The sequence below is a fragment of the Dermacentor variabilis genome, chromosome 9, assembly GCF_050947875.1.
Source record: "Dermacentor variabilis isolate Ectoservices chromosome 9, ASM5094787v1, whole genome shotgun sequence".
NCBI lineage: Eukaryota > Metazoa > Arthropoda > Arachnida > Ixodida > Ixodidae > Dermacentor > Dermacentor variabilis.
The window spans coordinates 147570594-147692489 of NC_134576.1; the positions used below are offsets into that span (position 1 = coordinate 147570594).

Genomic DNA, 121896 nt, shown 5'->3' on the forward strand with positions numbered 1-121896 from the left:
TGCGCAAGCGCACTAGGTGTTGCATGAGGAAAGAGGGCATTACTGTGACTACACGTCACCCTCGCTCTCGGCACGATCGCTCCTGAACGGAGCAGAGCTGCCTCCTAGATGGCAGGCCTGTGTACTCTGCTTTATGACGTCATGCTACTTGGACCGAAACTGCCACTGTCAAGCCCGACGTGATGAAAGCAGTGACGTCAAGATCACCGCGGCTTACTCGGGGGCATCTCCATCAGATTCTGTCGCAGTCGAGCAGGGTGGCATGACGTCATGGATCGAAGCGCACAGGCCTCAGCAGCGCGGCTAAAAGGGAACCGGCAGATGTGTGAGAAGAGAGGGCATCGCTGCGTTAGTGGCCAATGCTGCATTGGCACCGCAGGCTGCTGCTGTTTGCTGGCTCGGGCAGCACATACAGCTATGGAACTTGAAGGAACGCTCAGCGCCGTTCAATTGGACATTAATATTTTCGAATTCGCTACTCATAAGGGCTTAGGTGTCCTCGGAATTTTTAATGAATCTTCCCCTGCCTTGCAGATTTTTTCAGAACTAATTAGTTTTATCAAGGGACTGCTGTCAAAATTTTACTGAAGAAAAGCTGTTGCTTGCTTTGCTTGTTACTCCCTCTCTAGCAAAATATGTCAGCAGATCTGCAATTGATAGCCTGTTCACTGCCCCAGGAGCAACACTGACTTTAAAAACATTTTATTTTCTGCTTCATAGAATGTGCTGCGATGTTTCTGTCTTGCAGTACTCAGCAGATGTGCTGTCAGTGTTTGGCAGCTTCAAGCTGGATGACATTAAGACGGCACAGTGGACACTACCAGGCAGCTCAAGCAGTCCATCCGGGAAGTCGGTGTACTTTGCCAAGTACTTGACCAGCCAGAAGGTGCGTGGACTTTTGAATTGTGCTTGTAATAACTTGTGTCATGGTAAACATGACTTAAGTTGAATAGGTGCACATGGTATTCATAGTGCACAACTTTTCCCTGCATCTACACTGCACCTCCAGCTACAGCTTTTGGATAATCGAGGCGAGGGGGAAAGAGTGCACATAAAACACGTTGTGGGGCTAGTTGGTGCATAGCTTTCAATAGGTGAAGTGCCAATAGTGACGGCACACACACCTGTCATACAGACCTGTCTGTATTTCTTCTTGTGTGCCGTCACTATTGGCGCTTCACCTATTGAAAGTGCACATAACCCCTGCAAGTAACTCCATGTGGCATTAAAACAGTTATAAAAGCAGCCCGGTGCAATTGTCATCGCACCGCAAGCCTGCAGACATAATCTTGGTTTCTAGGTAGGTACCCAGGAATGATCTACTTGTGATATGTTCTGTGTTTGCGAGACGGAACTTTAAAAGAACAATCAGGCAACTTCACTAGTAAGTCTGGAAAGGCTAGGCAAGCTTGAACATGTTGGGAGAACATCGAAAAATCCCCAATTGCTGCGTTCACTAGGATTCTGTTATATTAATCATTTGGCAGTTTTAAAAAAAACATCTACATTTGTAAAAGGCATTATAAGAATTTCCAGCGAAAAAAAAAATAATTAAGGAAGAAAGCAAGTGGATAGAAAGACGCTAACAGGCACAGGAAAACCACTTGCTCCAAGAAACACACTATGTGTTTCGTCGCTTGTAGAGCTGAAGTGGTTTATAAGATTCCACTTCCTAGTGGCAAAAGCTACGTCTGCCAAAGTGGCTGGTGCTTAAACGATAGGTTCAGAGAGCACAAGTGCAACATAGAAGCGATTGCGGATGCGGGACATTTAGCAGGCCGTATGTGCCAGTGCTGCTGCCTTTTCGAAGCCACACGTTTTCTCAATCAGTTTAAAAAAGAAAGAAGTAGGCTATTATATAGAAAGCCTTCTGCATAAGGGAAGTAAACGTGTCAGCGTCCCCTCAATCGGCTTGACACTTCCTACGTCAGGCTTTGCGATGACACGCATGTGCAGCGGTATGGTCTTGCTTTTTCCAAATATATTTTTTATTCATTCTTATCTGCTCTTCGTACTTTGCTCACCATCAAACCGTCAATTCACAGCCAGCGTCTTTCTATCTACTTGGTTCCTTCGTAAGTGTTTTCTTCGCTGGAAATTCTTATAATGCACTTAACGCAGAACCAACTAGCCCAACTTTCAGCTGTATTTGTGTCTGGTTTGAGAGCTGTTATGTATCCGATCAACCATGTGCAGGGTAATGTTGCGAGATACTCACACCGAACACTCACACTGAACACATAAATACATAGTCAGGCACTCCTTTGTAGAAAAAACAAAAACTGTAGCGGCTCCAGGAAGGTAAATATGCATGGCTTCGTTTTTTAAGCTTCTGCTTGAGTAAGCGCTCTTTTTATTTTCTACCATATTCATGCATCACTTTTGTCACTACTTGCTGTTGAATCGTGGTGTGGTTTCATGCCAATGTGCTTTTTAGTGGCATAAACCTGAAGCTGAAGGCATACTCTGCACCTTTGCTTTGCACCAGGGACACTAAGGTGCAACACTAAATCACTTTAAACTTTGAAAGTATTCTTTCAAAACTTATTTTAATTGATTTTGCTGTAAGAGGTTGATTACTGGAATGGAAAATGTAGGCTGAAGTTCCGCTTTTTGAACTTCACTTCGAAATTTCAGCGCCAGTATATCAGTGTGACATTGTGAAGTTCAATGTGTTTTCTCATGTTTGGGCCCTTGTGCTGAAGTAAGAAATGTGAAAGGCTTAGTCTTTGGTCCTTCTAGAATACTGCAGTGTAGTGCACCATTAAAAAAGGCCCGAGCACATGGTGTCAACATCCATGGTGTGAGAACTTGAAAGTGCAGAGGGTGTAATGTGCTAGTACAGCCTAGCCTGTGTTCATGGTGCATGGGTGCCTCCTTGCAGCTGCTGGAGCTGGAGCTGAGCGACAGCAGCTTCCGGCGCTACGTCCTGGTGCAATTCCTCATCCTTTTCCAGTACCTGCAGTCTACTGTGCGCTTCAAGCTGTTAAGTGACTGTGCATTTCTTCCAATTCATTTAAGATGAAAGGAACAGCTGTACTAAAACTGAGCTATCCATGTTGCACAGTTCTTAAAGGGCCCCTCACCAGGTCTGGCCATTTCAAGCTGATACGCTCAGAGCATAAATTACGCGCTAACGATCGTGTCTGCAAAGTATTACATCACTATGCGCCACGGATAGACCTGAAATTTCAAACTGAATGCTGTTTTCACTTCTCCTCGCGACCGCCGCGCTCCAAGCTGCCACGTGACGTACACATGCTAGTGTGCCTATGTACACGTGTTCGCGCTGTGACATTGCTCATAGTGTCACGTGACTTCGAGAATTACCCAAGGCAACATCTGTTATTGGTGTGATCTTTTGCTCGAGTTGACGAATTGAAGTTTATAGAAGTAATAAAACACACAAACGGAATGTCTGCGTGTTCCTTGTTTTACTCCACACCGAAGCAAGAGAGATGTACTTTCGCTTCATCTGCTTGTTCCCACGGTCATGCAGTCATGTGCGCAGGTTCGGAAACTAGGCCATTTGCTACCGTGTTCCAGCACGTGACCATGCTCTGCGATCCGCTTGTGTCTGCCTCAGTATTTGTGCAGCACTGAATTATACCGCTAGTCAGGTTTCCTTGTGCACAGCGCGCAAAATCGTGCGCAGCCTGAAACAAGCCAATCGCAACAGGTTGCGCGCAACGCCGTCAGCAAAAACACGCAGCACCAAAAAAAGAAAAAAAAATCGAGGAGAAAAAAAATGAAGGCGGGGCCTGTGACGTGTGCGTCACGCAATCCTCGAGGTCCGGTATGGGAGAACGCAAGGAAGGAATTTCGCTTGCATAGGCTAGACAGGGCGAGTGGAGAAAGTGTCTCGCTTGGCAGCGGAGCTCGCCTTCTGAAATCATGGGTTTGCGGCACTGAAGTATTTATATCTCTGCTATTAATGAGCCGATTTGAAAAACTTTTGCAGCAAAACACTCCCCAGAGGACACATAACTTCCAGCGTATAACCGAAATTTGCTATGGGCCCTGGTGAGGGGCTCTTGAAGGAGTGAAATTGTTTGATTCAGTTACAAAAACTGCCCTTAAGTGAGACATGTTTGTGTCAGTCTAGGAGCTGGGAATTCATGCTTGAGGCTCTGAGGCAACATTTCGCTGTAACAGTGCACAGTGTGCTTGTACATATTGCCACGACAAACTTGGTTGACATTCAAGTTGCGCGCCCTTTGCATTGGGCACTGTGCACGCCGTACAGTGGTGTTGTTCAGCAACAGGCAGCGATCTTCGTGGCACGGGCAGCCAGTTGGACCCGGCTCGCATGCGCCACACGCACGAGGTGTCACGCGAGGAGAAGAGGAAAACGGTTCGAGCCCAGTTTGAGAATGCGACTGCCGCGGATTTCTGCACGACCGCAGTGACTTTTACTTGTGGGCACAAGTTCGCCTGTAATAAATATCCTTGTTTTACTAACATCGTTACATTTCTGGTGGAGGTGCGGGGTATGAGTCGAAGCCCCACGAACGAAAGTCAGCGTAGCCCCGACAACCCGCGAGTCCATCCTGTGGAACTGACACCTGTGCACCAGCGGACCAGCCGCCGTCTTCGAGGTGACTCGCCCGAATTCGGCCCTCTTCTCTTCTTGCCAAGAGAAACTCCCACAACGGACGCCGCCACAATGACTACCAAGGTAACACCGGCACAGCTAGTCATAAGCCAACCTCGCAAGCCGCCAACATTCCATGGTGACTCGTTCGAAGACGTGGAAGATTGGTTGGAACTGTTCGAGAGAGTGGCGAGCTTTAATGATTGGAATGAGAGACAGAAGCTCCGTAACGTATATTTCGCGTTGGAAGACTTCGCAAAAACGTGGTATGAAAACCACGAACCCGCTTTGACCTCTTGGGAGGAATTTCGACGACAACTGCTAGCAATGTACGCCAGCACGGATCGTGAAGAAAAGGCGGAAATCGCACTTCAAGCCAGGAACCAGCCCACAAACGAGAACGTGGCGATGTACATCGAGGACATGTCCCGCCTGTTCAAGCGTGCTGATCCCACCATGAGTGAAGATAAGAAGCTGCGCCTTCTCATGCGTGGAGTAAAGCAGGAACTCTTCGCAGTTCTCGTCCGCAACCCACCGCGCACGGTCGCCGAGTTCAGATGTGAAGCAACGACCATCGAAAAGACGCTGGAACAGCGGGCTCGGCAATACAACCATGAAGCAAGCTGCGCACCTGTCCATGTCTTCCCTGGAGGCCTGCCAAACGACCTGGAAGCCCTGCGGGAGCTTGTCCGGTCAGTGATCAGGGAAGAGCTTAACAAGTTGCAGATACCTCAGGCTCCAGCTGCACTATCTATCGTCGACGTTGTCCGGGACGAACTCAGAAACGTCATACGGGATCGAGAGCGTGAGCCACAGCCGACGCGGCGCACCCCAACGTACGCCGACGTACTCAGGCAACCCGCGGTACACAGTAGTGGAGCAGTTGCGACGACCGTTCCCTACCCGTCGACAGTACGCAGCGCACTTCGTCTACTGGAACCACCGGCTGCCTATCAGCCTTTAGCACGTAGTGCACCTCGTTTTGTGGAACAAAGGCCTCGGAAAAGTGACGTCTGGCGTGACCACGAGCGCAGGCCTCTGTATTTCCACTGCGGAGAAGCGGGTCACCTGTATAGGTTCTGCCCGTACCGTCAAGTTGGGTTAAGGGGTTTTCCCTTAAGCGCACCATGCCCCCGAAACGGTGAACGGCCAGCGGAGATCGAAGAATACTTGTCGACGTGCCAAAGCCCCGTTACTCCTCGCCAACGTCAACCACGATCACCGTCGCCCATGCGCTACCGATCGCCTAGCCCACGCACGTCTCCAAGATTGCCTAGGCGTCGTTCACCAAGCCCACACCAGGAAAACTGAAGCAAGCGACCTGTGGAGGTGAGGCCGCTGATAACCAAAGTTACGAAGATCCTCCTACGCGATTCCAGTGCGGTGACGAGGTAATTCCAGTCTACAGGTGCAGGAACGAAACGATTACGTCAGATTTGCGGTTAAAAATAGACGGATGTGAGCTGAATGCCTTAGTCAACACCGGCGCTGATTATTCGGTAGTAAGCTTCAAGATGGCGAAGCACCTTAAAAAAGTTGTGATGAAGTGGACTGGTCCGCAGATACGCACGGCAGGCGGCCATCTTATTAAGCCCCTTGGCCGATGCACCGCAAGACTTACGATAAAAGGCTTCACTTACGTTTCTGACTTTATTGTACTGCCAGAATGTTCACGGGAACTTATATTGGGAATGGATTTTCTGCAAGCTAACGGCGCCATAATTAACCTATGTAGGTCCAGTGTATCTTTCTCGACAAAACAAGCTATACCTGTCGAAGAATCGGAGGAGCGACGTCTCGCTGCACTGCGCGTCGTTGACGATGACGTAACTGTGCCGCCACGCTGCAGTATAATGGTTCTTGTGGAGAATGAAAGATTTTCCGACCGCGAAGGCATAGCGGATGGAAACATAGAGCTCCTTTTCAACAAAGGTATTTGTGTGGCTCGGGGCCTTGTTCAGTTAAGCGATGGCCGTGCAAATGGCGCACTTATAAATTTCGGTAATGAATTCCAACACATCGCACAAGGAACAGCTATTGCCTATTTCCACGAGTTCTGTGAAGCGACCGAATTATGCAGCCTAACTACGTCAACTGCCCTGCAAGGAACCTGCAGTGTCGACAGATCAATTACCGTCAACCCGAGACTCCCTGAAGCCCAAAAGAAACAGATATATGCCCTGATAAAGGATTTTTCTGACTGCTTCTCCACGTCCTCGAAGGTACGGCGCACGTCTGTTGCGAAGCACAGAATCATAACAGAGGACACCACAAGACCGGTATGCCAGCACCCGTATCGAGTGTCACCAAAAGGAAGGGCGCGCAACTTGAATGTCACCAAGTTTGTCGTGGCAATATGTACATTGAGATGTGTTTTGAGAGATCATTAGAGAGTCCTGTGGTACTAACATAATTCAGAGATTGGTCTTTTGCATGCTACAGAGAAAAAGCAATCAATGTTAATTCCGATTACAGTGAAACCTCGTTAAACCGTAGTTGGTCGGAGCTCGGAAAAAGTATGTACTAAATGGTAGTACTGTTTAACAGAAATAGCATGATATCGACCACTTACCTGTCAAAAACGGAACTCAGAGAGAGTGCAATAAAAGAGGAAAAAAACATGCAGTATTTATTGACTTCACGCGACTAAAGTGTTATTTTCTTTTGATGCCGCGGCGGCGTAGCAGCGACGACAGCGGCCTCAAACTTACTGAAGCTGTGAGGCAGCTTTTCAGCCAGCCCCCCTCCACTCGGCAAACACTCGCATGGTAGATTCCTCGTTCACGTTACGTATTCTCTCTGCACGTGCGCAGTAGCGCTGCAGAAGTCGCGGGGCACCTTTTTCATTGCGAGGTGCTGTTCTCGTTACGACGATTGCATTCATGAGGCTGACGTAACGCGCAGCTTCTGCCGCTGTCGGGTCTGAATCGCCTGTGCTGTCACTTTCCGTGCCGTCCTCATCACTGTTGCTAGCCTACACTTCGGCAACAACAGAGGCAACGATGGCGAAAAGTCTAACCTCGTAGCCAACATCTCTTCGCGGTCGCAGCAGCGCTGCCGAGCAACTTCTTCGCATTCCAAATGCCACACACCGTAGTCAACAGCAGATCCCTGTCGCATGCCAGCGCCGACTTCTTTGTGTCACGTTCAATAGCACGAACAATGTCTAATTTTTCTTCTATGCTGAGCATCCGGCGTCTTTTTTATCCGAGCTTCAGCATGACGTGAGTCCTCGTACGCGATGCCACAACACTCTGGCACGCCGACGAAATGATGTGGCTTCACACGCGAATGCACAGGGCACTTGGAGGCCGTTGTTCCGATCTCTGAGGCTTGTTGTTCTGCCGGGCGGATAGAGACGACGCACCGCCGTTTTTGTGCGACGAAAAGTGGAAACACTACGTGTTAACCGATGCGTATGCAATAAGCTGGTATGGTTTATGTGGATACAAAACACATTATGTTCAATGGCTGCTGAGTCGGGGATTTGACTTTACTACTTTTAAAACGAAACTACTGTTTAAGCGGGTATAGTTTAACAAGGTTTTACTGTACATTGTTTGAAATGAAATTGATTTTAGTTTTTAGTGACAGTGGCAAAATAGTTAAAAAGAAGTAGCCAGTTATTTTTTTCCAGCACTTTCCCGCCAAGCTTTTTGTTGCAGTCATCGTTTGCAGTTCTCTCGTGTCATCAAGGCACTAGATACGACACTGAAGATACCCTGCATGTGCATGAGGGGTTGATGCCTCTAAAGCAATTCACTTCTGAACTTGTTTCCAGACAACAAAGCTGCCCTATTGGGCTAACACTGCAGCCACGAAACAGAGTTGGCTATATCAGGGCAGATCCCTATTGGGCTAAATATAATGAAATTGGGCTATGTGTAACCATGTCTGTTCAATACCATGCTATGGTATTCACTGGCTGGAAAAGGACAATTAATTGAACTGTTTTACTGTTGAGGAGACATAACAAGCTCAGAAGTTATGAAGTAATGTGCTTGATTGTGCTTCATGTGTAGGCGTGACTGATATGCTGCCATTTTTCTCCCTGTTACACTTTTCAGTTACCTTAGATTCAAAGTCAACTTTTTTGTTGAAATCATCATTGTTGCCTAACTTCTGGCATTTGCTGTTTTGTTACTCCTACCAGAGACTCGCACATTCTAACAGAGGAACAGTCTGCCTGGGTGAAGAACACTCTGACACAGGTTTACAAAGTGAGTTCCTCACTTGCACTTGCCAAGGATATATCACCAAACATGTGACATCAGATGGCAAACTTGTCCAACATTCCTTCTCTGGTGTGCTCTGAAAGAGACACCCCAGGCTGATGCTAAACTGCAGCAAACGTTTACGTTTGTCAGGAGGGCAAGCTGGCACAAGACACCTGCAGCTGGATATATATGGCAATGTACTGGCCTGCTGCTCACAAACACTCCATACAAGAGTACACTGGAAATATGCTCTGTGTTGTTGCTGCTTGAAGGGACACTAAAGGCAAATAAGTCGACATGGACTGTCTAAATACTATTCCAGAAACTTTGCAATGCTTGTTTCGTGCCAAGAAAGGACTTAGTTTATGAGGAAATTGCATCTGAATGGTCCAGATACCTTTTTCAAAATTCAAATCTCCCGCCACCCAACCGGGGAAGTGGTGATGTTGCATACGCCATAACTTTGCTGCCATCAGTGAGTAAAACGGCGCCCGACAGACGGGGGCAGCGAGCCAAAACAGAGCGGTGGATTCATTCGCCGCTGCAGCTGCTTTTTGGTCAAGTGGCGTAGACGGTTCGGGCATCCTGCGACATCACATGGAAGCTGAATTCTCTGCTACTTGCAGTTTATGCGAGTTTCGCGAGTCAACAAAATGAGCACAGCACTACGTGATAGCAAAGCTGCTGAAACAGGAAAGCATGGGCGATGCAAAGTCAAGCGAAAACTGAACCTTTTGACCGCCCACGTCGTTGTCAATGGTAATTTTAATTAGTTCTTTTTTCTAAAAATGAATTAGAACTGGATAAGTAGCATTTCATTTCATCTTCTAATACAATACAATGATGTTTTTTGCAACGAGTAGTTGAGTGCTAGTAACAAAATTTAACTGAGGAGTGCTTCCATCATCGGGCAAGTGCTTGAATGTCCCGGGGGAGTGTATAATCATGTCCTGCATTTACCTCAGTTTCTCGATTATTAAGGCTCTGTTCGCGATAATATTGACGCCTTAGGGATTCTCAAGCGCTAATCTATCAATTTAGCTTAGTTTAATATTTGCCTTTAGTGTTCCTTTAAGGGTTATAGTCTTCTTTATTGTTATTAGACATTGTTTGTAGAAAATAATTTGTCTTTGGTGTCCCAGATTATGGCAGCAAAGTATAAGAATAAATTGTACAGCAGATGTACAACAGTGCACACAAATCAACAGAAAAGCATAATGAAATGTAACTTTGGAAGTTAGAAAATGCATGGTGAACAAAACAGTACGTACATACCTAATACAGGAAACCTGAGTAATACATCTATTCTTTAACATCTTTTGCAAATTCCTTAACCCATTCAAAAATAAGCAAAATAAGCAAAGAAAATAAACCAAATGTTGTAACAACGTACTGTTCTGTTGTAACAAGTTTTACATGGCTAATAACACCACTCCAAGTTTACCTTCCTGAAAAATTCTATAGTAAGATGGCTATAGTAGTTTGTATGTTAAAATAATAGTAGTAGTATTTTGTTGTAGCACAATTTGGCTTTTCCTTTGAAGCTCTTCTTGTTTTGAGAGCTTGCTTGTTTGGGGCTACTGTGGTATGATATTTTTCTTTTTTCTATTGCCAGCTGCTTGAGGAGACCCCACCTGATGGTGCCGGCTTTGCCACTCGCATCAAGGTAACCCTTGTTTTGCCAAGCCTTGGTGGTGACCCATGACAGTTTTTCCATTTGAGCACCATCCCGTGGAATGTTGGGGAAAATTTTTTTAATTGTGCGGATACAGTATGACAACATCTGGCTGCAGTGTGCTTTGTTGAAGCAGCAGACATGTGAGACGCTGACTTGCTTTGCAGCACATTCTTCAGAGAGAGGAGTCATGGAATGCGTGGAAAAACGAAGGCTGCCCGGACTTTAAGGAAGCCCGGCCCGTGGAACAAATGCAAGAAGTTAGGTTGGTGTGCCACTAGCATTTACTTTTCACAGGTTTCTTTTGCCATCACTTGTGAGCATGAATGTTGTCATTGCACATGCAAATACCCCTGTTTGAGCAATGCTTTGTCAAACTATTTCTTTTTTGGTAGACTCTACTGCTTACTTATTCAAATTGTAAGCACGGTGTTACTGAGTGAATGCACAAAGTTTTTTTTTTTCTTTCGCTAAGGATATACTTTGGCTTACTGTACTTTTATTAAGAGTTACTTTGGAATTGCCGGAGCTATTAGAGAGGAGCATGTGGCCTTATCTCATTCACCATTATTGTGATGAAATTTTAGTCTGGAGCAGTGCCACAAAACTATTTAGAAGCGAGTTGTGCAACCCTATTGGGTTGAAGCCTTGTCTGTGGCGGTGCGAGCATGTTCATGTCAGATGTCCACTGTTGGCTTGACTTGAAAGATTGTTTCTAATGGTGAATGCCTTTCTTGGCACTGGGGGAAAAAAATGGGCCACGAATTAGAGCATCCTCGCTTTCCTTCTTTTCATGTTAGCATCCACTAAGCGAACACTTCACTTGTCATGACCTGCTCATCACGCAGCTACATTTGGAACTTCACTTAATTTTCAGTGAGCTCGACACCTATAAGAGGGAAGAGATAGAAATTGTTGATGTGTGATAAACAGCATTGTTCAATTAGGAAAGTTCCTGATGCAATTTAAACTAGTGAAATTAGGATTTCTAGGTATTCAGCTGAGTTGTCACTCTATCTTTATTGTCTGTATTCAGTTCATAGATCGAAATTCAGTGTTTACGGATGTCTAGTATTAATGGTTATGACTTTCCACAGGCTCAAGAGGAAACTTGGTGATGAGGTGAAAGCAGCACTGGCCAGCAAGAGAGTTGTGCTTGGCGAGTACGTGGGTTGCTTGTCATAATTTGTAGCTGTTTCATTCAGGTTATTGCCACACTCTTGAACCACCCCACACCTTTTTCCAAGATGACATAAAATATGGAATGGAAGGCTGCAGCCATTTCTCAAACAGAAAAGCAGTAGCCCGCACCAAGGAGAAACTGCTAAATGGGATTTTAGCTCAAGTCAAAAGTGGACCCAGTTAGGGCATTCCTTTCATTTAATTTATTATCACCTTGAAGACTCGAAGGAATTACACAATGGGGGACAATACAAACATGTGTAAGAGTGGTTACGTACAAATAAAGCTAGCAACCACACACATAAAAAAAAGTAATTTTTGATTTTCTACGACTTGAAACAAGCAAGCAAAAATTATGAAAGTAAAGAAGCAACATGGGATACATAAGCTAAAAAATTAACTAGTTGGAAGGGTTGACAAAAGTAGACCATGGAGAGTGGTTTATGATGGATCCTAAACGATGAACACTGAAAACAGAAAGTTATTGAAAGTGATTTGTTAGGTATTCACGAATTTTTTTTCGATCAGTACTGGTAACAAAGTGGTCAGGGCGTGCATTCCAGAAAATGATTGCACCAGGGAGGAAGGTTGTGTGTAACAGTCAATGTTAGCACCTGGCCTAGACGTGCTGCAGCAGCACCTGTCAAATAGTCACAGGAACTTAGCTGACGAATCTTTATCCCTTTGGGATAGTTGCACTTGGTACATTGTCCACAGGGGCACATTTTGGCTGACATGTCCTTTTGGAGTGGAAACTGTTGTAGAGCTATCTTACTGGGCAGTTTGCTGCTTTTAATAGTTGTACTAGCAATCAAGCATTGTTTAACTGAGGCCTGCCCAGAGAATTGAGAGAGGAAAGTATGGTGTGGTTAGGTGCAAGGAATGATCCTGCAAAATCAAGTCCACCCCTATAGGATACTTGTGCTATGCAACATCTAAGTCGTTACAGTCCACGGTCTTTAGGTCAGAAAAAGAGCCTCTACACTCCAGTGCCTTTGAGTGTCCCGTGACCACTTGAGTCAAGAAGTGTGCACTCCACTTTGTGGAGCCAAGGTGGAAGAATGTGCAAGAATACAGGGATACAAGTTGACGCCAACTGTCAGCAATAGATTAAAAGAACGTTGAACCACCTTGAAGGGAAGCAATGGTACATTTAATCCTCGGGTGACAGAAACCTTGGCTTTTCAAAGCTGTTGGTCATCAGTGATGTCCTGTGTGCTTTCAGCACTGAGATGAACCGGCTGTGGAACCTGTGCCCGGACAACTGGGAAGCATGCTCATCGCCTAAGCGGGACTTTGTTCCTAGCTTGGAAAAGTTCTTTGACATCACTGCGGACCAAGGTGACCCTGTTGCTGGTGCCAAGAGCCGAGCCAAGTATGAAAATTGAGCCATTCTTGTGCATGCTGAAGCAATTGCTGATGCATTTCAAGGTGTTACAAATTGCAAAGCGATCCTGGATATGTTCTGATATCAACTAAACTGATATCAACTATATGTTCTGATAGACAACTAAAGGAACATTGGCAACCTTCATAAAAAATTGAAAAGTTATTTCTGGTTCATAAACACATAAGCTTCGTAACTGTTTATTTGCCTACCTGTTTGTTTTAACACAAATGCAGGTTTTAATCCCCCCAAAATTGTAGGGGTGATTGTGTAGCTAACAAGCACCAGTGTTTACCATTTCTCCCCTGCCCTGCAGTTGTCACTAAACTCAGGCTTAAAAGTCGTTAACTTTACGCAAAATTTTGCTCCAGTGTCGCTAGAACTGTCGACGGATTTTGATGTAATGTAGGCTTCCCTGGAACATTATAACACAGGCCAACATAGTGTAAAACATCTATTAAAATATTTCATGTTCAGCTAGTGTTCCTTGCAGGTGAGTTTAAAAGGAGAGTGTAGAGGAAAAGACAGCAGCACAGAAAAGGCACTGACGGAGACAAGACGACAAGGATGAGCGCTTAACTTCCATCAACATGATAGTGAATGAATATATATATTCATGAATATTCATGAATATATATCTGCTGTCTGAGCCAGAGGTTATCATCTGCGCTTGTGTAAAACCCCTGGCTCAGCCTTGCAGGGGTGTCTGCTTCAGCAGGCTTTTGGTGTGTTTCGACACCATGTACCCGAGCAGATGTGGGTTGGACCCTCCCACGTTTAACCGTGCATGGCTTAGCTGTGTCCGGGGAAAAGGGTATCCTGGGAGTTGAGCTGATGCCGATTGTTTGGACCTTTATAGGCCCCTCGGTGGAGGCAACACACCCCTTTGGCCCCGGCTTCACGTAGGCGGACCCCTGGACTGACCCACCCCGGGGAAAATTGGCAGTTCCCTTTTCTTCAGCATTGCCATTTGTTGGGCATGTTGGTAAACTGAAAGCATATTTAGCGCCAGCAAACAAGGACGGAAGGGAGAAGACACCACAATGCGCTAACTTCAACAACTTCATTTTCAGGAAATACACCTATATAACCCATGCACAGTGGCGCCACCTTATCCAAATCTTACTCATCCAAAAAAGCCTAAGGTGGATAAGGTGGCAAGGTGGAAAGGTGGCGCCACCTTTGGATAAGGTGGCGCCACTGTGCATGGGTGATATAGGTGCATTTCCTGAAAATGAAGTTGTTGAAGTTAGCGCATTGTGGTGTATTCTCCCTTCCGTCCTTGTTTGCTGGCGCTAAATATGCTTTCCCTTTTCTTGTCTCTCTCTCCCTCCAACCTTCGTCTTTCTCTCACTGTCAGTCTTTCCTGCGCTCTCTTCAATTTTCTTTTACTTCCAACTTCACGAGCAGCAAAGGTTAACCTTGTGTGGAGCAGCCAACCTTGGTTGCACATATTTGGTTACAGCAACAACGTACAGTTGGCGTCCAGCAGGAAATGTTTCTTTCAACTCCTGTGGCGTCGCCATGTTGGGCTCCATGTTGGGCTCCATGGTGGGTGGCTGGCATTGCTGCCGAAATCTCCACATATCCTTATGGCTAGTTCCTTCCCACCACTCCCTGATTGCCCTCAAAAAAGAGGGCAATCAGGGAGTGGTGGGAAGGTCCGTTCTTTGGATGTCAAAGACCAAACTTCCCACAATTCCTCATCAATCATTCGGAAAAACCAGAAAAACAAGTACGAACAATCTCCCGTTTTCTACTTTCCAAGTCTCTAACTGAGGCTTTTGGACCAGGCTGCAAGGCATCAAGGATGGCAACTAATGATTTCCTCTTGGAGCTCCATGATCAACAAACAGTACAAAAAGCTGCCCAGTCTAGTGTTATTTGGGGGCGTTCAAGTTACAGTAACCCCCCACTGTACTATGAGCACCACCTGCGGTATTCTCTTATACGATAATCTGTTGGAACTGAGTGAGGCTGAACTCTTGGAGGGCTTCATTGAGCAGAATGTTATCAATGTTAAAAAAAATAAGATCAGGTGTGACAGCAAGGAAATCCAGATTAAAAACTTGATGCTTAGTTTCGGCTCAAGTATTCTGCCTAAATCCATCGAGGCCATCAAGCTTCATGTAAGGCCATATGTGCCAAATCCCCTCCGATGTTTCAAATACCAGCATTTTGGCCGCAGTTCACAGAGCTGGCGAGGCCGCCAAACTTGTGCAAAATGCAGTGCTCATGAGCACTCATCTGAATCTTGTGAAAACTCTCTCAACTGCATGAACTGTGATGGAGAGCATGCCGCATACTCGCACTCGTGCCCATCATGGAAAAAAGAAAAGGAAAATAGTAACAATTAAAGTGAAGGATAAGTGAAGGATGCTGGTGGGTATCCTACCTGCCGAAGAATACCTTTGCTGATGTGGCGCGTCAGGGGGCAGTGACACACTAGCTCCTGGCAGCTGTCTAGCCCACACGCAGCGAGCTGGTGGTAATGCCATACCCCCACCATTGCCGGCGGCTGCAGCTAGCGCTGTTCCGCCGCCCCAGCAGAAAGGACAATCGACCACCAAGCCAGTGGCCTCAAAGGTCTCGCCTGACGTCTCAAGGTCTTCACGTCAAATGCAGCGCTCTTCTGGAGCGTGCCCAGCACCGCACAAGAAGCAATGGACACAGCAACCAGCCAAACAGCGCCGCCAGCGCCTAAGGAGCGGCAAGACTCTTGTGATCACTCCAAAATAGACAAACCTCGTGTCACAGCGCCTGGAAAGGGCCTGAGCTAATCTTCGTCTCTTAAACACACAGCACAAAACACATTTATCATAATGGAGACACAAATACTGCATTGGAATGTTAGAGGGCTTCTTCATAACCTCAATGACATTACAGAATGCCTATACAAGCAAAATCCAAAAGTTACTGTGTGTTCAAGGGACACATCTAGAACCCACACACAAACTTTCTTTGTCAGTACACCATCTATCGTAAGACCGTGACGAGGCGAACGCCTCATCTGGCGGTGTTGCAATAGTTGTCAACAAGTCTGTAGCTTGTCAATATGTCGCCCTTCAGGCGCCCCTTGAAGCAGTGCCAGTTCAGGCAATTCTTTTTAATAAATTGAACACTGTACGTTCCATATACATACCCCCAAATTATCATCTCGGAAAAGCAATTTTTACTACCTAATTGATGAGCTTCCGGACCATTATATACTCGTAGGTGATTTTAATCCCCACAACATGATGTGGGGAAACTCGCGATGCTACGCGAGAGGCTGTTTCATTGAAAATTTCCTTGTAAACTCCAGTGCGTGCCTGTTCAATAAGAAGGAGCCAACCTATTATAATCTTCATCCTAATTCATATTCATCAATAGATCTGTCGTTTGGCTCTGCTTCAGTTTTCCCTGACTTGCAATGGAATGTAACCAAAAATTATTATGGAAGCGACCACTCCCCTGTAATGTAATGTTTAACACATCAACACAAATGCCCTGATTTTAATATAGACGATGCAGTAACGAATTTTACCACTTTTATCAACGACGCAGCAAGCAAATCCATTACACAATCAAGCAGTAGCTCATCCAAAAGATGAGTGCCGTGGTAGAACATTGAGTGCAAGAAGGCATGGAAGAAACAAAATAAAGCATGGGGCATACTAAAATGGCGGGTAACGATGCTGCACTTTGCTCTTTTTATCATGTAATTACTGTTGCCCCCCTTACTTAATGCCCCTCACATGTAAGGTAGTGTGAACAAATAAATACTCACTCGATACACAACTGTGAAAAATTTGATCGAATTCAACACATTAAATCGCAGGGAAGATGGACACGACGGCAAGCTAGAAGGGCATGCTGGGAAAAGACCTCTTGGGTACTAATTCATACACACAGGAGGCAAAAGTATGGAACGGACAAAGGAGGCTTCAGGAGCAGCAAATCCATCTGTTGCCCCTAGTGGACGGAGAAGGGAGAAAGTTGGAAGACCAGACTGATGCTCTTGGTGAGCACTTCGAGCGCGTGTCTAGCACCCCCCACTATTCGGAGAACTTTTTGAAATATAAAGGAATAAAAGAATGTAAGCCACTAAACCGGAAATGTAGCCCAAAGGATCCTCATAACCGTCCTTTTAGAGTTGCCAAACCTAAAGCTTCTATGACTGCTTGCTTGTCAGAGCTCTGCACCGGGCCCTGATAGAATCATGCACAATATGATTCAGCACCTCCACCCTGACATCCAAACCACACTTACTCACACTTTTCAATACTACCTGGGTTGCTGGGTATCTTCCATCTACAGGGTGTCTACCAACCAAGAAAACCGTGAATTCTCAGGGATGTTGAGTTGTCTGGAGAAACTCAGGGAAAACTCGGGGAATTTGTGCTTCTATCAGGGAAAATTATCTGTAAATTTGTTGGAAGGGAACGAAAGTTGCGGTAATGCTGGCTCGAATAACAGACAGCAACGAATTGTCTTTGATGGCCTTTCGTCACCTGGAGGAGTAGCCAGTGTACAGTCAACGACCAACTATCCCGATAATTGGGACGGTTTCGCGGCACCACCACGTACACCATAGAATCACTGTATCAGAATGTCTGAAGTTTTGCACGCAAGAACCCTTTGCCGTCCGATTTTCCATACTTTTTGCCGTGACCGCAGGTCCGAAACGGCATTAATCAAAGCCACCACCACTGCAGTTTTGAGTACCTTGAACCGATGCTTTCGCACGCAGACCTGCTGGAAGCCGTAGCCACCACTGCGGTAACGCTAGGCCTAACTGCTTAGATGTTTGCAATTAAGCTTTTTGCCATTGGGCGCCGTGTTTTTTATTAAAAGAATTCGCCGCTGTCAGCTATGGCATTGACTCCGCTTTTGTGGTCCTCGCGATTGGCTTCAAAGCGCGAAAGCATTGTGCGTTGCATAACGCCGGTTCCCGAAAGTTAGCTTCGCCTCTGTACAGAAATGTTGCTTAGTGAGGCACACGTAAAAGTATTGCGGTGAAGCATAATAAGCGTGAGAAGGGGCAATTGCCACGGGGCACAGTATGTATCCCTTAATTATACACACGTGCACCCGGTATCTCCTGTCCCAGTGCAAGCACCAATATACCTAATAAGTGTACCGACAGGCCTTCAGAGCTTTTTCGAATGTGCCTCTGGCAGTCTGAGCCCTTAAGGGCAGTAAAAGACATGCATTCATTTTTTCAAACTAGCCCATTTTTCGTACATTTTCGCGGCCCCTAGGGACCAAGAAGATGTTTCAAATGGTCCATGGGGCGAACACGCAGTGGAAGGAGGCTGAGAACAGAAAGGACCTACGCGTTGAGGAATGAATGGGAAAGGAAGCGTCCTGCGGCGGCTTTGAAGGAGCTTGAGCTCAAAAAACAGTTTTGGCTGACGCCGAGATGCAGGTGTCCCTCATACAAACCAAAATAAACTCTTTAAAGCAGTGAAGCACAACACTGAGGCGTCGTACGCACGCTGAGGGTATGTCAGGATAGTTGAGGTTGACTTACAAGCTGTTGAGAGAGAATCTCAATTGCGACAATGTTCGGGCCTCATACCACTGAGCTTGCTATTAATTTATAGAAATAACTCATATTCTAAAATGCTTCTGTATGCATCTCCTTTTTATTCATATTTGAGAATGTCCGACTTAAATTGTAATTTTTTTCGAAGACATTTTATTTGCTGTGAATTTTAGTAGCCCCTCCCTTATATTCTCTTTTTGAATAACATAAGCATGACTCCTTAGTATTCAAACTGTATTAAGTTGTTTTTTTTTTTCATTTTTTCACATGCTTACTAGAGAGTGACAGCATCGGGCGACATGGTTTCCTGTCTTGACATAAAACATTGTTCTGCGTCGCTCAGGGAAATTTGCAAGGGCACTCTGGGAAAACCTGGAAAACTCAGGGAATTTGGAAATGTCATCTTTGTAGACACCCTGATCTAAGTGGAAAAAAGCTATTGTTATCTCATTTTTGAAGCATGGTAAGGATGTTTCATTGCTGACCAGTTACCATCCTATAGTGCTTATGAGTTTCCTTTGTAAGCTTTTGAGAAAATGATCAATCGCCATCTTGTACATTTCCTAGAGTCCAACAACATGCTTCACCCATTTCAATGTGGCTTTAGGGAAGGCCGATCTACAACCGACCATCTCGAAGCACATTAAAGCAAACATCCATGAGGCATTTGTGCGCAAGCAGTACTTCTTGCTTATATTCCTAGATATGACAAATGAGAAGAAAGACCGTTAACCGAGGTGCTCGATTTTTATTAGTCATATCAGAAGAAGCCAACAAACACTGACACCAAGGACAACATAGGGGAAATTAGTTGTGCTTAATAAATTAAATAAAGAAACGATAAATTAATCGAAATTAAAGTGGATTAAAAAGCGACTTGCCGCAGGTGGGAACCGAACCCACAACCTTCGCATTTCGCATGACGAAGGTGTACGACACAACATGGCGCTATTGGATATTGTGAGACCTGTCGGAGATGGGCATTATAGGAGGCTACCTCTCCAACCGTACTTTTTGATTCAGAATTGGCAATGTATTGTCCCGTTCATTTATACAAGAAACTAGTGTACCTCAAGGAAGCTTACTCAGCTGCACGCTATTCATCGTTAAGATGACCTCACTCCATGCATCGCTACTTCCAACAATGATCTATTCTGTCTACGTAGACGATGTACAATTAGCCTTCAAATCTTGTAACCTTTTGGTTTGTGAGCGACTAGTACAACATGGGGCCTAAACAAAGTGTCCAAATGGTCAGAACAAAACGGTTTCAAGCTTAACCCCCAAAAATGTTCCTGTATACTTTTCTCAAGAAGGAGACGTCTGTTTCAAGGTCTCAGTATCGTACTGCATGGGCAATGAACACCTGTGAATAAGGAGTACAAGCCAAATTTCAAGTGGTTGATGCCAAATTGATGTTCATCTCACACATCAAATATCTGAAGGCGAAATACCTAAAAACAATGAACTTGTTTAAAATTCTCTCTCATACAACATATGGAAGTGATAAGAAGTGTCTATTGAACCTCTACAAGAGCTTTGTTCGATCATGTTGGACTATGGTGCCATCATATATCACTATGCCATGCCTAACGCGCTGAAAATACTGGATCCTGTACACTGTCTGGGTATCTGTCCGGCCACAGGCATCTTCGGAACAAGCCCTACAGAGGGTCTATACGTTGAATTGAATGAATGGTCCCTTAACTTACAGAGAACATACAGCAGTTTCACATATTTCCTCAAGGTACAGTCTAACCCTTGACACCCTTGCTACACAAGCACTAATGATGTAACATCTGCTGCACGATTCTGTAATCGTCCCTTAGTGAGGGAGTCTTTTTCGGTGCAGATCAGGAAACTTGGCGAGGAAATGGGTGTCTCAATCTTTTAACCTTGCCTGACGGCTCTGGTGAAGCTGTTGCCACCATGGCAATGGCAACTTGCTGAATGTGACAAGTCATTTATTGAGGTAACAAAACACACTCCAGATGTGCACGTACAGATGCACTTTCTAGAGCTTCGGTCGAAATACAACTGCCCAGAGTTTTACACAGATGCTTCAAAACCGCAAGCCGGCGTCTCTTACGTGGCTGTCGGCTCATCGTTTTCAGAATCTGATGTTCTACAACCTGAAACCAGCATCTTCATGGCATCTTCATTAAACGCATCAAGAAAGCAAAGCTTCCAAAGGTCATTATATTCGTAGATTCCTTAAATGTCGTTAAAACTTTACAGTCGCTGCAAGAACACAAAAATCCTCTAATCAACGACCTGTATTCATTGCTGTGCAAAATGTATGCATCCAACCAACAGATTGTAATATGTTGGGTGCCTGGCCATAGGTGTATAGAGAGTAACGAGCTTGCAGATAAAATGGCAACTTCCATAGCAACAACACCTAGAAATCTGTCCATACCCATTGCTGCCACAGACTTGAAGCCATTCCTACGTAAAATATTCGGGAGCCAATGGTAATAGTTATGTAATGAGCAAACATTGAATAAGCTCCATGTAATTAAGCCAGTTCTAGGGAAGTGACCATCATTAACAAAGTCACGATGATCTGAAGTTCTCCTTTGCCGCCTCAGAATAGGGCATACATATGGTACACATTCATACCTTTTAACTGGCACTGAACTTCCTTCCCCTTCTGTGTCAGATGTGGCGAAAGGCTGACTGTGCTCCATGTCTTGCTGGAGTCCCGGGAAGCAGAAGAGCGAAGATATCACTTTCCTTTGGCATAGAAACAACATATCCCTTTACATCTGACGCTGTTTCTCGGCCTGGAACCACTGTTTGAAAGCAAAGCAGTGCTTAACTTCTTACATGATGTTGTACTGCATGTCATTAGTCTGAGATATTCTTTCCTCTGTCTAGAAGGTATTGCTGCGAGCGAACTGTTTTGTGTAGCCCGTGCTTCCAGACCCTTGTGCTCAATTCATCTTAGTCAGGCGGTAGGGCTAGTGGAGTTGAGACACTTCTTTTTTTCTATGTTTTTCACTTTAGGCTATATTTTATGGTCATCACTCACATCACTTGTCCTTACCAATATTTTAATATTTGTATCTTTTACGTACCTTACAGAAAATATTTTAGGCCTCTATACAGTCATGATACATCTGACAGGTGTCACTAACCGCATCATTGACTCTCCCACGCCATTTCTTGGTGCTCTTTGGCCATCCCTGGCCCTTGCGCAAAAAACCCTATACAGTATCATCATCATCCCTCCTGGCTCGGACAGCACATATATATTCATCCCCCGCAGGGGCGTCTGCGTCAGCAGGCGTTTGGTGTGTTGCGACACCACGTACCCGGGCACACGAGGGTTGGACCCTCCCGCGTGTAGCCGTGCGCGGCTTAGCCGTGTCTGGGGAAAAGGGGATCCTGGGGGTTGAGCCGAAGCTGGGTGTTTGGACCTTTAAGGCCCCCCGGCGGAGGCAACACACCTCTTCGGCCTCGGCTTCACATAGACGGCACCCCCGGACTGACCCACCCGGGGGAAATCGGCAGTCGCCTTTTCCTGTCCTCCTCTCCAATCTTCGTCTTTCTCTCTCGCCTTTCTTCATCTTTCCTGTCTTCTCATCACTTCTCCTCACTTCCTAGTTTCCTGGCGGCAAGGGTTAACCTTGTGTAGCTAGCCAGCCTTGGTTATGCTGTATTTGGTTATAGCAGCGATGTACGGCTGGCGTTGGCAGGGTTTCTCTAGCAGAAAGTCCTGTCACGTCCCCCTGTTGGGCTCCATGGTGGGTGGTCGGCATCGCAACCGAAAACCCAACTGTACTCATGGAAAACGCTTTTCCTAAACTCCCTGATCGCCCTCAGAAACGAGGGCGCACCGAAGAGATCTTCCAGTTTTTCGGACGCCAAGTCCAGAATTTTCCTCGTTTTCATGTAATACACGCAGAAAAACCAGCTAAACAAGTGCGAACAATCTCCCCGTTCCTTGTATCTAAGTCTCTTACCAAACTTTTTGGTCCAGGATATAAGGTGTCGAGGATGGCTAGCGGTGACCTCCTCCTGGAGCTCCGCGATCAAAAGCAATTTGAGAAACTGCCTCAGCTAGTATCATTTGGGGACACCCAAGTAGTAGTAACCCCGCACCGCACGATGAATACCTCACGCGGCGTTGTCTCGGACGATGATTTGCTAGAGCTCACTGAGGCTGAGCTCTTAGAGGGCTTCAGCGGACAGAATGATATAAATGTCAAAAGAATTAAGATGAGGCGAGATGGAAAAGAAATCCAAACAAAACACCTGATACTCACTTTCGGTTCAAGTGTCCTCCCCGAGTCCATCGAGGCCGGTTATATCAAACTTCGTGTTAGGCCATACGTGCCCAATCCTCTTAGATGCTTTAAGTGCCAAAGGTTCGGCCACAGTTCACAGAACTGTCGAGGCCGGCTGACATGTGCCAAGTGCAGTGACAAAGAACATTCCTCCGAAACGTGCCAGAACACTCCACATTGTGCCAACTGTGAGGGCGAGCATGCCGCATATTCGCGGTCCTGCCCGTCCTGGAAAAGAGAAAAAGAGATTGTCACAATCAAAGTCAAAGAAAATATATCTTTCAAGGAGGCACGTAGGCGGGTGTCATACCTGTCTAAGAGCAGCTTTGCCGATGTGGCGCGTAAGGGGGCAGTGTCACAACGGCCTCCGGCGGCTGTCCGACCCACAGGCAGTGAGTCGGCAGTTACGCCATCTGCCCCCGCGGCGATTGCAGCTAGTGCTGCTCCATCAACCGAGGAGAAGGGACCATCCACCCCGAAGGTGGGTGCAGACGAGGCTGCCCCAACCTCCGAGGCCCCTTCCAGCGCTGGCAACGGCCAGCGCAGCCAAATCCCTCAGGGAGCCCCATCGACCTCCGGGCTGGTGGGCGCAGGGGTCTTGCCCTCCAAGGCGGGACTCCCTCTGAAAACCTCTCGCTCGCAAGAGCGCTTGTCCGGCGCCTCACACGAGGCAATGGACACTACACCTGTCCCCAAGGCGCACCAAACGCCTAAGGAGCGTCGAGAATTGCTCGAACGCTTCAGAAAGAACAAAACACCTATTACAAGGCCTTGGAAGGGCTCTGTAATATAAGGCATCCACTCCGTTTCCGTAAACACAGCACCAATTTACCTTAAACATGGATACACAAATAATTCAATGGAACATCAGAGGTCTCCTTAGAAACCTTGATGATTTGCAAGAACTCATCCACAAACATAATCCAAAAGTGCTGTGTTTACAGGAAACACACTTGAAATCTAAACACACAAACTTTCTCCGTACTTATGTTACGTTTCGCAAAGATCGCGATGATGCCGCCGCATCATCGGGTGGTGTTGCGATTCTTACTCATAGAAGTATTGCGTGTCAACCTTTACAGCTACAAACCCCCCTTGAAGCAGTGGCGGTTCGAGTTGTCCTACTAAACAAACTCATCACCATTTGCTCCCTTTACATACCCCCGCATTACCAACTGAACAAACATGAATTTCACTCCTTGATCGATCAATTGCCAGAACCTTATGCTGTTCTTGGCGATTTCAATGCGCACAGCTCCCTGTGGGGCGACTCTCGTATAGATGCGCGAGGTCGCCTTGTTGAACAGTTCCTTTTTTCTTCTGGAGCGTGCCTTCTCAATAAGAAAGAACCCACATATTACTCTCTTGCAAACCGATCCTTTTCGTCAATAGATCTTAGTATAGTCTCCCCGTCTGTACTGCCTGAACTTGAATGGGAAGTTACCGACAACCCTTACGGTAGCGACCACTTCCCTATACTGCTAAGATCATATAAAGAAAACGAATATCCACCACACGCTTCTAGGTGGAAGATTGAGACAGCTGATTGGGAGAAATTTCGATCTCTAACTAGTATCTCATGGGCTGACCTGTCTTCGTTAGGAATTGACGCTGCAGTCGAGTTTTTTACAGCATTCATAATAGATGTCGCATTTAAATGCATATCAGAAGTAAAAGGCTTGGCCTGCAAACGGCGTGTCCCATGGTGGAACGACGATTGTAGGATCGCTCGTAAAAAGCAGAACAGGGCGTGGGGGTTGCTACGCGCTTCTCCCACTGCAGAGAATCTAGTCAACTTTAAAAAAGTAAAATCCGAAGGCAGGCGAAAGCGCCGACAGGCCAGACGAGAAAGTTGGCAGAAATTTCTATCGAGTATTAACTCGTTCAGAGATGAGGCGAAAGCCTGGAACAGGGTCAATAGGATAAGAGGGCGACAAGCACATGCACTCCCTTTGGTAAACACAGAAGGCGATACCCTACAAGATCAGGCAGACTCACTTGGGGAATATTTTGAGAGCGTGTCAAGTGCAACAAATTATACACAATCCTTTCTCAAATACAAACAAACAGAAGAACGTAAGCCATTAACAAGAAAAGGTCGAGAGAATGAGCCTTACAACCGTCCTTTTAGTATTGCTGAATTGAGAGCTGCCTTGAGCGCATGCAAGAGCTCCGCACCAGGATCGGATCGAATCATGTATGAAATGCTCAAAAATTTACACACGGATACGCAAGTTACACTACTCACACTTTTCAACACCATCTGGGATGCAGGGTACCTTCCAATCGCGTGGAAGGAAGCCATTGTGGTCCCTGTTTTGAAACAAGGAAAAGACCCTTCCTCAGTGGCAAGTTACCGCCCAATAGCCCTCACAAGTTGCATTTGTAAGGTGTTTGAAAAAATGACAAATCGGCGACTCATCTTTTTCCTTGAACAGAGCAAAATGCTTGATCCTTATCAGTGCGGCTTCCGAGAAGGGCGCTCAACAACTGACCATCTTGTACGTGTAGAAGCAAATATCCGGGACGCATTTGTACACAAGCAGTTTTTCTTATCCATATTCCTCGACATGGAGAAGGCCTATGACACAACGTGGCGCTACGGCATCTTAAGAGACTTGTCAGAAATGGGCATTCATGGCAATATGCTAAACATAATAAAAAACTACTTGTCCAATCGTACATTCCGGGTAAAAGTCGGCAATGTACTGTCACGTCCTTTCATACAAGAAACTGGTGTACCCCAGGGAGGCATGCTTAGCTGCACGCTCTTTATCGTGAAGATGAACACGCTTCGTGCTTCACTACCACCCGCCATCTTTTACTCTGTTTACGTGGACGACATTCAAATAGCTTTCAAATCTTGTAACCTCGCAGTCTGCGAGAGACAGGTACAGCATGGCCTGAACAAAGTCTCAATGTGGGCAGATAGGAACGGATATAAGATCAATCCTAACAAAAGCTCTTGTGTTCTTTTTACAAGAAAGAGAGGACTTATCCCAGATCCTTGCATAGAACTGCATGGACAACAGATACCTGTTAACAAAGAACACAAATTTCTAGGTGTCATACTTGACCATAGACTCACTTTTGTCCCCCACATTAAAAATCTTAAAGAAAAATGTCTAAAAACAATGAACATAATCAAACTTCTATCCCAGACTACATGGGGTAGTGACAGGAAGTGCTTAATGAATCTCTATAAAAGCCTGATTCGATCGCGACTAGACTATGGCGCCGTTATTTATCACTCTGCCGCCCCGAGCGCGCTAAAGATGCTAGATCCTGTTCACCATCTAGGTATCCGGTTAGCCACTGGCGCTTTCAGAACGAGCCCGATTCAAAGCTTATACGCGGAATCAAATGAATGGTCCCTCCATCTACAGAGAACTTATATCAGCCTTACATATTTCCTTAAAATACAATCCAATCATCAACATCCATGTTTTAACACTGTTAACGATATGACCTGCACTACACTTTTCCATAATCGCCCCTCTGTAAGAAAGCCTTTCTCGCTTCGAGTGAGGGAGCTTAGTGAAGAAATGCACGTTCCACTCCTCGAGCTTCGCCTAATGCATCTAGCCAAGCTGCTACCTCCTTGGGAGTGGCAGCTCATACAATGTGATATATCTTTCGTGGAAGTCACAAAGCATGCTCCAGAGATTGAAATGAAGATGCATTTCCGGGAACTCCAGCACAAATACTCCTGCACGGAGTTCTACACAGACGCATCAAAGTCACACGACGGGGTATCCTATGCAGCCGTCGGTCCATCCTTCTCGGAATCCGACGTACTGCACCCGGAAACTAGTATCTTTACGGCTGAGGCCTACGCACTGCTCTCGGCCGTAAAGCATATAAACAAATCACAACTCCCGAAATCAGTTATATATACGGACTCCCTCAGTTTTGTGAAGGCCTTGATGTCTTTCTGTAATCACAAAAATCCAGTATTTATTGAACTCTACTCCGCACTGTGCAAAGCATATATATCTAACCAACATGTGATCATATGCTGGGTGCCTGGACATAGGGGCATCGAGGGAAACGTTCTAGCCGACCAGATGGCCACATCAATCTCATCGCATGCAGTTAACTCTACTGCTTTGGTCCCTGTCACAGACCTGAAGCCTTTCTTAAGAAGGAAACTACGAAACCACTGGCAACGCATGTGGGACGAAGAAATAAATAATAAACTGCATGTAATAAAGCCACAATTAGGTTTCTGGCCTCCTGTAACAAAATCCCGCCGGACAGATGTCCTATTCTGCCGTCTAAGAATAGGACACACTTTTGGCACACATAACTTCTTACTGACGGGAAACGAGCCTCCAACCTGTGGTAGATGCGGGGAGAGGCTGACCGTCCTCCACGTCCTACTGGAGTGTCGGGAAGCCGAACCCGAAAGAAAAAACATTTTCTCTTAGCATACAGGCACCACATCCCCCTTCATCCTGTTATGTTACTTGGTCCAGAACCACTCTTTGACACCAACGCCGTCTTAGGTTTTTTGAAAGATGTTGTGTTGCATGTTATTAGCCCCACACGTTCGTAGCGCTTCCTCTCTTCAGAGGATGCCGCTGCGATAATCATTTTGAATAAGCACATGCCTCTAGGCCCTTGTGGTTCAAGGGCTCTGGCGAGGCTGTAGTGCTGTAAGCAGTTTAACGTCTCGCATATTTAAACAATGCATCATTCTTTTACGATGGATTTTAATCTTCACAGTCTTCGTCATTAATCATCGCCATCATTTTATAGCACGTAGATTTTACGCACTTTACAGCGACTATTTTTAGGCCACTTTACAGCCAAGTCACATCTTCCATAATACATTGTTAACACTACCATTTGTCATGGCGCTCTTTGGCCAAACCTGGCCCTTACGCCACAAAACGCCACGCATCATCATCATCATCATATATTCATGAACCATTCACAATCACGTTGGAAGTTCAGCGCTCATCCTTGTCGTCTTGTCTTTGTCTTTTTTGAACTGCTGCCTTTTCATATATGTACCAACACTACCAATTCGCATAGAGGACTGTAGAAGAAGAATTTGTGTAGAGGAAGTGGAGAGGACTTCATTTATTTATCAATACAATGAAATCTCGATATAACGAACTTCAAGGGACCATGGTAAATTGTTCGTTAATCTCAAAGATCGTTATGGTGAGAGCCCCAAAATTAACCATTCTGCCCATCAACCCATCAGTTCACAAGTTGTCACCATATGAGCTATCCATGAAAATGTCGCTGTTGGCTCTCAGCACGCGCTATTGCTGTTTTCCATAGATTCCGCCACCACACACCACCAAAGCACCATATGAGTGATGTGCGCAATACAGACGCTGACAATGAGAAAATACTGACAAAAAGGTAGCTCCATGTCACCTCCAAAGCACAATGTTTCTTGCTTTTTGTTTGCTTTTCACATTTCTTGCCATGGCCACTGCAACTGTTTTGCTCGAGGCGGACACCGCGTGCACAAGCACAAGCGCGTGCAAACGACCCCGTCTGGAAAGTACAAAGAGTGACCGTGTGGCATCCCCGCGAGTACGGAGGTTACGTTCCACAGCAAGTGCAGCTAGTATGGCTGCAGAAAGAAGCGCGAAAGAAGGATGAGAAAAGGAAGAGATGTGCCTCCATTGCTAGATGACACTTTTCTGCTCGGAGCATGCGCTTACAAAACCTGATGTGTCGTCGCCTCCGCTCGCCCGCATTCTTTTTTTCTTGGGCACTGTCTCAGGTTTTTCAAACCCATGCGGAACCCATGCACCATGACGTCTGCCCTTTGCTCCTTGTTGTCTGCTAGCCTACTTTTTTGGCTGCCGCAAAGGATACACTGACATCTAAGAATCCCCAGATTTCGGAATATTAATTCGTAGTACTGAGTAGTACGTAGTAGCATGTAGCAGTTCGTAGTTAACATCACAGGGAAACTGAATAACCATCATTATTCTGAAATGTTCGGTATTCTGAAGTTTGTAGTACTGAAATATTTTTACATTGAAAGTATAAGAAGTCAGCAGGGGATTTCTGAAAACTTAGTTAATCTGAAAAGTTCGTTAATGTGGTGTTAGTAGTAACGAGGTTTCCCTGTATACACATTGAAAATTATGCATGATGACAGCTGAAATCCTGCATTTACCTTTGAATTATGTGATGAAAAATTCAGCATACCAAAAGATTACGCATCACGTGATTCTCCCACCAGAAGGATGCACTTGGTCCATGCACTTGTTCCATGTTATGCTGCAAACTTTCTAGTTCTAGGCGCTTGAGAAACGAGGGGTAAATTATACGACACAATTTTGGTCATTGTGTTTATATGGTGCTGAACAACCTGCCGTGCTTACTTAGTGGCTATAGTGTTGGGCTGCTAAGCATGGAGGTTGCGGGATCAAATCTCGGCCACGGCGGCCGAAGTTCACTGGGAGCGAAATGCGAAAACACCCGTGTACTTAGATTTATGTGCACGTTAAAGAGCCTCAGCTGGTCCAAATTTCCGCAGTCCCCACTACAGCACGCCTCGTAATCAGATCATAGTTTCGGCACCTAAAGCCCCTAATTTACATGGTGCTGAACATTATGGGACCTGTATACAGGCCAAATACTATGTTGCCACTTGATCCACCTGAATGTTCCGCACAATATTTATTTGTATAAATGAGCCCGGCCACTCAGATATGTACACCTCTCTTCAGTTCACATGTCCTGCCTGCTACATTCTAATCCTCACCATAAAATTTTAGTAAGCGTTGTAATAAGTAAATAATAACATAAGTAAATTTGGATAATTTGCTTTACTGCTATGCTTGTGAACTTCCACCAGCTTACTTAGTGAAACTGCTGCACTCGCAGTGTTAAGACGTTTTCTAGTGGATTTTCTAAAAAGATAAAAACAAATAATAATAAAAAGTAATCAAATTTTGAAGTCTGTTTGCCTGGGTGCACTGAATCGCAGCATATGACTTCCCAGAGTACAGATCATGGTTGTATCATATCATAGCCACAGAGTCTATGCACTGTAGAGCCAGTTGCGGTGACCTTTTTCTAGCTTTTGAATGATGACGTGTGTCCTAGAAAGTAACTTTGGAGCAACTTTCTTAATGTTAAAAGTCGCTAAATGTTGCCAATCGTTCTGCCACATTGCTAAAGAATGTAGCTGGTTGTTAAACACAAAAATGTGTTGCTAGACAGACCAAGATGTCGCTGAATCTGGTGATAAAATCATTAAGATGGCATCACTGACAAGCGTATGGTTCCTGTGAGAAATCACATATGTTAAGTGCAAAGTCCAATGGAAACAATGAAATCTGTGCTTTATGAGGAGGGTGGTGGTGGTAACATGTTTATTTTCTCTTTTAAGTATCCTTGGCCAAAGTCATATGGGCAAAAGGGACACTGTTAACAGTGTCGTGGTCATAAAAATTTATGGAAGCGCAGGTCTTATAGGCACCATATTATTGTTTTGGAGTTGTAGGTATTGGCCTCATGTTGGCATTTTGTCTGGCCTATTTCAGGATCATATACCAGAGCAATTCGGGCTGGCGGGCTTTACGCCTGCTGTCGCAGAAGTCACCACACTTCTTCACAAGCAGCAACCAGCCTATCAAGAGCCTGCCGCTCTACCTGGAATCTATGGTGATGCGCCTGGCCAAGGAGTTGCCTGTCAATACACAGGTATGCTTGCATGTATTAACTGTGTGTTTTGACTGGTTGTAAGTTGTCACTTTATTCTATCCCTGTGCAATGCAATCTGAACCTCTTTACTTACAAGTGAAGCCTGTGCGACAGGCACTTGGTCTTTGTTTGTTGATCCACATCCTTTTGTGTCGCAGTAAATCATCTGATCTTCAGGCAACATTTAGCTTTGCCCACTAAAACTGGCGGCTAAATCTAGTGCATGCCTCGTATAGCGGCACCTTTACAGTTGATCTAATTTGTTTCCAAAATTAGTTTATGTCAATATTGAGAAATGAGTCGGGGCTGAATTGGATGCCTAAAGTGCATTGCTTAGAGTGTTTGAGTGTGCCCCGCTGCTACTTGCTCAGGGAGCATGAGAGGCAAATAGGAAGGGAACAAAGCCAGCTCTGGTGCGGTGCAGCCGCAACACAGGCCCGGTCTTCTTCAGTTTCTGCTCGCATGCCATGCCCTGCTTCGGAAGCCCTCAGTAAACTGGAGATCGTCCCAAGCAACCTCACCGTCTCCACAAGTGCACTCATCTAAGTGCCTGAGAGCACACATTATTTCTTGGCAAAATTGACAGCCATAGACATGCAGCTAAAAGTTTTCTGATGCCATGCGGACACCGGATGCTTGAAACTCAGACAAGGCTTTCATTTTTGCTGCCGTTTTCTAGACCTAAAGTTTCACTGGAATACAAGTGCTGCACTTAGAAATCTGCATACAACACAAGAATCTTTTTTCCTCTCCAAATTTTGACTTTTTTCCTCTCCAAATTTTGACAAACATGTTTTTCTTCTTATGCTGTATACTAATTTGGGTTCCAAGACCTTCCACATTATTTCGTGCACCTAGTCACGGCTTCAGTTGTGAAACTGGGCGCATGGGGCCTTCATCATCAGACCCTGTGGTGCGTTGAGGAATGGAAGTGAGAGACAGAAACCGTAAGCGCTCGCACCCGCCACCTGCCATGCCGAAACATGTGTCGAGGCCTGCGTGCTGCATGGCGTGCCAGCCATCATTCCGCCTGTCAGGTGCACGATAGTAGCACCGCCGACGCATCAAGCGGAAAGCGATTTGGGCTGCCGTAACTACCAGCAGCAGTGGCGTGGCACGACAGTTCAGAGTGATTGATGGGAGCAGCTAAGGCTGGTAGTGACGAAAAGTCTTTTTTTTTACATGCTGCAGGAAGGGACCATGTGTCCCGAATGAGGTGGCTTACATGGGACCTGCACCTGTGTGAAGCCTCTCTGTATCTTCCAGTGAAGGATGAGCTATCGTACTGCACTTGAAGTGCCTTTCCAGTATGGAGCATGCAAGTTACTTCCATGTCTTTTACCACACTTTTGTTGTGCATGTTCGTTTAGAGCATCACAGCATTGTTATGTGTGCCTCACAGCAATAGGCACTGGATGAGCTGCTTTTTGAGCCTTACAGGCTTATTATTGCAGTGGCCCACTTGTCGTGCATGCCTATAAAGAGTGCCGAATACAAAACAATCTGGATGATACAGATAAGCTCCGCTAGGTGGGACCCCTGTGGCAGTGTGTCGTGCGAGGAAAGTGAGGGGAATAAGCCAGCAGTGTAGCTTTAACAAAGAAATGTTGAGATACAGTAAGTTTTCATGATAAGTAATAATATGCGACTAAAACTTTCTTCTTATTTTTGAGGACATAGAATCACCTCTCATATTATATTTGGGTTTTTGCGGTACTACTACATATGTAGGGGGAGTGCTAAAATCTAAATATACATTTAAAAAATTTCTGTGTTTTGTACTGCGTATTTGCAAGAAAAAGATGAAATTAATGTAGCAGTGGCACGAATGCCTCAATTTAACAACAAACATCACCAGTACTGGCTGTGTGAGTAAGTGAATGGCTTGTGGGCAAAAAGACAGATGAAGAAGGGTAAGTGCTTGATTCAAACTGCTTTTGCCTTGTTTTTATTGCTCATCACTAATTGTATGTTTCCTTCCAATTGTAGGATACATATGTCTTGCTTTTGCTTAAACTAGCTCCCTCTGCTTGTCTTTGTATGTCTTTGTCTTGTTTGTCATGGTCTGTGTAGTTGCTGTATTGAGAATGTGCCTAAAAATATATAAAGGCAAGGTGAGGGACAGTGGCGAGTCAACCTGTTTACATTGCATTTTTTGGAGGCTTCTCTGGTTCTTGCACTACCTATGTACAGTTTATTGAATGATTGAAATAAATTGAATTTCAGAATTCAGCCCCGTCCCAGGCAGCTGATGAGAAGACAGACATGGCTGACTATGGAGACAGCGAAGATGAGCTGCTCAAGAATCACGATGAAAGCAAGGAGGCATCTCGGGACACAGGTATGCTTGGTACTCTGCCAGGTACTTTGCATTCCTGAGACGTGTGCTGGTCTGTCATCCCTAGTGGCAAACCTAAGTCACATCTTCATTTTATGCCAACATTTTATTTCTTTGAAGTGGATGGTGCATGTGTGTCGCAGTTTATTTTCTGACCTCGCAGCTTTGTGAAGTGTGACAGCAGGTGTGCCTGGCACTTTCTAGTGTGAAGCAAAGAATTCTCACTTTTCTTCTAGAGAGGAAGCTTTACTTTATGGCCAACTTTGGTTTCTCTATCCTAATACAGAAGCACGAAATAATACTATATAATATACGTGGAACACAGAAACGCTCACATTTGGCAACTGATAAACCAGTTGGAATAAAATTTGTAGCATGTAAAAAAAAAAACTTCCATTTTAGTGGCTGTTGAGATGAGGCATATGATTTAAAAGATCAGATGTCTTTAAAGAATTTCAGTAGTTGAGAAGCACAGAATTGAAGCACTAGGTTAAAGCTCGTAACTTCATACCAAAGACAAATGTCAAAATTCTAAGAAATGAATTCACTAGAGCTTGTAGAAACGAAAAAGCTAGCACACTAGTTTAGGATGCACATGGAATTGTTGCTTTTTCTTACATCTTTTGCAAAAGCCCTGTTTACAAATTATTGCTGTATTCGAGAGAAATATGTCATATATCAAGTTTGTCTGCTTGACTGAATTCTGATGTATCTTCATTTATGGCTGTAATAGTGTTCTAATACTGTGAACTCTCGTTAAAGGGGCCCTGAACCACTTTTTATCGAAGTGGAAAAAGGCATTTGAAGTGAAAATAGGCTATTTCAGAAATACTTTGCCGCAATAAAGTACTTCAGTACGTTCAGCAGAAGTGAGAGTTATTGGTAATCAAACACGGCGCCCACTGTGCTCCTGTTCCTTCTTCAATGCCTTGCACTGCGAAGGCTACAGCGCAGTGGGGCGTGCTCACAGCGCTTCGTCTGCTAAATGTCATGGTGGCGCACAGTTCAAATTTCATTTTAGATGTTAACGTAGACGCCACGACTTCTGCTTTTGGTGCCTACGACGCGCTAAATGTAAGCCAAACGTGGTTTTCCTCAGCGAGCCGCAGTGCGCTTAGCCAGTGGACTCGTGCAGGGTGTCTACCAACCGAGAAAACCGGGAATTCTCAGGGATATTGAGTAGTCTGGAAAAACTCAGGGAAAACTCAGGGAATTTGTGCCTCTATCAGGGAAAATTAGCTGTAATATTATTTCAGAGGTCGAAAGTCGCTGTAATGCTGACTCGAGTAACAGATAGGAATCATAACGAATCGTCTTTGACGTCCTGTCGTCGGCTGGAGGAGTTGCCAGTGTACAGTCAACAACCGACTTTCCGGATTCCCGATAATTTGGACGGCTTCGCGGCACCACCACGTACCCCATAGAGTCAATGTATCATCGTCATCATCATCATCATCATCAGCCTGGTTACACCCACTGCAGGGCAAAGGCCTCTCGCATGCTTCTCCAACTACCCCGGTCATGTACTAATTGTGGCCATGTCGTCCCTGCAAACTTGTTCATCTCATCCGCCCACCTAACTTTCTGCCGCTCCCTGCTATGCTTCCCTTCCCTTGGAATCCAGTCCGTAACCCTTAATGACCATCGGTTATCTTCCCTCCTCATTACATGTCCTGCCCATGCCCCACTTCTTTTTCTTGATTTCAACTAAGATGTCATTAACTCGCGTTTTTTCCCTCACGCAATCTGCTCCTTTCTTATCCCTTAACGTTACGCCTATCATTCTTCTTTCCATAGCTCGTTGCCTCGTCCTCAATTTATGTAGAACCCTTTTCGTAAGCCTCCAGGTTTCTGCCTCGTACGTGAGTGCTGGTAAGACACAGCTGGTTATACACTTTTCTCTTGAGGGATAATGGCAACCTGCTGTTCATGATCTGAGAATGCCTGCCAAACGCACCCCAGCCCATTCTTATTCTTCTGATTATTTCAGTCTCATGATCCGGATCTGCGGTCACTACCTGCCCTAAGTAGATTCCCTTACCACTTCCAGTTCCTCGCTACCTATCATAAATTGCTGTTCTCTACTGAGACTGTTAAACATTGTCAATGTATCAGAGTCAATTTATCAAGAGTCAATGTATCAGAACGTCTCAAATTTCGAACGCAAGAACTCTTCACCGTCTGATTTTCTAGAGGTTTTGCCGTGACCGCAGGTCTGAAACGGCACTAATCAAAGCCACCACTGTTGCCATTTTGATTACCTTGCCGCCTGAAACCAGCGCTCTCGCACGCAGATCCGCTGACAGCTGTAGCCACCACTGCAGCAATGCTAGGCCTAGCTGCTTCAATGTTCGCCATGAAGCTTTTTGCTGTTGGGTGCCGTGTTCTTTACTGAGAGAATTCGCTGCTGTCAGCAATGGCATGGACTCCGCCTTTGTGGTCCTCGCAATTGGCTTAGAAGTTTGGAAAGCACAATGCGTTGCATAATGCCAGTTCCCAAAAGTCAGCTTCGCCTCCGTACAGAAATGTTACTTGGTGAAGCATACACAAAAGTATTGCAGTGAAGCATAACAAGCGTGGGAAGAAGCTACTGCCACGGGACACAGTAGGTATTCCTTAATTATACACGCCTGCACCCGGTATTTCCCGTCACAGTATGAGCACCGATATGCCTAATACGTGTACCAACAAGCCTTCAGAGCGTTTCCGAATGTGCCTGTGGCGGTTTGAGCCTTTAAGGGCAGTAAATGACATGCATTTATTTTTTTCCAACTGGCCGATTTTTCAGACATTTTCGTGGCCCCTAAGGAGTTTGAAAACTTGGACGTGGACTGTGCCACTGACCAAAAAGATGCTTCAAATGGTCCGTGGGGCGAACGAGTGGCGGAAGGAGTACAAAGACGGAAAGGACCTATGCATTGAGGAATGGACGGGAAAGGAAGCGTTGTGCCGCTGTTTTGATGGAGCTTGAGCTCAAAAGACAAAGTGTTGGCTGATGCCGAGATGCAAGGGTTCCTCATCCAAACCAAAATAAACTCTTTAAAGCAGTGAAACACAACACTGAGGTGCCGTGCGCGGGCTGACACTATGTCAGGATAGTTGAGGTTGACTTACGAGCTATTGAGAGAGAATCTGAATTGTGACAATGTTCGGGCCTCATACCACCGTGCTTGCTATCAGTTGATAGATATAGCTCATATTCGAAAATATTTGCTTTTGTATGCATCTCCTTTCTTATTCGTTTTTGAAAATGTCCGACTCGATTTGCGATTTCTTTTGAGGACATCTTATTTGCTGTGCATTTTAGTCACCCCTCCCTTCTATTTTCTTTTTGAATAACATAAACACTACTTCTTAGTATTCAAATTGGATTAAGTCGTTCTTGTTTAATTTTTTTCATATGCTTACTAGAGAGTGACAGCATCGGAGGTATGGTTTCAGCTGGTCTTGACATAAAACATAGTTCTACATCACTCAGGGAGTTTTGCAAAGGCATTCAGGGAAAACCTGGAAAACTCAGGGAATTTGGAAATGTCAACTTGGTAGACAAGTTGACAGAAACGACGCTTTGCCTCGTTTCTCCTTCCCCACTTTGCTCAACGTCACCTAGACTTTCCTCTAGGTTGTATTGCTTTGCTGAGTGCTCAGCACACTCCTTCGTACTTTTGCTAGCTCGGAGCCTGCACCAATGACCTGTGAGGTGGCAGATGCCTGCTTTAACTCCCTAGAGAACTTTTTCCAGCAGCACGAAGGCACAGAAGGAATTTTAAGGTCATCTTGATGACATTGTTTGTGGCTGCTCTCCAATTTGCACAGAAGTACCAAACATCCATTACGAACTGGATGAAACCAAGAAAGAGTACCACTTGAAGGCAGTTTTCTGTTTAAGTTCAGTGAAATAAATGCTTTTTATGTCATTTTTTCCCCATTGTAAGTCTACTTCATTTACCATATTGAACTAAGATATCCGGATGCGCCTGGTCATGTTGCCAATTATTCTTCTGCTAAGATTAGCTTCTAAGACGGATAAATTTTCATGGTCCCTTTGAGTTCATCTTAAAGGGAGTCTACTGTATTCCTTTTACTGCCTATGCTGCCATTTTTGCATGAAAAGTGCAACTGTTTCGTTCCGGTTCAAAACATGACCCACTGCTACACCTGCTGCTCTGTCATCCGTGATGACGGAAATGCAGTTGTGTGCACTGTTTGTGAATTCAGTTTTCATGGTGTTACTTGTTCTGGGCTAAATGAGGAAGCTTTTGCTAATAAGAGACCACAAAGCAAAAAGAACTGGAAATGCAAGATGTGTCGTCCAGGCGGTACGAAAGGAAACCTTGAAAGCCAGGAACAGAAAGGAGGTGCTGGTCTGTTAGCTTTGATAACTGAAATAGACCTCAAGCTGACGGTAATCCTCCCTCTAAACCAGAAAGTGTATGGCATGGAGCAATAAATTCAGGTGATGCAGGATCAGTTTGATCGCACACAAGAACGTTTGAATGCACACGGGAAAGATACAGGGTATCGAAGACAGAGACGACAAAATTGAGAAAGACCAGGATACAGCTAACATGACTCAGTTGAGATTGGATCTTGATGATTTGGAATGGCACTGCAGCCGTCAAAACATTGCGATTCATGGAGTCCCCCCCTCAAAGGGGGAAGATCTCCTAAAAGTAAAGTTCAAAATGTAGTGGGAAAACCTGGCATGCAAAAGCTTGCTCAAACCAACATCATGGCCCTCCGGAGGTTAGCTGCGAGGGCAGGAAAAGTACCGGGACTTGTTTTGCGGTTCACGAGGCAGGAAACTACGAGATCCCAGGCTAGGAAAAAGCAAAACTCTTAAGACAACAACAAGAAGGCATTTTTATAAGCAAGAACATGACAAAGCGCTCTAGAACTCTGATGGCAATCGCAAAGGAATGGTCAAAGAAATGAGGTTTCCAGTTCGTCTGGCACGAAAATGGGGAGATTCTCGTTCGCAGAAGAAGCGGGGAAGCTCTGATCTTTATCAGACATGTGAGTGACTTAACCAATTGCAAGAAGATTACTCACCTTAGATGAGTGATACTTTACTAAATATATGGTGCACTTAGGTCATATAACACAAGAAGAATTTTCTCGCGCTTTCCAGCCTCATAAAACAGCTTTTTTGCTATATTTTTCACTTAAATGTCCAGTTAATCGGTAATAACGTCGCTGGGCTTGAACATTTATTTTCTAAACTGTAACTGCCTTGATGTGATAATGCTCACAGAAGCATGGCAGTATAGTACATTTCACACCTTCAAGCTCCTAGAAATGCCAACTTTTTTCGTACATAGGTTAAATTGCCGAGGAGGTGGTGTGTCCTTGCTGGTTAAAAATTCTTTAGAGGCTAGTCTCGTGACTGAATTTTCTTGTGTGGCTGTGCATTATGAAGCTGTATGTGTTCATGTACGTGATACTATTATTGTCACTTGTTATCGCCCTCCAAATGGTTCCATACCTATTGATTTTTTGGGGGTATTCTTGCTTTTATCAATCAAAATCAGTGTTATTTGGTACTTGGAAGTGACTTCAATATTGATATGCGCACTCACAGTGTCAAAAAGTTTGAACTTGAAACCATATTGAGTAGCAATGGCTGCACAAATTCTATGACTTCACCGACTCGGCTAACATTGTCCACAGAAACAGTGCTTGACTTGTGGCGAATTATATGTCACGTGTTATCAGTTGTGTCCCCACATACTTAATAAGTGATCACATGGCCATCTGCTGTTCCATCAAAACACATTCACCTGTTATGTCAGACACCAGGGCTATGTTTAGTCACCAAGTTGTGACGCAGGCAGCCTTGGAGTCTTTCCGTTCAGATGTTAGCCAACCTTTCTGGGCTGACATTATCAATGAAACTGATGTTAATGTAGCATATGAGGTGTTTTTAGAAATATTTCTTTCTGTTTACAAGAAACATTTTGTCTGTAAAATTACTAAAGTGTGCAGTGGTACCTGTAAGCCGTGGGTTACATGTGACCTACTGCGAAAAATTAAAAAGAAAGACTGAATCTCTCAAAAATTTATCCGGACGCACAATGAGGTTGACCTTATTGGATTTAAGAAATTTAGGAACACACTTACGAAAGGACTACGAAAGGCCAAGGATAGTTACTACTTGGGATCTTTTTCTAGGTGCTCTGGACGGCTGGATCTTTTATGGAATCAATTAAATAATCTAACAAATAGTCATAAAAGGACTGTGCCCATCAGTAAGATTTTAGATCATGGAGTGATCCTTACTGGTGTGGGCATGGCAAATGCCTTCATTTCATACTTTGTACACTAAGACAATAATTTAGCTCCGAGTACATTTACTGGTACATTGGGTCTCAGGAATGCCACCTGTATATTTTTATAACCCACAGATGATTACGAGGTCTGCTCTGAATTAATTGGTAAAAAGAATTCGCGGAGCTGTGACTCCGACGTTATACAGATCAAGCCCATAAAGTATGTGATTAACATTGTGCCGGTCTTCGTACACATCTTCAGTCTTTGTATATCAACAGGTGTCTTTGCATTTAAGATGCAGATAGCACGGGTGATTCCGTTTCATAAAAAAGGTAATAAAAATAGTTTTACTTATTTTAGGCCAATATCGATTCTTCCAGTCTTTTCGAAGAGTTTGGAGCGAATAATTTGAAAGAGGCTCTTGAGTTTCTGCAATAATAACAACATCATAACAAAAGCTCAACATGGCTTCCAAAAACACTGCTCCACTGAGCTTGCTTTGCTTGACCCAAAAAAAAAAATACTTGCTCAGAAATCTTGAAGATAAAAAAGTAGGCGTTTTTTTTATCAATTTCACTCAGGCATTTGACTGTTAAGCCGCCATGGTATACGTGGTCTGCCTCTCGAACCCTTATCAATAGTTATCTATCAGATATCTATCGATGTAACAGTTATCTATCAAATAGATTCCAATTCGTTTTCATATGTTAGGTGATAAACCGTGAGCAAAAATGAAAATGATTTCTGGGGTTCCCCAAGGAAGTCTTCTCAGTCCCTTGCTTTTCAACTTGTACATGAATGACATAGTGCACATTTCTCCTATTCCTATATATGTAATATACACTGATGACACCAGTATCTTTGTACCCTCTTTGTCTCCAAACAAGGCATCTTCAAAGGTGAATAAGGTTTTGGAAGAATTAGATTCATGGATCAAAAGAAACAAGCTAAATGTAAATACAAATAAAACCAAAGCAGTAATTTTTAGAGCTAAAAACAAACGGATTCCCGCAGAATATAACATCACTTTACGTTCTTCGAAAATTGAAATTGTTAAATCTATAAAAGTTCCTGGTGTTTACTTTTCTGAGACATCAATATAGGAAGGCCATGTAAATTACATATTGCAAAAATTGGGCCATATTACAGGCATATTAAACAGAAATAGCTATTTGCTACCACAATCCGTGAAATTATTAATGTGCAAATGACAAATATCTTTTTCTTCCCTATTTAAATTGCTGTAATTTAGTATGGGGCATAACCACACAAAGAAATGTTATGAGGCTCATAAAAGCTCAAAAAGAATTCTGTGGGTCATTGCAGACCTCACTTATTGTGATCCTGCATCCAACTTGTTCAAGAGATACAAAATGTTAAAGTTTACCTATCTATACTGGCATAGGCTAGTGTGAGCGTGTTCCTTAGGCATTAAGCAGAGTAATTTCCTGTTTACGAAAATTTTAAATTTAGAAAGAAGTACTGCCATTTATGACACTCAGAGGACCGAACTTTAGAAAGTTCTGACTTGCCATTTCACGTATGGCTTACAATCACTGAGCAATAATTTGCCGTGGTTGTTAAATGAATATTATATATTGGGTACAGACATTTTGCTAGTTAATCTGATTTGGCTGCACTATTCATTATGTAAATTACTATTTTTTGTTATTACCATTGCTTTCTTGTTGACAAATTTCACAGCATACCTTATAGATTTCACGTATTTGTCAATGTACAACTGCCAGCGGTGTTTTCTGTATGTGCTGGCATGCTGCACTGAATTTATGCCTTCACTGACTTTTCTTTTTACTATTAGTTCATTGCGTGTTTTGCTGACATGTCACTGCCATGTGTTTCAGGGGGTTGAGAGTTTTTCAAGCCATCTCTTTACGTCTTTTTTTTCTCACCCTTCTCCATGTTCAATGGGAAATAAAGATTCATTCATTTATTTATGCTTGAATTTGAAAGTAAGAAAACTTTTTTAATAATTATAGAACAATTGAGTGCGCAAATAAATATGTCTCCTGTTAATTGTTGCTAGAATGTAATCTCATAAGTGCAACAAATTGGTGCAGCAGTGGCCGAATGAGAGCTTTTTGTGTACAGTGGGGAGCAAAACTTTGGAGACCACAGTTGCTACTAAAAGAAATTAGCAATGTTTTCTTTGTTGTCTGGTCATTTCTTAAGAACTCTTTTCTACCTGTTCTGCATTGAAGGGCCTGTCATGACAATAATTGAGGCACAGTGCTATGAAGCCAATAATGAAAGGCTAAAAGAATGGGAAATAAAGACTTGTCATGAAATACGGCTCAAGGACATGCAGCCTAAAATCGGGTGCTCCAGTACACATGTGCATGTTTAGCCAGCACAGCGCATGTCGTAGTTGCATGCTGCATGACCGCACTTGAGGAGAGTTGAAGTTCTTTGCTGATGCCCGAATCGCCCTTGATCTCCAAGCTTCTGTTCGTGTTGTTAATAGGAAAAGCTAAAGATTCCTAGTAAGACATTTGTGGTATGCTGCAGCACTATCTGGCACCGGTGCGGGTGGAAATTGTGGTGGCAGCGAGCCAAAGGACATGCTCAGCAAGGACGAACTGGCGGCACTGGCCGGGGCGCTCGGCGCCGACTGGAAGAAGCTGGCACCACTGCTGAGCTTCGGTGAAGACGAGATCATGTACATCGCCTCTGAGCACGAGGGTGATGCGGCGAAGCAAGCCTACCAGGCACTGCTTGTCTGGCTAGAGCAGGAACCTGAGCAGGCGACTCATGGCAACCTTCTGCAACTGGCCGCTAGGGCGGGGCTCAAGGGCAAGATGATGTCGCTCTTAGCTGCAGAAGCACAATAAAAGAAAAGGCAGACTTGGCGGGTGTTTGGTTCCCATCAGAATGCTGATTTTAGCAAGTTGTTTATTCATAGTGAGCTTGTTTAGTACTGACAAACACGGACACATTGAGAAGGGGCACAGGACCAACAAAGTGCTTCGTGCATGTGTCGTGTGTTCATTGTATGTCAGCGCCAAAACAAGTTCACAATTTGGTTTCTGGCGAGAGTTCACTCAGTTAGCAAGACCCAAATATGCAAGGAAACGTAAAGAAATTTGCGGCGGCGTTGACGGCGATGCTCTGGCTCAACATGGAAGTTGGGCCTTCGCTTTTGTCGTTGCTGAGCTACATATTTAATTGAAAAAATGCAGATCATGAGAAGGTAATTTACCAGCTTATGTAGACGCGTTTCTCACTTTGTCCATCTGAAAACATTTATCAGCTGAATGCTTTATTGGCAGCTCTTTGATCAATGCCGTGCCTATCAACTTTGGTCAAGATGAGCAGAAAGGCCGCACCAGCAGAATGCTCACTAGCATTTAGCTCATCTCAATGGGCACCTAAATTAGTGAAAAATGAAATGGTTTCACTCCCAATTCTCATCATCACTCCCAATTCTGAGCTTATTGCTTGACAGCAAGTGCAATGTGTAACGACTCGCACAGGGTCAAATGTCTCCATGTTTACAGGCACTTAATACGTCATAATAAAGCACAGGCTGGCGAGGACAGCTAGTGGGAATTACTACATTTTCCAACTTAACACGGACACGAGCCAAATATACCATGTTTTAGTATGGTGGCTTACTAGTCTAGTTTTTTAACATTTACAATTCAATTTCAATGTTCCGACATAACATAACTTGCTAATAAATGCATGTGCATATCACTATTCAATATTCGAAACTTTGTATTTGTATTCAAACATCTTGATATTTGCGCAGGTATGTAGGTATTCGACATCAAAATTTTCTTTCTATTATGGCAGAAGTTCCTGTTCCTTGGAAATAGGAGGTGTCAGTAATCACTTAAATTAGTTAATGATAGGCTCAAAGAGTCTTGCATGACTGCACATCTCCTGAACCTAGCAGCAGTTAAGGAAGCTATACAGAAAGGATCGGAATAATTCGACCACTAAAGGACGCTCTCGCTAAGCTGCCTGCTAATTCATTAATAACTAATCCTTTGTGACCAGGCACCCATACCAACCTAACTAATGTTAAGCGAGAGGGTATTAGACAGTGAAACATATGTGATATATGTGAGCCACTATTTCCAGCGAGAGCCGATAAAAATAATCTGTTACTACTACAACTTCCGAGATTAAAGAGTTCACTTTCTGTAAATCCAATGTGACTGCCAGAAATTCAGCTAAAAGTACTGGCACATTGTCAACGAGAACAAGGAACCGAGGGGCCTGATAGTCGGCAAGTGTTAAAGAAAATAACCAGTCAAAATCGGAAGAGAAAATTCCAATTCACGATTTTCCTTTTGATTGCGATGCATCTGTCGCTACGATTGTGTTCATTTTAGCTCCAATAAGATTTTGTAACAGCCCATTTAATATATCGTAAGAAAGGTGTTTTGCGTTGTCTGGTTATATATTGTTGCAGGAAGAAAGCAGACCTACGAGCGTAAATTAATGTATATTTACAACTGGTGTATATGGCGTTCAGGCAACTGCCAGACTTTGTCTTCCTCTAGTCCATGTCACCTTCTTTCCCTTCACCGTAACATCACCCTCCCGGCGGGGTTAGCTCCATCACGGTGCAAGTTATAGAGCCTCACTTAATGGGGGGACATAGGGCTTGAGCCTGGCGACGCGAACAATATCGCTAGTGACGTTTGGAGGCACTGAAGGCTGACCGACTAGGGCGATCTTGTCTGTCACATCGGACAGTTGACGTAAGATCTGGTATGGACCAGAATAACGGGAAAGTAGTATTTCCAACAGGCCGACGTGACTGGAAGGCGTCCGAAGAAGGACAAGGGAACCAGGTGAAAAATGGTGGTCTCGGTGCCAAAGGTCATAATGTGGCTTTTGAGAAGCTTGCGAGACTGTGAGGCGATGACGAGCGGCATCTCCGGCCTGGGCGGCTAAGGCAATATCATCGCGAGCGTAACCAGTGCTGGGTGATGGTACTGCGGAAGGTAGCAATGTACCGAAGGGCAAGGTGGGGTCGCGGCCATACAAACGGTAAAATGGTGAAAATCCAGCAGTGTCGTGACGGGACGAGTTGTATGCAAAAGTGATGTATGGTAAAGCGACGTCCCAGTCGTGGTGATCGTTGGAAACGTACCTGGCCAGCATTTCAGTTAGTGTGCGGTTGAGTCACTCAGTGAGTCCGTTCGTTTGAAGGTGGTACGCGGTAGCAAGCTGGTGTTCTGTAGAACAGGAGCGGAGCAGATCATCGACGACCTTGAGTAGAAAGTAGTGGCCGCCATCCGTGAGTAACTGGTGAGGGGAGCCATGGTGCAGGATGACGTCGTATAGTAAGAAGTCGGCGACATCTGTAGCGCAGCTGGTTGGCATCGCTCGTGCAATGGCATATCTCGTGGCATAATCTGTTGCCACAGCAATCCATTTGTTTCCTTTAATTGAAATTGGAAAGGGGCCTAGGAGGTCGGGGCCCACACGGAAGAAGGCCTCTGGAGGGATATCAATTGGTTGAAGCAAACCAGCAGGAGGCATAGCAGGCGTCTTCCGACACTGACACAGGTCGCAAGAAGCGACATAACGGCGCACAGAGCGGTAGATGCCGGGCCAGAAGAAGTGGCGCCGCAGGTGGTCATAAGTACGAGTGATGCCCAGATGTCCAGCAGTAGGAGGAGGAGGAAATAACTTTATTGAGTCCTGAGGAACCCCTCCCCACCCACTCTTGGTTTAGTGGTCGGCAGGGGTTGCGGGCCGCACCCACGTTGGGACGGGAAGCCCGTGAGCCTCCGCCCTTTCGTGAGCCCTCTGGACGGCCCGGAGCTGGATCTGGTGGTCGTCGCTTCGCAGGGCATCCACCCAGTCTTTTTCTTTAGTGAACATGGTGCCGCTTAACGCGGAGCATTGCCAGAGCATGTGCGCTAGCGAGCAGTACGATTCGCCACAATCCGGACATTGCGGCTCTACTTCTGGTGAATAACGGCTAAGTCTGCCTCTAGAGGGGAACGACCCTGTCTGAAGCATTCTGAATATCGATGACTGTGGTCTAATGAGTTTAGCGTGGGGCAGCGGGAAGGTCCTCCTCGACAGCTGATAGTGCGTTATTTCGTTGAAGGTGAGCAGCGAGTCTCCGTGCTCCGCTCCCTCCCCGCCACTTCGCTCGCCACGATCGACGCGGTGCGTGAGTCCTCGCGCGCGTCCGTGCGCCAGCTCGTTGGCGTTGGGAAATTCGGGGTGCACGTGGGCCCCCATGTGGGCTGGAAACCATTTGACGATGTGATGACCCGCGGCTCCCTCACTGCCGAGGACGGCCGCCGCTTCCCGCGATATCGAGCCCGATATCGAGCCCGCCGATCGCGAATCTGTGTAGACGTAAGGACGTTGGTCCTTCACTGGTCCCTCATTGCCATGGCTATTGCCACCTGTTCGGCCACTTCGGACGTTACCCCCGTGACCAATGCTGCGTTAATTATCGTACCATCCCAGCGTATCGAGACGGCCGCGTACCGGTCGCTGCGCCCGTACTGGGCCGCGTCTACAAATGCCGCCAGTCCCGGGCAGTTGGCGGTCGATTTCAGCAGTGCTCGGGCCCTCGCATTTCGGCGCCCCTCGTTGAATTGCGGGTGGACGCATCTCGGAAGCGGTTCTACCTTGAAACTGCCCCTGACCGCCGCGCTGAGCGCAACCTTGCGTGCGTTGCACTCTGCCTCTGCATTTATCCCTGCTTCTTCTAGGCTGCGTCTGCCGGCCCTGGTGGTCGACAGCCGCACGACCTGTGCCTTGGTCTGCGCTTCGATGATTTCTGATAGTGAATTGTGGACCTCTAACCGATCGAGCCGCTCCGTGCTTGTAGTGATCGGAAGACCTAGCACCCTTTTGATGCTCTTGCGCGCTTGCGCATCAGTGTCTCTATCTTGGCCGCGTCTCTCTGGTCCATTTTAGCGCCGAGGCTACGTAATTTACGTGACTCATGAGGAAGGCGTGGTAAAGTCTGATGAGATTGCTCTCGCTGAGCCCTCCCCTGCGGTTCGTCACCCTGAGGATCAGCCGGAGCATGTTCTCCGTTTTGGACGTGAGTTTCAAGACAGTTTGCGTGTTAGCGCCTTTAGCCTCAATTAGCAGCCCCAGGATTCCTATAGTGTCCACTCTGGGAATCGGCTGGCCGGCACTCGTGTGTAATTTGATCGGTATTTGATCGATCGGCGTCAAATTCCTCATGCCTTGTTTCGAGGGCCTGTAAAGCAACAGTTCCGTTCTGCTGGGTGACAGACGGAGTCCCGTTTCCTTCATGTACTCTTCCGTTGTGTCCAGCGCCTCTTGAAGAGCCCGCTCCAGCAGTAGGAGCGTCGTGAAGTTGCTGGAGCACAGCTATAGTCGAAGGTGCTTGGGAACGACTAGGAGGAGCTCCAGGCCATCAGGACGAACGCTACGACAGCATAAAGTTCCATCGCGCAAGGTGAACATCCAGAGGGACGGGACATTGGGCGAGGAGCTTAGGCGTTCCATAAGTGTTCGAAGAACATGGCCGAGCACGGTAATTTCACCGTGACCGAAATGGCACTTGGAGGAGTTTAGCTGAAGGCCAGCCCTGCGAAACACTGAGAGTATGGTTGTGAGGCGCCGCAGGAGGCTCTCAAAGTTCGGCGAAAACACAATCACATCGTCGAGGTAACAGAGGCATGTAGATCACTTCAAGCCGCGCAAGAGAGAGTCCATCATGCGCTCGAATGTAGCTGGCGCATTGCATAAACCAAAGGGCATGACTTTAAATTGGTACAGACCGTTCGGTGTGATGAAGGCGGTTTTCTCGTGGTCCATCTCATCGACGCTAATCTGCCAATAGCTAGAGAGGAGGTCAATTGATGAAAAGTATTGGGATCCGTAACGCAGTCAAGAGCGTCATCAATGCGAGGCAGGGGATAAACATCCTTCTTTGTTATCCTGTTGTGGTGATGATAGTCAACGCAGAAGCACCACGAGTTGTCTTTTTTTTCTTTACTTAGAAAACTGGTGATGCCCACGGGCTACTGGAAGGTTCAGTGGTGTCTTTGTCCATCATCCTGTCTACCTCTTTCTGTACGATGGCCCTTTCTGTTGCGGAGACACAATATGGCCGTCTGTGAACGGGGCTGGCGTCACCGGTGTTGATGCAGTGCACAATTGTCTGGCCCAGTGGACGGTCATTCAAATCAAAGATATCCCAATAAGATGACAGGAGGTGACGAAGAGCTGTTGTTTACTCGAAAGAAAGGTCAGGGGCAATCATCTTAGAAACATCATCTGCAGGCGTCGAGTACGAAGGAGTGGGTGACAAAGGTCCGTTGGTACTGAGGAAGGATTCAGAGGTCAAAGAAGAAATATCAAATTCTTCCAAAGGAGTGATATGCGCTATGGCGATACTGTGTGGCAGCACATGCGACGAATATCCAAAATTGAGGATGTGCACGCGAGCGCAGTTTTCGCGGATCCGGATTAAGGTGCTCGGTAGGGCAATATTGCGCAACAAAACCACGTCGGTAAGCGGCGACACGTCTTACTCGCCATCAGGTTCGGGAGGACAGGGTGTCAGGAGGACATTTGTAGCCGCCTGTGCAGACAGCCTTGCAAACTCAGCAGAACATAAGCGGTGCGAAGCACAATTAAGTTGTTGCGTCGGCAGGAAGCGGCAGATCCATCTGTACAACACCTGTGGAGCAGTCAATTTGGGCAGTGTTTCGAAAGGAAGTCGAGGCCGAGAATTAGGTCGTGTGGACAGTGTTCAAGGACGATAAATAGAACAACGGTATAATGGCCCCCAATGGTCACACGTGCTGTGCACATTCCAAGAACAGGTGAAGTACTCCCATCGGCGACTCACACAGTGCACGGTACGGAGGGCGTCAGAACCTTTTTGAGTCTTCGGCGTAGAGCAGCGCTCATAGCTGAAAGCTGCGCTCCTGTGTCAACGAGAGGAACGCCATCAACTTCAATGTCCAGCAGGTTTCCACTTGTAGACAGGGTCAAGAGAGGATTTGTGGGCCGGGTCGGAGTTGCAGCTTCACCTCCGGGAGCTGCACCGCCTAGTTTTCCGAAGTGAACCGACCGATTGCAGAATGGGACAACACTCTAAGAACAGTTTACACCCTTTGGCTTGCCCCTTCTGCCACACAAAAATAATCGTCATCTGCCTTGATGCGTTTCCTTTCTTTATCGCTGCGAGCCCAGAACTTTCCAATGGCACGCGCGTTATCAGCATAGAACAGTTTACACCCTTTGGAGTGCACCTTCTGATAACGCGCGTGCCGTTCGTCACTGGAAAGTTCCGGGCTTGCAGCGATAAAGAAAGGAAACGCATCAAGGCAGATGACGATTATTTTTATGTGGCAGAAGGGGCAAGCCAAAGGGTGTAAACTGTTCTTAGAGTGAAAGAGCAGTGAACAAGAGGCGAATGGGACCTACGGCGTTGCAGAGACGGGGAACAGCTGGATCCTGGTGGAGCACTGTCGGCTTTGATGTTCCTAGTAGGGCGAGAAAGTACAATTGTCTGGCACTTGGCGGTAGTGACTCGGAGACGACCACTGAGGAGGCGACGACCAGTGGTTGCGGCAATGACGGGCGATGTGTCCAATACCAGAACAATTAAAACCGATGGATTTATCATCCACTGTGCGCCAGTCAGCTGGGTTGCAGAAAACTTTGCGTCTGGGAGCAAGCGGTCGGAGTAATCTGGTAGGTGTTTTTATGGCAGACCGAGCAGAGAGATGGAATGCCCAAACTTGCTATTTCCTCCCGTAACGACCGCTTGTATAAGGGAGATAGCGGGCACGCCTTCCCGACAGTCAGAACGAACTGGAGCCGGAGCCATGGCCTCAAGCTCACGGTGAACGATGCGCGTTATATCTTCCGGTCCTGTCGGCTGAACGAACCGCGGTGGGTCTTCACAAGAAGATGTCGTGGTGGTATTGGGCAATCTGTCGAAAGTTTGAGCGACGCGGCGGCCATTCGCTTGTTCGAAGCGCCGGCACTCCTTTGTAATTGCATCCACAGTGGCACAATCTTTACACATCAGGAGATTGAAGGCATCGTCTGCAATGCCTTTTAGTATGTGACCAATCTTGTCCGCCTCGGTCATGTTCTTATCAGCCTTGCGACAGAGGGCCAGCACATCCTGTATGTACATGACACAGGATTCTGTGGACGTCTGAGCGCGGCACGCAAGTTCTTTTTTTGCTGCCAGCTGACGACCTACAGGTCTGCCAGACAGGTCTCGCATTTTGTCTTTGCAGACATCCCAGCTCATTAGTTCAGCTTCATGTGTATTACTTCGCAGTTCCTCTCAGATAAAATATCAGGTTTGTTAGCATCATTGTTGGATCCCTCCTGTTGTTGCCGCACACTCGCTTGTACATCGAGCCAGTCCTCGACGTCGGCGTTGTCCGTGCCACAAAATGTCTCCGGGTCCTGAGGACGAATGAGGATGACCATTGGTACGGGCTGCTGAGGCATTGTCGCTTGTGTCGGTTGATTTGCCAGTGTCGCGGCAGGTAGATGACGTCCGCTGCGAAGTTCTGTGATTGTATCCAACACCTTACACCAAAATGTTGCAGGAAGAAAGCAGGCCCACGAGTGTAAAATAATGTATATTTAGAAATGGTGTATATGGCGTTCAGGCAACTGCCAGACTTCGTCTTCCTCTACTCCATGCACGGAGCAAGAAACATTTAGGAGTGGGAACTCCGCTGTTTGCGGCGACCAGAAAAGGTCACAAGCCCGCGGAGCCACTATCATGCTGGCGGCGCCTAGCGGCCTGGAAAAAAGTTACTGCCGTTTCGGTTGCCAGGGCAACCGTTCGAGTGTATTGCTCCCGTGAGGGCACGGAGGAAATGGCCGGAGAGCGCGCCAGAGCCGCCTGCCCGGGCGCTGCATTTTTTTTTTTTTCGCTGCGGCTTCTATGCGCCGCATGGCGCCACCACTGCATACGGCCCCGTCAACGCATACAATTGTGACTTTATCTGGTCGCCCGCGCTCGCTCGCGCTGATGGGAGTTTCACCTCCTAAATGTCTTCCTCCGTGACTCCATGTCACCTTATTTCGCTTCACCGTAACAATATCGTCAAATATAATATAGAGATTCTCTCTCTGCCAATAAGAGAGATTTCACTTGATCGTACATCTAAGGGACCAGCAAGTGCCTGTGCAAAGACGACCCGAGGAGAGTGAAACCAATACCAGGAAGATTGAAAAAATATTTCAAGCTGAGATTAAAAATAAAAATATACAAGCAGTATTAAACAGTTGGTAGTTTGCGCTACGTCCGTCCACGTCCTGTCCTTCACTTAATATCGTCAGTATAAAACTAAGCGCAACATAACCACGAGATATAAAAATTATTTGTAATTTTATTGAGGGATCTTACATCTTAAGAACGCTTGGAAAGTTAACAGTTGAAATCTACACAAAAGAGCCGGTAAGCGTGATTCTAGGAATAATATGTTGTTAACAACGAATTTGGGTAAACCAAGGCACAGGCATAAAGCTTCCCATTCCAGAAGAACAAGGGGATGCAATTTATATGCCGTCGCACCTGAATATAGAACAAATCCAAATTTCAAAATTGGCCATACGTACATTTTATAAATCATCACAAGAGAGTCTGTCCGCATCCCCGATCGACTGTTGCAAAACCTTCTTAGCATTCCAACCGCTCACACTCCTTTTTTATTTATATATTCAATGTGCTTGCACCAACTGAGCTGGTTATCATATATTATGCCCAGGTATTTTATCGAGTCTACCTGAGGTATATACTGCAGGTGATAGGCAAGGTTTATATGTGTTGGATCCCTTATAGGAAAAACTGTACTTGAGCATTTTCTGACATTAAGAGACAGACGAATATTCTGTAACCACTTAGCGCACAGTTATGTTTGCAGTCGACTACGTAAGAAGTGGGTGTCATTGTCTGATGAAAAAAATTGCAATGTCATCTGCGTATACATATGTGTGTATGCCATTATGACAAGATATAGAGCTTAGTAAAGTGTTAAACAAATTTAAAGGTGAAGTGACAGCTCCGCGTCGAACCCCAAGTGACTGTCGATGTCAATTTGAAGAAAACCCTGTCACAAAGCAATAAAATTCTCTGCCAGTTAGAAATTCACTAAACCATTTTATTATATATTTCGATAAATCAAGGTTCGTTAATTGATTGCACAATACTTAACGTTCTACACTATCATAGGCTTTTAATATATCTTAAGTTACGAAAGTTGAAATTTGTCTCTGGCATTGTGCTAGTTTTATCCGGCTTTCCAGGTCCATGAGCGTCCACAGATCAAAACCCAACTTGACAAGGGCTGAGTGTATAATTTTTTTTTTTTTTAGAAAGACAGGTTTTTCTGCGCTATAGTTGGGAAGTCTTGAACATTCCGTGTTGCTCGCAGATGGATTAATATATGCGAAACACGGTCTTTCTTTGAATTTCGCGTCGTCACCATTTCGCATTAAGGCGCTCGTGCGCCTTCCTCGTTCCACGCGTGCGCCTCATGAAATGTGTTGTCATTGGTTCAGTAGAGCGACGAACTGTCACTGGGCGATCATACGATATGAGTAGCACCCTAGCAGCACCAAGACAGCACGATTACATTAAGCTCAGTCTCGACGCTGGCGCATCTTGTCGAGCGCTTTTATCTAAACTTTGATCCCGTCTGCTGCATGTTGATTTGGACGTAAAGCAAGCACGCCAACATCTTCAAAAATTGTGCAGGCTCATCACACCTCGCGTTGCGTCCCTATATTAAGGCGCGATACACCGAACCGGACGCAACGGACGCCCATCATCGAACTTTAAAAAATTCCCTCGGTCGTGAAAAAACTGAGAAGCAAGGGAGTTGCGGGACAAACGAAGTTTCCTGTGCGCAGCAAGCACGCATGTAAAAAAAGATGAAAGCGACGACAAACAAGGTATTGGTGTAGCGCTCATTTGCTTCTCTACCTGTTTTTAAAAGGAAGTGGGCCCATATGTTCCAATAAGCTGCATCGCTGCATTCGTGTCGATGGAACGTCGAGGAATGTCAACCAAGCTAAAAACAAAAGCCCCGCTTAAAAAGTGTGTGTCGGTACGAGAGGAAGCGACAGGGCTTTACTTTTGCATGTATTTCTTGCTTTTATTCTTTTTCCGTTCGTGTATGTGCGTACGCGCACAAATGTTAAACCATTGCTTTACCATTACGCACATGTCTGCGTGAATGGCCCTTTCTCGCCTAGAGGAAGACATATTTACTGCGTCAATGCCTCCCTTGCCTGCGTGCACAGACATGCCCGCGTTTTCCAGTTCGCTGCAAGCTCCGCCCACTGAATACTCGGCTGCTCATGTCGCGACCTCTTTTCACTGCAAAATTACTTAAAGGCACTCCGCTATGATTCGTTTTTACTAACATGATTTTAAAAGACCATAAAAATAATTGTTATAACAAAAAGATAAATAATGTATCTTGCTCCGCGCAAATTTGTGCTTAAGATGAGGAGAAACTGTTATCTGCGCGAGTTTCGTAGGAATTGTTCGTTTATGATTGGACGGCTTTTTCAATGGAGAGAAAGGCTGGTTCGCGCCTGACTCTTGGCGCCAATGCGCAGTTGCGCGCAAATTCTGCTGTTGAAAGGTAACGTTGGTATGACCGCTCCAGCGAAAATGTCTCTTACTACGCGGGACATGAATGTGATCAACAACCTGAAGATCTCTAGCCGGGACAAGGAAAACCACGTGAGTGTCAAACGCATTTGTTGAAAGCCCCGACGCCAGTTTGGCGGTTTATTGCCGCTTTCGCGGCAGGCCAATATCCGACATGCATGTGACCTCAAAGATGCAGCCCCAGCAACTGAATGTCTCGTGCGAGCCGTTGTTTAACTTATAAGCAAGAAGGAATCGTGTGGCGAATGCTAGCACTGGTAGCGAATCCTTTTGTGCACAAACGATTGTAGTACCAACCCTTCAATTCAGTGATAGTCGTCTGGTACTGAGCTTTTCGTGATAGTCATCTTTGGAATGTCATTAGGCAATTAGGAGAAGCATCTATTTTCTTACCTACGTTTAAGCTGCCTCTAGTGGGCACTTGTACCTCTGTTTCTTTTTAAAAGCGTTGAGACAATAAATGAGCGCGCCAGATGTTTGTCCGTCATCCTCCCGCCAAAAACGGCGGCCGCATAGCCTTGAGGTGCTTTACGTCCACTGGATTTGACGAGTTTCACATTGAGTAGCCCCACGGACAGCACTTGCGAGGAACTCGGGCATTTTGAACTGCGATCTAATTTGCCGACTTCACTCGCCAGCCAGCGCCGTAGTGCTGTTTCCCTTCGGCGGGTCGCCATGGCAAATGATCCCGCCCATAGTCGTTGAGTCAAGTTTATCTATTTTGAACATTACTTGTATCTGCAGCTCGTAGTAAAAGGCATATCGAGCACATCTAAAGTGTGAAAAGTGCGGCTTGTCAGTACAGCTATATAGTTATCGCAGCAGGCACTTGTAACCGTAATGTTTTCGTACTAAATGCAATTACAGAAAAATCAGCTGATCGCCTGCCAGTGGTTCCGTATTTTCACGTGTCCGCCCACGGTGATCACGCCCGTTTCCTTGCTTGCAGGTGCCCGACGCTAGCATCGCCGACACCGCCAGAGTTGAAAAAAAGGTGAGTGGCATGCTGTTAATTATCTTGCAGCAAATGGCTGCGGTCTTGCACTCTTGAAATTGTGGCTTCGATCGGTACACGTGTAGATTAGTTTGGAGCTTTGATGAAAATCCACTGCACGCGCGCCAAAGCGCTGTGCCCAGGCACACGCTCGAACAAAAAAAAAAAAAAAGGAACAGAACAGACGCAATTCTGCAGGCTGTATCGGTACAGTGGGGGTACAGTATGCACCATCGCGCTGTGAGTGATGCCGACATGGAGTAATGTTTTTTAGGCGCTGCAGCAGACATCGCCAGTGGCTCAGCGGTCGACATCCGTGGAGGACGAGCCGCTCCTGCGCGAGAATCCTCGTCGGTTCGTGGTATTTCCTATCGAGTACGAGGACATATGGCGCATGTACAAAAAAGCTGAGGCCTCTTTCTGGACCGTGGAAGAGGTGGACCTGGCCAAGGACTTGCCTCACTGGGAGTCCCTCAAGCCCGAGGAGCGGCACTTCATCTCGCACATCCTTGCCTTTTTCGCCGCCAGCGATGGCATCGTCAACGAGAACTTGGTAGGAACTACGTTCAACTCAAATGGCGATTTCACTAGCATCGGCCAAATTCATTGCGACTGGGCGGCCGCATTTCACTAGTATTTTGTTCGTTCTAGTTCTGTGGATTTCTTTCCTTGCACAGAACGCCTTGGCAGCTTTACAGCGGAGTGGTCGGTAAAATTAAGCAACATCAGCCTGGATGCGGCCCACAGTGCCTTGTTACTAAGCACACTGGCGATGAGATTGCCATAATAAATGGCAGCGTGGGGATAAACTTAACTGAAATACGTAGATTCCCGCAAGCATTTCAATGGGGGCGAACTGCGAAAACACCTGTGTAAATTTAGGTGCACGTTAAAGAAACCCAGGTGATCCAAATTTCTGGAGTCTCCCACTATGGCATGCCTCGTAACGAGATCGAGGCTTTGGCACCTAAAACCCCATAATTTACATTTCTCCAAGTGAGCTTCATTGCCTGGCTATAGAGTGCAAGAGAAGCCAACTTGTAGCTGTAGAATGGCATAAGTGCTATTGTCTTTCAAACCTCACAAACAGTATTGTTGTGATGCCTTGATGAATGCGTTTTCCACACAGTAATTCCTGATATTGCATCAGCATGATGTAGTGTTGTAAAACTTTTAATTGTGCTCTTTAAAGGTATTGCTGCAATTGCATCAGATGGCACAGTCAGTTGTTTAGTATTGTAGCCGCACATGCACCAACACTGCAACTGCTTCTTCACAGGTGGAGCGCTTTAGCCAAGAGGTGCAGGTAACAGAGGCGCGGTGCTTCTATGGCTTCCAGATGGCCATTGAGAATGTTCACTCCGAAATGTACAGCCTGCTCATTGACACTTACATCAAGGACGCAGCAGAGAGGTGAACAAATTCCTAAGCCTTGCTGATAAGTACATCACTCATTTGATGACATTGCAGCTGAATTTTGGACAAGAGTCTGCTTCATCCGTCTGTTTGTGTCTCAGTCCTTGTTGTCTGTGTGCTGTTTCATCTCTTGTCATCTTTCTCATTAATTGGCCGACCCTATGTCTTTTGTTGTAAATCCTTCTAAACAATTCATAAATTCAAAGGGCAAGATGCGCTGAAATAATTGAATTCATGCACTATGTGTACAGCACTTGTGGGTAATGTCTTAGTGACGATGAACTCAACTGGTAGAATGCACTAACTACAGAATAAGGTGCTAGAAATTATACATACTCTAGATTTCTGTCAATATGACTCTGATTAATCCAATTTTTTGGTTAATTGGATCCCATCTGTAGGTCCCAGCTGGCACCCATGCGTTCTGTGGGCCCAAACTTTGGTTATTTTGGACCCAACTTTCGTCGAATGATTCTATGATTCTATATCTATTGCCGACGTATGTTTTTTGTTGTTGTTGTTGTTAAGCAGTTTTCTTGCCCGACTTAGTAAGACCATTAGAGACAGCGGAGAGTCAACGTAGCTGTAGTAGGAACTGAGTTTAGTTACTGCAGTGTGCAGTCTCTCTGACAAGATGGTCTTTTTCCCAACTCTGGCAGAGATCTGCTATTCAATGCCGTCGAGACCATGCCCTGCATCAAGCGTAAGGCAGACTGGGCACTGCGGTGGATCGGGGACCGGAATGCAAGCTTTGGAGAGCGCGTGGTCGCCTTTGCTGCCGTCGAGGGCATCTTCTTCTCGGGTTCCTTTGCGTCCATATTCTGGCTCAAGAAGCGAGGCCTAATGCCAGGCCTCACCTTTAGCAATGAGCTTATCAGCCGTGATGAGGTATGGAGTCCTCCTGCCCAGTTTCCTCATCTCACATTTCATGGGTGTAGGTTCAGCCATTTGGAGTCGCATCCTTCCTATCCATGGTTTTCTTGCATGCTAAGCCCCATGAACATCAAGGCTGAACCTCAATCCATGCCCAGTAGGCTGGCTTAGTACAGTGTGATGACTGAATTGTGCAAATCGCTCTAAGTAGAGTTGTCTGTTGCTGCCAAGGTTTTAAGTGGTGCATCCCAACCTATGGGCATCATCTCTAAGGCAGAAAAAAGTAAACACAACCTATGTTGTTCAACTTCTGTCTTCCCCATATGATTGCAAAGTCAAGCATGTGGGTCCATGTGCCTTCCAAGAGCTTGCACGATGCCTGAGCAAAGGCCTCTTAAAGGACTCCAGTTAATCTGCAGTGGCAGCACTGGCTGTGCACCATACTTAAGCTGGCTTGTATGTTTTGTTGATCTTAGAGTGAAACTTGGGTGGCTTTTCAGATAGTGTGCTTGGGAAACTGGTAATGGCTGTATTTGACGAGGTCTGGAACTGCACGTTTTACCCTGTACAGGGCCTGCACACAGACTTTGCCTGCCTCATGTTCAGCCATTTGGTGCACAAGCCATCGGCTATGCGTGTCAAGCAGATAGTGTGTGATGCTGTTGTCATAGAGCAAGAATTCCTGACTGAAGCACTGCCTGTGGCCCTCATTGGTATGAACTGCGAACTGATGAAGCGCTACATTGAGTTTGTGGCCGACCGTCTGCTCGTGGAGCTGGGATGTGAAAAGGTTGGTCACTGTTCCTCCCAAATTTGCTTCAAGTGTTTCTTAATAAAGAGCCAGCTTCACATCATAATGCTCGCAGCATGCGCATCGCTTAAACCAGTTCTGTGGTGCTGTTACATCATGTGTAGCACAAGCCAGTGTTGAGGTTTGAAATATTTCCGGTTCCACTGACGACCTCCACTTGAGTTCATGGCATCTGTGTGTTGTGACATTGACTTAAGTTTGTTGCCCTGTACAAATGTGCAGAACAAGAACAGAAAATTTCTATAGTTTAACCTAGCATTTCGTAACATCTGAGCAGGACTTGCATGATGATTTTAGTGGATACACAGACTCCTGCATCTGGGATGAGGCTTAAGGAACGGGTTGCTACAGGTCATTAAAGCACTACAGTCAAACTTCATCATAATGAACCTCGATTTAATTAAATTTGCAATGTTTTCAATTTAACAAAGCTTTCAGCTATTTCAATCATGTACTTAGAGTCTGTATGGCTGGTAAACCTTGGAAAAACTAGACATGTCAGTTGAACCTAAGTTGTTTGCAAGCATCCTCCACATAAAAAGTTAAAAGCATAAACAAAAATTCACCTATGATCACCAATACTCTCTAATGCGAAATTTGAATGCAGCTGTGTACATGTATTCATTTTGCGATATATTGGCTGGAGTGGACATGTGGTCTCATGTGGCATGTTGCAAGTGGAGTTTAGTGTGGCACTACAGCCTCACTAATACGGAAATTGCGAGAGGCAACGCGTGGGTGGCGAGTGGCCGTGATTCACAGCAGCTGCTGCAGACAATGCAGCGCTTTGTCTCCATATAGGCAATGTGTGCCACTGTGGTGCCATCTCATAGCCATTGTTGCTGTAAAGCCCTTCTTGTGCGGCACTGCGCTTCTCATGCCTTCAACATACACTCCTCTGCTCTCCGCCTCATGGTTCTGCTGCACCCCTCTCGTCTCCTTTCCTCCTCGCGCCGTCTTCGCTATTGCCATCTTTTATCTGCGTTCGCTCAGTTACGATGACACCAAGGGATGACGGCAACGCTTGCCGCAAGGACAAGCACCTAAGAGCTATGCTCTAAAATGTTGTCAAAGGCTGCATGCTGGGACACAGTATGCAAGAAACATCACTGCACCATTTGTCGCGTTGGTAAACAACTTGCAAAGGCCGCAGGGCAAGGGTGGGGAGGGGGTGAATGCTCGGTAATGTGACGCGTGTGAGCCTCTTCTTGTGTGAGCGTCTCATCCTTTGCCCTTGCTGTGGCTGCATGGCCGTCTAAACGCGGGCTACACATATTTTGGAGGTATATCTGCAGCAAGTGCAAAGCGTGACCCGAGATGGTTGGTGCCTTGATGCGCATTGTTCCCGTGCATCTAGTGTTGGTGTTTGTCTTATCTCAAGTTTCCGAAATATGAATGCGAAGTGTTCAGGTGCTCTGTGACAGTGAGTGTTCGTGATCATCGAGTGAGGTCTGTCCATATTTGCCTGAGCGGATGCATGAGGGTAAAACTTAGAACCTTACTTGGTCTCCTTGCTATTGCAATCAATGCTCCACCTTTCTGGCGAAACTGCGGGATTTGTTTTTACTTTGTGATCTTCGTCAGATGACTCCTCTGGGCACTAAGCGCAGTCAGCCATGGCATCTGACATTTATGACGCTGCACAATGCAACTCATGCAATATTGAACGTATGAGCCATGCCGATGCATTGCTCTCGGCACAATCTGTACCACATCGCTCTCGTAACTGCGCTATTATGGCCCGACCTTCTTGAGATTTGTTTATAAGTAGCACTTGGACTAGATGTTATCCACCAGGAATGTTCTGAGACTTCGTGAAATTATTTTTTACTGCTAAAACTTAAACACCTCGAATTAATGAAATTCACGATTTAATGAAGTTTCTCACTAACAGCACAACTTATGTCGAGGTTTGACAGTAACTTCAATAATGAGCTGCAAGAGTCACAGCCACATTGTCTAATACCGTTGTCACATCGGCACTGTCAACTACGACCAAGCTCGATCGACGTTGAATTTCTCAGTTGTGACTGGCTTTTTGCGAAAAGTGTAGAAGACAGCAAAATGTCACAAAGAATTTCGATCCCTGTTAGGTTCAATCGTGATTCAAAGTGCCGTGTGTGACTGGTATAAGTATGATTGGATCAGTACAGAACTTATTTTCTTGGTGCCATGCTCGGTACAATCTACTGTTGGCTTCAGCAAAGTCTGCTCAATAATACTGTTTCAAATGTGCGTGTATTTCATACGTTGCTATCAAATGTTTCGAACATAATGCAAAATTGGGTCTGGTTGAGGTACGTTTTCTGCATTGGGCTGACCGAGTCTTCATTATTCCACAGGTTTACAACTCTGAGAACCCATTTGACTTTATGGAGCACATATCACTGGAAGGCAAGACCAACTTTTTCGAGAAGAAGGTTGGTGAATACCAGAAGGCTGGTGTCATGGCCAACAAGGAAGACCAAGTGTTCACTCTGGATGCTGACTTCTGAATTCCTCGTGCATGCATCATTATTTATATACAACATGCGCATCGATGTGTTCGTGCGCTCTACCTGTACATAGCGAATACAATCTCGAATACTGGTGAAAATAAAGCATTTTAATGACTTGTGATGTTTCATTGTTGGCCGAGTGGACTGGCTTCCTTGAGAAAAATTGGTGACCAGAGCTTTAGCAATTGAGGTGAACGCAGAACATCGGATAACTTGGTTAAAACACGTTGGCAGGCTAGTTGGTTTGAATCTATGATAGAATGCGTAAGTGCGACTGAACAATGGATGTAAAAAAAAAAAAAACTGATCACAGAGACAGTGCTGTCTCTGTATGTGCGTACTTCTTCAGTTGCACTTGCACATTCTATTATGGATCATTAGACACTCCCCGGGACATTCAAGCACTAGCCTGATGACAAAGATGCTTGTTGTAATTCCGTCTCTAGTACTCAACCACTTGTAATGGAAAGATCGTATTGCATTATAAGACAAGAGGAATGCTACTTGTCCAGTCCTATTCCATATTTAGAAAAAACCCATTGACGTTGGCCTTGACAATGATGTGGGCAGTCAAAAGGTTTCGATTTCTTCACTCTGCACCGCCTGGGCATTTGCATTTCAGTAGTTTCAGTAATATATAGTGCTGTGCTGGTTTTTCTGGCTTGCACAAACGGCAAAAAATGACACGGCCATGTGATGTCACAGGATTCCTGAACATTCTCTGCCACTTGACCAAGAGCAGCTGCAGCAGCGAATCCATTGCTTTGTCTTGGCTTCGTTTCTCCATTTACATTCTGCGCAGAGAACTGTAGTGCCACCTGTTGGGCACTATTTTACTCACGGACGGCAGTAAAGCGAAGAGATTGCATATGCAACATGACTCCCCACTCGGGTGTGGGCGAGGTATGTGGACCTTTCAGGTGAAATCTCGTAAACCAAGTCTTTTCTTCGCACGAAACAAGTGCTGCAAGGTTTCTGTAATGGCATTTTAGAAATCCATGTCAACTTAATATGCGGCTTTAGTGTCCCTTTAAAGGGACCCTGAAACGCTTTTGACGATTTTCTACAAACATACTGAGTCGTTAGAGTAGGTCCTTCTGATCATTAATTGACACATCTAAGTGCTCCGCGTAAAGCGTGTAATTTATTATAAGGTTTTAAAAATGCACATCGCTGCCGATCGCAGCACACTGCTCGGCGGAATTTTAAGCCGCCCCTAACCATATGACCGAAGTCACCCATATGACGTCAGTGGGGCGAGCCAATGCCTCCTTTACTAGATGCCTGCCGCGTCGCTAGTCTTCCTATTGGAGCGGAGGTTCCCGTAGTTCAGGGGAGTCGCGGAGAGACGGCGCTCGCAGCCGACCCACTTCCTGTTGCGGAGGAAGTGACGATTACTAGGCTGGCGCGCGCTCGACCAATGGCCTGACGAGAGACTGTGGGTCCTGTGCCTCCGGGATCGCATCAGACGCCGCTAAAATCTCGGAGGCATGGCTACGTGATTTAGGTTTGCAGCGGCCACCGCAGCTAGCGCTCGCAGCCGACCCGGGTTAGAGTTACTGTATGTGCTACCGCAGGTAGCATATACAGTAACTCTAACCCGGGTTAACCCGGGTGGGGAAGAGTAAAGAGGAAAGGGGCAGGAACCAGCTTCTCGGCTCACGCGGCAGGCATCTAGTAAAGGAGGCATTGGGCGAGCTGACCAGGGCGCGTGATCAAATAATTTTTCCAATTTTATGGTAAACAAATGATCTGCGTAATAGTTGTAATGTTAGTCAATTTGTTTTTATAAAAAGAAAGTAACATAAAGAGAGTGCACAAGAACAATTTTTCAGTACACTTAAGCACTTCCGGCACACAGCAAGTGTCGTCTGCTTGTGTTACAACGTACTCCATTTTGACGAGAGCTCCGCGGTCAGAGTTGGTCTCAGTCTTTTCGCGAGCACTATGATTCGACTTTGTTGCCTTGTGGACTGCAAACGTAGCGACTGGCAATATGTCAAGCTGCGACATCATGTCCCTCTGCAAGGCAGCGTACGAGCGAACTGGCTGCTGCGCGTCGGACTGCCGCTATCCGATCGGTGCCAGGATTTGCGCGTTTGTGGCCGTCACCTTACACCGGAAGATTACTAACGCAATAGCGTTTCGCGAGTCCGGTATTAGGGCAAACGCAAGCGCAAGAGGACAGGGTCTGGCCGCTTGACCATACACAGTAGCAGCAGCGAAGTGTATTCTTCTTTGCTGCTGGTGTGTGTTTTTCGCAGGTGTGTAATCATCAATGCGTTGATTTTATAAATGTTTAAAATATTTAACACTTGGTTAGAGCAATATTAGCGCTTTGTTTGGCTGGTTAAGCGCTGCGCCAACAAGTGTCTGGACCGTGCGACCGATCAGGCCGCTCACGTACGTCTACGCTAAGGTTCCTTCATCAGCTTGAGTTTATGCCTCCAGCCATTCGCCGAAATGACTTGCCTGTGGTTACCGGAATACCAGACACGTTCGGCGCTACGACAGGATGCTCGCAATGCACGCTACTTCGATAGCTGTCGCTTGGTGTCGACGGCCAAGCGGCTAGCGGAGAGGTCTCGCGCGGGCGGGGGCGGGCTCCAAAACAACCGGAAGTGGACGATGTGACGTCGCATCGTGATGCAGAACCAGTGAAGGCGGAGCTTAGCCCTGCTCGCTCGGCGAACGAGTTGAGGAGGGAAAGCATGGCTAGGGAGGAGGGTAACTTCTAATCGCTTGTAGCTCCATTAATACGTAACGCTTCACTTAAATTCTGGTGTGAATGTTGTACTTAAGCTGTACCCTACGCGTCTACAAAATTTGTCCGAACCGTTTCAGGCGCCCTTTAAGGATAGCCATTGTGGTGCAGTTGCAGCAGTTCTGAACCCAGAAACTATCCATGATCTGACAGTGGAGGTACTAATTGTGACAGTGGAGAATTGATTGGAGGTACTAATCTCTACTTGACTGCTGTCTTGTGAAGAAATGGAGGTTTCAGAAGGGGAAAAATTGCCCTGGTTGAATACAGTTAAACCAAGTTTGTTGAGCGATAAGTACTGTTTTGCTTGCTTTGGGAAAGGACACACATGCTGCTGAGTGCTGTCAGCAACTACCGCATCTACAATTGCACCATAAGACAACACTAGGACGCTGCTCGGCACGGCAGCAGCAGCGAGCGGATTGACCTTCATGCCGCCTCCCACTTTAACGCAAACAAAGCTACCAGCACTCGGTTCACTTTGCCCACATCGCTTTCAAGATATGGATGCCCACACGGCGTATGCAGCAGCCGCCGGTAGTGGCAGGCTAAGTCCCAGTTTCACCTTGGCTGGGACTGAATGTCAGATTTATGGAACCAGGCGTTTTCTAGTTTTTTACCTGGGGTAGTAGAGCTATCACTCTAAAAAGAAAGTCTGGGCATAGTGAAGTGGAGCTGCATTGCTTTAACAAAAGACCACTGTTCTGCAACTCTGCCTTAGACAACACACATTCTCGGCAATCTAGGTGGTGGTACAGCTGAAACTGGCTAATATAGGTTGAACTTCAAGAACAAGGTGTATGGCATTGTTTGAATGATGTTGCCTGCAGGCTGCCTTAGGCCTGCTGCAATAATTTCATAGCCTTGTACTCTAAGGAGTGCACTATTTTAAACAGCCAAGCTGTTGATAGCTGCACTGTGAGCTTTTTGCCTACATGCATGGTAAAAACAGCCTGCTTGTGTACTTACGATTATTTTGCGGCTGTGGTTCTGGCTAATAATATATAACATGAGATTGTGAACATTTGCCAATGTTGGCTGGAAGTGTAAAGAGAGATTTTCCCACAAACTATCTGTGCGCGGTTTCTCGAGTTGTAAAAGGTACCCGTTAAAGATTATTGCTCAAATTGGCAAGTAGTGAAAAAGGAACCAAGTGTGCTATTTTTCTCAAAACTGTGTTCCCTCACGAACATGCAGCTTATCTATTCAGGAGGCTTTAACAGGCTTGGGACATTCTGACTTTACTGTTTGCTTTCTATGGCAGCACTGCTGAAATCTTGGCTCGTGAAGTGTGCGCCACTGATGTGGCTGCGACATCTATGCAGAAGCAACCTGTACCGATGACAAGGAGCAGGTGTGCAGCTTTGATCGGCACAAGTAGAGGGCACAGTGCTGCACCAAAGACACCAGCCAAAAGTGAGTATCTCCAAAGGCAATCAATTAAGAATACAGACCTAGGACTCTGGTAGTGCATCTGGATTCCAAAACAGAACAAAGCTAGGAGCACTAACCACGTCAGCATATATATTGCAATAGCAATGATGTATATATAAAGTGATCCATTTTGGCGTTTATACTATAGAGCACAGTCAAAATGACGAAAGGAACTATTTGTGGCAGCAAGTGCCATTGACCATGCATTCATTGCCTTTTTTCTTTTCTTTTTTTTACATTCACTTGTGTGAATCGTATCTGGTGCCAGGCTGCAGCATATTCAGCGACTCAATTGCAATGCTGCATGGCACTCTTGGTTAACCATGCGTAAAAGGGATTATCTCGCGTGCATTTCAAACCTGCCGACAGCACATGCACATGATTACTACAGAACAGCCTGGTAAGCTTGAGTGACTTGAGACAACAGGAGACACGTCATGAGGCCCAGGTCTTTTTATTCTTGCTTGCAGAAAGTGAAAATGTAATCCCCTTCCCCATCAGTGAAGACTAGCTTGTGACGACTAGGTATTCCCACCTTCTTAGCTCCAGCAGCCAACAAGCCAACAAAAACAGGAACAAACTTGCATGTGGTCACCTGAACATTAACAGCACTTTAAAACCCCTCCTCGTGGTGGTGAGGCCTTTCCAAGGATCTGCTCACTAGCAAGTTCAAGTTTTTTTTCCAAGACGGGCACAGTCACTTTTTCACTGGTTGTATATGGGCATTGCATCTGCTGTGCTTTGGTCTAAGCGTGGCCCAGAGCTGTGAAGGCACTAACAGGTCGAGACAGGACAGCGCTTGCCCCGTTTCAACCTGTCCTTTGTTCTTACTGCGCTGTGTATTCGGTGTAGCTAATAAATAACAATTAAGTTCATGGTGTGACAGTTTCGAAAATTATAACTTCAGCTGCAATGGCAAGAACACATTAGACCAGCCCACATTTCAAAAGCCAAGTCAAGGGTGGCTGCGGTGTGCAACAAGTGCATTCTTTTTGCAAAAAGTTTTCCACTGCAGTTTTCTAGCAAGGGATGCAACTAAACCAATGTGTATAGTTCTGGGCCATTGCAACTGAAAATTGAAGGTGATCTTGCAAAAACTTTGTGCACATTAACATTCGATAATACATTTAGCAACTATTTTATAACTTTTGTCATGTTAATGGCAAGACAACTTGAGGAAAGCCATTCTGAAGGGTTCATTCCTGATGACCATAAAGCAGTCTTGTGCATGCATAAAACTTGAAGCGTTAAGTGAGGCGATTGCAATATCTTGATATGACTTCAGTATACTTTGATTTTTTTTCAGACAAGCAATATTTACAGCCAACAACATGTTCTGCATTGCATAGGCATCAGAGAACTCGCAGCATGATGGTTCTTTCTAAGACCCACCTTGCACGCTGCTAAACCTACTCTGCTCTGAAAGCTATCACAGAAGATAATAAGTGTGTAGTATGCATGCATATCTTAATAATTAGCACTCGCAAATAGTTGCCACTCTTCTGCAAATATTGCAAGAGCATTTGCACAATTGAAACTTTGCCCTATGTACAGAAATCAAGTGCATCCATTTATGTACAGAGGTTTACTGACTGTAAACTCAGCCAGCCACAGAAACAACAGAAAAAGAAAGTTCACATCTAGAGAGTGCCAACTAGATTCCAAGCATCACCACATATTATATTGAACAGTTTCCTCCAACGTGGACCAGTGAACAAGGTCAGAAATCTCCGCTGCCACACTAACCTGAAGGATTCTTTAGACAAATTGTTCCAACAGCATAACACAACACTATGTACATTGTTCCCTTGCTGTTCCACGACTTTTCGCTGCAGGATGACAATGTATAGCACCACAAATAAAGAGCCTTTGGCTTTCTCACAAAGATTCTAGCCTGCAGCTACATCCTCAAGAACTTCGCGCTGTGAAGCGTGTTATACTCTCAGAGAAGACAGTCTGCATTTGACTCTGCCCACAAAGCTTCATAAAGCCAAGTCAACTAACAGCACTACTACTGAATGCTGTCTAAATGGCACAGAACTTGCCACAGCAGCTGAGGGCCTAAGGAGCCATGCTACAGCTCAGCTACGACACTACTAAACATAGTTGCACGCAGTGAAACTAGTGGGCGTAACGGAACAGTAGTCCTGAGCGCAACACGGACGGCATCGAGGAAAGAAATACAGACAGAACCCCTGCTTAAAAACTAAGAAGGGGTGACAACTCTTCTGCAAAGAACTTACTGCTGCATTTGTTCTGCACTGCAGTGCAGAACAAATGCAGCACTGCAGCATGGGTGACTGAGTAAGCATGAAACAATGCTCTCAACTGTCTTCCACAACAGCTCAACTGCTACTAGGATGTTGAAATGTCTACAACAGGACCTCTTTATGCATCCTACTGCTTGGTTTCACATCCCAAAACATTGTATGGGCAGCGATAGATTAGGCTAAATATTACAAGCAAACACTGAACTGTGTCACCACATGAATGTTTTTAATTTCATTGCCGAAATATCCCATTAAAAACTGAGCAAGGAACTGTTTTAATCACTGCCCAGTGCAAATGCTGCTGTTACAATTCACTATGACAGCATGTTATTACAACTTCTGGTGCATGTTTGAGCTGGCCAAACACAGTTGTGTAGCTGTTCATGTATGCTGCCATGTAGCAGGAACTCGAACATTGGAAGTGAAAAGACCAGAATTTGTTCTGGCAACTTCTTTGATGTATCAGACTTCTTACATGCACTGCTTTCAAGAGCAATGCCACACCAACATTGTGTGCTTTATTTCAAAGTTCTTCCACGAGAGTATTTTTCATACGAGGCTTTGTTTGCAGTTGAAAGCTCTTTGTCACCACTGAATGGTGTACATGCCAAGTGCGATTCCTATATTTTTTGAGTACTACTCTGAGCAGAGCCTGTCTACATTTTTGTGGCCTCTGTTGAGGAAAATAGTTCATTCTGCTTGATACAGTCAGCACTCCACATTCTTAATCCAAAGTTCCAATATCCTTGCAATGGCATTTCAGCAACTGCTAAATGAAGTAACACCAATGTGCCAAGACTCACTCAAAACTAATTCCTCATTCATTTTCACCGGATGTCTCATAGTTGACAAAAAGCACTTGCCACGAGAGGGAACAGCCATCATGCTGTTTTCAGCGAGTTTGCTGTCCATGCCACAAGGCTCACGACTCTGTTCACAGGCGAGACAAGCATTCAGAGGTAGCTTCCGAAGGCTTGTGTTGGAGCCACAGCTTCAAAAAAGAAACGTTCTGCTGCACAACCACAACCACATCGATGCCGTTATTATTACCAGTCTTGACACCGACAATTCGCGACAGTCACAGGTGGAGCTCAGAACACAGCCTGCTACAGACAGAATAGTTGGCGGTCAGTGAACGTGCCAGCTATGGATCATTGCACTCTCAGGTGCGCTTGTCCACTGCTCATGCAAGTAGAAGTCTCCTCCTTGATTTCTGTCTGGCTCAGTCTAACGCAACCACTGAGTTCAGAGGGTTGTTGGCTCAGGGTCGAGGCAGCGATGACAGCCACTGCACCTGCAGCACAGCAGACATGGGGCTGCCAGCAAGAGAAGGGGCGAGGCCAGTAGTAAGAGGAAGCCGAATCCGGCAAAGATGCCCACAACCTGGGAAAAACAGCAATAAAGAAACGTCAGCACAACTTGTTCCCCACGTAAGAGTGGTTAGAGCCCTTCCCAAGATGCACAGAAGCTTCTCAGACATACCTTGGCAATGAGTTGTAAATAAAAAGCTTTACTTCTCGTACTCTATGGTACATGCAGCTGACTACCCTTAATTTGACCTTCACAGAACCTACAAGATTAATAGAGTCACCTGGCAAATCGAATTAAACAAGATGCAGAAAAAAACGCTATATAACACACTGCCCAATTCACTTGGCAGTACTTTCCCCGATTCTAACACCCCTGAATCGAATGCGCACTTTCCATTTGTCCAAGGCAGAAAATTAAGGCAGCAAAGACATAACAGCTCCTAAATAAAGTAGAAATCTAACATGCATCCAATTTTTTAGCAAGAAAAATGGGCAAAAGTCTAATACAAATTGCACAATGGTGGCCAGTTTCCCAAAGTCAACTTTGCCGCACGTTTTTTAAAAAACTTAGCATCACTGCAATATACGAGTGTCATGACACACACACACACACACACACACACACACACACACACACACACACACACACACACACACACACACACACACACACACACACACACACACACACACACACACACACACACACACACACACACACACACACACACACACACAATAGGTAATCTTGTGAGACAACGTTTAGGCTGTCAGACTTCTTTTTTCTCTCGAGCAAAAGGCTGATGACACAGGCCCAAAATGGCGATGATGAGTACGTACAGGTGAGAAGATGAATAATGCTGTATATGTACAGTGGAACCTCGTTAATTCAAAGTCCGTCGGATCATGAAAAATCATCGAATTAACCGGGTTTTCAAATTATCAAAAATGGACGAAAAACGAGAAATAAACGTACGAAACGTGGCTGTATGAACATTGCACCTTTATTCCGCCTGAAAAACGGTCACTTGAAGTAGTCATTGACGTGTGACTGCTTGGCACGGTAGTTAGCCGCACCGTAGGCTGCGTCCTACAGTCTGCTTACAGTGCGTAGTAATTCACTGTTACCGCTGCTACACTCCACAAAACTGCGCACAACGTTCAGTGACTCGACTGCAGTTAAAGCTGGTGCTCGAGCGGGCTCAACATCACCCTCACCTTCGTTGGAAGGCCCATTGTCACATATCTCTCCTTCCAAGTCGGCATAAGACGTTTGGACGTCAAGTTCCGTGCTCAAATATTCGCAAAGGTCAATCTGTTGCTCTCGTCACCGCTTTCTTCGTCGAAGTGGGTCACGTGCACACACAATTACTCTCCTTCATCATCTAGTGTGCAGTTGGCATCAGATGCATCCTCGGAACTGTCATCTTGTTGCTTTTCATCTGGCATTTTCTTAACACCAACACCGCGCACGTGGTCAAGAACTAACAGAGCACAGAACACGTCTAGTCACGGTACCAAACAATCAAAACACTACGAGTAGTGCCTGCCACAAGCTGGACAAAGAAACAATGGAAATGAAACCAGAAAAATTTCAACCTAGTGGCACCTGGTTGTTGCTTTGTCAATGAAAGCTAGCCTCCAAAGCCGGCTGTAGCACTGTGCAGATCGCTGAGGCACAACAAGGCACCGGAAACAGAAAGTTGATTTGAAGTGCCGCCTGGCTGCCACTCCGGCAACTATACTGGCCTCAGAGACTGGCGCACTAATTTTTTTTTTTTTGTTGCGGATCACAGAGGCATGGCAAAATCGCGGAGGCCATGGATTAAACCGACATATTATCCGGATATGGGCACGCTGGCTGTTCAAATTATCCGGCAAAATTTGCTTGCAGATTGTTGTGACCACCAAAAACCTTGGAATTACACGGGATTTCGAATAAACAGAGTTCGAATTAACGAGGTTTTACTGTGTGTGTGTGTGTGTGTGTGTGTGTGTGTGTGTGTGTGTTTATTTATTTATTGTACTTGAAGAAACTTCATGTGATCTCGAAGAATTGTTCACTGAAGTGATGGCCTTATATAAGAATTTACAAGACCTCATAGTAGGAGCAAGTTCAATTTCACAGCCCGAGTCCGCTCGCACCATCAAGTATCTGGCGTCTCTCATTGGTGTAATCTTCCTTCGTATATTTGTCATATATTACTTCACTATCACTAATACTGCTTTACCTTTCCGGCGAAACTACAGCCTCTATCTCTCTTTTTCTTCTTTTTCTGCGAGTCAGAGTACAAGTCTGCTATGCATGACTGCTCTTGATTGCAATTTCAAGTGAATCCGACTCGACCTAATTTTGGTTACTGAGTGAATTATACAGGATGCTCCAACTATCAAGCACCAACACTTTAAAAAATAGTAGTTGCATTACTCGAAGAAAACGTTGTGCATATTGTTTCCACTACAGTGGAGTAGCCGCCAGTAATTCTTTTGTCACTGAGATTTAGTTTGGTAATTGCAATGAATTATCTAACTCGAGAATAACTGTCCTAATTTTCAAAGTGTCAATGAGGCATTTGTAGGCACCTGGAATGACATCTATTGCGGTGTTTTCAGCAACGTACTAATTGCGTACAATTTTTTCCGAATGGCAAACAAATATCACGAAGTATGAAATATACCACGTGACTGCGCTCCCACCCGCATCATAAAGCAGCGCCCTCAAATAAGCCGATTGAAAGCAACTGCATTGCCTGTCGCAAACCCAAAGAGACAGCACATCACCTTGATAATGGTATGGAAGGAGCACCAACAGCAGGTCTCGCGGCTTCGCAGCTATTCCTTCCTCTCATTTCTACATCGGACTTATCTGTCTCTCAAGGCGAAATGATCACATTGATAACAAAAGCCCCTTGATAATGCGGCCGAAGTACGCTCTGACCACGCATGAAATGTGAAAAGCAATGCAATGGGCATAGAATGTTTCAAAATTTTCTTTCTTTGCTCACTCCAGATCGAAAGAACATGCGCGAAGCTATATTTCGTGCCAGAAACTTGCTTTGAACCAAAGCCAAATTAAAGTGACGGTTTTATTTTTCATGAGAGTGTGTACATGCTGCACAAATAGGTTCGTGGCAAAAAAATAAAAGCGAAATAAACAGGGCGGAATGCGACCCACGTGAAGAACAAATGCAAAACCGATGCGTTCAAGAAAGTAAATATGCGACTTCTAAATATCTTTACAGTGCCTGAGGAATGATCGCATCTTTTCTAGAAAAACTAAAAACATCCGAGCTGGAAACAGTCTCTTCCTCATCGGCTGTTGATCCAGTGTCGGCATCGTCTTTGTCACTACTGCAATCTTCTTGCTCACGCACTTTATTCACAATGTCTTCGTTGGTGAGCTCCGCGGATGTAGCCGCCGCGCTGTCGCTGTCATCATCATCATCATCAGCCTGCTTATGCCCACTGCAGGGCAAAGGCCTCTCCCATACTTCTCCAACTACCCCGGTCATGTACTAATTGTGGCCATGTTGTCCCTGCAAACTTCTTAATCTCATCCGCCCACCTAACTTTCTGCCGCCCCCTGCTACGCTTCCCTTCCCTTGGAATCCAGTCCGTAAGCCTTAATGACCGCAACCAAAGAGACCAACCCAAAGAGACGCAATACTAACACACATATCATTCATGCGCATTTCACATGCAGTTTATAAAAAAACTGTGCCGAAGGGGTCACTGAAGTCTACAGGTTCTTTTCGGGGTCAAAAAAGCACGCAAAACAATTTGAAGCGAGGTGAACATACAGCAACATTCATTCTTTAGGCATGGGCTATATATACCTTTAGAAATAATTAATTGGCTACCTCCTTCTCTTTCAAAAATTTTATAAGCTTTTTCCTGTGTATATATTTAAATGTACAGGGCGCTTTTTTTTTTAGCTGCACCAAATTTTTTAAAGATTGCCTATGACAGATAGCACAATTCTAACTCTTGATCTAGATTACTCGGTGAATGGGCCATTACTTCTATGCAAAATCAAAATGAATTGCATAATTAGTGTAATTCTGATAATTAACTTTTCAATTAACTAAGTCCACATATTTCAATCTATGAATTATAGCTGCCGAGTTCACATGGCCTATACACTTGGAACAAATTCTCTGAACACCAGTTCCAAGATATTAATCTTCAAAGTATCCATTGCAATGTATTGGTGTTCCAGTTACTTTGTGTTTCAATGCATAAAACAGCGGTTTCTTAAGTAACTGGAATGCCCCCACCGGGTTTCGTAAATAAGTTACTGCATCCCCGCCCCACCGGAAAACACCAGAGGGGGCTCGGGCTCCCCCCGGTGTGTGTGAGAGAGAGAAATTGCAGAAAGGCAGAGAGGGCGGCCTGAGCTATACATTGCTCCTACTATTGCTACTACAGCAAAAAAAGCGCATGTTAGAATTGGGTAGATACCTTAATCAGACATTGTGAGCTACAGTCACTGCCTGAAAATTTTCCTATTGATGGCGAAAATAAGTGTTTTCAACAGGAGATTATGTGTGTTCAACACACTCACTGTCCCCTGAGCTCTGCCGAGAGAAACTTGGCCACTAAAGGGGTCACTGTTGGGGTCACCATAGGGGTTAGGCATGTGTATGCTGACTGCCCAAGCTAAAATTATGCGGCAAAGGACAACTTTAGGATTGACATAATGAAAGCTTAAGCCAATAAAAATGCATGGGCGCCAGCCAAGACCTTCGGCCAGGATCAAATTAACCGAAAAATTGAATTAATGCTAGTCTACTGTAAACATAATGGTGTATGGAGATGGAGAAACAACAGTGATAAGATGGGATACACAACAAGAAAAAGCAATGTCATCCATTCATTTTTTTTGTTGCTTTTTCTGTCTTTTATTTCTTGCCATTCATCCTTTATTGTTACCGCTGCCATTTTCATTTGCCATGCATGCACCAGCATGTACTATGTGTGGAAGTCATCACATGTGTGACCATAGCCACATTTCATTGTGGTTAAGGATTCATTACGTAGGTTTTTATGCTCTTTGCATGTTTGCACCAATCTACTGTCGACAGAGAAGCAGAGAATGGAAAGAACGACATAAAATTGAGCTAGTTGGTAGGGATTCATGTTACCAAAGAAGTTAGATGTGCAGACATGGACACAAGAAGAGAAAACAGACAACACAAATGCCGCTCACAAACATCGGCGTTTTTTTTTTTTTTTTTTTTTTGTCCGTTTCCATCTTCTGTGGTCTGAACGTCTAACTTTCTTTATAACAAGAGGATGTAAACGTTGGATTACAGACATGTACTTCGCATGAAATTCTCAGCAAACTTTTTTACGCATTTAGCTGCTTATAAGCATTGAGGAAGGACACACATGTAGTGATATTGAAGCTTTTCACAAGAAGGTGCCATCCACCCTGCTATAGCAAACACTTCCAGAGGTGACGGCGCATCACGCACCTGAGTCCTGTGCCAGACAACAGATGCCCGTGAGTGGCCCAGCTTGTTCTTGCAGGGCCCTTTGTCATAGTGCCGCAACAGGAAATCATCCTAGGGGTGGAGAGAAAAGGCTTGAGCTGGTGCAGTCCCTAGCCTTTTATGAGATGTATTTTAATTTTTTCCCTCCTTTCTGGGTTCACGTTTCACTCATAACGTATTCTAGAGCAAACAATGTAGTTGGAACTTAGGTAGTGCAAAATCCAAAATCACAAACAGATACTTAATGAAAGGATATATATATATATATATATATATAGTGCACACACTGTTAAGAGCCAACTGCAACAAAATTTTCGGCCGGCTAAGAAGCCTAGATTCAGATAGTGTAGATAAAAAAGAGCCTCAAGATTTTATGTCTGAAATAATAGTGGATGCGTCATGAAGGGCTAGCAAAAGCAGGCGTATTTTGGCGCTGAAACCGAAAAAAAAAAGTCTCCATTACCGCGGTTACGCATGAATTTAATTGTGCAACTCCTCAGCATGATCTCTGAGATCGGGCACCACATTCGACTGCCCGCACTGCACTGAAAAATCTTGGAGGCAATGTGCTGGGACTTACATCATAGCCACTAACCACCAGGTGCACATATAGTCTGTTTAGGCACTATTTACATGCTGCTAACAAAAAATTTGCAGAGATTGCTTCAGCAGTATGTACAGTCGAACCCACTTATAACAATCCTGGTTTTACAATACATCGCTTATAACAATGAGAAGCTGCTGCATCATCAATTTTTGCATGTTTTCTATGGTGAAATAACCGGCTTACTACAATGCCCCCATGCCGCATTATCAGTTATAACAATGAAGTCTGGCTGCTGGGTGCCTGTGACGAAAGGCAATGGAATGTGAAATCCTTGAAAAGAAAAAAGGAAAAGAGATATTGGAGCCACTGCAACCTCCCCATTGGCCACTGCATGCTCGTACAATAGAACCTGTTTTGTAGCCTCCTCCGCAGTGCTAGCCTCTTGCCCTTCTATGCCATGTCGCCCTCTGAAACACGAATTGCCCGCGCCACCCGAGCTGACAGCACTGCTCCCAGATTGCTTGCTTGCCCCTCATTCTGCGCAGTTCTGCCCATGGAGTAAGTAGCTCGTGCACATCTTTGTTGGCAGCATCGAAGTTGTTCCTAGCCACATGATTTCTCCGCCTCATTTGACTCGCCACTTAAACGGAAGATGGCTGATGCGCCCACTGATCATCGGAAATGCATGACATTGCTGGTGAAAAGAAAGTGCACTGCTATAGATTTCGAAATGAAGTACATTATCATGAAGGAATAAGATGGTAAAAAAGTGCGATTCGGTAAAGAAGTATGGACTATCATAATCGACAGTGTTGACAATCATTTGCTTGGCAGAGAAGTTCGACAAGGAAAGCTGCTCTGTAGACACTTGGCGCAAACATGTTCAAAAAGGTGCTTACAAGGAGGTGGAAGAGACCTCTATACGAGTGGTTTCTTGGTGCCTGTGCCATGAGCCATCATCGGGCCAATTCTGGCCACAAAGGCGAAGCAGTTTGCCCTACTCATCAACACTGTGGGCTTCCAGCCAGGTGGCGGCTGGGTACATCGCTTCAAAGTGAGGCATGGCATTGTTTACAAAGCCGCCACCTGCAAGGGAGCTTTGCTTGACATAGAGGCAAAGCAGAAGTGGGTGGAGGAAACGCTGCCCTGCGTCTTTGACAACTACATTGATACCAATGTATATAATGGTGATGAAACACAACGACAGAAAGCTGAGCTAGTTGGTAAGGATTCATTGTGCAAAATAGAAGTGAGGCGTGCAGACAGGACACAAGAGTAGAGAAGTGGACAACACGAACGCCGACTATCAACTGAAGGGGGCACTGAGGCGAAAAAAGAAAGAAGACACAAAACTCATCTGCGCGTGCTCAGGAATGGTAACACCACGTGTCAATCGGGTATGTACATGTGCCGGCCTACGTGAGAGATAACTGTTAAGGTACTTAATCTCTTCCTTATGTAAAGTAATCGAAGGCTGACTCACGCACGCACTTCCACCATTATAGATATGCCATGCCTCTACCATAAGACGCATATCTTCATTCTTATGCCTGTACAATATTGCGCATTCATCTAACTCTGGCGTGCAGTTACAATCTCGGCAATGTAGCGAAAGATTAGAAGGCGATCCACCGGTTAACGACCTTTTATGTTCCATTAGCCTCTGATTGATACACCGTCCCGTTTGCCCTACGTAGAACTGGCCACAGCTCAGGGGAATATTATAAACCACACCCATACGACAGTGAGTAAAACTGTTGTTCTTATTGTGCTTCACTGGACATATATCTGTTCGTTTTTTGCCTTTTACCCGCTCCTTTTTATTCAGTATGGCAGCGCACATCTTACCTAGCTTATTGGGAGCAGTGAAAGCAACATTAACATAATATCTACTAGCAACTTTTTTAAGCCTGTGTGACACTGAATGAATATACGGAATAGCCACTACTCTTTTTTTGCTATTACTGATTTCTGTAATCACGTCCGTCCCTCTCGAAACCGACTTCTTTAGGCGATATCTACTAGCAACTTATTTAAGAGACGGGAGACGGTCGCCATTGGAACCGCCCCTATGCCAATTGGAATAAGTTAGCCGTGCAACATGCGGGCTTCCTATGGAGGATGAAACTTCCGGAGCTTCAACAAAGTAAGAGGGAACACCTTTCTAATAATTCACCGTCAAATAACGTACTGGTTCTTGAAGATGCTATCGTGAGTGATAACCATAGAAGAACCCTTGCTTTAGGTCCTAAGCACTGTTTTAAGCCTAACGTAAAACCCGTTGACGTTTTAAGCATACCGCCCTGCATAACCAGGTTCGTCCCGGAAGAAGAACACTCACGCTGCATTTCGGATTGCATTGCTAGCATTAAACAATCAGATTCTCATTTTAAGGCGCCTGACCCTGTCCGACCGTTAGTTGATTACCTTGTGGAGCATAAACTTAGACCAGTAATATCTGACAAGGAAGGTTATTTCGTAATTATGCCAGATGACATGTTCTCAGAAAAAGCGATTTCAGCCATAGAAAAGAATTTGCAGCCAGTAAAACTCAAGCCTTCGGTAGTTAAGCAACGTGCGGTTGACCTATTGTCAAGACATAATGTTGATAGGCTTGTCTGTAATGTCAAGAAAGCTAAATCCCTCACCTTAGATCTGTTTTTCTCACCCAAGACCCATAAACAAGAATTTCCTTTTCGTGCTATAGTGTCAGAGAAAGGGACGTGGCAGGTCTGTGTCGCTAGTTACCTACAGAACTGCCTAGCTTCTCTAGTTTTTTCAGACCCCTTTTGCCTGCGTAATTCTCAGGCACTAGTTCAGTATTTGAGAGAGGAAAATCCTGGTGATTGTACAGCTTTGTATGGATATCGAAGACCTGTATTATTCCTTGCCTCATGACAGGTTGCTAAATTCCGTAAATGAGTGCATTAAAGAACAAGTGCAAGAGTCTGCTTTTATTGACAGATGCGGTGTTTCCACGGGAGCTTTTCTAGAAATTCTTTCAATGTACTTGAAGTCGACGCTGATTGGGTGGAGAGATGGCGTTTTTCTGCAGAAATCAGACATTTGTATTGGCTCAAAGGTTGCCCCTATTCTTGGCAACATTTACCTGAGTAAGGTTGGCAACTGCTTAGAGAAAGCCTTAGGTGATAGTGTTATCAAGATATTTCATTACGTTGATGATTACCCGATTTTCTGTAATAGGGAAGAATTCGATTCCGCTGCTACCTCAGTAAGTGAGCAATTTCAACTTTATGGGGGAGGATTAAAGTTTACCAAGGAATTTCCTCAGCGACGCGTAATTCAGTTTCTTGACATTTCCTTGATCTTCGAACAAAATCATGTTTGTTGGCAGTACTCCCCAAGATCTTCGAAGCCGTTGCTAAACTTTCAATCCAAGCATTCCAAATTAGTAAAAAACGGAATTGCCATGTCGTGCCTTAAGTCCTCCCTCACCAGATCCTGCATGCACAAAATGAGCGCCAGTTTTAATGCGCAGGTCCGGCGCCTATTAGAAGCAGGGTATCCTAGTGTAGCGGTGGCCACTGTGGCTGAGCGCCTAAAGAAGTCGGTTTCGAGAGGGACGGACGTGATTACAGAAAGCAGTAATAGGAAAAAAAGAGTAGTGGCTATTCCGTATATTCATTCAGTGTCGCACAGGCTTAAAAAAGTTGCTAGTAGATATGATGTTAATGTTGCTTTCACTGCTCCCAATAAGCTAGGTAAGATATGCGCTGCCATACAGAATAAAAAGGAGCGGGTAAAAGGCAAAAAACGAACAGATATTTGTCCAGTGAAGCACAATAAGAACAACTGTTTTACTGACTGTCGTATGGGTGTGGTTTATAAAATTCCCCTTAGCTGTGGCCAGTTCTATGTAGGGCAAACGGGACGGTGTATCAATCAGAGGCTAATGGAACATAAAAGGTCGTTAACCGGTGGATCGCCTTCTAATCTTTCGCTACATTGCCGAGATTGTAACTGCACGCCAGAGTTAGATGAATGCGCGATATTGTACAGGCATAAGAATGAAGATATGCATCTTATGGTAGAGGCATGGCATATCTATAATGGTGGAAGTGCGTGCGTGAGTCAGCCTTCGATTACTTTACATAAGGAAGAGATTAAGTACCTTAACAGTTATCTCTCACGTAGGCCGGCACGTGTACCCGATTGACACGTGGTGTTACCATTCCTATGCATGCGCAGATGAGTTTTGTGTCTTCTTTCTTTTTTTGCCTCAGTGCCCCCTCCAGTTGATAGTTGGCGTTCGTGTTGTCCACTACTCTTGTGTCCTGTCTGCACGCCTCACTTCTATTTTGCATAGTGATGAAACAGGACTGTTCTTCCAGATGTTGCTGTCCAAGACGCATGTACTCAAAGGAGACATGTGCAAGGGCAGCAAAAACAGCAAGCTGCGCCTAACCATTTTTGTGCGCCAACCTGGACGGGAGTGACAAGTGCCCACATTTGTCATTGGGAAATAAAAAAAAAATATCCCTCCTGCTTCCACGGTGTTACCAGAATACTGGTGTGCTACTGTCACAACCGCAAGGCATAAATGATACGAGAACTTTTAAAGCGCCTCTTCGGTGCACATTCCTGCGATGAGCATTGCCATGCCTCAGCGGCATAACAAAGTGAATGACCACAGCGGAACATGAAAGGGCGAACACGGAGCGCAGCGGGGCATGAAATATGGCGAGAAGGAACAGAGCGCAAGGAGGAAAGCGGAAGAGGAGAGTGCAGCGGAAGCGTGAAGAGGAAAGCAGACGAAGCCACCATGAAGCACGACCAGATGGCACTCATATCCGCACATCTGTGGCATTGGCTGTGTGGGGGAAAGAAAAAAAAAAAGAATCGGAAAGCTCCCCTTTCCGCACAGGGTTTGCCGTAAGTGTTTGCCTGTAAAGATTACTGTTGCATAAGCTACAGTTGCCGAGAAGTGCCAACTGTGTGGCCGGTCTATATATAGCACCACGCGTCGTGGCTATGGCAGGCGGCGTGGTGAACAGTGCGATGCCTCAATATATCACGAAATGAAAACACATATACAGCTGCGCTAAAATTTCGCATTAGGCAGTATTGTAATCATTGGCGATTTTTTCGTGATTGTCTCTTGGAGTTGCATCAATGTACCGAGCCATCTAAGAGGAAGGTAGCACTCATCCTAGGTAATTGTAGTGCCCACCACTGCCTGCCCAAGCTTTTTTTTCATGCGTGGAAATGTCTTTTCCTGCTGCCAAACAGGACAGCAGGCTTGCAGCTCATGGACGCGGACTTGATCGCCAATTTTAAGGCCACATATCGTCACCATGTCCTGAACAAGCTAGTCTTGTTGATAGACATGGCTACACTGACAAGCAAGGAGCAACTAGACTTGAAGCTCTATCTATTGATGGCCATGCAGTTTATCTTTGGTGCGTGGTCTGAAGTAAGCACTTCTACAGTGCGGAACTGCTTTAGGAAGGCGTGCTTTGTCTGAGGCAGCAGTGACATATGGAGCCTGCAAAGCTCCCACTGACAAAGTGATGCCTGAACTTTGGTCACAGTGGACGACAATGCTTCAGGACTCAGAATTTCTAAATGTGGACGACGCATTAGAAATGTCAGAAGTTCTAACCGATGAGGCGATCATCGTGAACGTGCTTGCATCGGACAGCGAAGCCATAGTAGGGCAGGTTGCCTCAATGTTGTCCTCGCAGGAGGCTGTGCTGATGATTCAGTCCCTTCGGAGCTTCGTTCTCACGAGAGACCTTCCGCCGCACTACGTGGAGCACCTGGATGCCTTGGAGAAGGATGTCGGCAAGCTTTGCATAAAGCATGCAAGGGTGAGGGACGTAGGGTTTTCTCGTGCAAGCCAGCGAGAAGTATGTGTCAAGATGTTTGTGACGATTTCACCCCAGTGTTTCTCCTGGATTTCTCGAGCTGAAAGGCAGCCACAGCAACCTCCTCGCATATCTTTTAAAAGGCCCCTTCTGGGGCCCCCAATGAGATACCTCAGCAGAGATGTCACTTACCGTGTGTGACCCCTCTTTGCAGTTGCTATGGCAGTGCCATTCCTGAATGCCGACAGCCTCGGCTTGTTACATGCGAACGGGGCGCACAGGAAGCAGAGTTAAACAGTTAGATGAACCAACACAATCAGCCGGCTGGAGGAAGGTGGTGGGCAGGAGCTCTGGCCTTTCCACCATTATAGTTTTGTCACAGCAGCTCTGCCATCCACCTATTTTGCTTTTTTTTAATGCAACCTGGTTATAACAATTATTGGTTATAACAATGGAATTTTCGTGGCACTTGAGTATTGTTATAAGTGGGTTCGGCTGTAATACTCATTTATAACCAATTCAGCCAAAGTAAAATTTCGTTAAAGTTGGCCTTAGAAAATAAGCTTTACAAGCAATGGTCAGAATGCTCAAGGTGCCTGGGCACAAGTGGGGAAGGTGCACCAACGGCACTCACATCGAGGGAGGCAAGGCAGTACCAGCAGAACACGTGGCGACAGCGCTTGCACATCATCTGGGCACAGCCTTCATCTCGCTCAATGGGAATGCGACACCGTGGACAGCGCTTGATCAGGCCAGATTCTTCGCCTGGCAGGTTGGCCCTGCATTGTACAACAAAGAAAATGCTCTGCTCAATTCCCCTAGCAAGGTGTGAATCACACAAACCATGTAGATAATGTTTCATCCTCAAGCACCAAACACTTGTAACACATGCGCTGTCCAAGCATGGGTGCTCTGGCCTTCACTCGTGTGAGCAGGCAGCAATGAAGCTTCAGCCAGGAAGTTATTGAAGTCTCTTCCTATGGAAAAATAAGCTTTAAAATTTTATCTTGTAGCTCACTACAACCTTTCCAACTGACACAGTGACAAGAAGTTGGAAAAAACAATAATGTTGAAAGTACAGGTAACATTTCATATAGATAGAAACTTTATTGAAATGGAAAGGATTTGAAAGAGGGGTGGTCGGAGCCTCTCACTCCAGGGCCCCACTGGCCTCTACCGCCTGCCTGACCTGGCTAATTAAGGACTTTTGTCCTGCCAGGTTGGAGCGGGCGAGCTGTGCCTCCCACTGCTCAATTGTGTTACTGGTATTTGGCCTATGAGGGTGCTTAGTGCACTCCCAGGTTATATGTATTAGGGTAGGTATGCCACCGCACCAAGGACAGTTAGCCCTATAACGAGTGGGATACATGGCGTTAGCAATTTTAAATGGGGGAATACCCCGGTCTGTATATTGCGCCAATCGGCGGCTTCTTCCCCGCTAAGTTGTGGGTGAGGCGGCGGGTATTTTCTGCGGACTCCGCGCTGATGAGCAAGGATGTCTTTGGCATTTAAATTGGTGGAATTTTGTGAGGGATAGTGCGGGTGGTTGGGGTTAGAAGAGGACGCCGTCGCTCGGTTAGTGAACCCTCGAGCTAACGCGTTAGCCTTTTCATTCCCCTGTACCCCCGCGTGGCCCGGGCACCAGAGTAGGCGATGATGGTGGTTGAAGGATTTCGGGATTATCGCGAGGCTAGCCGCAGTCACGTGCCCCTTGAGAAACATGCGCCATGACTCCTGGGAGTCCGTGACCACAACCGAGTCCCTTTGCGAACGCTCCGTGTGAGCGAGTGCGATCGCCACTGCTAATATTTCAGCAAAGGTGGGGGATCCCATCGTGGCCAACGCGGTAATATGCTGTTGGCTGATCGTGTTGATGACTGCCAGGGCGTACCTCCTTTGGTAGCGCTGCCCGGTCGCCTCTGCATACACAGCTGCATCCGTGTAGTGCGTGTTGTACCTATGGTTATTAGGGTACGCTGATTGAATGTGTTGTGTGCGTGCTTTACGCCTTTCTTTGTTGTACTCGAGAAGCATATTCTTTGGAATTGGGGCTACTGTAATTTTGGATCTCATCGAAGGAGGGAGAGGTACGGCCTGCTCTGTGAGATAAATTTCATACAACACCTTTCGCTTCGTTTTGCTCATTTCTGACTGTTCATTGCACTATTGGCAAAAATTCAAACAGACAAGTCTATACAGCTGGAACGTGCCAAATTATTAGATTCGCCTGCATTTTTTTCAGTGACCTAATTCAGTCTGTGAAACATACACTTGGGATAACATTACCTGTGACAACTGGCTACATACAGAGTAACGATGCCACAGTCTCACGTTACTCATAACAAGTGTTCCGATTAGTTTTTTCCTGTCCATGTATAATTTATGCCAACGGTATGTGCTACAAAGCAGTGCAAAAAGAAACCAGTGTGCAAGTAAAAACCTTCTTCATTATAATATTGCTTAATAGTGTGGGCAGCGGCCAGCCTTCTATAGAAGGTCTGCAATATGAAAAAGACATTGTAACTTCGTGTAATGACTAACAGCACAACACAACCTAGTGAGCTGGGAAAGCAATTACTAGTTGAATGTGCGCTGTTACAATGTCACTTGGCATAGGCCTTTGGCACAAGTGTCCAGTCAAACACAACAGGTCAAAGCTTTGCACTTAGTACACACTCCAGCATATAAGTGCACCACTAGAGTGGCCTACACTGGCTTGGCGCTCTTTGGCCATACCTGGCCCTTGCACCAATAAAAACCAAACATTCAGTCATAGAGTGGCCTACGTTGGGCACAGGCAACCGATAAAATCGGCAGTGCATGCATCATATGTTGGAATTTCATCTCATGTTCATTCAAGCCCAAGTTATACTAGCACTAGTGACTCTTATGGCATCTTCATGACTGCTTGTTTCATAGCTCTCCAGTGGTGCTGCAAGTTTGTGTAAAGCAGCATATTCAAGCTACCCTGCAAGATCAAGCAGAATCTAAGGCAATCAGGCTTCATTATGTGCACTGAACCTGGCTTAGTCTCATGATAAAGCTTAGTTGCTGTCTTGCATGACCTTTGTGGTGCTGCTGAAGCACTTATGACCAGTTAAAGATTTCGTTCGGATGTAATGAAAGATTAGCAGCTCTGTCTAACCAGAGCAGCTCCCCTCCTCCCTACTGGCACTACTTTAGTATCTCTTCTTCCTTGAAAAGGTACTGTGACACAGATGATAATGTATCTGGGCTGCCTGCACTAGACTGTGCAGCGAAGTTACTCTGTAATCTGCACAAGTTGATAAAAAAAAATGCTATCTGCAATTGACTACTGCATGGATTTAAACTTAACTGCGGCAAAATATAATGCAAACATACTGTATGTTCTGAGCTAAGTGCCTGGCTGTTTATTCACCACACCAAGCGCTCACATAGAGATACAGTTGAAACTCGATTTATCGAAGTGATTACCGCGCTTGAATTATTTCGTTAAATCGGGAAGTTCGTACAATTGAGAAAGGAATTTTTTGCTCCTTCAAAACCTAAAATTCTAACGTAGCCACATGCAAAAGCTACTGTGGCATTGTATTTACCGCTAATCCAGCCATATGTCACACAAACCATGAAATAATGGAAGCAACCACCGCCACCCCTAACAAGGCGGTGTTGAGTCTACTGTTCCGTGCATGGGCGTGGAATGCAGCCCCGTCAAAATAAAGCTAGGGCCATGACTAGGGCGCCTAGAGGGTTTAATGCGATAGCTTTTAAGCGCGCGCTCACAGAAAAGCCCCTCTGTGTCAAGATTAGAAAGAAATCACCATTTTCTTAATCACTTATTTCAGGAAAAACTTTGTTAAATTGAGTTAGACCAAGTTAGTTTCATTAATTCTCCAGCAGGTACCCTTCCCCAGCAGGTACCCCAGCAGGTACCCTTCCCCAGCAGGTACCCCCAGCAGGTACCCCCAGCAGGTACCCCCAGCAGGTACCCTATGGGTACCTGCTGTAGATCGGGAACTTCGTTAAATCTGGTTTCGTTAGATCAAGCTTTAACTGTAGCCCTACTGGAGTACAAATGCAGGTACAAGGTGCACTCACAATTCATCTTCAGAAAATTGCCTCCGGAACTCGTCGCAGGACTGGTATGCGTGCCAACGCTCCTTGCATGAGGAGCAAAAGGTGAGCTTGCACTGTAAAAAGGAAGGGGGAAAGTTTTAATTCACCAGACTTAAAGAACAATGTTTGAGAGGTGTCGCTATTATGCAATGCTAATTCTCCCAGGCTAACAGCAAACCAAACATGTTTAGTGATGAAAGACTGGTCCCTTGGAGAGCTGCAGCGAGTTATGCTTACCTTTACTTGAGCCACAATCTATATCAATGTAGGGAAAGCATGTGTAAGCAAGACCTTGCATAACCTCAAATTCGAACACACTTCGAAACAAACATACCTCAACAAACAGCAACACACTGAGCACCAGTGCAGAAAACCCCGAATGTATAGGTAAACTCGATTTGCCTTCCCAGTCTGCCCAAGATGTTGCATACACCAACACTCATTGGCTGAAAGCAGTGTCTCGGGCAGTTCGGAACAAGTTGAAGACATCCTATTAATGCACGTGACAGTAACAGTTTAGTGCAATTAATAATTGAAATTCAGATTAGCTTACGGAAAAAATAGAAGCTTGGCTGCAGCTGTGCTTCTGATACAGAATATCAATTAAATTTATGAGGGGCACACCTCATTAGCCAGAACAGTGAGGCCAGTGCATTATCGTGAAAGCATCGCACCTTGGAACAGTGGACAGGCGATGCTTCACAATCGCGTAATGGTGGGAAGACACGGCAGATGCTCTCACATCCTGGACCAGGGCACCAAGTTTGGTGGGGGTCCATCTCCACATCTGCACAAGTTGTTTGAATTACATTCACACTATGGACAGAGCACGTGCATAAGATCATGCACTCCTGGTAGCAAGCAGATTTATGCATTGCTGTTGCATTAATTTGAAAGACACTTGCAGCATCATACCATACATGCGGTCATTGGAACACATTAGTACACTTACTTCAAGCGGTCATTTCAAAGTTAGAAATATAATGAATTATTGCCAATGCAGAGTGCACAAGTATTAAGGGACTTACGGTTGTACTTGCGCTACGAAATTAATTATGGGCAAAGTGTGCAAGAAAATAGAAGTGCTGGAAAGAAGGTGCCTGTTTGGGTGCTAGCTGCTCCAAATACGGTCTTGTTCCAATACGTGAAACATTTTTCAGAACTTGAGTGTGGAGCTTGCATTTGTGAATGTTATTAAACTCGCTGGAAAGTTAGTTATATTAGATGCCTTTCATGGCTATCAATTAACTGAGGTTGCAATAGATGTGCTAAACCTAGATTTTCAATGGTATAATTAAGTTTCACCTGAAATGATGGAAAGTTGCAAGGTCACGCAACAGTGACCATGGGTTTCTATTTTTTTCGTTGTACGACTGAATGGCATACACAGAGCATGGTTGTCTTCAATGGAAATGCCTGCAAGTCCTTCATTAAGGGTGTGCAGCTGTTACAATGAGCTTTTGCTCATAGTTTATGTATGCAACACACAGAACAAACAAGTGCATACCTCGGTTAAGCTTGCATCGGAGGTAAAGCTCTAGAACATCCCTTTCGACAAGCTTTTCAATCTGTAAGAAAGAGGAGAATAAACAAGCACATAAAAAGCATCAAAATATGCTATGGCACATATTCTGAATTGAGGTAGGTGCCTAACCTCTGAAGACTCAAAGACACCTCCACTTGGGCACTTGTCATCAGGACATGGTATGTACGCATTGCCATCGCGAATGCTGACAGTCAGGTATTGACGTGTGCACTGTAATACAAAAACAGATTCCATGTTATGCCTTTGCAAAGGTTTCTTCTCCAAAGTGGATAACCAAGGGTGCATCACTTGGGAAAATATAAAAAGAAAGCTGCGAGAATGTGTGGACAAGGGTTTTAAGTAACATAAGCAGTGCTCTCCCCAAGCAAGCTTTTCAATGGACCCAACGCACAGAGTGAGCCAAGGTCATGTTACAGGTATTTTACATACTCGTACGTGTGAATTTCCTCATCACTCTGAAGCAAGAAACCTGTAACTGAAGATGATTCTTTAGCTATAAAAATTTATAAAGGTGAGCAGCTTTCAGGGTTGAATTCAGTGCGACTAATTTTAAAAGCACGGCGAGTGTGAACTGGCACAGCCTGAACTGGTGCCTGCAGGTATCCGTCTAACCGGCTATTCGGTTTAACCGGAGGGAAGTGAACTCGGTCTCGAATCGGTTATCTGGTTGTCCCGATTTCAAGAAATGGATATTCAGGATATCCGGTACCAGTTAGCCGGATACTGTATTTTAATATTCGGAAACTAATATTTGGTGTTGCTAATAGCTGATTCAAATTTTTGGTTCTATTACATGTATAAATATTGCAAATATATTGCAATAAGAATACAAGAGAGAAAGAGGTAATTTCAGCAAGAGCACAGAAGAGCAATTGTCGGGCTATCCGAATATCTGGATGCTGTTAAAAAAATACGCGATCACTTCGATTATCCGGTTTTCGATTTCGAATTACTGGTGAATCGAATAACCGGATAACCAGTTTCTCAGCCAAAACGGTTTGATGTTGCTGCACTAGCTTGAACTATCATATCACAGACAGACACTTGCACTTGACTACGAGGTGAGCAGGACAGTTTTCAAGAACGGGCCACATATTGTATTGTATTGATTTTTCAATTTCTCTGAACCTCGCAAGTGCACAGAAACAGCATCACACAACTGATAAGCTCCGAGTATGCTCACCCCCACTAGCACACACAAAATGCTGAACTCACTAGGGGGTAAAAAAAATGTGCTGCTCCCACTTCCCAAGCACACAGCCTGGAATGGTAACACTATGGTTCACTGCGACTTTTGCTCACACAGCGTCAGAGTGAAGACAGTTTTGTAATAATTTGCTGAGCAGACCAATTAGAAGGCAATCAAGGCAGAAAGCTGGGCTAGTTGGTGTGACATCATTAATCAAAAGACTAGCTCAAATAACAGGGACACAGACGGAGGAAGCAACAGGACGAGCGCTAAACATCAACTGAGGTTTTACTGCGAGAGAAGGTACATAAATACATTGCGGTGGTGCATGCGCACACAGGGTTAAAACAGTACAAGCACAATCTGATAAAAATGTGGCAAACTATTCTGCAAATACATTTTTTCTTTTTTGGACAAGGCAAGTGATGTCGTGCTGACACAGTTATCACCTTCCCTGTCAATGTGATATGCCTCACCAATCTCGCGCCCCCACCTTGTGCCTCCCCTACCAAGCACACACGTGGAATCAAAAGCAGGCGGGCACCCGCTCCGCTTACAATGCTTGTCCAAATGGCCCCCCCCCCCCCGCTAATGAATCTACCAGCGTTTGGTGCTCTCGTAGCCGTTCATTTAGGCAGCGGCCAGACTGCCCCACGTAGCATCTACCGCAAGAAGAGGTCTGCGCCATAAAACATGAATGCAAGTTTGTACCCTGCATTGTTGGGGTCGTATACCGCATACCGCTCTCTTTGACGTCTTGTCGTCGGCTGGAGGAGTTGCCAGTGTACAGTCAACGACCAACTTTCCGGATTCCCGATAATTTGGAAGGCTTCGTGGCACCACCACGTACCCCATAGAGTCAATGTATCAGAACATCTGAAATTTCGGACGCAAGAACTCTTCGCCGTCTGATTTCACCGACATTTTGCTGTGACCGCAGGTCCGAAACAGCATTAATCAAAGCCACCACTGCTGCCATTTTGATTACCTCGCCACCTGAAACCGGCGCTCTCGCACGCAGATCCGCTGGCAGCCGTAGCCACCGCTGCGGCAACGCTAGGCCTAGCTGCTTCGACGCCGTTGGGTGATAGACAGCGGCGATTTAAGCGACAGTGGCTTGTAGACTGACGTCGCAAACACAGGGTGGCCTGTAGAAAGTCGTCAGTGCGGAACGCAATGTTTAAAATTCATTTTCAGGAAAACTTAATTACTTGCCGTCGTAGATTGGCACAAATAATCAGAATGCAAAAGAGAACATATATTCAAAATTTTATTGACATCAGTGGACATCGATAAATCGCCGGAGTTGCCATTTAAATAAAATCAGCATGCATCGGACTTCTGTAGCCACATACGCTTTTCCTCCACAAGGACATGCCTCATACATAATTGGATCGTAGTTTTGGCATGCATAAATCTCGGAAATTATTTAAGATTAATTAACACGTCATGATACGTAAAAATGTGAGCTGATCCCGAAGATAGTACAGTAAAATAAATTCATCGACGAATACGATACTCTCTAATGCGAAATTTGAGTGCAACTGTATACATGTTTTCATTTCGCGATGTATTGGCTAGCACGGACAATGTCTCGTGTGGCACGTTGTAAACAGAGCGATGTGTGACGAGACCGTCTCGCTAATGGGGAGATTGCGAGGCGAGCTGTAGGTGACGCGTGGGCGCGACTGACAGCAGCCGCCTCAGACAGACCTCCGCTCACGCAGCGCTTTGTTTCCATACAGACGACGCACGCTACTCTGGTGCCATCTCGTAGCCATCGTCGCTGCAAAGTCCGTCTGGCACGGCACTACAGTATAAGCAACTTTAGTGATAGAATGGTGTCGCAATATAACTCGCATATAATACAGTAGGGTGTGGCATACAGCATACATATACTCAAATATAGGCGTAACCTCAGGGCGATGCCGACGGCAAAAAGTCGCTTGGAGTGTCCATACAATTGCTATCGCGATAAAATTAAGCCCTCGGTTTCCTATTTTCCTTGCCATATGGGAAGAAATACTGCGATTGCTTTACGCTCCGACTTGATCATTTTCCAGAGGCCGCCTAAATGGCATTCTGGATCTGTGCTCGTACAGTCAACCACAAAATATTACGGAACACGATATCTGAGAAAACGGCTGAATATTTGCGCAGCCTCACAACACAGCCTAGTATTTGCATTTACAGCCTCTACCAGTGTATGTGAATATTGTTATTTTAAGTTTTACTGACTACTGTTACACGCTGCTTGGAAATTGAACTTTTTCTGAGATCCCGTGGCCAGTAAAATTTTGTGATTGACTGTACTTGCCTGCTTAATTTTGGAATTACCTTGGCGTAAGTCAAACAGCTTTCTTGGCTTCCGTGCTGCACCGGCAAATGTCATCTAATACGCGGTAGGACGCCTTAGTTAGCAGGCTGGACTAGGACTATTTAGCAGTAGTACTCCTGCTTGTCGATGGCGATATCTTTTGACAGAACTGTTTATAAATGTGTTTAGCCAAAGCGAAACTATGCGACTGTATAATCTGCGTATGTATAAGCTGGTGTAAACGTCACGTACGGTATTTCTTTGTACATTTCATGCAGTTTTTTTTTTTTCCTAGACGGGAGGACGTCGTGCACAGCGCCACGCGTACGCGATGCTCGGAGGCCGTCGCCGCATTCCGGACGGGCACACCGTCGCGTCTGCGATACCCCAAGTCGATGTAAACATGCGATGGACACCCGCATACTTGCTCTGCTTCGTTGCGACACCAGCAGCAGCAACATCGCCGAAACCAAGCACGGCAATTCTGCCACCACGGAAACCCGTCGAATGATGTGAAAGCGGTGCCGTGCCGTATCGGAGGACGTGACTCCGCGAGCGTTCGACGCACACAGAACGCCACTGATCAACGACGCGCCGACGGCCGCGAAACATCGACGTGAGCCATCCTTCCTTCCTCTTTCGAAACAGCAGCAGCAAAACTGCACGGGACCCGTCAAGGGCATCCCCCACTTGTTTACCGTCGCCTTGAGTAAAGAAACGCGCGAGCGATTACGGAACGTTTCGAGAAGGTTATGGAGTGGCTGATTAAGCTGCCAAGTGAGCATAGATCAATAGCTGCGATTTTACAGCACTTGAAAATATCGACGTTGCTGCACTCTTGCATTAATATATGTTAGTGTAAAATGTACGGAAGGCCATCACGTGGTCAAAACGAAGGAGCTGACTGGTTGGAGGAGACTCCAGGATTTCTCATGATCAAGTGCAGCTGACATCATCAGCGCAGTTTGGTTCCTTTCTCTACAGTAATATATCACCAGCTTTATCGCAAGTGATTTCCCGTGCGATGCGCTGATAGCTCTGGCAATATGACATTACTGAAATGAAAGCGGTAAATCGTTTCGGTGTCACATGAGAAATCTAACGTGAGAACGGAGTTGCTTCTCGCTGTATTTTGGTACAAGCGCATCACTGCTAATGTTGCTTAATTCAATGTGCCAATGAGAATCTTTTTTCCGTGCTGTGAATCCGTAAGCAATCCAGCTTCTGCAGTCTCCGTATGTATCTCACCATACTGCACAAGGTTCGTAATGTGAGTAGTAGACACGACATTGTATATTAGGCGCATACGGTAATTACTAGCGGCATAGTGCCGCAGGGCAATGTAAAAGCGCACGTATTTCCTTAGAACATGGAACAGACTGGGCTTTCATACTGAAACAAAATCAAATTAAGTGGTATAATATAGACATACCATCGTTATGTTTCGCCTTTTTAAATTCTGGCATTCACACTATTCAGCAGCCACGAGCCGTGAAACGTGTGAAAAACTCGCAGACGCTGCCACTTGGCATCGGCACACGTGCTTAGCGTGCGTCGCACAGTTTCGACAATCGTATTTAGACGTATAAAACCAGGCACGTTAATGTGGCCTGCTCCACAAGACGTCACAGGCGCCAGCAGCTCCCTGGGCGGAGAACACCCACAGCTTGGCGAACCTCCAACGCTTACCTGTAGGCAGAAGTAGCAGCCGCAGCGCGTCATCCGGTACAACGCCGCCGACGGCACCACGGTCAAGCAGAGCCTGCACAGCGCCAGCAAGGGTCGCTGGGATGCGTCGTCCGTCGCACCCTTCGGCGCGGCCGGCTGCTGCGGGTCGCCGAGAACATCGTAGACGCTCAGGGACCGCTGGGCTCGGTGCTGGGGCTCCTTGCAGCAGGCGCCCGAGTAGGTGTGGGACTTGGGCAGCGAGGCCAGGGGCAGGGAGCCGGACGACGGCGTCTTGCGGTCCCGCGATCGAGACACCAGCCATCGGAGCAGCGAGCGCCGTTTCTCGCGGGGCTGCTGGGCCATGGCGGTGGGGCACGGTGCGGGCTGACCTGCAAGAGACGCGGGGGCGCCATTGCTGCACGTGGCTCACGGAAGACTGGGTCCTGCGCGTGCACAGGCAGGATGTAGTTCAGGGCGTAGCTGTTCGAATATTGGCGGCATCGAAGAGTTGGTACAGCGGTACGTGACCGGTAAGGCGCTTTGCGCATGCACGTCGCATACCGCGAGTCGCTGCGAGAGTCGCGACCGATGACCGCAACATCTGCTCCGGATAGAGTTATTAATTTGCAAACTTGGTGCTTTTTTTGAAATTCCGAATTTTTGAATATTCTTGTAACAAAATTAAAGCCTTAAATCGAAATTCCGCTACCAATAGTCACTGGAATTTAACTTTCTCAAATACAACAATTTTCATTAAGGTCGGCACAGTGGTTCTCAAAAGAAGCGTTTCTGCGTTTTACATGTATTTGAATTCTAGGCCGCGTCGGAGTTGGGCCCGAGCTAAAGCTTTCACGAGGGCGTACCGCTATCGGCACACGTCAGAAGACGCTCTGCACAAATGGAATTCGAGGCGAAACCAACCGCTCACCAAAACGACGTGCGGTCGCGACAGCCTTGTCAATGTGTCTCGATATCTTACCTCGAATCATTTATCGACATTAATCTGCGCATAAAGTTTCCGATCACCAGGGGGAACTCTGCGATCGTTCAGCCTACTTAGTTCAGCCACCGTGGGAGTGATGGGTTTTGTCCGATCTTCGCGCGTGGGACGCTCTTTTCGTGGCTTCCTTTATTGCGCTTTATCTAGGCCTAAATTTTAAAGCAATCTATACTTCTGTTAGCGCAGAAGCGAATAAGACTGGGCAAGCACGCACGATCGGTGCTAATTGCAGCGGTTCCGCATGTCCGTGCGTCCGCGGCGTAACGGTTTGAAATTGTATGAAACTATGATCACATCTGCACGTGTCACACTTGGCGTGCACCCTTTCAGTAACCGCGTTTCGTGCGATTTGCATGCGAGTTTTCTCGCTGAGAACTTCCTGCGCGGCTCACACTCGTCGTGCGCAAGACCAATTCGCGTCTTCGCATCGCTATAGAGCCGTGCACACAGTGTTGGACAAATAAGCGTGCCTTATTATTGCAAGCATGCAATCTAAGCAACAGATTAGGACGTCCCCGAAAGCAAGCAATGGTAGAACTTAGGCTAATTTGTTGCCACACAGCGAATTTCCGATCGAAACCTCGGATCCTCCAAGGTCGCTCGTACACCCAGAACGATGACATTCGGAGAAATCCACGCGGCTGCCATCATTCCCACGCTGACAGAAACTGGCGGTGCACGCAAACACGCGCGTGACCTCGGTGGAATGTCTGTGCAACACTGCAGGGTGCTTTCTGTCTAGTTAACTGACACACTCAACGGGAATAAGAGTGCGAGACCAATCTGCGCCCGTCGGGATGTACGGCAAGTGTGCGCCTCCTTTGCGCCGCCGCAGATCGATGACGCGTACGCGTGCTGTCCGGCCGCAGCGCGATCGATGTCACGCACGGCCAACTCGCTGCTGCACTCCGTGCGGCCGGTGGCCACCCGAGTCGCGTCACAGCAGCATATTATATACAGCGGTGCACGCATCTGCCCGCGGCATATACACCGCATGATATGCGGTATACGTACGTGGTGCATATATGGTGGCAGATAATCTCGTTTCATTTCGCACCGGCAGCAAGGCATGCCTTCGCATTTGCCGGTTTCTTTCGGCAAAAGCATGGAGTCAAACATCCGTTGCTATTCCACGTTGCTGGCGACGGCAGATGCCACGATGAAGGCGACGGTTGCAGCACGACGACGTCCTTCGTTTCCAAAAGAAAGAAAAAAACCAAAAGAGAACGGTGAATTGGGCGTTGGTATTGATTCGTAATCGCTACAGCGCTTGGATGCTGTCGTTTCGCGTCTCATCGTCGCGCATTGCGCTGCAGTGGTAAACGACAGAAGGTGCGTTCCGCTCAACATTCGCTTTCCTCGCACTTGCGCGCGCGGTAAACAGGGGCGCCCCGGATATGCGCGCTGTCGAACGGGCTTTTCGCCGCAGTGCCGTCGAGTGTGCGAAACGTAGGGCTGGTGGCTTGCCTTGGCTGCACACGGAGGACAACGATCGCGCGTTTCCCGAAGTCTTTTGTGGATGTCCAGAAGAACAGCGCTGCTCGGAGAGGGCACGCGTGCCACCGACGAGTCGCCGGTCGGCCGACAAGCGTGCGAGGCGGCTGCACGTCGCCTGGGGTTGCGCTGCAGCGACGACGTTGGACCTCGGCCCGAAGTGAGGAGGCCCGACCGCGCTCGACTCTCACCGATCCGGGTCCACTGCGTGCGACTGTCCAAACGTGGAGCGCCGTTGCGTTGACGGCTGTTATCGGTGGCGTAGCTTGGTCGTCTGGCACCATAGGTCTTCTGTCACCCCCTTGATGTAGTCCAGGAAGGCGAGGATATCGACAATTTCCGGGTTTCAGCACCAGTACAGCCGCCTTGGATACCGCGCACGTTCCCCGGGTCCCCCTCTCCTTCGCTTTCTTTCCCAGAGACCGCGAATGCTGGAAATATACACGCTGTTTTTCCTGCGCCAAATACCACAGGGTGCTGCACTGATAACGTGTGATAAGCCCATGTGCACATCTTCTGTCAGACTGTAAGGCTTGGCAGCCAATACAAATGCGGCATCGTGGAAAACATGACTCACGTCGCAAGTAACAAAGAATATCTTTATAATAAAGTTTTAATTACCAATTTTAGCGGCAATATTGCATTTGCAAAATTGAAGCCCGACATTCTTATCTTGCCCAACAACAACTTCACAAAAATTGTCGTAGGTAGTATGGCACGCAGCATTTTGTCTGTGGGCAGCCCTGAACGAAAACGAAAAGTAAATTGTTTGTCAGTGACGCTGATTTCCCCACCCTATTAGAAACGCTACCTGCCTCCCCGCTGCGCGGGCGCCAATGCTATGACAATTACGAGTTCTCTTCATTCTAATCAATAAAGCCTTGTTTTCATTTGCTGCTATACGGACAAACGTGATTATCCAAGCTGCGGTACCACCGCAAGATTGGAAACAGAATAGAGCACGCTTCGCGTCGATTCTTGGCATCACCATAAAGAAAGAAAGAAAAGGCCGCGATGAAGCACGTGCCAGCGAAAGCTTGCACTACTGTTGGTCTGCACTCGCAATGGAGATGATTAAGGGATCAACGTAACTGGTCCACTATTTCATATTTCTTTCGCTTCTGCCATATACTGGGCGCCGCCCGTAGTGCCAAAGTACTGTAGGTTGTAGCACCCAAAACGATTTTGTTTAAGAAGTTTTTGTTGAGTTAATAATATGACTTTGAGTCCTCAATTCTCGAATTGAAGTGCTTCCTCTATAAGTACTAATTACGGGATTATTAAGGATATGGTTATTACTTATCTGCTGTATTTTTCGCGCTACTGAGTTCCTAGTAATCACAAAAAGACATAACTTCATAGAATCTCGATCGGGAAATGTCCTTACAAAATTCACCTTTTCTTAAATAAAATTCTGTGCAGCTGATACAGACACTGTACTTGTGACATGAAGTCACACAACAGCAACAGTTTTCTGAAACTTTCGAGGGTAAGAAGGAAAGCGTGAAACATACCGGCAGGTTTCGCAGCGGCTTCTCGGTGCGAGCGGGATAGGGGAAGTAAAAGCGAGCCGGACATCGCGGCGGGCCCGCGACTACAGCCTGTAGAGTCATATGCCGCCAAACTCTTCGGCCGAACCGAGTCTGAAGACGATCCAGAGAATACCATTCGCGACTTTTGACGGCCCCACTTATGCAACGTCGCTCTCAACGAACGCTTCGCCGTAAACGCGAGCGCCGGGCGCGCTGGTTGAACGCCCTCTTGCTGCTGTCTTTGTTCGTCTTAGCTGCGCGTTCTGAACGGAAGAGGGACCCAAGGGCCCCAACGCCTTGCAACGCCTCACTGTATGTTTAGCGACCCATGCTCCCAGCATGAACGCACAGCACGAGCGCACCCCACATGAAACGTTCCGCTAAGGCGAGTAGTTTAGCGACCATTTCGCGAATTAAATTTTTTAGCGCGCACATTCGTGCAATTATTTTGTGGGGTGTTGATAGAGCTGCAGCCGACAATTCTGCGGCGCAACGCATCGGGTGCATGAGCTCGGAGTACTGGATACCGGAGCATTCTTTGCAATTTGCGCCCAGTCAAGCCGGCGGAAAGAGGGTTGTCTTCAGGCGTATATGACCCCCCCCCCCTCCCCACCGCACTGGCCCCTTGCATCCGGGGCCCACGGCCCCCCGGCCCCCCCCCCCCCCCCCCCCCCCTGTTGCTACGCCACTGGCTGTTATATCGCGATCGAAATGCTCCTCGAAGCATATATACGCTAGTAAGAAGGAGAACACCGCTGCACTGGTTCGTGCACGTGTAAAGAATTACTCGACTTGAGCGCAGAAAGCAAACGACAGCACAGAAAAAGAAAGGACGCACAAACAGGACGGGCGCCGACTCGCAAAGTGATTGCGAGATGACGCGCAACGAGCCGACAATCGAAATCGTTTTCATTGGCTTCCACGAACCCAGCCGACGTGCTGCATTTGCATATACTGCATAGCATCGCGTACGAAAGAAATTCAGCCCCGGTACGGCTACAAGAGTTACAGCAGTGCGTTTGCACTGTGCGCGTTCACAGCGGAATATTGTTCAATTCACGCGCAGTGTCCCGGTCACCAGCCAATCGCATTGCGATGCGATATGACGTAACGATGCGTTTGAGCCAATCGAATGTGGACGCCAAATTATGCGGGTAATTAAAATACAAGCGTCAGACTTTCACTGTGCAGTTTGGTCGCCCAGTCGTTACGGGAAAAGTGTTTGCGCGCAAGCGTTGTGTAGCGGGCGGCCGCGAAACGCAGAAGGCAAAGCCCCGTCAAACTGATCCCCCGTGCACATTTTTTCTTCCGCTGAGTCGGCCGAGTTCGGTAAACACCTCTCGTTTGCGCACGAAACTATGCGTCCAGAGTGCAACGGGCTTTGCATGGCAGGCGCAACAGCTCACTAGCGCGAGCGCGAGAGAGAGAGAGAGAGAGAGAGAGAGAGAGAGAGAGCAGATGTCATGCATTTCCAGCGCATTATAAAAGAAAAGAAGAGGCACCTGTTTCTTTCTTCTCTCAATTTTCTTTCCCCCATTCCTTTAAAGCGCCGAAAATGCATGAACTGTCAATGTTCCAACTATAGCCCAGCAGGCGTACTTTTCGCTGCTCGCAAGCACACCGCCGGCAGCTGCCGGAGCATGTGGACATCACGTGAACAGCACGCGAAGAGCGGCGCTTCATTGTTCGGCGGAGGAGCTCACGTGCACGACGCTTTTTTTTTTTTTTTTTCACCTCGCAACCTGATACGCTGCGCGCGATGAAATAAGACGAGCGCCGATCGAGACCGAGCTTTCACGAGCAGCGAGGGTGTCCCTCTTTCCCAACAGCGGAAAATCACTGCGCGAAGCCGCGCTCATTCAATGCTGCACACTGCAACAATGCGCGACACGAAAATGGACCGGCGACTGAGCAACGCGAAAAACCCCCGAGCAAGTCTCGCTCATGCAACGCGTGGCGGCCGAGGCGCTTTTCTAAACGTATTATTTATTTATTTATTTATTTCATACATACTGCTAGCCTCCATTTTGAGGCTGTTGCAGGACATGGGAAAATACATTGCATCAAAATAAGAATGACAAACTTATACACTTGTTAGTATTGTAGTTTACAAGTAGACGTAGTGGAGTAATACAACAAAGGGTGTGACCTTCCTGAGTCAGGCCTTAAAGGTTAATGAACAGAAATACAGAAGCATAAGATAAACAACAAAAAAGTACATCAAAACCAATTAGAGACAAAATGCGGGGTCTGCAGGCGATACTGGTAAATCAAGATGCGCATTCATAGACATATTTTTCCAGCATAGGAAGGAAATCGTCAGGTGAGCAAATTATGATATCACTAGGCAATGAATTCCAGTCTCTGATTGTCTGGGGAAAGAAAGAATACCTGAATGTGTCTGTGTGGAACCTGTATTCAATTAAATGTTTATGATGTTTAGTTCTAGTGTTTCGCTGTTCAGTGAAAGATACATATGCACCACTGTTTAATTTGTAGACCCCGTTAAGGAGGTGGAACAGAAACTTGAGGCGTAAGTATTTCGCACGCTTGTAAATAGTCGGGAGACAAGCTTTATCAAGGAGTTCTGTCGGAGAATCATTACGGTTGTACCTATTATAAATGAATCTGATGGCTTTTCTCTGTATTGTTTCTAGGCGTTTTATGCACTGTTTGGTATGTGGAGACCAGCAGGTAATACCATATTCTAGTATAGGACGAACGAATGAGGTGTAGGCTAGCATCTTAGTGTCTGGTGAGGCAGATTTTAAAGAGCGTTTAAGCGAACAAAGTGTTGTAAATGCCTTAGAAGATATGTGTGACACATGCTTGTCCCATTTCATATCAGATGATAGGACAATGCCCAAATATTTATAATCATCGACTATCTTTAATTTTTGCTGTTCGATCGTGTAGGTGAATTCTAGTGGGGTTCTTTTTCGGCTTACTCTCATAAAAACAGTCTTGTCTAAATTAATCTTCATTTGCCATGCCTGACACCAATTTGCTACTTGCGCAAGCTCGTGATTTAGTATTACTTGATCATTATGGTTCCTAATCTCCCTATATATAATGCAATCATCTGCAAACATGCGCATCGTTGATTTTATGTTATCTGCCATGTCATTGATGTATAGTAAAAAAAGAATTGGTGCTAAGACTGTTCCTTGTGGTACTCCGGATGATACTTCTACCCAATCAGATTGCTGACTTTCGATTTCTACGTACTGTTGCCGACCTGCAAGATAAGCTTTTATCCAGTTTATTATGCTGCCAGATCCGAGAATGTGTTGTAGTTTGCCCAGGAGTTTAGGATGGGATACCCGGTCGAAGGCCTTCGATAGATCTAAGAATATTATGTCAGTCTGCCCGCGGTTATCAATTGTTAGAGCGAGATCATGCACAGTTTGTGTCAGTTGCGTAACAGTAGACAGTCCTTTTCTGAAACCATGTTGGTTGATGCTAAGCAAGTTATTATCTTCCGCAAAGGTTACGATGTGTTTTAGTATGATGTGTTCGAGAATTTTGCAAGATGTGCAGGTTAGCGAAATCGGTCTATAATTTGATGGGCTTGTTGCGTCACCTGATTTGAGAATCGGGACAATCTTTGCTATTTTCCAGTCTTTGGGCACGTCAGACGATTCTAGAGATTTTTTAAAGATAAGTAAGAGGTATTTAGAGACCCATTCTGCGTATCTCTTGAGGAAAGTATTGGGGATCCCATCTTGGCCACAAGATTTTTTAATGTCGATGTTAAGCAGCAGTGAAAGTATACCTGATTCTGTTATCTCTATATCACCAAGTATGTCGCCGGTTCCCCTCGGCTGGTGGTTTAAATCTGGTGAAATTCCGTTGTCTTGTGTAAAAACGGATTTAAAAAAGTTATTAAACTGATTTGCTCTTTGGAAAGCATCCTTCTGCGGCAAATTGCTTTGCTTATGCACGTTCGCGTTAAAATATCTCCAAAATTTTTGAGGAGCCGTCTTGATGAAGTTGCTAAGTGTGACGTTCATGTACGTATGTTTTGCTTGCTTTATCACTACTTTCAACTCATGAGCCAATTTTCTAATTTTGTCAGAGAAACAGGGATTTGATGTCTTACCCTTAAGTTTCCTCAGCCTTGACATTTTACGTTTCATATGTATTATATTCCTTGTGATCCAAGGGTTTATTTTGTGCACTTTCTTTTTTTTCATGGGTACGAAGTTTGATAAACATTCGTGTACATAGGTCTTAAATTTCGCCCATAATTCATCTACTGTCACAGAATTATCATGGAAAAGACAAGAAAAATTGGGGTAGTGATAATCAAAAAAGTCAAGAATGCCGACATCATCTGCGTTTTTCCAATCATATATTCGTGTGATCAATTTTTCTGAGCGTGCTGACGACGGTAGTGATAGACAACATTTGGTTGCCTTGTGGTCCGAAATTCCGTCAATTATTTCCCATGATATGTCCTCTACAGGAATGTTTTCACTCACAAAAGTTAGATCAAGAATTGTGCTGCTCGACAAAGTGACACGTGTGGGTAGCTGAATGATTTGCTTTAAACCACTATTGAAGGCCATATCAAGTATCGCCTCAGCGCTGTCCTTATCGATAACACCAGCATCGTACGAATCCCATCTTATACCTGGTAGATTGTAATCCCCCGTAAGGACAACCTTTTTGTCCCCTTGAAGGTGACGCTGCATGTAGTCAGACAAGATATGTAATGGCTCCGGGCCAGAATTCGGTGCTCTGTACATTGTACCAACATAAAGGGAATATACGCCGATCGTGATCCTACAAAACAGTGCTTCTGCGCCGGTAATGTTAGGTAGCGGTGTGGTCTGAATGTCGTCTTTCACTAAAATCGCGACGCCACCGCCACGTGTACATCTATCCTGACGAAGAACTATATAACCTGGGGGAAATATATTGTTGGTCAAGATACATGATGACAGCCAAGTTTCACTAATGGTTATGATATCAGGTTCATGTTCAAGAGACAAGGCCTCAAGTTCTACCGTCTTATTAACTATACTCCTGGCGTTGATATTAAGAATAGTTAGTTTTTTCTTAACTTAGCAGGTTGCCGTTCGGCAATTCGAGGAGACACTTTTTTTACTGGTATTTTCTCGCCTAATTCTTCATCCCATGCAAAGAGTTCATCATTTACTTTGATCTTATCGTAAACGAGTCTGACCTTTTCATGCTTTTCTCTATTAAGTTTGCAACTATCCCAAAGTTTTTTTCTTATATTGCGTACCGCCAGAGAAAAATCTTCGCTGACAGAAATTTTGGAACCCTTCAGTCTAAAACAGTTCTTAAGTATCTTGGCTTTGTCTCTGTAATCGAACAGCTTGAAGATCACGGGGCGCGTTTTGTTAGCCTTCTTCCCTCCCAAGCGGTGAATTCGCTCGAAACCGGAAAACGTTACACCAAGCACTTCTTTAATTAGTTTAGTGCTAACCTCGTGTTCTAGGATTTCCGATGTTTCATCCTCGAGTTCGCTTAGTCCGTAAATAATTAGGTTCGACCGTCTGCTTCGGTTTTCTAGGTCGTCAATTTGACGCAGAAATGATTTCATGGTCTTTTCCAGTTGCATGCACTTTTCCTCGATGGTTGACATACGACTTTCAAGCTGTCCTAAAAGATCTAGTTTGGAGTGAATACTTGCTAACGACTCACTTGAACCCTTATTTTCGTTTCTGATAGCGGTGATGTCGGCAGCCATTTTTCTAATTTCAGCAGCAAGTTCCTGCATGTTGGGACCAGGGTTGCTCTCTACATCCCCTCCCAGCAACAACAGGTATCTTAAAGACACTATGCAGTTTCGAAGCAAAGAACACATTTGCCTTGGGCACGGCAGCACAAGAAGAATCAAGCAATTACTACGGTAACATTTGCCAAAACGTTTGCTCACCTGGAGCATGAAGACAAAGGGGTTTGTCAGCCACATATTCATTCCCATGCGACCGTGCCCAATGCTGTACTCGTGGAAGCAGCTGCTATTTAAAGCGGTTGATGTCGATAAGGTTGCCGATGTCGCTGCAGCCATGAAGAAGTGGTGATCCAAACGGAACGGAATGGAAGCCTGAGCGTCGTTGCGCAGACGTTGTCGCGCAGCCCAGTTATCGTCCGTGAACGCGTGGTCACTGCTTTGAGGCTCGTCGATGTGGACTGGACAGGAGACGACGAGGGCACTCGGTCCAGCCACCAAGAATACAGGAAGCGCCTGGAGCATGAAGACAAAGGGGTTTGTCAGCCACATATTCATTCCGATGCGACCGTGCCCAATGCTGTACTCGTGGAAGCAGCTGCTATTTAAAGCGGTTGATGTCGATAAGGTTGCCGATGTCGCTGCAGCCATGAAGAAGTGGTGATCCAAACGGAACGGAATGGAAGCCTGAGCGTCGTTGCGCAGACGTTGTCGCGCAGCCCAGTTATCGTCCGTGAACGCGTGGTCACTGCTTTGAGGCTCGTCGATGTGGACTGGACAGGAGACGACGAGGGCACTCGGTCCAGCCACCAAGAATACAGGAAGCGCCTGGAGCATGAAGACAAAGGGGTTTGTCAGCCACATATTCATTCCGATGCGACCGTGCCCAATCCGCGGTATCTGCGGGTCTCGCTAGGTTCCCTTCACATTCCATTATATATGGTGTGCCGAGTGGTCACCAGATTTTGATGCTTCAGCAAACACATGTATACATGCTTCATCGCGATGCGAGTATTATTTACTCAGTTTTTTTTTCTTTTTTTTTTGTGCAACCAGCTTGAGCCTCAGATAGCAAGGCAACGCACCGCGCGTAATATTTTACCTTCTTTCTTGCCATTCTCCACAGTTTCGCAAGGCATTTCCTTGAGCGAGTTGGTTCGTAACAGAAGCGCGAAAGAAGCAAGGACTTGTCCGTTTTTCATCTCTTTTGTTTTTCGATTCCTCGCATTCAATCTACTGTCTTCGCTTCTCTCGTTTTCTTTCCGATGACTCCTGGCTGCCTGTTAACAATTTAAGCATCCACGCTCCAGTGGTGTCGTCGTCTGTGGATGGAAAATTCGGATTCTAAAGGATGTGCGCGCCGTGGCTAGTTGCACGCGGCGGAAGAGATTGCGGAAGCCGGAAACGCGTCACAGGCGTCGGGGCACCAGCCGCGGCTTCAGAGGCACGGCTGCATTTGCGCTGCTCACGATGCAAGCGCCTCGCCACGCATTTCGCAGATTCAAAGGCGCGCGCGCCCGTCCTTAGCTCGCGCGAGAATGCTCGCTCTATTACCGCGAGCTCGTGTGTACAGGGTGGTCTTTCATGAAAGGGAACACGCGAGCGCGTGGCCTGTGCTCTGCGGAGGCTGCTTAGAGCGCCAGCAACAGGCAGCAAGGGTCCTCTTGTATAGCGCCATCTACGGGCGGCCAGAATACGCAAACACGGCTGATAGGCAAGCGGCTATGGACTGCCTCCCACGCCAGGCGAATGTGCAACAGGCGGGGCCTGAAACGCAGCGTCTGCTGCCAGCAAACCGCACTCCGTATGCTAGCACATTGGAAACGTGGAAGGACCAACACATGCCCGCTAGTTAACTGGCACTCCCTGTGCATTTTAATGCGTAAACATTCTTCGGCGAGTACCGCAGCAAGATCCGTCCGCCACGCGAAAAGTGTAATGCCTTGTATCTGCACAAAAAGGCGCAATGTGCGAAGTTAAGGCGTTTAATCATAATAGTGTAAAGGTAGGTGGTTGGTAGCTTTATGGGCGATGAGGAACAATTGAAAAAAGAATATTGATGAGAGAGTAACCATACAGATACATAGGGTCCACAGAAAATCCACGGGAAAGCCGCGAATTAGCGAATTCTATTAAGGGGTAGGCCAACTTGAAATTTGGGTGTAGGCCAACATAAATTTGGGCGTGGGCCAATTTAAATTTGAGGATGGGCCAACTTGAACTTTGGAGGTGGGCCAACTTGAAATTTGTGCGTGGGCCAACTCAAATTTGGTAGTGGCTCAAGGTGGAATTTGGGGGTGGGCCAACTTAAATTTGGGGGTAGGCATATGCACAGTTTGACAACTCCAGTAGAGATGCTGCGTACTTTTTTGCAGTACGGAGCCCTGGCTACCCCCTCCCTTATACCATGAATAAACGTCAGCTGATTTGGAGCGGTTTTGGAGAGAAGTGCAATTAAGTGAAATGTACGCTTAGGTAAATAAACGTAATTATTTTGTTATTTATTATTCAGGCTTAGTTATTTCTATAATGACGACGTTTGCTTGATTACTTAATTAATTAACATTATGTAAAATTATGACAACGGCGTTTATATATGTAATTAGTAATTAAGATTGCTTAATTAGGTCTCAATAATCTCAAGGTACCCTTCATTCTTGATTAGGCCCCGTTGATCTAACCTTAGTAACTTTTGATCAGTCTAAAAATTAACATAAATTGATTTTAATTAGCCTAAGTATTCTTAATTACCCTCTATTAATCGGTGTTACAATTAACGGATTTTGTTAGTCTTTATTAACCTTACTTACACTTATACCTCTCAGTACTCACTATATATAGTCGAGATTATAAATCTCATCAGTCATAGGTAGTTATAAGGTATGCTCATGTACACCTCCATAGGATCTCATGTAATTCTATACATGCAGTGTATCGTGTCACGTGTTACGGACAGAAAAACTGGACGGACGGACGGATGGACAAAGTTCCTAGGGAAGAAGCCCTAGAATGCTTACGCATTAATACAAGATACTCCAGGAGTGCCTAATAATGAATGAATGTGTGTTGTTTAGTGGCGCAAGGGCCAGGTATGGCCAAAGAGCGCCAAGACAGGGTGCCTAATAAGTACCGGGCGTGTATTGACGCTTCCACGTTTCCAGTGCACTTGCGTATCGAACGCGGTTTGCTAGCAGCAGTCGCTGCGCTGCAGGCCCCGCTCCTTGCGCAACAGTCGTGCGAGGATAGGGGGGTGCCAGCTAATTCTAGCAGGCGCTTGTCTATCGGTCATGCCTGGTTATTCTGGCCGTCAACAGGCCAGAATAACCGCAGAGCCTTTAGAACAGAAATGGCAGTCGCACTTGGAAGGCTGATAAGCGAATTCTATGAAATGAAAGCAACTCCTCCATCCTTCCGAACGTCGCACGTAGTACTAATTCCTAAAACGAATGATCCGATTAAGTTGCAGTCTGTGAAATCATACCGTCCTATCAGCCAAACAAACATGGACTATAATATATTCATGAAAATTTTAGCTCGACGCCTTCGAAGTGTTATTAAGTCACTTGTAGGGCCGCATCAGACATGCGGCATAAAAGGCAGGACAATCTTTACCAATGTTCCACACAGCTAGAACTGTCCCTGAATGCTGCGACGGAATGTATGGGCGCGTGGCCATGTTGCAATTAGATCTGCACAAGGCGTTCGATAAAGTCATACACGAAGTTCTGTTCTCGATCCTAGACCATATCAATGTTGGATCTGTTATTACAGAAGGTGTTAAAATGATGTACAATGGTTGTATAGCGAAGCTGATAATTAATAGGCAGTTAAGTGATGGTATTCCTGTGCAGTCGTCTGTGAGACAAGGCTGCCCTTTATCCCCCCTGCTTTTCGCTCTCTACCTCGAGCCCTTTTGTTTGCGGCTGCTGAAGAGCCCAAACATCCGGGGTTACACTTTTCATAAAACTGAAGTTCGAGTTTTAGCATATGCTGATGATGTAGCAGTGTTTTGTACGGACCATGACAGTGTTAAAGCAGTATTACAAGAGGCTGTAAAATTTTGTACTGCAAGTGGAAGTGCTATTAACTAGAGCAAGTGTCTTGGAAGGGAGTATGGTAGCGCGGTTCAAAGACGGGACAAAAGAAGACACAAAGGGACACACACAGCGTTAACTGATGTTAAGGACCTGTATTATTCTTTGCCGCAGAATGAATTGTTAAGTTGTGTTCAATCATGTGTAGATTAATTTGGGGCAGTAAGATTTAGTACGAAGGCGGAGACAACCGTTGAATATTTGTTAGAACTTTTAGACTTGTACATGAAGTCAACATTTGTGCAAAGAAATGACATTGCATACCTTCAAAAACAAGCGGTCTGTATAAGATCCTGCTTAGCGCCTGTTTTAAGCAACCTGTACTTAGCCAAGCTAGACAGAGACCTGTGCTCACGCATCAATGATACAAAAGTTGTTAAAATATTTCGATTTGTTGATGATTTTTTGGTGTTTGTCAATGTTAAGCTCGACAACTTTGACACAGTGTTCAGCTATTAGTACTATTATACGCGAGTGCCTTTGTCCACTACAAGTTACGTTCGAAGTGCCTATAGAACAAAAGATCAAATTTCTGGATGTTAAATTTACCTTCGGTGATGATCTAACTTGCTGGTGTTACAGTCCCAGGACAAATAAACCGTTGTTGTCATATCATTCAGCCCATTCTAAACTGGTAAAAAGAGGAATTGCGAAAATGTGTTTCACTAACGCACTCACTAAATCATGCCATCATTGCACTGATGAAGCATTCACGCAACAGGTCATGCGGCTACATGAAGCAGGTTATCCCAATCATGTACTGGCATCAGTTGCAGAGGGAATACTTACCCAAGTGCAGCAATCAGGGACTGCTGAACGAGCGGAAGGAAATAGTAACCGAGAGAAAAAAAGACCAACAGTGATACCTTATATCCACCGGTTGTCGCACAACCTAAAGAAAATTGCTGCCGAGGTAACACTGATGTGGTTTTTTTCAGCACCCAACAAACTAATCAGCCTGTGCAGGAAAACATGACCAGAAAAGAAAGAAAGTGCCCCTAGCTGCCAAGTTAAGCACAGGAAGAAGTTTAGAGAAGGTAAGACTTCAATTATATATCGTATACCCTTATCGTGTGGGAAGTATTACGTCGGACAGTCGGGCAGATGCATTAATGATAGACTGCGCGAACAGAAAAATAAAGTCGACAAACTTGTATCAGATGAGTTTCTCTCCCTTCATTGTAAGCAACATAAGTGCTCCCCTCTCTTCGAACCAACAATCATTACCGGTAGAAATAAGTGCGAACTCACTAGACTTATAATAGAAGCCGAGCAGATTGATGCCCTAGGGGATTCATGTATCAGCAAACCATCATTGACTCTCTCTGAAAAAGAACTGAAATTTTTGCGCGTGGCTTAGCATATCACAAAATATATCGCTCTGATTGTTAATATGTTCACGTGGCTGTGACTCATGTTGTCTGAGTGTATAAGTACGACCTGGTTTTCAATAATAAACAGTGTTGGAAGTTAGCGCTGTGTCTGTCCCTTTGTGTCTTCTTCTGTCCCGTCTTTGAATCGCGCTACCATACTCCCCTTGAAGATGCATTGCCAACAAGCCCACATTGCAATCCAAATGTCTTGGTTTTTGGCATGGGAAGTGGCAATACAAGCCGGAGACTTTTTGTAGCCCTAGGCACCTACCTAGGTGTGCCACTCGAACATTATCGTGATAGCAAACAATATTGGGACAATGAAGTGAGAATGAAAACCCAGACCGGCAAATGGGGAGGACATAAATTTTCAATGTTTGCAAGAGCCACTGTGCAATTTGTTTTTAGTCGCTAAAATCTTTTACGTGATGCAAGCGTTATGTCTGACGAGGATGTCTGTGCAAAAGCTGCATAGAGTATTCGCGACGTTTATTTGGCCTTCAACATGGGAACGTACAAGTCGTAGTAATCTGTTCCACGGAGTGTTGAATGGAGGGCTGGGGTTGTCACGTTTGTTCCTCAAACAGATTGTAAGCAGGTTTCTGTTTTCAATTATTCAAGCTCGACTGCGCGATTCATTGCCTGATTATGTTGTGTCTTCCATGTATACGGGGCCAATGCCTTTAAGTGCTTTTTTTGCTTGAAGTGGTCGTGTCTTTCCAAATACTAAACGTGAGATTTTCTAGTGAATATCTGGCCGCTGTTACTAGTAAGAAGTTTTATAAAGATCTTGTTGATGTATTCTTGCCTGTACCGTTGTATCGTACAGTATTTGTTTTAGGTTCAGAACGAGATGTTTTTAAGAGAGTTAAGAGAATGCCGGTAAGAGCTTCTGTTAAATCTTTATTTTTAAAACTACATACAGGCACTCTCCCAGTGAAACCGTGGTTGCAAAGCAAAGGTATTTTTGTACCTTGGTCTGCGAATTGCTTTATATGCAAAAAACAGGAGACGATCGAGCATATCTTTCTGGACTGCCATGACGCAGTGTTCTTGTGGGATATTCTAAAACGCAACTTTAAAAAGGATTTGCCGTTAAGTACTTTCGGCATACGCTTCCTGCCATGCGCGGAACCAGAGGGAGTGGCTGTCGATCTGTTAATGTTTCTGTGCATGCATAGCGTGTGGCGAACGCGTATGGATATTAGACATGAGCGCATTGTTCAGGACCCAGCACATGAATACTTCATTGAAAGTGTGTTATATATATATACGCGAATTTTTCTGTGCACAGAGTGATCCTCCTGATTGGCTAAGTGCTTTGGACAAAGTGACTAGCCTACATCGTTCTTTACCACAACACACTGGTCCGGCATTGACTAGTTATTTTTTTTTTTTTATGGCCATGTAATATTCACATTTTTCTTTCTTTTGCCAAGCCGGTAATAAAAAAAAAAAAGTCACGAGTTGGCGCTGCCGGGGCGGGCCCTGCCAGCAAGTTTTTCTCGCCGTTCCGATAAGGTCGCTTTTATTTATTTATTTATTTATTTTTTTGCCGTTGAATGCAGCACGAGAAGTCAGCTGAAATTTGTTTCGGACACGAAATAACTCAGTGACCTCGAAAGTGTGCGTGTCATAAAACGTTGCGCGAAATAGTAAATCATTGTCGTGATTTTGACTCGCAAGCGGTCAGCGCAGCCGCCGCTGCAGTCGTCTCTGCGAAGCGGCTAACGTGTTTTCTCACCACTACCAACGGCGTCGGGAAAACTAATCGTATTGTCACTTATAAATGACATAAATGTGCAGACGCTGATTGTGTTGACGAATTCAGGTGCGCCGGCCAGCGAGGCCCGTCGGCCCAGCGATCGGCAGCTCGCCTCGTTCGCTACCGTCGGCGTCGACGAGCGGCAGAAGTGGGGCGAGTTCGCGCATGCCGCTTAGAATGGACACAGTTAAAGAGCAGCCAGATTTGCTCGTTTCATTTCGAGCGTGCCTGGTATAAACAAAACCCGCCGAGCTTACACCAGCCCGATGATCTTCCACCCCCAAGCCTGTGCCGACTTTTAGCCCGCCTTGTGTTCTGCTCCGGAATATGCTTCATTCCCAAAGCGCCCTCGACGAATGGTTCGCACTACTCGTAGCAGTGCGTACGCATATCGACAGCTGTCGCTCGCCACAATTTCTGAGTGGCTGCTTTGTGGTGGGTCCAATCAGAAGTGGTTGGCCACGCCTAACACGGCAGCGAGCCCCGTCTGCAGGAAGTAGTCGCCGCCGGAGGACGACGATGATGGCGACGTCGCAAAGCTCGTGCAGGCGTATCAGACGAACTAGCAACACGAAGCTCGCGCGCTTGCGTGCGTACGTCACAGTTTTGTGCGATCACGTGACCGACTGTGTTTACATTCCTTCTTTGGCCCCATCTCGTTGCTCTCTAAAACTGAAACTTGGATTGGTCCCTGCAAACAAGTCTCCAAATAATTACCTGTCGTGCTCTGAAGCAAATGTTTCGTGCCGTGATTACTGGGTCGTTAGCTTTAAAATTAAATTATGGGGTTTTACGTGCCACAACCACTTTCTGGTTATGAGGCACGCCGTAGTGGAGGACTCCGGAAATTTCGACCGCCTGGGGATCTTTAACGTGCACCTAAATCTAAGCACACGGGTGTTCTCGCCCCCATCGGAATGCGGCCGCAGTGGCCGGGATTCGACCCCGCGACCTCGTGCTCAGCAGCCCAACACCATAGCCACTGAGCAACCACGGCGGGTGGGTCGTTAGCTACTTATTGCAGCGGATAAAACAAGATGGAAAAATTTTTGTCAGTACTTCTTTAACGAAAGGAAATGCGGGTGAGACAGATGGCGATTGTCGTCGTGGGACACGGTAAGCCCCCCGAAGGGTGTAAATTTTTTTTAAGCCTGTGTGCAGCCGGACGACCATCGCACGCGCGAAGATGTGCGTAGGCGCAACTCGGGAGCCCTCGGGCTATGCGGGAAAATCGGCTCGCCATAGCGATGCCGCCGTAATCGACCGGCGAGCACACGCCCGCGCGTGGTTGTTTCGACACGAGCGAGTAATGCATCTGTGCACCTGTAAATAACACGCGAGTCTGGAAAGTTCCCCGCGTCCGCCGTCAGCGTGCGCGCGTGTAGACGGCGAGCCTGGCACGAAGATCACTCGGCTCTGCAGAAAGCGGCCTCTCCGCCACGGGGGCTCTTCGGCGCACACCGGCATTTATATAGCACACGCGGAGAACAGTTGGTCCCCCACCTCTGCAAGTCTGCAGTGCGTCTTGGTCTAGACATCGATACGGGCTACTTGGTCTGTCAATAGTGCAACTGAGGTTCCCAGAACTTTCGAGACTGCTTTCACTTATTTGGTCGTGAAAGGCGTTCTCGCGGTGAAACAGCCAGCACGAAGCGTTCGCTTCTCGCTGCCGGCGGTCTTGGTCACGTCAGCGTTGTGACAGCGAGTGCTCGTGGCCATCGAGTGAGATGTGCTTACATTTGCCTGTACGTGCGTGACACCACGCTTGTCATAAGTGTACCCACCGGTTCGGGGGGAAGTACGCCCCTCCCCGCACGGTCAGAATTGAAAAGTAGGCCACTTATCTCTCCCCCCTCCCACGCACACACACTTGTGAAAGTGGGCACTGTCGGCTGCACACTGCACAAATACAACAAAAGAGCAGCTGATGCCAAGTTTTCTCTCAGAATCGGGCAGACACAGGCACTCGTCGCCCTGCTTTCGGGCCTCGCCTCCACGCGCGGCAGGAGACGCGTACTCGGCGGTGCGCGACGTGCCTCGCTGGGCCGCGGACAAAGCTGTCGCTGTACACAAAACAAGGCGAATCTACCATCACTTGCATCGTCCCGTGTTTGCTAGGGGCCGTCTAATCCAACCGTCTTTGAAAACGCAAAGTCAAATTTGCTTTTATAATTTACCAGTATTTTATCAGTTTTGCCATTTTAGCGATATTGACGCTCGATGTTGTGACTTTCTTGTCTGCTTACGACGAAGTTTGTAATTAGCACTCAGTGACTTCTTTAGTGACTTGAATGAACAGTTGACGATATTTTAACAATTTATAAACTAAAAAGATTATTTGGAAAATGACCTGCAAGAACGCGCTTTGATATTCAAAAGCCACATGCAAGTGGCCGAAACTCGCTGCACGATACATAGGCTCCGTGACCACGATGAACCAATGGTTGCCTTCACTTCACATTGCGACAGTGCTTCACAGCCTTGACATTGTGGTCACAAAATTGAAGTTTATTTATTATTATTTACAAAACCTCTCGAATATATATATATATATATATATATATATATATATATATATATATATATATATATATATATATATATAATTGACAATTACGAAACCTACGTGAACCCGCATTGTTTAAACGTTGCGGGTTCAGCGGCGTCACTAAATCTATTCGATTGGTAGACGCTCGGCAAGCGTGTCAGACAACTAATTTACCAAGACCAAATTGAATACATTTTCCGTCCAGATTTCGAACACAGTAGATGAGTGAGATATATCTACTGCATAAAAGCGTAAATATCGGAACGGCTTAGCTCGTTCACGCTAGACTGAACAAATCGCTTCCGCTTCTCACGCCTTTCGGATCAGGGGCGAAAGTACGGCATGCAACCTGCACAAAGCTCGGGCAGTCATTGCCACAACACGCGGCCAAGCGCATTCCACAGAACCTAGTTCTGCTATCACGAGTGTCGACAAGCACAAACAATTTAGGGATAATATGCAGACTAAATGCATTTTCATGCAGGAAAACTACGCTGCTTGTGTCCTTTTGAATCGTGGTGTATTTGTAAGCTTCCAATTTGAAGATAATGAAAAAAATTAAGCTGTCATAATCCAGTATGTAAATATTAGAGGTAGACGATCGAATATCTACTTTTTCAAACACGAATCGAATACAAATAGTAAGTATCGAATATCGAATAGACAAACGCAGACGCACATATTTACTGCATGAATATCTGTTTAAGTATAATTAGCAACACGCTTGCACTGAATAAACAGTCAACTATCACACACAAATAAGATCGTTTTAAACACAAGATCACAACAGTCACGAGAAGAACTACACGAATAGCCGCTTGACAACTTTAAGCCGGGTAGCAAACAAGCTTTCCAAGAATGACAGGCATTTGAAACTGACCAACTTTTCAAAAACATATAATAAATAGCTGTTGAAAAAATATCAAGTTATGGAAAAGGAAAATAAATCACTAAGGAGGTGTTTGTGTGCCCTAAAAAGAATAGAGCCTTTTACAAGAAAAAAAAAAAAAACATCACTGGTTGCACCGTAAGAGACAAAACTTCTACATGACTAGGCTGCAAGAAAGACCAATTGGTATAGCCATAAGCGCAATACAGCCGATTGTCAAGTATTGGACGAAAAGAAGGGGAACGGAGGGGCCCGTTTTATAAGAACGCTCGCACGTGTCCGTTAGTCAGAACCACGTGAAAACAACAGATGATGGAGAAGCGGAAAGCACGGGATAAATTATTTATGTTTTTCTAATTGAAGTGCAAGAATGAGAAGTCAATGGAGGAAAGCTCAACTCGGCTGACGGCGAGAGCCGCGACGTCTGCGCTACGCGCGCGTTGCGCGACAAATTGTGCCACGGCGACGGTTCCCACGTCCATGCACTCTTGGGCATTTATGCATGCATAAAAGATCTAACCCAAGAAATGTTAACCAGCGCAAAACAATTAATTATGGGTTTACGCGCCAAAACCTCGATCTGATTATGAGGCGCGCCATGGTGTCCGGGCACACCGGAAATTCGGACCACCTGGGGTTCTTTAACGTACACCTAAATCTAAGTGCACGTGTGTTTTCGCCTCCATCAAAATGCGGCCGCCGTGGCCCCGAATTCGATCCCGCGACCTCGAGCTCAGCAACCCAACACCATAGCCACTAAGCAGCAACAGCGGGTGTCGCAAAACCGAAAACAAAGCTTGTATTACCGACCCGGTTTCTGCATTGCGTCAGAAATCCTGTCGCTGTTGTACTTCTAGTAATTATAATTTGCGATACTTTGTGGTGCAGAACAGTAACTCGATGTGAACAGTCGGTTGTTGCGAAATATTTGGTTAGTTTTGATATTCGAAAATACCGAATAGTTCCTTTTCGAATGCGAATAAGACATTACACACCAACGATTCATATCCGAAACTTGGATATTTGTCTATCTTATAGTAAATACATTACTAAAGCTAAACCCCATCTGTACTGCGTTGGTAAAGTCATTGTTTTCCTTCAGCTGCACGAACATTAGACCAACATGACACGTCTAGGTAAGTTACTTACTGCACGCTATAGCTTATATTAGAGTGTTTCAAAATATCTACAATCTTAAAATCCACTTGGCAGTTATAGCGACAGCTTTAGTAACTTTTCTTGTCTCCCTTCAGTGACACGTACGCTTCCTAAAATGTTGGCAACACTAGACTAATTATAGAATTTCCTACAATATTGTATTAAACTTTATGACTGCAATGATTCATAATGTACGCTTGAAAACTAGATCTGTCCATGACGAAGATAAATTTCACTGTCGCATTCTTCAGCCTTTTTTATTGCAACGACAACCGGCAATCCGCAAGGGAGGCGAACTTTGCAGTTCACGTGCCACCTGAGCCCGTTCTGGTTATGCATTCTCCGCCCAGTCGTGAACTTCCGTATAATCTCCAAACGCAATATTTTCGGACAAATGAACGCGTCGTTGACGCATCGAATAACGTGTCATCGTTTGTTGGCGGCACCTACCTAACCTAGCCCGGAACTGGAGCCGGGTGGGAGGGAGGTTCCGGTCATCTCGGAAGGAGCCCTTCGTGTCGGGCTTTGTCGTAAAGTATAAACCCCATGCAAGCGATCTTGCACGCGACAGCGACAGGCGACGCGATGGAGATGGCTGTCGCGTTCGCTCGTCGCCTACAAGTTGCACCCCATGCGAGCGATGACTTCGAGCGACGTCTCCCCAGTGTTGCCGGTATGAGGGCAGCAATATAGGCGCCGAAACTAGCGTGACGCGTGCTTTATTAACTTAAGTTGATGTAGTTTACTGTAAAAAGCAGCATAAAATATTTCTGAAAGTCTTGCAGTAGGTTCTTATCCTTGCACCTATAAAAATTCAATCGTTTGCTCGTTCCGTGCGACAATCGGAAGTACTGGAGTTACGTACATCCAGTTCCGGCTTTGCGCTATTGGCTAGTCGCTCATAGCACTTCCGGGCGACGAGCGACGAATTCTAGATTTGCAAAACCGAGCGACCGCGCGACAAGACCGAGCGATCTGTTCAAGCGACGGCCTGATCCGTCGCGCAAACCCGTCGCTCGTCGCTGTCGCGCACAAAATCGCGCTAATGGGGTTTAGCCTTAAAGCATCCGAAAAACGAACGTGTACTGCAGAGAAGTCAAAGGCGACATTATATGCAGCTGCCGTTGTTGGGGCGATATATATATATATATATATATATATATATATATATATATATATATATATATATATATATATATATATATAGAGAGAGAGAGAGAGAGAGAGGTGACTTGCCCCCACTCGAAAAATAGTTGATACGCCATTGTTCGGGATGCCGCTGTTATGCCGACGGAAGGGGGCAAAAAAGTAATGAAGACACACACACACACACACCATCGTCGCTTATCGTATCGTCAGCAGGAGAGGACGCATTGCTTCGCTCAAAGACGGCTATTCCGTCACTTTTCGTCCGGTGGCACACACGTACAGCACGTTCCTTTTCAGACTGCGGTGTTCGACAGCTAATCGAGGAAGAAGAAGAAGAAAAAAAAACGCTTTTAAAAGAAAGCGGCGCGCGGCCTCGCTCACGATGAAACGCAGCCGCGCGCGACGCCATCGCGCTGACGCGACGAACAGCGCAGCCGTCACAGCCGAGTTCGCCGCCCCACACGCTCGCTGCATTCACGTGGATTTGCGGGCGGCGCAGCCGGTTTCTGTCCAGGCTTCGCGTGCATCCCAAGTTCCTCGGATCTGAAAATTCACATTTCTAAATGAAGCGTATATACCCCAAAGTGATGTCGCAATACGCCGCTCCTCTGCGGTTCGTTCACGAATCGGACGTAATTCGTTCGCTAAATTTAGCTATCTAATTTGTATTTATTCATTTATTTATTATACCTCAAGAGTCCCTGCAGGGACATTACGTGAGGGGTAGGTACAAGTGATATAACGTAATTACAGTAAAATTTGGTGAATATAGTTCAAACGAATACAAGTCAGTCAGTGAATACAAGGCACGACAAAATAAAAATAAAAAAAAAACGGTAGGCGACCCTAACCTTCGACTTGGGTGTCTCTTAGTGGCACTCGCACCTCGGCGTTGGTGTTATTTATTATAGGTTAACTTTAGGCGAACACAACGAACGAACCGAGCTCGGAGGCAACTGTTTGTCATTAATTAGCCGGTTAAATATCGTGCCACATCCTTGCGTGCGACGTCCTTACTTTCGCTTTCTACTTCCGGGTGTCCAGTGATTTCGCCAATGTCGCACTTACGTGGTGGGTCTCTATAAAGTCTACGATTCTGTGCTTTGGTGTGCGGTAATCAGAGATTTCTTATTAATTCTACTTATTCCAGACACTTCAGTAACTCAACCTGTAACTAAACTTATGCTCTGATATCATATCTATAATGAAACCCATGAATTTTGTACTGCACTATTTTTTTTTCAGATTTATTTTGAATTTCCTCCCCGGTCGTCTCGGGAGGTGAACCGGAAGTGCTGCGCAAGAAACAGGAGCGTCACTCGACGCCCGGCCGTGCCACTAATAACGATGCGTAGCAGTGTGCACGATAATCGTGCACATTAACGTCGACGTGTGCGATCTCTTCAACGGCAGATTTGAATTCTGCGGGGTCGTTGATCATAACGATACGGCCGGGAAGACGATTCCAGTCACGCACGGCACACGAATAAAATAAAAAAAAGAATGACTGACGAGACGTCGCTGTGCGGCCGCGTGGAGGAACGTCCCCTTCGTCGTGGTCCGCAGGCGCATTAGTCGTCACTGGTTAACTAAAAAAGAAATGTACACTAGTTACTACGCAGTTTGCCACACACCCTTGATATAACTCAAGCTGATTACAGTAGATTTAGTAACATTACTGACTAAGCAAGGTAGTAATGGGCATCAGCTACCAATTCCAAACGCAGTTAGAACGACCGGATACGAAGCTTCTATACAGCCTGCAACACACGTATCGGGCCCTCTCTGGAATATGCAGGAGCCGGTACGACACACGTGTTAGAGGCTTGAGATTTTGCATCCGGTGGTGCTAAGTGTGTTTGGAATTGGTAGCCCCATTAGTAACGTTGCTCGGTGAGTAACGTTACTAAATTTACCGTTATCAACTGCACCGATACATTAGATAGTGTGACAAACTAAGTAGAGCGCGAATCGCGCGAAGTTTAACATTTGAGAGAGCGCAGTATGCACTCTGCGCGGTCTTCTCCAGTACCGTGGATGTTCTTGGCGAGTCTGACCGACAACGGGCAACAGCGGCCACGACTGAAGCGCATCGACGCGAGAGAAAGACGCGCGTCTGTTCGTGGTCGCAAATTAAGGCGAAGCACTGCGCGTGTTCGCGAACACACTCGGGACCACCACGCGCACGCGTCCATAGAGCGCATCACGTGATTCCCCGGGGTATAAAACACTATCGTTTCCGGCTTTGCATGCATCCATTTCGCGGCATTGGGATATTTTGAGAAAGCACGCGAGGTCAGGTCGCGGCGGCAACAGTATCGGCTGCAGTTTCGCTCCACGGACTGTCTCTCTTAAGGTACACACCGGAAATGAAATTTTCGACCTCGCGGGCGAAAGAGACCGACGGCAGCCTCGCACGACTCGTGCAAGCAGCGCGTACGTGCTGCACACCAGCTTCCAAGGCCTCCTCGCCGGTGGCTCCCCGTTTCCGTCGCGCGTACTCGAAGCAACAACGGCAGCCGTGAATCCATTCACTCTCGGCGGTGCGCACGATTCGGGGACGTACGGAGCCAAACCAGTTTCTTTCGAACGTATTTCCTTGTCGTCGCGGCGCCCCTCAACGCGGTGCGCCCGGAGCGGCACCGGACAGCCACGGGTCGAGTCGGACCGAGACCCCGCGTTGTTCATGCGGAAGCTTTTGTTTTTCGGCTGGCGGACGAGAAAACGGGTTAGACGTGGGTGTCATTAAAAAAAAAAAATCTTTCTATTCGGTAGTGATTGAGATGCAAGGCGCTTCCTGGACGCCAGAGGCCGGTGGGCCAAGCTGTGCGGTTGAGACAGCTTATAGTGCCGAGCACGAAATTAAAACGCAAGGACTGCCTTTTACTATCCCGTTGTGGCCATTTACAGGCTTCATTATAGAAGTGTTCCAAATCAAGGTGTCTACAGCTTCCACGTTTTCGCCACTTAATAAAGCGCATTCATAAGGGTGGACGCGCCGCCGTCTTCTCCGTTCTCTCGTGCTATAAATTCGAAGCCTTCCTCAACGCGACGTTAGCAGCCTATCTAACACCCCTGTCACACGGGCACCCGCGAACTGCGTTTCGCATGAAACTCCCTCACGGAGATTGACGGCAATGGAGCGGCGGCCGCGCTACACGGCACAGCGCGAGCTTTCGACGGGCGCCGCACGGGGTACAAACGGCGCTGCTGCGCTTACTTCCGCGTGCAACTGTTCACATATACAGTCGCCGTTAAAGTAATCTATGTGCATTTTTTTAACGCAGTATGTAATAATATAAAATCACAGCGAGAATCCTTGCGGTACGTTACCGCAAGACTTTTGTTTTCCAAGCATAGCGAAGTTGCAAGCAATGCTGGCCACACTGCGCTCTTGCTTTCGTGCGTGGGCAGAGCGGGTCACGTTGTTGGGCCGCTGCGCTTCGATTGGCGATTCCGCTGTGTCATCGCGCGTGTCTGTGTGTTCGCGGTGCGCCTGGATCGCTCATGGTGCGTGTCACCCGGAGAATTTTACCCGTACGGCTTGAACGATACGTGCGGCTCCCGTGCATATAAAAACGAACAAAATGGCGGAACGACGTTTCCCGATGCAGCGTGGCGAAGTATTGGTGTAGAGAGTACAGGTGCTGATGCCCTTAAAAACAAATTAAAACTTCCATTATGTGGCATATATCCCAAGGCAAAAAAAAAAATAATGCTAAAATTTGTAAATGAACCAGTTACGACGATTTTACTAGCGTGGCTTTCTGCAGAACTGTAGCTGCCTGGGAACGAGAGTACTCCATCCAACCGTAATGGTCATTGCCAAACTCCCTTCGCCCAAAATCTCCATTTAACTTCCTTGGCGCAAGGGAGACCGTGTGACACGGAGCGCAACTCCACTGGCGTAAAGACGAAGGAGTTCAATGGAGTTCGCGGGTGCCCGTGTGACAGGGGTATAACACGCGTTACACCTGCACACGTCTGGTAAACAGGCGACTTGTAAACGTCTTAGCATTTACGGGGGGCTCCATTACCAAAACAGCGCATACCGCATTACCGTTAATTTATCACAGTGTTTGCATATTTGTTCACTCTTTGTCCGTCCAGAAGAGAGGAAAGAGTTGACGGAGATATCCGCCAAACAAAGCTGTCGCGAAATTAAGCTGCTGTGCCAGTATATACGTACGCGAACTATAGCAATATTTATATAGAGAGAGTTGAATACTTTGTATATATTTGCAGGTTTGTATAGCAAAGTCACAGTCGACTGTCGCCCACGAGCTTGTTTCACTTCTCCAAAGAGGTAAAATGCTTTCGGAATATCCGATACGAGCGCACACTGAAGAAGCGTACCATTTCGACGCGCGCAGAAATTCGCCGAAAGCGACGGGACGCAGGCATGCGACGCTCGTTTTGTCTGCCAGCTTCGCGATGTCCACGGGCGGCCGTGAACGCCCGCCACAGCCCCGACGGCCTTGCGTTGCCGGTGGACAGTGCACCTATTCCGACAAGTGAGTGACGACGTTCCGCGGCAAAAAATATGCGAACACGTACCGTGGCGCGACACGCTCGGGCACGCGTTGTAAGCGTCAAGTGCTTTCAGGCGAGCAGCCAAAAACCACAGCCTGGGCACGCAAGCGAGAACAAAACGAAGTCTTCGGGGCAACCACTCAAAACATTAAAAAATTCGGTCTCTGGCCCCCAACCCTTTGTACAGGACCGCACTACATACGCTAGCCCAAACAAGTTACAAGAAATTTTGCTTCCGAATTTCTTCCTAACGTCGTTCACAATATCACTCAAGCTGCAACTTCTAGTACGCTCAAGTTTTATTTGTCATGTCCAATAGCGACGTTCAAGAGGCAGATACAGGGCTCTATATACGCTTCCTTGCAATTTTCTTGGCGCTGAACGCCAGCGGTCCGCGAGTTCCGCAGCGCCGGTTTTGCGTGACCTCGAGAGGTGGCGCCACGCAGGCGCTTCTACCCAGGGGCTTTACCCGCCGCGGTGGCTTAGCGGTTGTGGTGTTGCGCTGCTAGGCACGAGGTCGCGGGATCAAATCCTGACCGCGCATTTCAGTGGAGGCGAAATGCGCAAACGCCCGTGTCTCGTACGTTGGGGTCACGTTAAAGACCCTCTGGTGGTCAAAGTCAATCGGGAGTCCCATACTACGTCGCGCCTCATTATCATATCGTGGTTTTGACACGTAGAAGCCCAGAATGCAATTCGTTCTTCTATGGCGAGGCAGTGCGCTCTGTCTCCCTGGCGTCTTTCGCTGCCTGTCGTGCAGCCTTCAGCCGGTTTTCTTCTAGCCGGGTCCGTCCACATGGACCAGTCCAAATGCTGCGGTGCGATGCGCCGTTGCGGACGTGCATTACACCCATTTTAAGATTGTGGCCTCCAACTAAACTGCTTTGTCGGTAGCCATGTCACGCTTACATCTACTCTCGATTACGGGGAGAGCCGGCAATATATATATATATATATATATATATATATATATATATATATATATATATATATATATATATATATATATATATATATATATATAGTTTTCATAGCCGCACGCTTTACCATGTTATTCGTTTTATAAGGTTTATGTGTCAGTTCCTCACATGGTTTCTTTCTTTATACTTATTCATTCTTCGTTTTTCTCAAACTTATTTTCATTTATTTTAACGATTTTGTATCCCATCAGTGTACTTATTTAGTCCTTTATCTGCTCAATCAACTTGATCCTTTTCTGCTATATGTACATGTCGGCAGATTTGCGTTACTTTCATTTCTGTGTATTTTTTTTTTCGTCATAAGTGGCCCCGCCTGCAGTTTTTGCTTTGGGGCTACTTCCTGTGTGTAACTTTGCCCTTGTATTGAACCACTTATCAACAAAACCGAATTGATGTCGTCTGCTGACAGACGGCCTCGACCCGCCGATCGCTCTCCCTTTTCTCACCAAGGCGGCAAAGGCTGCGCGAGGCACCGCCGAAGGAAGGGTCGGTCAGCCCTCGGCGAAAGGCCGGCGCCCCAGGGGGAGCAGCTAGGTCGCGCAAGGCCAGGGCGGGCCCCGTCCAAGGCCTCGCTCAATTAGGACCCGGCGTTGCCGCGAGGTCTGGTCGTGCCGCGCTCTCAAGAGCAGCGAATCGGCTTCCAAGAACGTTTTAGTAAGACCTTTAATTCGCATGTGACACCCAGAGGCGCGGGTTTGATTATCGCGCAGGAAATGACGGACGTCGTCGTGGCGCCGACGAGGTGCACGCGAGAAGACACGATTCGCCTTCCTTCGCCCCAACGTGACTCGTGTGGTGCGTGTCGGTGACTGGACTGTGGCGCGCATACCAGTGCGCTCAAGCTGCCGTTCACATTACTGAAAACGTCTGGCAACATTTCGACGACATTTATACACGGTCTCCCACGTAACTAGTGCCAAAATTAAAAAAAAAAAAATATGCGAGGAACACGTAGCTGGACAGAACCGAGGTTTTTGCCGTCGCTTGGAGCAAGTCAGACAATTTTTCTTGTATTTCGACTCATTAGATAATCAGTTAATTCCAAAATATTTTAATTAGAGCAAATTGTCAGTGTATATATTGTAGGCCGTCGTGAAAAATTACCGATAAATATTTTTGTGGCTCAATACGTGCTGCATAAATGTTTTTTTTTTTCCAAGCGTTAAAGGAAACCCGCAAAAGCGCGCGGCACGTTTTTTCGTGCGAAAAAAAAAAAAAATGACTTGCTCCAAGCGACGACAAGCAGCATTACCTTGGTTCTGTCCAGCTACGCGGCCCCCGCATATTTTTTTATTAAATTTTGGCGCTAGTTACGTGAGAGACCGTGCACAGACGCAGCCACGACAGTCGCACGCCTAAAACGTAAGCAAGCGAAATACCTTTGCTCAGAGTCAAACAATGGCGCAGCGTGAGACAAACTGAATAGCGCACAAGGAGTGCCGAGACCCAGACGGGTTTACCGCGTCTTCTGCGCCCGCTGCAGCCCAGACACGCGCGCGCCACCGCTGGAAGCTCGGCTGGTGGCATTGCGCGCGCCGTCCGATGCGGCGAAATGCGCACTATGAGGTAGCTGGCCTCGCAGCGGTACGAAGGTGTACGAGCAAGCCAGGTGTGAATACAGCTTCGAGCTGCCAACGAAGCAGCTGACCTTATTGTGAATACAAACAAACGCTCAACCCTGAGGTGGCCGATCGGAGGTCAGCCAAATCGCGCATCATTTGCACACCGCAGTTGCTTATGTCAGATTCGCATGCGACTTGCGCAAGTGCGGCTCAAAGCCGCTCAGTCGGAGGCGAAAACGGAAGCCGCGGGGATGCATCGCGGAACCCGTCAGACGGGAAGCGCGGAGACCTTCGCTGCCACAGAGAAGAGAAATAACGTTAGCAACACAAACATCTGCGGATGCTTCACGTCGCAGGGCGAGACAACAGTTCTCGAGTGCGATGACTCATGCATCACTCGCGACGTCCCTTTCCTCCGTGACTGGAGTCGCACAACGCGAGCGCGTTTGGCAGCGGGCGTCCTTCGGTGTCGCTCAAAAAACATTTTGCAGTAGCAGCGGCGCACCATGTTGTATTAGTCGAGCCGTCCCAAGAAATCGGCTGACGATCGCCACAAATCGAAACCGGACTGGGCGATTACAGGAAGGACGACGATGTGCCTCTGAATCTCGTCGCTGTCGCGCACCGAGAGGCGGGGCGCGACGCGGACAACAGCTGCTGCGGTCGTCCAGGCCAGGGGCCACTCAAAATGGTCTCCGACGTTAGGACTAACGCTTCGACCCCGGTTTAGTGAGCGGGGTTTCGACGCGGAGCCGCGGCCAAGCGTCAGCGAAAGGGAGCGCCGAAAGTCACTAACCTCTGCCGATGCGGCGGGCTCCTTCGGTGACGACTGCAGGCGGCGCTCGTACGCCGAAGAACGCATGCGTCGATCACGACGAGCTACACACCACGAGAGCCGGTGATCGTCTCTGGCCGCGGCGCACGACTCGCAAGCACTGCTCTTGCCTCCGACGGCTGAAAGCGCACACCGCCGCCTGACCAACACCCGGCGCGCAGCAGCAGCTGACCCAGGGGCACGCGCGCGTACGCACCACGCACGCCCGTCCGCTCAAAACTGGATCAAACCGAGCGCGAGTTCTGCAGTCTCGGAGCACGGCACTGGCGCGTGCGAGAGCACGGACAACCTGGCGATCTCCTTTCCCATCGCCTCTTTTATACGCTCACTCTCTCCGGGCGTCGCCGTCGTGGTTGTTGTCGTGGCCACGTGACTTCGCGTCATCGGGCGAAGGCCATTGCTCGTTTGTTTTGGCTCTCTCTCTCTCTCTCTCCAGCACTTCCAGGGTCTCCCCCCGTCGCTTGCGGCGAGCGCTCTTCAGCTTGCTCACATCGCACCGCATTCTGCGCCTTTTCTCTTTCTGCCGCTGCCAGAACAGGTTAAAAGGCAACGGGAAAAGTGAAAACAAGCAAGCCACGCAAAACGAGCGAAACCGGTGCGTCACGCCTTGACGTTTCGCGTTCACGACGGCCACCGAAAAAAAAACATTTCAACGGAACAGAAAGCATCATCGCACCGCGCAAGCCTCGGGAAAGGGCACTCGGAAAGCACTGGTGTCCATGCTGCTTGCTTGTTTGTGTCTTTTCTTTTGTTTGTGCCATTCTTTTCGCCTATACGGCCTCACTACACGCGTGCGTACGTACAGAGCATTCAGACCGATGCGAGGCTGCAGTGTCGTAGCTACAAGGGCACCGTTAATATCAGTAATCTAGTCGCCAAGCAACCTTCGTTTCCTGTCGAATGCGATTATTCTTATTTCCCAAAGCAGTGCCTCTGTCGTTCCGAGTGGACTGTTCCGCCTGGTCGTCGTATGCCTTTTAGTTGCCTCTAAATGTGCGCGGAGCTCAAGCGCCGTGGATGTCTCTGGAGAGATGCACTGATCGTCATCGGCAGTACTTTCCGCCAGCAGGGTTCTTCCTGTATATTTTGTGCGAGTTCGTGCGTGTGCCTAAAGCCACGAGATCTTTAGGGAGACAACGGCAGCTTGGCTTGTAGTACGCACTTCTTGGAGCGCACACACACTTCTGTGGCGTCGTCCGTGAAGCTGTTCGCGATTTGCCCTCGCTCGGTGCTCGCTGCCGTGATAATGCCAACCTTGGTCTCGGACAGAGTCGGTTGATGCGACGATACGTGTGCATACAAAGAACGTCAGGCCGACGCTCCACTGCTGACGTGCTGATGGTGTTCGTGTGCCACGCGGGAGGCGTTCACTGCCGGCTCCAAACACCAAGCCGACAAAA

At 46.2% G+C, this 121896-nt stretch overlaps 3 protein-coding genes across 8 annotated transcripts in view; 2 read left to right on the forward strand and 1 right to left on the reverse strand.

Moving 5' to 3' along the window:
• Hpr1 (THO complex 1-like protein Hpr1) overlaps nt 1-42033 on the forward strand; it is a 54240-nt gene extending 12207 nt beyond the window's left edge. For all 3 annotated transcript variants that reach the window (XM_075669922.1, XM_075669924.1, XM_075669923.1), the window contains exons 10-19: nt 749-886; nt 2885-2985; nt 8748-8814; nt 10427-10477; nt 10654-10751; nt 11584-11649; nt 12894-13043; nt 30404-30563; nt 32790-32904; nt 41698-42033. In XM_075669922.1, the coding sequence (XP_075526037.1) occupies nt 749-886; nt 2885-2985; nt 8748-8814; nt 10427-10477; nt 10654-10751; nt 11584-11649; nt 12894-13043; nt 30404-30563; nt 32790-32904; nt 41698-42020 (1269 nt within the window). In that variant the 3' untranslated portion in view covers nt 42021-42033. The remainder of the gene's footprint in view (nt 1-748; nt 887-2884; nt 2986-8747; nt 8815-10426; nt 10478-10653; nt 10752-11583; nt 11650-12893; nt 13044-30403; nt 30564-32789; nt 32905-41697) is intronic.
• A 10698-nt stretch (nt 42034-52731) lies between these two features.
• On the forward strand, nt 52732-59525 carry RnrS (ribonucleoside-diphosphate reductase subunit M2). The gene is made up of 7 exons (XM_075669936.1): nt 52732-52891; nt 53769-53813; nt 54088-54366; nt 55093-55226; nt 55889-56117; nt 56674-56892; nt 59256-59525. Exons 1-7 carry the CDS (start codon nt 52757-52759, stop codon nt 59406-59408), a joined length of 1194 nt encoding a protein of 397 aa, XP_075526051.1. The 5' UTR covers nt 52732-52756; the 3' UTR covers nt 59409-59525.
• Nucleotides 59526-64047: 4522 nt separating this feature from the next.
• Nucleotides 64048-120793, reverse strand: LOC142557801 (putative E3 ubiquitin-protein ligase RNF144A-A). Of its 4 annotated transcripts, XM_075669934.1 has the most exons (11): nt 120458-120539; nt 112497-112522; nt 111888-111968; nt 89899-90266; nt 84812-84913; nt 84665-84725; nt 83832-83944; nt 83140-83231; nt 79694-79838; nt 72667-72756; nt 64048-67262 (listed from the first exon to the last, which is right to left on the reverse strand). In XM_075669934.1, the coding sequence occupies exons 4-11, from the start codon at nt 90238-90240 to the stop codon at nt 67125-67127; spliced, it is 1083 nt and encodes a 360-aa protein (XP_075526049.1). In that variant the 5' UTR covers nt 90241-90266; nt 111888-111968; nt 112497-112522; nt 120458-120539; the 3' UTR covers nt 64048-67124. The 4 variants fall into 4 exon arrangements, with proteins under 4 accessions (XP_075526049.1, XP_075526048.1, XP_075526046.1 ...); XM_075669933.1 differs by lacking the exons at nt 111888-111968; nt 112497-112522 and having other exon boundaries at nt 120458-120793; XM_075669931.1 differs by lacking the exons at nt 111888-111968; nt 112497-112522; nt 120458-120539 and adding an exon at nt 93886-94026.
• Between the last annotated feature and the right edge of the window lie 1103 nt (nt 120794-121896).

Excerpts from the sequence above, each read along its gene's own strand:
- LOC142557801 (XM_075669932.1), bottom strand. The coding sequence starts at position 94,039 with ATGGTATTCTCTGGATCGTCTTCAGACTCGGTTCGGCCGAAGAGTTTG. Across the intron at positions 83,945-84,664 it reads CCGATGCAAGCTTAACCGAG|ATGTGGAGATGGACCCCCAC; the intron begins GTATGCACTTGT and ends CAACTTGTGCAG. Across the intron at positions 83,232-83,831 it reads CGCCTGTCCACTGTTCCAAG|TGCAAGCTCACCTTTTGCTC; the intron begins GTGCGATGCTTT and ends TCCTTTTTACAG.
- RnrS (XM_075669936.1), top strand. The coding sequence starts at position 52,757 with ATGCGCAGTTGCGCGCAAATTCTGCTGTTGAAAGGTAACGTTGGTATG. Across the intron at positions 53,814-54,087 it reads CCGCCAGAGTTGAAAAAAAG|GCGCTGCAGCAGACATCGCC; the intron begins GTGAGTGGCATG and ends AATGTTTTTTAG. Across the intron at positions 56,893-59,255 it reads TGGAGCTGGGATGTGAAAAG|GTTTACAACTCTGAGAACCC; the intron begins GTTGGTCACTGT and ends ATTATTCCACAG.